Source organism: Chiroxiphia lanceolata, chromosome 3, assembly GCF_009829145.1.
Source record: "Chiroxiphia lanceolata isolate bChiLan1 chromosome 3, bChiLan1.pri, whole genome shotgun sequence".
NCBI classification, from domain to species: Eukaryota; Metazoa; Chordata; class Aves; order Passeriformes; family Pipridae; genus Chiroxiphia; species Chiroxiphia lanceolata.
Genome location: NC_045639.1, coordinates 41,748,864 through 41,893,042, shown reverse-complemented (window position 1 = coordinate 41,893,042; position 144,179 = coordinate 41,748,864). Strand labels below are relative to the sequence as shown.

Below are 144,179 nucleotides of genomic sequence, written 5' to 3'. Positions count from 1 at the left end.
GGCTCATTGGCTTCTGCTGCTGGAATCACAAGCAGTGGGGTGCCTGGTGGCACTGAATGGGCCAGGCTGATGGCATTGCTGCTCAGTTTGTCAGAGCTTCCAACACCTGGCACATAGTTGCTTTACAGAAGAAACCAGTGGGGAGGCAGGGTGGAAAACACAGCAAAGCATCACAGGTCTCAGCTCCTCAGGAAGAGGCACACCTATCCCAGAGGTAATCTACTGACTTCTAACCCACTTCTAACCCACTGCTTTGTAGCTCACATATATTGGGCAGCAGGCAGAGAAGAACCCCTTTAAACCCTGCAGAATCCAAACCCAACTCCTGATATTTGATTTATGGTTTTATATTCAGCATTTACAATGACATAAAGTCCAGGCTGAGGTCTCCAAATATGCTGATTTTCTCTGATTAGCATGTTTTTTGCATTCTGATGAGAGGCCAAGGCCTGACTGACAAACCATAAAGTTCAGATCCAATTCTTGCCTGCTTTGAAGTTCAGCTATACTTCTGCTTGGGTCAGACTCTTGCATAGGTGATGCACCAGTCTATGTCTTAGCTGAGGTGCATGGGGTGGAGAAGATGTCCTCTGCTCTGGGAATAACAAGGGAAGTCTGAGAGTGAGCCTAGTGCTGCTCTACCAGAATGGGTTACTTCTGTCTGAGTTTTTGTGACATGATGCAGTTCAGAAAGCAATAGACATAGGGAGTATATAGATATGGATATGGGTAGGTATATGGATACAGATACAGACATAAATACAGAGGCAGTTTTGATACACTAGGAACCAAACAAGTGGGAAGTCTTTGAGAGAAAGGAGGAGTCAAGATGGGGCAGAATTTTAACCCAGATCAGCTATCCAGACCCTCACATCACATCACATCACATCACATCACATCACATCACATCACATCACATCACATCACATCACATCACACGAGACTTTAAATCTTACACTTTAATTTTATGAGCATGCACTGCGGTTGAGCTGCTGGAACCATGGCTGGCTTTTGAACAAAAAATACTCTGTTTTGTGAAAAATGGGAGTAATGAGGAAGATTGAAAGCAGGGAAGTGGAAGGTTTCAATATTGTCACAGATGTAAATGTTTTGATTTCTCAGGAACAGCCTTTTAATGTAACTGTTTTTTGAGGGTTATTATCTCTACTGTAACATGTTATTAACTAAAAAGCAAAAATTGACACAAAGTGCTTCAGTCAAACTAAAATCTTTTTTGGTATCTTTCATGGAGAACTGTGGGGATTTTTTTGTTGGTTCTTTTTGCCTCTCATTCCTACCTGGAACAAATGGAAATGCTGAAGTCCTGAACCCAAGGTGAAGTATCTCTCCCTTTTGCAAGTGATGCTGTACCCTGGGATGTGTGCTGTGCTGCCATTTGTATTTTTGAGCTGGCTTACTTCACCACCAGTGCTGCCCATGGAGCTCTGCAAGCCTCTGGAGCAACAAAAGCAAAAACTAGGAGGGTAACAAAGGATGTCCCAGTCTGGCGGCTTGACAGAGGTGAGTGGAAAGGGAAAGGGAGTCCACACCAGATGAGAGCCAGAGCAAGGGAATCCTGTTCCTGCCTTCACCATGGGCATCTGCCCATCCCTCTGTGCCTGCTTGCCCCTGCCCACAGCAGCAATAACAACTCCTGTCTTTCCATGATTAAGGGCGTCAGGAGGCACAGGGGAAGGGCTATGGAATAACCCAGCAGGGTAAGTTTTGTCACTACCTCCAGACACCAGTTGCTGTAACAGTGCTGCAAAAAGCAGCAAGAGTGGGAGCTTCTGATTTAATATCTGGGGGCAGAGGTTTGCACCTGCCTTCAGCTCAGAAAATGCCCAGTTTTCTAGAGCAGAAGCCTGGTGCAAGTGGTAAAACTGCTTCTTCTGCTGTCTGAATCCTGTGTGAACACGAGGAATGGAAACACAGACTCCCACATCAAGTTATAAATAAGTGAGAGAAGATGGTAATTTCCCCTTGCCCTGGTGAGTGACAGGGCTGCCTGGCCCTGCATGTTCTTATGGCTCAAGGAAGTGTATAATCCTATCCTGAAAGAGAGTGGCTTCCTATGAAAAACCTAAAGATCCCCAACCTGGATTTTGCATGTGGCTGAAATGGTGATCCCAACAGATGGTAGCAATGGAGAGGAGGCCTGCCACAGGGATCAATGGCTGGCGGGGGGGGAGCTACTGGAACTTTGGGGTGCATGGACCATGTTTACAGCCACCCTGCAGCTCTAGATTACACCTTGAGCTGGCTGAGATCAGGGCTGGGGGCAGGCAGAGGAAAACTGCCCCTCTGACACCCCAAAGAGAAATTTGAAAAGGGAGCTCACAACCAAGACCCCCAGTTCTCCTCCTCTTCTTTTCTATATGTTGCCCTTGGGGAAGGGGTAGTAACAGGACCTCAGGTGGAGAAGTGGATGACTAGAAACCCTGCATGCCCATGGTATGAGCATCCCATGCTGAGAGGGCATCCCCTGTGAGGTGTCTGCACTGGTAGTGCCTGGGATTCAAGAGCCCCATAAAACCCAAATGTGGAGCTCTTCCCCAGCCTCCTGGGGAAGAGTCTTCTGCCTTGATTCCCTTTTAGAGGGTGAAGGGGGAAAGAAGAGAGGCTGAACCTTATCACTTTATAGTTTCAGGCTATTCTGCCAAAATTGGGCATTTCTTGTGTCCTTTGATGATTCCAGAAATAGTGGCTGTTTGAAAATAATAAAAGCAAAGAAAGATATCGTTTACTGAGCAGGAGTATTTCCTGGCTTGCATCCCCATGCCATACGCCGAGCTCGTCTGTGGCCACCAGGAGCACCTGTAGGCAGGGGATAGCAGAGGTGGTCCCGTGGGGGTTGGCAAGTAGCCACAAGACAAACCTGCCTTCCCTCTTCTCCCAGATTGGCAATTTAAAAAAGATATCAGATGAATATAGATTAATTCCTCCCCGGCCAATGGCTTCAAGAATACTAGAAGGGTCTCATCGTCCCTACAGGGAGGCAACTCACCCAGTCCCAAGCAGAAGTTCACTACGAAGAGGTAGAAACTACAGTCATTCTATGAAGTTCACCAGGGACCTCATTATTTTTAATTATTTAAAATGGAAGATGTTGGATACGGTGGTGGTGGGGAAAAGGCACAGAGAGAGAGAAAAAGGGAAAGAAACACAGTAAGCCTGGGAGAGACAGATTTCCCAGCGGTGCTGTTTGAAAGGATCTAGAAATCCCCTCTCAGTCTCCATCAGCTAGGAACGGAGAAGGATAGGCTGGGGGACTAGCTCCTGACCTCTCTGCTGTGCTGCTAAACCTTTCAGTCTCCTCACTTTCTTTGCACACTAACTCTTGTCTGAGGCAGAGATCACAGCCCAGGTTACCTTCAGTGCTTGTCGCTGCACCATCCAAAAACTTGCTTCCTTCGACCACTGCCCCGGCCCTCCACCAACCCCTTTGACACCCCCCTCCCCCCCATTTAGTTGCAAATTCTGAACAAAGGAGAGCACTTTCAGATGTAAATGCTTCAGTACTCACTCCACCTGCAGAAGGTATCCCCCACCTCCTCTGCCTTTTGCAATTAGTCACACCAAAGCCCTGGAGCGGAATATGCCTGAAGGTGTGCTTTGGAGGAGGATGCAGGTAGAGTGACCCTAGAGCATCCTTCTGTCTCTCACTTCAGTGAATGGGAACCTACCTCTTTTTATGGACCCATTTGCAGGTGCTAAGTACATTAGCATAGCCCCAGCAGGACATTTCATCAAGAACTGTAGTGACAGGACAAGGAGTAATGGGTTCAAACCAAAAGAAATTTAGGTTAGATATACAGAAAAAAACCTCTTTACTGTGAGGGTGCTGAGGCACTAGAACAGATTGCCCAGGGAAGGTGTGAATGCTCCATCTTTGGCAGTGTTTAAGGCCAGGCTGGACGAAGCATTGAGCAACCTAGTCTAGTGGGAGGTGTCCCTGCTCACTGCAGAGGGGTTAGAACTGCATGATCTTTAAGGATCCTTCCAACCCAAACCATTTCATGATTCTATTCTATGATTTGTCGTCTGTAAGAACATTAAATATTTTAAAGATTGCAGAAAAATGATTAAGGTATTTGATATGCAATTTGCATGGATTCCACAATAATTAATTAAGCTTTAACTAAAAGATAAGTTAAACCTCTAAAGTTAAAGGGAGTTAGCCATACACTTCATTCCCACCAGGAGTGTGAGAGTTCCTGAAAACCACTTTGGAAAATTAGGGAGGAATATTCCTCCCACACATATGTACTTAACTTTGATATGTGTGTGGGCCTCCCAAATGAAAGAAGGGTGATATTGCAGCAGGCTTTGGGACTGGGAAAAGCAAGCTGCAAAATTCACGTGATGATGGTTCCTGAGGATCCAGCTGAAGGGTGACAGGCAGAGGTGACATGGGTTTAACTGAGGGTCCTCCATCAAACAAAGGTGCGAGTCTGCATTACAAACCTTGTCCCTAACAACAGGAGAGAGGGCAGCCAATTTCACTGCATTAACATTTATTTAATGAAAGATGGTAAGCAGATAGGCTCACTTTCAGAAGTAGTGCTGGGCACCTTCTGGTTCACATGCATTCCTCTACAAATCTGCTGCCAGAGCTGTGAGTTGTGGATCATAACTGGAGGTGTCACATGGGTTTCTAAAAGCCTTCTCCCTGGAAAGGGACAACCGTGAGATGCAAGCAAAAAGTCTGGCTGTAAAGCTGACAGAAAGATCCCATACAATAAACCTTTTAAGAATTTATCCTGAAGAATGGTATACCTTTGCATCACCTATTGAAAATATTAACCCTACAGAGTTACAGGCAGTGACAGGCAAAAGCTGCCAGGAAGTATCTCGTCGAAATCTCTGATGGAAGCAGAAACTCAGATTAGTTTCAGATGCCAGTTGAAAAAGAAAACTAAAAGTTTTCTTTTAGTAACACAGAGGCTTGTGTTAGGACCTTAGTTAAACATACCCAGCTTTTATGTTTGGGTTTATTTTAAACACACTCATACTTTCTTTGCTTTCAGATAATTTCAGTAAGTATGTTCTGACATTGATACAATGCAATCTGATGTTAAAAACATTAGGACGGTGCTGAACCAATTTGCAGACTATGAGAAGTTTTGTTATTGTACCAAAAGGAACCTATGAATATCTAGGAGGTAGAAAAACAGTATTATCATAACCTTACAAAAACTATGTACAGCCTTATCTTTGACATTTTAGGAGGATTGTTAGCATCTAGAAAGAAGACAGCTGTTTCTGAAGGAAGTTTACTTCAGAAGGGTGATGGAGAATCATAACTGGACTTGCTGGGCTGCTTGTGGGAGCTTCTAGCACATGGGAATACAAAGCAGTTTCTAAAGACTGTAACTCTGACAATGTAAAATGATTGCTTTTGAGAATAATTGGGTAAAGTCAATGAGACATCTACCTTTGCCATATTGTTTCTCTACTACCCACCTGTTTTCTTGCCTCTCATTATATATTCCTGTAAAACAAAGGCTGAGAAATTGTCCTGGAAAGAGTGCATTGTAATAAGATGTAGCTTTTGCCCATTCTAGCACTTGGAAATTGTGTTGTGATTTATTATGTGTGTTTTGGCAAATCTGCATTTGCAAGCTGCAGGCAATTGTCTGTAGGAACCCTACTTGGTCTGAATACAAGCACAGAGACCTCTGATGGGCTCCTCAGAGACCACCGTGAATGGAGCCAATAAAAGAGAATGCCAAAGGAAATATTTGTGTTACAGACCAGGAGGAACCAGACCTTGGTTTTATCAGTCTCCTCAGTCTTCCGTGATGGAAACCTCTAAACATGCTCATCATGAAGCCAAGGTAAACACACTCTGTATCCCCACTCCAGAAAATATGAACTGTACACTGGCACATCTACACCCCTGGACTGTCAGCATCCTTGATACACAGCTCAACCTCTTCTCCAGAGGAGAGGAAAACTGATGCCAGCTGCCCAGTAGCTCATGCTGCACATGCCATAGCAGCACCCAGGAGGGCAGTGATTTGGTACCTCTCACATTAACATTGTGGGGGCCTGGAAATCATCACGTAATAAACTCTGCTAAAACAGTCCATGGTCTCAGCCTGAGCATGTACAGCAGGTGTTCATGGCCTTTCAACCATTCTCACTCCTGGCACCATTTCTGCCGGCCTTTTGAGGCTGGACCAGTAGAGGCAAAGCCCTGGGTGGGAGCTCACGAAACACATGGAATGCTTTTTGATTTGCTGCCTCTCTGGAAATTATTGGAGAGTATGTGCACAGAGTGGCCCACGTGCACCAGAAGCCAGGCATGAGCAAACCCCACTAGCCACATTAGAAATGCCGTGGCTGGATAGTTTTTCCCAAGCTCCATCCAGAGTAGGACCTGTCAAGGTACAGCATATTTATGGAAGGGTAAAATTCGTTTATCTGCAGGTCAAGGCCTGTGCTGCATTCAGATCCTACTGAAGTGTATCCTGATCAAAGACCCTGCCACAGCATTTCAGCTCACTGTGGGGTAGATATACTGAGAAAAGCCATGCAACAAGTCATACTGAGATGCTCGATGATGATGCTGACGCAGGAATCTGTCCTTGATCCTACCTGGCTCGAGAGCGATTATTCCTGTGGGTGCAGTTTCTCACATGCATAAGTATGTGTGGGAATGGGGCCTTTGGCTGGTGCCACTTAGCAGAGTTTTTCTCACAGATTTGACTAGGATTTTACTCCTAAATCTCCTTAATGATCCCAAAACACTCCCACATTCCTTTTAACAGGGCTAAGCAGAGTAATAAAGAAAGTGAGGAAGCCACAAGTGCAGGAGGCTCAGCAAGGCACTTCAGGCACTGGACTACAGTCCTAAGTAGAAGCAATGACTTTTTCTGCTGCTGTATTTGCTATTCTCACAGTTAAAGACTATGGTTATACTTTGTACCTAAGAAATTACTGGATTTTCTGCAGCGCTGAATTTGAGTTTCAGCAGTCCCTGTGAAGTGCTTTAAATGTTGGGTCATCCTCAGCATTGCCAGCCCTTGGCAGTGTCTGGGTGTTTGATGTTACCAGTGGTTCTGAACACGGAGCTGTGCCCTGCTATGTGGGCAAAACCAAGAAGAGAGATTGTGCTCAAAGTGTGCATCAGTCTCCACTTGAGTGCTCATCCACATCATTACCACTGCAGAACACCAGGATCATTGCAAGAAAAAGGTCTTCCCGACAAGTCCAAAAGAAAAAAAGAAGACATTTGTAAGTAGACCAATGGGCCTTCTGAGAAATTGGAAAAATGCCACAAAAATGTTGTCTGCATTCAGTTGCACACGGCAACTGAACTCTCTTTTCCAGAGAGTCCATGGGTATGTGAATAACCTTACCTGTAGAAGGAGAACTATTGCTGAGCGTGCATATTCTCAGGACACGGTCCCATGCAGCTCTGATGTGTGGATTGTGTGAAGGTGAAGGAGGAAGCTGCTCACACGCCCCCTGTAATCTGTCATCCCTGGGTTCAGGCTGCTGTGAACAAGGGCCAGCACCACGCACCATTTAATTAACCTTTCTACAAGTTGTAAGATGAGCCACCTCTGTTCACCATGAGATTTATTTTCAGCACTACATGATGACAATAAAAAATAGATACTGCAATTTAATGGGAAAGGGAGTGAATACCGGCAACACAGTTCCATTAGGGAAATTGGTTTAGCATAATGTAGCATTCTGATTTTTTTACAGTCTCCTCTAGCAAATTCATTCTGTTTCGCATACATCAAGGTTCCTGAAAAGTACTTGTATCATATTCATTTCTCCTTAGCACATGTGTAAAATGCACCCGGGGCCTGTGAAGCAGAACTGCAGCATCAGAGATTCACAGATGTTTCGCCTGCACCATATGGTGCGTTCGGCATCATTCCCTGCAGAGCAGCTTCTTGTGCTGGAAGCCAATGTTTTTCCCACACATGGGAAAACAAATGGAGTGGCTATAAAAGGGAAAAAGGAAGAACAAAACACCAACAAATCAGAGAAAACTGGTCTGAAAAACCAACCCAGAAAGAGAGTAAGTAGACTTGGCTAACACTGGACACACCCATGTTAAAAGCTGGCTGCACACTCTTCATTGTGCACTGTGAATTTAAAGCACAAATTGAGAGTACAGTAGATGATATGCGGAGTTGTATCTCAGCCATATATACTATTGTCAGCTTGTACTTCAGCATTCAGACACTTATGTACAGAGGGCTCTGGAGAAACGGCTTTTTATAACTGTGTTTTGTCAGAAGCATGGAATATCGTCAGCACAGCTTGTAAACATCATTACTGGGAAATCTAGAGTATTTCTACAGCATCTTTCATTTCAATCCGCCCAGTACGTCTTTCATTTCAATCCATATAGTGCAGTAAAGATTAATGCACCTTAAGTTGCAAAAAAAAAAAAAAAAAAAAAAAAAAAAACAAACCAGAAAACAAAAGGATTAAAGTAATGTAAGATTTCCCAAGTCCTTGGCCTATGTGACCTAACTCTGTCTGTCAATCATATAGAAATGTTCAAAACAATATTTTAAGACAGCAATGTCAATAAGACATCTATGGTAAATCCTGATTGACCTTTCTGGGGGCAATGTACCTAGCTCCCAGCTACAGCTGTGCAAGTCTTCCCCGGGAGACATATCCAGCCTTGCTTTGCCCATCGCTTTAGGCCACGCTCTAACAGCTTTTCATAAATGTATTCCTGCTGTAGAAATAGCCCTTTAGGGCAGGATGTAAAGAGCATCAACTCCGGTCAGAGCTACGAGCTGAGCATAAAAACCAGCCCACATCATTTCCTCTGGCTCCTGACTTTTCCTTCAAGAATGGGCCATCCACAAACTGATCTAATCATGAATCAGCCCAAACTTGATGAAGCAGAGAAATTTGGCCAGGAGCAGGAGACACAGGCACATCTGAAAGCCTATAGTGCCCTACAACATGGGATTGTGATCTGGGATTTTTTTGGGGTGTGGTAAAGCCCTTCAGCTCCCAAAAAGCTTTTGATCTGAGGAGATCAAAAATGCTTCATGCACCTCCTGCAAATACAGCAAAATAGCCAGGATTAAGGAAAAGAAAGCACTCCCTATTGAAAGCTGTACCTGTACACCATAGAAGATACATGTATATGGTTCTTCAGATAGTGAAAATAGAAAATCCAATGACATTCACTGTATATACAGATTCTGATCACCAGATCCTTTTTGTGTGTGCACAATTTTTTGCACAGGACAACATATAGGCTTCAGAGGGACAAGTCATTCAGGTTTAAGATGGTGTCCCATTGCTGCTGGTGTGAACAAGACGAAGGCAACAAATTAGTCTGAAGCCATCTTACAGGCATCCCAGGCTGAATTGAAACGCCTGAATCATCTCATCTCATGATTTTCACCATTGTCAGCCTCCAGCCTTCACAGCAGAGCCAACAGAGTGACTCTGGTGTAAAAACAGAGAGAGCCAAGCCGTCAGGCCCCACACACACACGCTATCAGAGGGAACTGGTACCAGGCTCTGCTGTGTAAACAACCAAGGCAAAGGAGAAGGAGGTGGCGGTGGGGTTAAATATCTGCTCTCTTTTATGAGACCACCTACAAAATGTTGCAAAGGCCCCGCAACAAAAATAATCTGCCACGATTCCAATGTTAGGCAAAATATAAACAATTTAAGTGCTCTGTTAAAGAGAACATCTGGGAAGTTGCGAGTTGTGCAGATGTTTTCACAAGTTGTTTTTTACGGAAAAGTAACCCTGCTAAGCTTCCTGCCTCTTCCATCTTGTCTCTCTTGACTGTGTTTATCAAGCCAAAATATAAACACATTAAAAAACCTTTAGAGCGCCGTCTCGTGTTGTATTATTAATTTGGGATTGACTGAAGGTCAACAGCTGGTTTCAGTTTGACCACTGGCTCTTTTAAAGTCACTCCACAAGAATAATTAACCGGTTTATATGTTGATTGGATTTTACATATTTTATACACATACATACATATATGCAGTAATTTGCCAGAAAATACCATCAAACTTATCACTTGGATCGTGCAGGGTCAGCCAGGGCCCAGAGCAGCCAGGAGAGTGGGTCATAGTTTCAGGAGTCCTTGAGGAAGGCAGGGGCTGGATGGATTGCCTGAAGAATCTCTAGGCAAGGAAGATTTATTACTTGGGGAAGTACAAGGGGTATGCTGCTTGAGGTAGCTTTTATTTTAGCATCAGGTTCCTGCTAAACGGAAAGAAATTAGAATTTTTAGATTAAAAAAAATACAATCACAATTTTTAGAAAAGAACTTTGTCTTTCCTTAATTCCATTAAAAAACCAAATAACCTGCTGTCATTAAAATGTAGAAAGTAAATTAGAAAGGCTAATTGGAAGAGCAAATACCAACACAAATGTACATGCTACTTGAAATGCATGAGAAAATAAATTTGTCCACTGGGTCACTAGGAAGCACAGCAATTAAAGAAAAGGTAATCTTACCACGGAATAGGTATTTGATCCCTTTAAATGCTGATCTTTTCCACAAAGGGGACTGGAGAGGCTTACTACACTCAGCTAGTGAAAATAGTGCACCAGAAGAAGCTGAGGTGTTAAAAGAGGAGATGCTGAAATAAATTAATAAACTCAGTACTGTGCGTCACCGGACCCAAATGGTAAATACTAACAAGACCTGAATGAAGTGCAGAAGACCTCAGTGACTGAACTAACAAAAATGTGCTGTCTCACTAAAACCAAGCCTTTCCGCTCTGGTCAGTGAGCCAGCCAGCAGCATGGCAGCCAGGGATGGTGGAAAGGGGCAGTCACAGGCAGTGTAGGGTCTCAGTGCCATGATCTCATTGGCCCCACCATCCCAACCATCAGCATGAGGGGAAATGGGGAATTACTCTTGCCGAGCCAGAGGTGTTTCCTCAGGGTTGGTGGATGTTGGATTCAGGTTGATACCACTAGGGACATGGTCACCTTCATGGCATAGTGGAACCACAGGCAAATGTGAAAATTCCTGGCAGTGACACCAGCCAGACTGAGAGATGGGAAATTAAGGGAAGATTAAAAAAATACAGCAACTGTGAAGAGCATTTGAGATGTTATATGGTATTTCACTGCTGGTGATGTAAAAGTGCTACTAGAAACACTACCAAGAGATTCCTCTGTTTTGTTTAGTGGGGATTTTTATCATAGAATCATGGTTAGAAGAGACCCAAAAGGATCATCAAAGTCCAGTTTCTGGCCCTGCACAGGACAACCCCAAGAATCACACCATGTGCCTGAGAGCATTGTCTGAATGCTTCCCAAAATTCTGGCAGGCTGGGTGCCATGACCACTTCCCTGGGGAGCCAGTTTCAGTGCCCAAACACCCTCTGGAAGAAGAACCTTCTCTTAATATCCAACCTAAACCTCCTCTGACACAACTTCATGTCATTCCCTCAGGTCCTGCCACTGGTCACCAGAGTTTTCTAGTTTTTTATCTTACAGCATTTTTTCAACAAAAGAAGCATGATCAGAGCACTGTTGTTGGACCTGTTTGGAGATACCTGGAAGTTAGTGTGGAGGACGAATGAAGGGGCTGCATGATGATAAGATGACTGGTATAACTTGGAAAAATGAAACAAATAAACTTGCAATAAGTAAGACAGCAGCTAGCTTCACACTACATTATCTGCTCTGCTCATCCTTGCTTGAGAGCTTTCTAGGCTATTAACTTGGTGGGGATTTTTACTGGACCCTGGGGAATGGGAAAGCCTCCGCTGTGTGGTCAACTTAAAATAAATCTGATTTTCTGCCTCTTCTGCTCACTGATTTCTTTTTAGATAGAAGGTGATACCTCCGGAGAATTAAGGCATTAAAATAAGTGAATTAAAAAATAAATATTAAGAAGTTTCATACACACTGTATAAAAATAATCTTTTTTTTACAGCCCCAGCCTTTCATGTGACCAGAAGGCACTCTCTGTGTCTTGGGCTCCATTACATTCTAAGTGAGGTTGCAACAGCCATTAAACCATTGACTCACATGCTTTGTTATAAGACGAATCTTGAATTCCCAGCTTCTCTGGGTGACCAGTGCCATGGGGAAACTCTTGCTATGCAACAGTGCTGCATCTCCAGTTAGGTTCTTGTATTTCTGTGAACAGCTCCTAGCACTGCAAGATGCAACTTCCAGCCCCCTGTTTTTACTGTGGCTGGCCAGAGACAAAAAACACATAAAAGCATGAAGCTCTTAGTCTCCAAAGGCCATGTAGCTCTCACCTCCCTGCTGAGCAAAGCCCCAGCTGCCAGTAATGATGTGATGGCAGTGATCAGCCATGGCCTGGCAGGATGCAGAGTGGAGCAGGAAGGCAGCTACCAGGAGTCATGGGAGGGGGCAATGCCTGTGCCTCAGCCCCCAGCCACCACAAGGATGTGTCCCCCATGGTGTGTTGCACAGCTGGGCTGTGCCTGCTGCATTCTCACCACAGGCACCTGGAACAGAAGATGCAGTGGGACACAGAAGCGAAGCTCCTTGATAGCACCTTCCCAGCATAAGTTATGTTTAAACACAGCCCTTAAAATAAATCCATTTTGGTTTTATGCTGCAGAGTGCATGAAGCCCGAGGTCTGAACTCCTGCCTGCTGGGGTGAAACCAGTTAATAGGGGAAGGCAAAGGAAACCCTGAAACTGTTTTGCTGCTGTCTGATTAACAATTTGTCAGAGCAGCAAGGAACTTCTAAAACCTCTGTATTTCCCTCCTGCTTTTCTATCTCAAAAACCTGGTGCAATCATAATGAGTCGGAGATTCCAGGAGCTGATGGCTACTCCTTAGCTCTGCACCACTGCCTGGTGACAAAGGGATTTGCCCATCTCTACCAGTATCCTGACATTTTAAAGTCACTGCACTCCATTCCTCCCAGAGGAATAAGCAAGAATCAATTCAATTTGCAATCTAAAAAGCAAATATCCCTTTCTCTCCAATTTAGGCATAGGAAGAAAGTATTGAATTCTGCTTTGGTGATTGTAGAAGGAAAAGAGATTTCTCTCTCTCTGTCTGTCTCTCTCTCCCCGTCTCTCTCTCTCTCTCTTTGTTATTTAATTCTGAGGTGGGTTAGGCAGCTTTGGATTTACTCTGCTGCAAAGCAAAGTAGGATCAGAGGCTAAAGCAGTAAGATTTATTTATGGTTGTGAACGTCATTTATCCTCAGTGATATCAAGCAGCAGGACCTTTGGTTTGCTGAGATGTGGCCCTGCTGGCTGTTTCAGACCACCTGCCTCACTGTCTCCTCTGTCCCACGTTTGAGTAAACCCCAAAAAACTCCAAGACAAATTTAAATGAATCCACGCAATTTCATCTTGGAGTTGTTCTGTGAATGTTCGAAGAAATCACCAAATGACCCAGACCTCCTGAGCTTGCTTGCATTCATCTTCTCTGTAAGCCTTGTACCCAGAAATTGGGTCATGGCATCACTGGCCATGGACAGTTACACTCCTTTTGCAAAACCTGGATCACTTTACTTTTGCACCAGGGACACGAATGGGGACTTTGCAGAAAACCTCACTGAACTGTATTATGAACTCAGAGGTGTTTGGTCTGGCAGCTGAAGGATAGATCTACCCCAGTGCATCCAATGGAGTGATACCTTTTTTCACCGGAGGGATCATGGTGTGCTTGGTCTGGGTTACATGCTATAGCAATGGGTGATGATTGCCCCCTTTTTGCCCCCCATCTCCAGGGTGGCTGCAGCCAGCCTGTGAATTTCTGTGTCCATGGGGCCTGCGGAAAGATGCAGAGAAATGTATTTCTCTCTTTAAATCGCAGCCATCTACAGAAAGGGACTGTGCAATTGTTTGTGCTGTGCAGAGTACAAAAAGGGCCCAGAGCTGAGATCTGGTGCTGGGGGCTGCTGCCACCACAGGAACAACAACCAGTGGCAGCAAACAATAGCCTTTGTCTGCTAACAACAGCTAGTAACTGCGATGGGGGCAAGCAGCTCCCACTTCTCGCTTCTCATCTCGCTTTCATTTTAGGAATGCAGAGCAAAAGAGATCCTTTTAAGGGGAGTGAGGAGGACAAAATAGCATGAGAAATAAAGTGATTGAAAATTTTCAGTGTCACTCCTTCATTCTACTTTTTAATGGTGCAAGTAAACTGATGTTAAACCCCAGATTCCCACCAGAGCCCTTAGCTTATTGCTTCCAGACAGCTCTCTCCACCACCTCTGAAAAACAGGTACCTTTTCTAGCCTGGAACATGTCCATGAACCAGCTTGTAGTTCAGCTCAGGGTGGATTCTTCAGGTGATTTTGTCAGTGCGGCAGGCTCCCAGGCCACCAGACCTGGCTGTGTTAGCCTGTTCGTGAAAGGCGACTGAAGCTTTGTTAAAAATCCTCTTTCAAATCCATTTGCACTCCCAAGGCTATGAAAAATCATGGATCTGACCTCTGAGAAGCTGCACGATGGGTGAGACGGGAGGCAATAAGTAACAGAGGAGAAAGGTGACATTTGCACTAATATCCTATCAGTGCTATTTCAGGCAATGCGGGAGCCCGCTGGTAGCAAAGCAACCTTATTTGCATAATAATCTGTGTGCTCCAGCACTTCCACCAGCATCATTTATTGCTTAATTGGATGTAGTAAAAATGAAGGTATCAGCAGGTTGCATCATTGGTTTTCCAGCCACTTACTCCCTGTGGTGCCAGTCACAGCCCTCACTATCCTGCAAGGAGAAAACACCAATGTAAAAAGGTTCCGTGCAGGGGATTCAAGCCAATTCATTCAGAGCATCCAGGGTTCAGTGCAAGGGGGCAAACAAGAGGGCAGCCTGAACCTTTGCTCAAAAGTCATTCCTGATATAAGGTTTGATTCCTCCTGTCCTTTTTATATAGGTTGTGCTTGCACTTTGCCTCTTCTGCACCTCTTGTAGGGTTGACTAGATGGACACCAGGAAATATAAAATAGTTTCTTTAATGAGCTTCTTAACAACTCTTCCCACTCTGTTTTCGGGAGTAGAGAGACACAGACAGCTTTCCTCATAAGTAGACCTGCTAAAGCTAGGGATCAGTTCAGACTGTGGTTTTGCCCATTACTTCCTCCACAACCTCAAGAAATCCCTTAAGCCAGTTGGGCCTCTTTCTCCCATCTCTACCCCATGGAAGCTGCAATGTTTTACCATGTTCCCTCTAATAAAGAGCCATGAAATCTACAAATGGAAGCTGCTGGGAGTGTATAATTTTGAGGTCAATCCAGCCCTATATTGCAGGAAAGCTTGCAATCTGTTTCTCCAAATGGAAAGTAATCCATGTTATTGTTTTTTGGATTCATCTTTCTTTTTAAAACACAACCACAAAACTTCAAATGAATTTGAACCTAATCCTTAAAAAATGCATGTTTGCACAGCTGAGCAGAGACCCCACCGAAGATTAGTGGCATGTTTCAAGCGGACTACAAGCACTGACCGGGGACTTGTCTCATCCATGAAAAACACCTGCTTCTTTGAGGTTCCTCTGCCTGCTGTGAAAAGAGGGGTAGGCAGCAACTCTGACTAGAAAAGCATGACTCAGGAAAGCTTTTTTCTGCCCCTGTAGCTGATTTCCACATGTGTTGTATATTACAAAGGATATGAGTTTGATGTTTTCTTGTTCCTGATATAAAATGAAATTTTAATGTATTATTTTTATTGGACTCAGCAGATCCCTGGTTTTCAGCCAGGGTTCTGTTGCATTAGACACAGTACAAGACAGGACTCAAGAGCTTATTGTATCCATAAGAGGAATGAATGAAGGATACCACTTTGATTTCAGTGTGGGTTTTAATGTCCTGCTAGAGAGCACAGTCAAGATTTGTAGCTAGGAAAACCATATACAGAAGGCTTAACCCAACAAAAAGGAGAGGTAGTCCGATGCATTCCAGGAACTGTTTTCCACGACATTTTCAGAAGGTACAATGTCAAAGAAAAGCAGCAGCTTCAGACAGTGCCTGCCAAGCAGTTCTGGGGCAAAGATGGGCTAAAAGAGCCAGGTCAGAGCACTTAAACTCCTGAGGCACCAGCATTTGTAGCTCCCATAAACCATACTCTTGCTGCTGTAACCGCAGAAACCATTTGCCTGCTCTCACAAGCTTGGGCCCTTTGTATGCTCACTGCCAGATGGACTTTGGGGTTTAGGGGGCTGTGATGGCTGTGCTGCTGGGACAGTGGAGTTTGCCCACAGGCACCGAGAGAAATATAGCAGTGGGACAGCTATTGTTTGGGTTGTATGAGAGGGGGGAACACTCCCTAATGCACACATTTTTAAAAAAAGTTTCAGCTACCTTTTTTTCTGTGATAAACACATGCTGTTTCCTTCAGCAGCAAATGCTTGTGAGGTTCTTGAGAGGGCTGGTGACTGTTGTGGCTGCCAAATAGGACCAGGGGTTTAGGAAACCTACTTGGAAAATACCTTGTGTTTCACTTAGCATTTCTCGCTTTTTTTCTTTCAGTGGTTCAGAGAGTTTAGTCCCCAGCTGTTACTACTGTGATTTGTGATCAGCTGGTGCACCTTCAATCTTCTGGGAAAGGATTTCTAATGAGAATGGAGGCCCCGGGGCAACACTGTGAAACAGAGACTGCTGCAGCACAGCAAAGTAGATAAGATCAATAGGAAATGCAGATTTCCAACATGTTGGAAAGATGACAGCTTCCAAACACACCCTGGGGAAAAGATTTTTATATCTTTTAAAGGAGTGGCAGAAAGACTACCTCTCATACCAATATATATTTATATATGTAGGTATGTGCACAGGAGTGAGAAGGAATCTGCTACCTCACTTCTAAAATATTTGCTGAGGATTGTGGAAATCTTTACCGGGTTGGTCCAACTAAACCAACTTTGTTTTCCTGCAGGAGATGTACACTGTACCAATCCACACCAAAAGAAGCCATGATAAAGGAGTGGGAAGCAGCTCACAGCCAGTGCAGTGCTGCAAAGCCCACCACAGCCAGCATGCCAGGTCTCTGCAGGGCAGTGTCCCACCTCACTCCCTGGGCCAGCAGCTGCTGCTGTGGCTCCTGATGGTTGCTAGATCAGTCAGAGAAAAGCATTTTGGTCTTCCCCACCACTTTAAGTTCCCCAGCAGTTTACAGAGCACTTGACAAGCCAGAAGTTGTAAGTTGAAATAGCAAAGTATGAACAAGAAGCGAGGTGCAAGTTTTTAACAGCCAGGACAAAAGACTGCTGAAAGCATTCACTGAAAGATGGTGTAAAGCTGCCACCTGTAAATTTCAAGAGTAGATCTTCTAAATCATCAATTCAGTCACACATGACTCAAGCTACTGGAGAGAAAACTGAAGTGAAATTCCTGTTTCATGCAGATGGACTGACTATGTCTCTCCTGGGCTGTAAGAGTCTATTGCTGTAACGTATCAGAAGCACCCTGAAGAGTAATTCAAGTGTTGGCATCTTATCACCTGGTCTATCAGCATCTGCCTTCTGGCTGTCCGGTGTGTTAAATGCAAGAAATATCATGATCTACTCAAAATGCATTTTAAGTCATGTACATGCACTCTGTAACCTCCTGCATCGAGTTCATTCCTGCTGGGAGGGAAGCTGCACTCTGCTCAAACGCTGAATGCAAGAAACAATTACCTTGTTAGAAAAGGTGTCCCAGTCTCACCACAGTCCCATAGGAGAAGGGTCTGAGATACTGCAAACCCCCACCTGACTGCAGCTCCAGCCCACTGCCACAAGTATGAGGAGGGTTGATTATCCACTTGGAGATACTCCTCCAGAAAATCTGGTTCAGGGAAACACACTGTGATTGACATTGAAAAATCCCACATACTCTGAGATCAGAGCATGCCTCTGAAGACATTCTGGTTTCAGTACTTCATGGGGTGAGAGGGACAGAGCAAGTGACTTTGCATCTTTCCCTGATGCGAGCTGCAGATAACCTGATATATCCCGAGGTCAGTGGCCACCTTTTCGCTCCTGCCCTGGGTGCGCTGTTGTGGGTGAATAGTCCGTACTATAGTATTGCTGGGTGAACAGTCCCTACTCCCCTCACTCTAGCTGAATTCATGGTGTTAGCCTTGACACCCTGTGGGAGGGTCACCTTTGCCTGCAAGGAAGAGTTGGGGCAGCTCAGCTCTGTCAGGAGCCCAACACCCTCCTATGTTGGGGGTGTGAAAAGTCAGTTCTGTAATTAACAGTAGCTGATGAAATTGTTACTATTATGTTATTACCAGCAAAGGAACTAATGATTTGTCCTGTAACCCACATAACCAGCTCCAGTGTGGCAAGTAGTGCTGCCAGCTGCCTGGCACAGCTCTTCTCTCCCGGAACTGAGAACAGCATTCCCGGCAATGCTAGGCTCCTCTACAGCTCCCAGCCAGCCACCCGAGCAGGGCGCTCACACTTGGCAAGCACTCTACACATGTCTGTCACATTTCTTAGCAGGAGCTGCCGTGATGTGTCCTGCAGCCCTGCAAGCCAAATACTAAATGCATCAGACAGTGCATTTGTAGCTAAAAATATCGCCGAGCAATTTGCCTGAGAAAGGAGCCTGTTCTCCCTGGCTGGTAGCCAGATGACTTTGCCTTGATTGCCACAGCTAAGGCTGTCTTCTGCAGTCCTTGCGTAAAACTGTTTCAATACTATAGTGTGATAACACTGGTGGCAGAGTTTAATCTCCTGGAGAATGGAAGCCGTGGATGCTAAATCCTGGCACAGCAAAATAAGTCCAAAGCGCATTACTTCATTGAAATGATGAAAGTGTGACCGCCAGCCCAGCTTATGTTGAAGTTTATGGTGTTAAGCAGGTTCTCATACTACAATGCTCTTTGAGCATGTCTATGACTGAGGGAGTAGCAAGTGAAATCTCCATTCATTCATCATATTGCTGTGTGGTCATCACTTGTCTCCTAAATAGGTAATAATTACAATACATGGCACTTTGGTAGTATTTTTTATCCCAGAGTTTCAAACACTTCAATTAAGCCTTCTGACACAGCTGAGAAGCAGGACCAGGAATGCACCCTCTTAGTTAATCATTAATGAGATTTCAGTACATGATATATAGAGGTTAAAAATAATATTTTGTGAATATAATACATGATATTGATAAAACAGGTAGAAATAATCTTATTCACTGTTCGGCAAAGACCCAACATTAGAAAAAGTGTGAGGCTGCAACCCTACTGTTTCCCGCCTCTCCAAAGCGATGGGACCAAAACTGTGTAAGCACCTCAGAAGAATTAGGGAAAACTTGTTACTTGTAGAACCTCTCAGGCAGAGAGAAAGAATAGAGTTTTTTACGTGCAAGCCACCTCCAGTGAGCCCCATTGACTTTTCCTATTGCTTCCCTGTTGTTCTGTGCCTGCTCGGCCAGGCAGTGCTGGGACAAGACAGAGCAGCCCTGGAAAGCTGGATGGCTGAAGATCCTTTGAGACTTTCTGACTCCCAGAAGATTTAAGATAACATTTGAAGGCAAAGAAGACAGGGCAGATTGTATTGCCAGTGCAGTGCTGTCAGCTCTCGTCATGAGTTGTAGCCCATTTTCCTCCAAGCCCTGTTTTGCCATGGGAACGGGTTACACAAATCTCTCCTTGCTCCTCGAAACAGCAGCACAGATCTAACTCAGACTGCAAAATAAGAAGCACAGAAATCACAAACTTCTAATACCTCCACAGACAAAAAGTCAATTGAAAGGACAGCTCACTGTATAATTTTCAAGCTAGTCTTGTGATAGTTTAGGAGTGTGACTTATGTTTTTCTTAAATACACATTGGCAATCCAGCTTTCATTACCAAGATGAAGGCAGATTTAATGCACAAATTAACTCACAGGTGCACTGAAACTATTTTTCTTTATCCTGACCTCAGTCCCCACGCAGATATAAATCCCCAGCTGTGAATCGATGGTACTTAATGTTCTTCCGTAATAGGGCTGCAGCTTATCTCCTGCTTCAAGAGCAGAAGCATCCAGGGTGCAGTGGTTTGCATTTGTCTCAAGAAAAATTACCAGTTCGGGAAGTAGCGAGACTGGATAAGTGTACTCTTGGTGGAGTGAGTTAATGTTTGATGGACAGGTGATGGAGTAGGCTAATATTTGAACCTCTGGAGATTTAACTTCAAACACCCGCCGGGATTTGAGTCAGCTCTGATCTGTTGTGGCCAGTTGCCATGTCAAAGGACTTCTACACAACCAAACAGACTTCAGTCAGGCTGGCAGTCTGTCTAGCCGTCCCCACATGGTTTGTAGAGGGCACTGTGTCCCCAGTGACCTCACAGTGCTGTCCCAAAAAACAGCAGATTGTCCCAAGGCTGCTGTAACAGAAAATGTGCAAATGAATTGACTCCAACATGTGTGAAAGGGGTAGATCCAGCAATGCTGGGAATGAGCTGGGGGGTCCTGGAGGTTCTGTTTCATTGTCCTATTTCTAAAGTACTTTCTCAGGTCAGAGGAGGTAGTTTGAAATAAGAATTCAGATGCATCCTCCAAGGAAGGAATCAGCAGAACTGCGTGGGAAAGTCTGCAAAGTATTTCAGAGCAGAAAGGACTTTGGGATGGCAGTACTGTATAGGTTTTTCTCATTATTTGTGTTTTGAGAAAAAAAAGATGTTTTTAAACAAACATTTATAGGTATACAAGGTTTCTCTATAAATTTGCATTTGTTTGATCTATATTTCTCTGCTTCAGCACAAAACCAATCTAGTTTATTCCACGCTTTACACTCCATCTCTCTAGCTTTGATGAACTTCAGTCAGAAATAGCAACCAAAGCTCCAGCTCACAGAGGCCTGTTTGCTCAGTCCAAATGATCATAAAACAGGGACATGCCTTCCAGGCTTTAGCCTCTTCTGGCTGTTCTGTACTAGGAGAGCATGCCATCTCACCAGTTCCTTACTCTGCTCTTCATACTCCTGTTGTATGGAGAGAGCTCCAGGATCTGCAGAGGATCAGTGGAGGGACCTTTGTCACAGCCCTAAGCAGGGCACATTGATGGAAAAGAATCCATAAAAAAAGCTGAAATGGGCGGTGGTTTGTGCTGGAGTAAAAAGGATGGGTTTGGGGTTTTGCTGTTCTTACGGTGACGCTGCATTTAAATGTGGCTTACTTAGAGAACAGCGTATGACCCATGTGTACCTTGTCATATCCGATAGATCTCATGTGAAAAGCTGAAAGCTCTCAAAAGCAGCTGGGCCCCAGGGAACATCACAAGGCTGAGCTGTGTGAATTAAATAACCAACAGCAAAACCAACAGCTCCTCTGACAGAGCCAGAACTCTGCCAAGAGTGTGGGGCTGTCCCAACCCTGCCCTTCTCTTTCAGCAACCACAGAACCAGACCTTCCTAGTATTACTCTCAATGCTCCAGTGACTCCAGAGGAACTACAATAGTTTAAACCAACACTGTATCTGACCCTTTGTCTTAAATCTCCCACCTAGACTTGGTTTTACAGACACTCAGGGTCATGGCAGAGTCCTCATCTATAACAGCCAGGTTACTTCCCTCCTGTGCTAAATCAAACAAGCCAACCTGAGGGCAGCTCTTTTGAGGAAGGCTTTCTGGGCTGGTTTCACCCTCTTCCCTCCCTAATTGTTTGTTAATGTACGCAAATAATTTAACCAAATAGAGGCTAGAGTTTCCCTGTAGGAAGGGAAGTTTGCTGGGAGAGGGGACAATCGCACAGATGGATTTACCTGTATCTGATTTTGGGTAAATATTTATTCTTCTTTCCCTTTTCTGCACTCTTCTCAGCCATAGGAACAATGACAGATTCTCCCCGGCCACGGGGCAGCACAGAAATATTATTACTTTCATTTTACAGATACACAAGTGGAGCAAAGGTGACTTAACCTGAAACTGGGGAAAGTGAGCAGTGCTTTTACCGCCACTTCCAAGGGACTTTGAACGGGAGCAGCTGGAATAAACAGCCAGCGCCAGCCAGGCAGTGGGCAGGAGCCGAGCTCTGGGGCTGCATCACCAGGTATCCCAGGGAGTGCCACCATATTCCCTCAGAGGCTCGACCATCACTGGCCTGAGCTGCAGTTCTTCTCTGGAGCCTGACTTCATCCCCTCTGACTTACCTTGGGGAGGTGCTGGGAAGTTTCATTAATTCCCATTTGTAAAGCGGATTTAGAGTGCTGCCTACAATGAATTCTTTGTAGCAAGAACTATGGCATTCAGCAAGACAAAGAGGGCAAAACAATCCTGTGCTTTTTTTTTTTCTTGCTTGTTTGTGGTTTTTTTTGGTAGTTTTGCAAAAGGGAAAAATCAATGTTAGGGTTTTATTACAAGACAACAGACTACAGCCACCCTTTTTTCCTGGAATAATAATAATAATAATACATTACGCTAGGTTAGTCAGTAGTTTTCAGTAATCCGCAAGACATGCACTGTTGACCTCTGAGGTAATTTTGGATCACGCTCAAGCCAAATAAAGGCAGATTTGTGGTTGCAGGTGACAGATCCTCTGAAAAACCATGAAAGTAACCACAGTGTCCTCTGGTTTGATTTGAACTCAGCCTGGCCTTCATCGGTTCTTCTGGCACTAGTCCAGAAGTAAGACAGATTAATGATTTAAAGGCATTACTCTATAATATGATGTAACTCAGCACAGGGTGGTGGCTTTGAGAAGATAGTTTGCAGTAAGTACCCAGGCAGTAAACCATGGACCACCCCTTCCGGATGGTACCTTGCTCTTCAGAGGATGTTATGGGCTTGGCTGGAACCATTCATGGCATGAATGTGTCCTTCTATAGGGCAGGAATATGCCCCTGTGAAATGCTACTCACCATTTTCTGCCTCCTGAGGGAACAGAAAAATTGTGGCTTTGGTGGAATGATGAAAACAGTCAAGGGAGAGAAAGGTGAACCTGGGAAGGTGGTGGCAGTGCCCATGTCCATGCCATGACATGGCATGCTGCATGCCCAGAAAGCTGTTTGCAGCTCTGGCAGCAGTATGGCCTGGGCTCTGCATGGTGTCTTCTGTCATCTCCCCAGCCACTGGTTTTTGGGCTCATTAGACATATCTATATACCAGGAGTCCACTTACCCACACTGTAATCCTTTGTCTGAGTGAGGTCTGAACCCCTGTGTTAATCCTGAGCTTGTATAGAAAATATTCCCCAGCCTGTTATGACTACAGGTCTGCCTGAGCTCTAATAATCAGCACGGCTCAGTGAGTAACATAGAGCTTGAGGGAGTGCTGGGTGGGGAAATGTATATAAAAGGCAGTCCTGATCTTCCTTTAGCAACCATTAATTACAGCCAGTGATGGGAATAGGAAACAGCAGTCATGCTGGGATACTGCTGTTTGCAACTCAGTCAGAGGCAGGCTGAAATCTGAAGACAGAGAGGATAGGTACTGTGTAATGGACTGGGGAGATACATGAAGTTTAAAAACAATCTCCACTTGAAATTAAGGGTTGGTGCTTGCTTTAGCATTTGGCCTATGAAGTGACATCAGTAGGCACAAGCCCCATCACTATATGGCAGAGACACAGGGAGAGAACACATGGGGGCACATAAGTAAATGGTGCCAGCCCTGAGGGGCAACTGATTGGCACTGGCCAAGCAGCACCTCACCGCTTCCACTTGAAGAGGCACTCGTGTTAAACAGCACTCAGCAGGGACTTTGTTAAGGAAAGCAAGTTTCCTGGCACTACAGCTGGGGTAAGCCATCTGGAGTGGACCAGGGTGCTGAGCTGAGGTGGGTGTTGGGTCAGGGAGCAGAGAGGCAATGAGGAGTCAGGCTGTTCTGCAGCTGGTTGTTTGAAAAGAAAGCTAGGGAAATCTCAGGAAAGATCTTTTTCTATTTATTAAGCAGCTTGTAAAGAAGCTTAGTCAGTGCCTCTATAGCAACTTGACACCAGCAGCACTGTGACAGCAATTATTAACAGGGAAGGAGAGGTAGAGCAGTGTGGCAGGTTTGAATAATGCTCCTATGAAAGTGCTTTCAAATTGGTGGTCAAACCATGGCCCCTGCTTCATTTAAGCAACAGCTACTTGGTGCATTTCCTCCCTCAACAAATAACTTTCTTCTCCATGAGGTCTAAGTCAAGGAATCTTCACTGCCCAGCTGGAACAAGTCAGGAGCACAGGTACAGCCTGTCCTGATGGATGAGTGGTAGCTCCTTGTTGTGCCACGACACTTTCTTGGCATACTGCCTTCCTTCCACTGGGGTCACTGTGCTCCCGCCAGCACTGAAACAAAGCTGTGCAATGGCAGAGCTAGATATCCAGCCCCAAATCCTGGCATTATCCTGTGATTGTTTTTCCTGACATTCATTCAGGCCAGGCACAGAGGCTCATCTGGCCACTTTGGTACTGGTGAATGTGTTATCAGTCTGAGACAACTAGGTACTTTGTCTGGCATGGAGGATTTGGCTCTCCCCCCTGGCTCAGTAAATTTCCATGTTGGCTTCATCTGAAGTGACTCTGCTATGGCTGGAGTGGTCCCACTGTCTCTGGACCTCCTTCCTGACCATTTCTGCATCTGCACAGTATGAGACATCAGTGCTGTGGTGGCTGCCTTAGGAGAATTTGGAACCTGGAACTTCCTAAGCTCTTTGGGAAGATTTAGCCTTAAAATATCTCCAGGCTAAGAAGAGGTTAGGCCCTCTCTCTCCCATCTGCTTTTTCATGTAAGACGAAGAGGTGCCAAAATCTGCTGAGAGGACTGTAGAGGAATAGCCAGGAAAGATGCCTGCAGCTATCCCTCAGTCTCCTGCACAGACAATGTTTCACAGATGTGAAGTCATGAGTATAGTCATAAACATTTTAAGACACACCTGCCAAATAGTTCTGGAGTTTTCTAGTGAGAAGAAACCTTCTGTAAATGTCAAGGGAAAAAAATCAGGAAGATCCTCATTTTATGGGTGGATCCAGCAAATTTTCTTTCTTTCTCTCGCTCTGTCATGAGCACAGACTGTCATCTTCACTCTCTCCTATGAGCTCACTAACATTTATTTAGCTATGTAAAGTATGAATTATGGGAATATAAAAAAGTATGTTCCTGTCACACACATGCTCTACCATTCTTTTTTTCAGTGCCTCTTCCTATCACACAAATGGGAGTTAAAACAGAGAGATGCACAGTCTTCCATGCTCTAATTTCTCCACTTTTAGATCCACATTATGACACCTTAGTCTGTGAGTTATGCTGGATTTGCCTTACTCTCTGGGCTAGGACTCTCAGCATGGGTGGCTCATCCCGGCCTCCACACACACACACACACACACACACACACACACACACACACACACACACATACACTTCTCATCTTTTCCTACAGAGAGAAAGAGCACTGAGGGAGCTGCCAATAGGCAATGGGATGGCTCCCATCTGCTTGCATGGCTGGTGACCCCATCCCAACAAGGCTCCCACATGCCCACTTCACATCTCCACTCTGTGCAAGTCCCTCTCTAATGGTCTTACCCTGGTGCCTCACTCCCCCAGAACTGTACACTTAATTGTGGCAGTATCTGGGTTCAGAGACCTAGGGCTGTAAGGAGGCAGATGTCCACCCTAACACTCATCCCTTGGCATAACTCCCCTTGTCATAATGTGATGGAGAGAGGGCTCCTGCATAATCCCCAATAGCTCTGTCCACCTTTTAATGTGTTTTTAATCACAACAGAGTAACCATCACGCCAGTGGTGGCTGGAGGGGATAGGACTCCTTAATCTTCCTGGGGTTAAAATTGCTCATCCGTGAAACAGGGACAGTTTCTGCAAGGAGTATTCTCCTGGAGCCCTTCCCCTGGGTGAGCTTGCACTGTGCTGAAGATCAGCACAGGGCTTGGGGTCAGGAGGAGCCCATCTGTGGGGATTTAAGTGTCACTGAGGCCTTCTGCTGACTAAATGCCTTTCATTATAATACCAGCAAAAAAGCCCTGAGATGCTTTAACCACAGCTGAAGTGTTTTACAACCTGCTGGGCAGAGAAATGGGAAAATATAAGGTATAATGGGAAAATATAAGGTATAATAGGAAAATACAAGGTATGCTGCAGCAGGACAGTGTAGCATTGTAATTAAAAGGTAGTTCAGTAATGCTGCATCAGTCTATAGGAATACAAGAAAAATGTTTTATCTCTCTAACCTATGCTCTTCCTAGTGTTAGCATAACTACACAGGAAACTATATAGTGCTGCTGATACAGCTTGTCTCCCTCAAAGAACAGGTTTGGACTATACCAGCAGGACAATCTGGATTTTATTTGCAAGGATGGAGCTGTATATTCACTGGGATGGCCCAGCAAGTCCTTTTCACCACAGATAAGCCCTCAGTCTGCTGCCTCTCATGTTGTAAAGGTGAGTAGCCTTAACATATATCCTCTCCTCTCCTCATGTGCAAGGCCGTGCTGCAGGGAAGGGCATGAGAAAAAAGGGTGGTTGTGAACTATTTCCAGCACCAAGTACCCAGTCCTGAAATTAAAGACTTTCCTTCTACAGCAGAGGTTTAGTTTTTCACCCTTTTACTGTGTCCTGGCTAGTACTTAATGCTCCGTTCTCCAAGTGGTGCCTTTCAGGGAGGCTTGGAGATCATCCAGTCTTGGCTGGCAGCCTGACCAGCTGCAGTTCTGCCAGTTGTGCCCATCCAGGCTGCATCCCCCTTCCCAGAGGGGCTTGGAGACTCAAGCAGTGAGTGCACAGCTATCTCACACCTTGTTCTGGGGGAGAGGAGCCAACCCAGGAGCTGTTGCCCAGATGCCCCAGGCCAAGGTGGCAGAGTGCTTTAGGGAAATTTGGCTGCCTTGCTGGAGGTGTAAAGAAGTGAATCTGCACTCCTCCAGACAGCATCCCCCTGCTCCATCTCCCACCTGTCCACCTGGCCTCAGGTAGAGGCTGAAGTCCTTTCAGTCTTGGTCTCCTTTCCTCACCCACAGGTGAACCTCAGTGTGAGCCTGGTGCTGTGGAGGTACATACCTCCCACTCCTCACCCTTGCTCAAAGGCAGGGAGGCAGCCTCCACAATGGTCCTATTCTGACAAGGAAGCAGCGTCTAGACACAGATTAGCCAAACAGCTAAAGCACAAGACCAGACCTGGAAAACCAAAAAAAAAGAAAAAAAAGCTCCCCAGCTCTGTCCACCATTGGTTCCTGTGAGATTTCAGCAAGGAAGGGAACTTCTTTAGGTCTTTGTCCTTCCTCACCTGTCTAGTATGGGATAATATTTCCCTTTTGGCAAGGCTCTGATTAGAGTTAATTAACATTTGAAAAGTGCTTTGAAATGGAAGATGCACTTGGAAAACTGAAGTGTTATTGCTGCAATTGAGTGGCTCTCAGGGTAGGGAAGCATTTGACTTCTTTTTCCCTGTGGGCAGAATAGCCTGAATAATACTGAGATTTCTTCAGATTTATTAATTATCCAAGCACCTAGTACATATCAGGTACCTAAAACATAACTCGGTTCGGATATTTATTCCATGAAATATCAGAATGTGGATACATGAAATCCAAGCTACGTTGTCCAGAAAAATAAATCACATGACACTGGGGCTCTTCCCCGGCTGGCACCAGCTCTCCTGGCATGACTGCTTGAGAACAGGCATTTAAAAATCTGTTTTCCATGACTTCTCATGCAGGATTTTGAAATGTACTCTATGTTTGCCAGTAAAACAAGCTCTTGCAAGAGTCTCCAGCAAGCAAAGTGCAGGCCCTGAAACAAGTACATGTTAAAAAAATGAATGAGCTTTGTTTGCTCAGGCCATTATTCTGCAGGATATTTTAAAGTATTCATTTGTAGTCTCCAGATTAATCCTAGTGAAGTGAGTAGAACTGTTTCTGGGCAGAACCAGGCAGATGCTTAAATACGCTGATGAATACAGCTTCCAATTATTATTTCATCAACTCGTGTGCTCTTATTCTGTATTTTAAAGACTTCCTATGTATTGTTTCAGTGTCTTCCCCTGTAATCTCTAACACAAATTGCTGCTGAGTCTAGGTTGGAAAAACACTACCTCTGTTACCTATGAAGCACACAGTCTATAAAAAAATGTGTCACCATTCCAAGAAATCTCTAGTAAATTTAAAAAAAAAAAAAAGGAAAGAAACAATGTTATGGGATATATTTCCAAAACCCTGTGTGCTGGGTTGTAGGGTTGGCAGTTCTCAGCTTCATGTCTCCCACTAGCTTCAGCTGAAATTGCCTGTCCACCTATGCAGCTGTGGCATCACATTCTGAAACCCCACTCCTTTTGGAAACAGAGTCATCAAGTTCCTGTGTAGACACAGAGGCTGGGACTGACACAAAGTTCATACATCCTGAGCCCAGCTTGTTTCGATTCTGTGGAGTTGAGTGGTGCTAACCCAAGTGACTCCTGCATGTACACAAGGCAAATTGTGCATGTTTTATATGAATAAGGGTGTGATTCAAGTATCTAGCAGATCTCACTTGGAGAGAAGAATCCGGGTTAAATCAATCTACTAATCCAAACCCTGGGGTTTCTTTTCTTGGCCGAGCCATACAAAATCAATCACCACACAGTGTTCACTGATCAACACACTCCACCTCATTTAAGAGATGGGAGCATCAGGAGATACTTAAACTGATTACCCAACTGCTGGTCCCCTCACTGGCTGGGTGTGTGTCTTTTTGAGGCTTGGGACAAGGCCCCCACCATAACCAGGCATGGGTGAAGCAACATGTTTTGCAGCCATCAGCCCACAGCCACAGCCTGCACCCTGCACTTGTGTGGTGCTGCACAGCAAAGAGGCCAGGAGGAAGGCCAAGTCAGGGCTCTGGACAGGTTAGTGTGGTGGTCTGCGGGGTCACTACCCCAGATTTCAGTCCCTGAGATATTGATTGCAAAGAGACCTAAAAAGGTAAGCCCAGAGGTATGGCTATATACCCAAGAGAAGATGAAAACCATGGGCACTGTGCCACAGCTACCTGTAGTAGCTGCTTACACTCATGGTTATAGCATCGCACAGGTAGATGAAAAGGCTCCTTAGCTGTCTGAGTCATTTGCCCTATCAGCAAGTGGATGCAGATGGGCATTCACCACAGAATAATGCACAACACGGCAAATACAACTTGGGACACTCATGTTCTCAGCCCGTAAGGCTTTGCCTGTCTTCATCTCCTTTCCCCAATAATTCTCTTGTGAAGGATTTCTGCGGAGTTGGCACAGCTATCTGCTGAACTGTATCTAGGGCTGGTAGCAGTAGAGACACTTACTGTCCTTTGTGAGCAGGGACAAATGCCATCACCTGTATGTGCCAGAGCAATGAGGTCTGTAGGGCAAGAAGCATGTTACCTGCTGTGAATCATAGCCTCGGAAGTGCCCAGGGTAGCAGTGGCCAGTTCCTGCATTGGCCCCACCATGGGAAGGCATCTGCAACCATCCTGAATCTGCTTGGAGCAGCTAGCACAGCGCAGGGAGGTCACATGGTTCCCATTTCAAGTGTCATCAGTGAAACCACTTTTTTATTTTTCTTTCTGCTGTCTGATGTTGGACCTAAGTCCCTGTGAAATGGCTTCTCTGTCTAACCATGCTGCAGTGCTGAGCTGGACCGAAAGTGATGTGAACACCAAAGCAAAGCAGTATGAATGACTGCTCCTGAGGCAGCTCCATGCCTGTTTGATCCAGCCTCTCATCTTAGGGACACATGCCTCCCACTTCACCTTCAGATGCCTAGAGAGGGAGTCCCAGTATAAACCCATGGCTCCTCTGTTCCTCTGACTTATGGTTTGGGTTGTACATGCCAAGGTGTATTTTCTTCCCTCTCTTTACAAAGCTTGCTCCCACTAGTAGTGACAGGAGTGCAAGTCAGTGCAGTCCGCAGGAGGCCCAGCTGCTTGCTGTTAATGTTTAATGACAGCTCTGCTAGCTGGAGATATTCTCAGACTCTATTTCAGCTGGTCAGGTTTCATACAAACTGTTTTCAGCAAACACTGTAAATCTACAGAGCATTAAGTTACTGAGGAACACTGGGCCAGATTCAGAGGAGACTTCAGGGAAAACTTGGTGTGATTTAGCACTTCCAAAGTCTTTCCTGCATCCAGAATTAATATTTTTCACACATGCAAACCTCACTGTCTCTTGCTGTGGCATTTGTGTGGTAGCAAATATGTATGCAAAGTCTGCACCAAAGCGTCAGGGCTGAACAGGATGCAGACGCCTTCCCCATCTCTCCCAGACAGGTTACTACTCTGTCAGCACAGTCCTGCACCAAGAATAGCGTCAGATGGTTTCCTAGAGTAAATTAATGCAGCTCCATTATGTTAGGCCAAGTGATATCAGCAGAGAACTCAGACAGCTAATTTTTAACCTTCTCCAATTTCCCTTTGCCTCATGAAACCGTTTCCTGCCCCAGTTCCTCTGACAGTCCCGTGGTCCTCCTCCAAGCATCTATCCAGTGTAGAGAAAAAGCTAAATGTGAAGTATAGGAAGGTCAAAGCTTAGGATCATGCAAATAGGATCTGAGGGACACTAATGATCTGAAATGGTACTACTTATATGCCCAGCCAGGAGAAACAGTGGGTCAGAACAGCTCAGACAGAAATTTGGACCCTTAGACTAAACCACCTTCATCTAAATTTCATAGTGAGCCAAGAGATATTACAGGTCAGGCAGAACATGATGTCTCCACTCTCCACTCCCACCTTGATCAAGGACTGATCTGAGATGCATGTATTTTCTGTGGATATTATTGGCAACTCACATCCAAGAAAGGCAATTGTAACTGCGTGGAAATTTTGAAGTATAAGATATGGCTATGGTTGCCTTCATGTTCTGTGAAGACCTTGAAAAACCTTGTAAAGGTCAATGCTTTGACTTGCTAAAGAAGGTGATCTTGTACAAAGATTTAGGAAATTCTCTGGGCACACATCAGCGGGTTCACCACAGGGGTAACTGCATTTGCCAGCTGTGAACTTGGGTACTGTGAAGGGGCCAGGTCAGTGCCTTTTGGGTGCAAGGACAAAATGGAAAAAAGGCTGTCTGAGTCATAAAGACAAGTCTGAACCCTTTATTCTCTTCTACCTTCCCTCTTCAAAACCCTGAAGACTATCAAATGTCTGCTGAGGTCTATTCCATCCCCAACTGGGGATGGGGATGAATGGTGACATTCTGAATATGACAGGAGGATATCAGGGCAGTGACAAACCCCAGCCTGGCACACTGTCTGCAACCTCAAGTACTGCTGGCCTCATGTTGCTCAGAGATCCAGAACCTTCGGTGTGCCCCTCATTGTCACTAACAGGGACAGGGTGATCCTTCCCACATCCCCTGCTGAGCTGCTTCCACTGATGGGAAAAGAGAGTTCTTCTGCATGTGTGCAAAACCATGCTGCACTATTACAGAATCAAGCTGTGTGTGGAGATTGCTTGTCCTGCTTGCTCTGGGACATGGTGGGAGCATGCAAGATGGCCTCATCCCTGTTCTTTATGGAGCAAGCTGCGAAGGCGGATTTCTGTCTGCCTGGAGCCCAGCCCTTCAAAAGCCTGGGATTGTTTGAACACATAGTTCATAGGATAAAACCAGTGCCTAGTGCTGATTTTAGGTCAGAGCAGGGGAGATGCGAGCAACCATGATGGAGAAGGTAGAAGCTGGCTGGGGTGGGCAATGGGAGGCTGGCACTGTGGGGCGGCTTTTGTTGATGATAGTCTTAAGATGTACTTTTGGCCCCAAGTGAAGGTGTCGATTTCTGTTAAACATGTAGAAGATGTGTCTGAAATGTGCTGCTACTTCTTTTTCCTTCCCTCGGTTTTGTCTGAAAGCATCCCTTTTGCAGGAACAAGATGCTCTGTTAAACTAGGAGCGTTGTCAGTGGCCACTGTAAGCAACCATAATAATCTGTAAGGCAATGTGCAGCTCTGATGTGCAAATGGGACTTAGAGAAGCCTCACTAACGGGAGAACGCAGACAGCATTTAAGCTGAGTTTCAAACTGATCATAAAGCATCACTTGACAAATATCTAGATTTGAACTTCTTTAAGCCTTCAGGACTTTAAGAAGAGAATGTCAGTCTCCTGCAGAATAAGACCTTAATATTTTGGGCTTTCCTTTAGGAAGAGGAAAAAAGCTCTAAGCAGAGAGAATCCAAAAAGAATATCTGATTTCATTGCTTTCATCATACACCACTACATATTATTTATTTTCTCTCAGAAGCCAGGGGCATATCTTCTCTAAATATTTACCTACTTTCTTTCTAAGGCCATATCTGCATGTCACCATGCTGATTTGTGTAGTAGATATACCCACCTTACTTTGGATCTAATATATCTAATACATCCAGACTTTAATAGCAGACTAATAAAATCAAGGTCTAATAGTTAGTGTGAGGTCAGGGTAGCCTGCAACATCTACTGGGACTATCTTCCAGTCATTGCTCTGCACCGAGCCAGTCACACTAGTGCCACACCATACTGCACTGCAGGTCTTGTAGTGAAACTGGGGACAAGCAGGTTTTACCAGATGTGGAATTTTGACTACAGTTTAGCCTGATGGCTCATTAATGCCTTTCCAAAATGAAACCACCTCTGACAGGTTTCTCTCTCTTGCCTCCATATTCACCCACCAGTCAACCCAGACAAACAGAGGCTGTGCTGTCTCCATCCCTGAAGGCTTTCAAGCCCCCTCTGTTTCAAGCCCTGAGCAACCTGGTCTGACCTCAAAGCTGGCCTAGCTTAGAGCAGGGCTTGGTTTAAAGACTCCTGAGGTGTCCCAACTAGAATTATTCTGTGGTCCCATGATTCTAGCCCAGAGATGCCCTTCTTGACATCTTGAATGTTCAGCTGTGTACTAGCAGCAACTACTAGGCTTTTTAGTCTGAGCATTTTCTACCTCAGTATCAGAAACCAAAGGAATGATTATATCAAAGATATTTTTTCCTCCTCTCACTTTCCCACAGGCAGGTAGTATCGATCTCTCCATCCTAGAAAGGAAACTGAGGCACACTCAGATGTCATAATGGCTCTCACTGAGGAAGTAAAAAAGTCTAAGTTGACAGATCATTGCAAGGCTTGTGATGATTCTGTCTAGTCTGATCAGTACTTTGGGTGGCCTTCGCTATATGTTAACTGAAATTGAACCAAGATTCTTGTTCAAAAGGACGCTTGCACACTGTTAATGCAAATCCTGGTGCACACCCCACTTTCTTCAAAATCTCTGATCATCTCAGCAATCTTCCTGCTGCCCTGGAAAAGTAAAGTTTTAAAATGCTTCTTTCAATTTTTTTACCCTCTTCTCTTCCTTAAATTGTATCTATCTTACTGTACATATTGCTGCATAGATAGTCTGAAAGTCTCAATCTTCCAATATGTGTGGCACAACCTGCCAACAAAGTAGAGGATGAGGGCTTGGAAGTTATAGCTCTCTTCCCAGTGTTGTGATTTCCTGGCTTTCTGTGAGCTCATTCACAACAGTCCTTCCCTCTGCTTCCCTCTGTAAAAGGTGGAAACAACTAAAAACCTCTCAGTGATATAAGGGTGTGAAAATCTCATGCCCTGAGCTGGAAGACACAGAAGAAAAGCAAAGCACTCTTCACTATAATGGCTCCATTTCCTTACCTCCTCTTCCCCTGAGAGGACAAATCCAGCATTGCTAAACTTTCTGCCTTTCCTCCATCCCTACAGCACTCTGGCTGTGCTCAATTGGATATTGTCTACTTCAGCTGGCTCCCCTCTGTCACAGCCAAAGACATGCACCTTCTCCAAAGGCAGCCCCAAGCCAGCCACTGCACCTTGCTAGCCTTTATTTTTTTTCACTAGGCGCTCTTTCAGAAACTTTGGGGAACACTCAGCTGCCTAAGTGTCCTGGCCTTTCTGTCTTCAGGAGCTCCCACAGACAGGCTGGGGCTGCGCTACAGCCAACACTCTCTGAAGTGCTTGTGCTGCCACCAGCACTGTCCTTTGAGCTCAGCTACCAATACTCCATTTCTGAAGGGAAAATGTAACAAAGACTTCCATGACCATCTAGTTAATATAGGAGAAGCATTTCAGAAACCTTAGTAGCCATGTTTTCAGTTGTTTCCTTGAAATCTAAGAACCTATTTGCTTAGCTCTTTGTTAAATGGGGCTAGGGTCCTCTTGGGAAATCTGCCTGTGGTCTCTGCCCAGACTTTGCAGTAGAATCGTCTGAAATGTCTTTACATGTGAGTGACATCTACATGTGAGCCAGACACCCTGGGCTCAGTTAAAAGAGATAAACAAGCATTTACAGGAAACAATTCATCTTCTCCTGTGGTAGATACCTAAAATAGCCCACAGCAATCACAAAATGATTGCTTCCCTCCACAGACTATAGATTTAATCTGGAAAAGCAGCCCCCCTCGATTTCAGTTGCCTGGCTTTTTGAGCTGCTCTATCTTATTTTAGACATTCATATAGGCAGACAGGTATATACATATATGTACAAGAGCCAGCAGGAGAAAAATGCCCTTCCAGCATGTCTCCTGGACACCAAACAAAGGACCTTGGATTCACTGTCCTGTTACCAACACAATGAGGGTTGCTACTTTCGAACTGGTTGGAATAATTTCCCTCCATTGCATCCCCTCATTTATCCTATATGTTAACATAAAGGTCCATGCTGGAATAGCTGCAAACCAAGAATTTGTCCCACAACAAAAGGATTTGCAGCACAACAAAGGGATGATTAATAAAATAATAATTGATTTTATTAAAAAGTAAATAAATCAACTGGGTTTCATGGCATCATGGCAAATGCCAGACCAATGTGTAGGGGTATCATTCCTGTTCTGCAGATAACTACCCCAACCAGGAAATGCGTGCAAGATGTCACATTACAACTGTTACATCATAAGGAAAAAATCTCAATGGCTGATCATTGCCCGAGGGAGATGTCAGTCTTCCCAGCCTCTGTGCATAGAGAAGTCTTATAGGAATTAACTCTTTCCTAGGTGATGAACATCACTAGATTTTACCAGTATTTTTTCCACCTTGTTTGCCCAAAATGAATCATTATTCTCTTGCTTTCTATTTTTGTCTTTCATTCAAGTCATGCACAGTGTGACTGTGCAGTGACGGCTGTCTATCACATCTGCCATGTGACTGAGGACTTTTTCTCCTCCACCTTGCTAGCATATTTCTGCTGGACACTACTTGTTCACCTCACACGGTCATTCCCATAGAAGACAATAAATGTTATTTGCTAAACACACCCCAGGTAACCTCCCTGTTGTCTGGAGAGCAGCCCATTGTCTTACATGAAGAAATACTCCCTGAGCATCACCAAAATGGCCCATCCTGTGGTAATACCCAAGGCAGTGTGAACATACATCTGCTTTCCCTGAAATAGTTCTGGGGATGCAATGATAAAAGGGTTTTTACCAACTCAGAGGTCACACACTACGAGTGGTTACTGCTGATGTTAAGGGACCAGTGCTGCAGGAGTCAATTCCCTGTGCAGCCCCATGCCTGGACAGGCCAAACCCTTCCCAGCAACAAATTCCCCCCCTGTCCAGAGGATGGAAGTAATAGTGCCTTTTCCCAAGTTTCCACAGACTCCAGGCAATCTCCAGCTCCATAAAAATGTCATTTCTAAGTCAAAGAACAATGGATAGAACATATTTCTTTCTCCTTGATGTTTTGTACATAGAGATGCTGTTCTCAGTCTTCAGCAGGTGCCAAGGCATGGGAGCTGCTCTTCATGCTGGATTGCTGTGGTTTGTGCCTGGAAACTGGAGACTCAGCAATCCCTGCTATTAATGCAGGCTCTATCCTGTTGAAAGTTCACCCTATGCCTTGGGCCAGGCTCACAATGAGCAGCAGGAGGTGTCCTGTAAGACAGAATTGCCTTTAATTTCTTCCTTCCCACCTGCATTTGTTCTTTGTTGTTTTGCATCCCTCTTGCTCTCTCAGTCATGTAGGACACAAATTCCTAAGTACCTTGCTTCATTTTACTACCTTTTTTCCTGATGCAGAACTTTGCTGCTACATCTCTTTGTCTCTCCAAACCCTCCAAGCTGCCTCTTTCATGGGCAATACAGTCTACCTCCCCATCTACATGCACTACTGAGTCTCTTTTTAAGTTATATTAAACCTGGGATCCATATCCAGAAACCCACTGCTTCCCAGTTACCCAGTTTGGCACTGCCATTTTTTTCCCTTGTGTCACACTGAGAGGCCCACATTGAGAGTAAACTTGTGCTTAGTTTCTCTAGAGGACTTCCTCTCTTTTGTCCTCTTAATCACATCCCCTCCTGTACACAAGTTCTTGAAGACACGGTCTCCCTACCACCTTAATTTTTCCTTCTTTTGCATTCAAATACTAATTCTCCTATCAGAACCCTCATACCTGCCTCCTCTCAACTCCCCAGCTGCTGTCTGCTTCCAAGCTGCGCTATGCTGTAGTCACTGAGCAGAATCTGGAGGGGCTGATTTCCCTTCTCTGATTATGGTCACACTTTTCTTTCTTTTTTTTTGTCTTTCTTTTTTTTCTTTCTTTTTGTTTCTTTCTTTTTTTCTTTTTTTTTCTTTCTTTTCTTTTTTTTTTTTTTTTTTTTTTCTTTCTTTCTTTCTTTCTTTTTTTTTTTCTTTCTTTCTTTTCTTTTCTTTTTTTTCTTTTTTTCCTTCTTTCTTTTTTTCTCTCTTTCTTTCTTTCTTCCTCTCTTTTCTTTCTTTCTTTCTCTCTCTCTCCCCTCCCTGCCTTCTTTCTTTCCTTCCTGTTTCTCTCTCAATTCAATTATTTTATTCCCTTTAATGCTGTGCATGCTCCAAACAAGTGACTTACTTTCCTTCAGAGGAACTAAAGTCCCTTCTGCCCAGCACAAAATACATACTGTGCTGCCCCTGATGTCTCAATTCAAGAAGCTTGAGCTCCCATTGTTTGCAGTTCACAGAGTTCACCTGCATTTTAGTCTCCTCATCTATTAAAGAAAACAAGTGGAGAGAACAGAGAAGGAGAAATACGGCTGTAAAGCAGCAGTTGGTCAAGAACCCTCGTGTTCCCGTACCAGTTGTGGGCCAATCAATCAGTCTCAAATAGCCACTGGAGAATAACTGCCCAACTTACCCAAATTTATTTTCTTAATAACAGAATCCTCCTGTGACCCTGTGGTTATTGCTGACACAAAGCAAGGCCTGCTCGAGCCTGATATCTGCTCCCTTGCTCCCTGCTGTGTGAAGAGCAATGGAGCCATCGTCCCCTTGTTTTCTGCAGACAGCCGCTTTAAATCACTGACAGCCACTTCTGTTTGTGGGGCTGGAGAGACTTTCCTGCACAGGTCATTCACTTGTGACTTGTGTGCTCAGGCTTGGTAAAATAAGATCAATATGCCTGGAGAAGTCTGCTTACAGCTTGAGTGCTTGGCTCTGCAAGGGCTGTGAACACTATCCAGGTGAGGAGGGAATGGATGATTACACAGATACTCAACCGCAAAGAAAAAGTTGCTGTAAATCTCCAAGTTTGCGCTCTGGCCAAGTGACATTGCTAGCCAGGAAGCTGGTGTGCCCCAAGCAGACAGGACATTGAGATTACACAATGGAAAATGGAAACTTCGGATTATAGGCCAGGTCTGTATTGTGGGCAGAGTCTCAGGCACAACATCCTGTGTAACGCATTTATTGGAAACTGTGATCCTTCTTTGAGGGGTGTTCAAAATGCTTGTGAGAAACACGGAAGCAAGTTTTTGGAATTCTGAGAGAGGAATCCTGCTCAGCCCTCAAGGCTCAACTATAAGGCAGGTCTTTAGAAGGTAAATCAAGTTCTTTAAAGGGTAAATGAAGGTTTCTTAGAGGTGACATAAAATCCACATTGGTCTTTATGTTAAAAACCAAAAATGTCTATAGAAACTTATAAAAACTTACAGAATGAAATCTGCATTTTCAAAGACTGGTAGGTTTTTCCTCTGTATTTTAGAAACTCAGAGGAGACCTTCTACAGAGTTTATGCCACATTTGAACCCTGCAGTGCAACCTCAGAACAGGAGTCCAAGTGCTCTACTTCTTACAAAGATTTGGTCATCCTGAAGGCCTCTACTGCTAGTTGGAAGGCTCAGGCACTCTAACACAGCAGGACCCATCCACTTTCCCTCAGCAAATCCGAGGTGCTGATATAGGACACACACACTGCTCTGCCATTGCCAAGGCAGGACATAGCTCCTGTGAAATGCATTTCCTGGGTGCCTTGCACTGCGGCCTTGCTTTCCTACTGAGGTATGAAGTAAACTTCAGATGAAGTTTCATACCAAGGGCTGCCCCAGATACACTTCCCTTCCCCAGCAAACAGCTGGGTATGCTTGGGACTACCTGCTCTCTTCAGCTGCACACTAGGAGCTGGACAGGGATGGGCAGTCCATGTGTCCCAAGCCCTCCTTTTCTTCATGCACCCTTTGCTCAGAGTCGCCCTGAGGCCACACTGCGAAGACCTTATTCCTGGGGCAGGGCTGAGGCAAGGTTCTGCCTGCCTAGGCACCCTGAAAAGGATAGGGTTCCCTCAGCAATGCTGCTTGGATGTTTCCATTGCTCCTACCTCCCTGCCAAAAGCCTCTCCTGTGGAAACAAAAGCCTGTTTACCACCAACCATACAGAGGTTTCAGTGGGATGAATTAGGGCAGGAGCTGTTGTGGCTGCAGCTGCTTGTTACTGAAAGGGAAAATTCACATATTCCTTACAACTGGTCTTTCTGCTGGAAGTAGAGTACCCCAGATCAAACTCTGATTTCAGCTCCCATTTCTGAGAACAGACCTGCCGCCCAAGGATGGAGAGAGATCATGTCCTCATTGAAGGAAAAAGAGAGTTTTGACCCTGACTTCTCTCATTCATGAGAGGAAGGCCCGGGATACATTTTCTGGGCATGTAGGTATAGAGCAAATCTCATCTTATGGCCCACTGGAAACAGGATTTATAAAATCAAAACATGGGTCAGCTTGGATGCTTCCCTTTGTGAGGGTTTTTAAATCCTTCCCCTTTAAAAAGCTGCATTTTTTCGAAAGCTCAAGGACTAATTACAAGAGGAAATTTCTTCACTGTACTGGAGAGCAGATTCTGGGAAAGGAAAATCCACTCCAAAACTGTAGGAATGGCCCCGCAAGGCAAGTTTCTATCCAAACCCAAACCTTTGCAAGGTCGAGGAAGGACGTGTATTCCCTGGAGGGGAGAACAGGGCGAATTCCTGCCCTGCCAAGGTTGAGCAAGACCTGGAGAGAGAAGAGAGAAAGTTGGAACTTACTTAAGGAAGGGGATCACTGTGGGAGCTGGGTAAACCTGTAATGAGGGAACACCGTGTGGTCTACAGGTATTTCAGGTTTTCCAGGTGAAGCAATGCCCTCCTCTTCTCCTGGCCTGTGTGGGCAGGGTGCGTGCTGCAGCACACCCCAGGGGAGTCCTGGACCCATAGTACTGCAGGGACTGGCAGTAGCTGGGGCAGCACCCAGAGCAGGGAGCTTGGAACTGGTGCGTGTCCCCTTTGCAGCCATAACCTGGTGATCCAGGCAATTTAGTTTGTTTACAGCCTCTCCTGAATGGAGCAGGATGGGGGTCCTTTTGCAGGACACATGACAAGCAGGGCTGCATCTCACTCACCCAGCAGGGCTGCTGCTGCTCACCCAGTGCTCTGCAGACCCATGGGGTTGTCCTATCATTCATCTCATATGGAACAATTAATGGACTTCAAGCTAAAGGCTGGCACAGGCTGTGGACAAATGTGTTTTTCCAGCCATTATCTTGTTTGCACTTGGATGCAAGCCAAAATGTATAAACCTTCCTGGGGACATTAATTGGCTTCTGATTGCCTGTCCCTCAATACGGCAAGGGCTGTTTGGCTTTTCATAGGTTGTTCAGCCCCCTAATCTTATCTGAAAATTATCTGGCATGAATTCTGCAAGTCAGAATAGCAAAAGTATAATTAATTCCCTCTGTGAAGTGAAAACAGCCAATTTTCCACAGCGTCAGCTTGAATATCAACAAGTCATGGAAATAACACGCAAAAAAGCAGACAAAATTTGCACACACATACCCAGTAGACTGAATTTTATGGGAGCAGTGCTTTATATGCTGCTGAATAAAAATGTCAATACAGACCTGAAGAGCTCTTCATTCCTGGTATGTATCAGCTGAAAGACTGGAACAGCCTTTAAAAAGCCTCCTTTTCTGATCAGTACAAGGAATTGCTGAGAATGCTTGCTTATGTAATTTTTTTTTTCTAGACACTATCATTTTGCATATAGGTCCCCCACAGATATCTCAACATAGAGTAGTAATGAATTTTCTCTCACCAGGGGTAGGGATTTAAAGTGAAACATTTCTGATTCCCAAGCCCATCCCTTCCAGTACCTAAGGCTTTCTCTCCCACAGCAACTCTGCATGCTTACATGCTGTCTCCCTTCCCACCTCGTGTTTGATCCCACCTTGCTGGTCAAGAGCTGGGCCCCTGCACCATTAGAAAATCATTTGCACAATCTGCACCTGACTTAAACTCTGACTCTAACAGAGGACCTCATTCTCTCTGATGCCTCAAAACACAGAGCAGTACCACAGTCTGGCTGTCCTGGAAACCTGCTGGATAACACGCATATCTGGAAGACCACTAAAACAGTCTCAGGGCTAGTCCTGACCCTCTGACCACTGGTTGCTCTGCATGGCTGATAACTTGATTTGAAAGCATGGGTTTCCAAAGGAAAACTGGAACTGTTGGTGCACCGGGGAAGCTATGCTGCATTGCTTCTCATAAAGAGTGGTGTTGAAAAGCACCTCTCAAATCTCCATCCGTTGTTTTGCTACAGATGAATTGCAAAGCAAGAAGAAAAGCCAGTATGCTCAGACAGCATCAAATACAGCTTATTAACTGGGCCCGGTGAACATCCGGAACAGATGTTACAGATATATGTATCACCTCTCCATAAACCTGATGACACTTCCTGTTATATTCTGGGACAGTGGGGAAATTAAATATCAGCACTGATGTCACAAAAGTCAGCATGTACAAGCAGTAAACTGAGATGTCTTATCTCTTTTTTTTTTACCACCGTACTTACAATAATGAGTAGGTTGTGCAGGTGTAGGGCATACGTTGGAAAATATGGATTCTTGGATGCAACTACTTCACTACGTATTACACAGACAGTGTTGGTGTTCGCAATGTCATTCTCTGTGTTACTGCAAACTAACAATTTCAAATGAAAACATCTAATAAAGAAGCCCTCTATTCACTAACCATTTTTCTTTCCTTTACCTGCATATAGCCTTACTAGTGGGAATAATAAAGAGAGAACTCCATCTTCTTCCATCACCCATTTTTACATTACACTTTACACATCCCAGAAGCATCCTCACCATCACAGCAACCACTTCACATGTCTCTCCTTGCTGAACAATTCTTAGCAAAAGGCCATGATAGCTCTTTGTGTATGTAAAATGTAGCAGAATTATTAAACCAAAGATCAAAGGCAGTTCTGTTCCTCAGATATTTTCCCTGACCCTTTAAACTGGCTGGGTGCAGAATGAGTAATAAGGACCAGACCCTGCCATCAATTAAGCAGAGTTAAATCCAGAGCGGGCTGCTGTAAATCAAGTTATTTTAGAGTTACACAATGTAACCAGGAGCAGATCTGGGTCTTCAGGCCAAAGAACCAGACCTCAAAGGGAAAACCTCAACTCTCTCCCTCTTGGTTTCACCTAAACCTGCTGTGTCTTCACATAAACAGCCCCATCTGCCTGCTTAGAAAAGCACACGAAGTTAAGGCCTTCCCAAGCTACCCAGCCAGAGTAATCTTACCTCTTAGCACTGCCATTTTGAATCACAGATAAATCAGGTTTTTAATTAACTAATGTGTGAACATGCAGCCCAAAAGGACTGAAGAACATCTAATTTTTATCAGCAGCTATAAAAGGTAGCGGCTTGAATAGCGTGGGTGCAAAGCTTACTGGAGGAGAAATAAAACCAAAAGACCTTAACTGTTAAACAAAATGTATCTGGAAGCACATTTATACAATAAATTCCATATTTTCTCTTTCTTTTCACATATAATGCTTCTCTGCCTCACACAAGCCTAATGCTATAATCCTACTAAATATTTGCAAATCGGCACCACATCGGATCGAGACAATAGAGGGGGAAAAGCAAAGTGATGCAAGTCATGATATACTTCTTATTACAGCGATATCATTTCACAAGATTAAAGAGGATTTTCTAGGCAATGAAGACAAATCCAGCACCAGCTTTATTGAGAAAATGTCGCAGATGCTTCATCCATTAACATGTGGTAGTGCAAACAAAGGAGATTATCTCCTTTTGCAAATGAGCACCATCAATGCTGCCATTCCATTTATTACGCATTTTCCCACTCAAGTGTTCGCTTTTGAGAGGCAATGTGTGTTGGCTTTGGGGACCTGCATGAGGCAATGGAATAGTCTTTGATGCAGAAGCTCCAGCCTGGTTGCAGCATTCAGGGAAAGTATTAATTGGCAATATTGACCTTGGGAGTACCACCGCCAACTAGAATAGGAAGAGGGAAATGGGGGAAAAAAAGCAACATCAAACCCTTCCATCACGGGGATTTTATGGGCCAGGTGTCCTGAGAAGCTTCACTCTGGTCAACCCAGAGAGACAAAGCTATTTGAAACACCAGATTGTGCCATCTTTTTGCCATCTCGATTGCTAATCATCAGAAACAGAAATGCCTGGGTGAGAAATACCGAGTGTCAAGGAAAATTAATGGGAGCCCATGCAGCAACCTCTGCCCCCCAATGGAAACCTGCCTCTGAAGCCAATAAACTGGACTACAAAGCAAATGGGGGCTTGTGCTAAATCAGGACCCTAGGAGCTAGTACTCCCCAAACCCAAACACCTTTTTATTCTATTACAGAAATTACAACTGTCAAGACTGAGAAGAGCCCCAGCACTTCCAGGGCACTGCCTGGTTGCAGCCCTGACCCTGCCCAGCGCCACTTCCATTTCTTTCGCTGTGCCACTCTCTCCTCTGTGGTCCTTTGCATCCAAAGCACAGGTCAACATTTCAAGCCTCATAAATGTTAAGACGCTCAGCTGTACAGTAAAGTGACACAAAGGACCCATAAGAAAGCTGCTGTGACGTGTTGATTCACTTTGAACTGTTGCAGATGGATGAGGGGTTGGAGCAGCTTCCTGGTCAGCCAGTCCTGGCTCACACCGGAAAACTTTACCAGCAAACACATCCCCCAGTCAGAACCACCTGGTCCCAATTAGAATGGATTTGTGGCACTTTAAAGGGGTTTAGTGACTACTTTAGCTGACCCTTCAGAAGAAGAACTCCAAAAATCTGGCCTGGATCCCAAACCATAACAGTGCTTATCAAGGCATCCTTTTATCATCAGGCTTGCCAAGTGCCTCCTATCCACTTCTCATCAGTATTTTGATGTTCCTACTTCCAAAAACATTGAATGAATCAGTTGATTTTCTGGATTCATAGGGGTAAAATGCCTGATAATCTCCACAGTCTGCTCCCTACATTATGACAATAAGCTCCTAATGCAACAAGTGGAAGTTTCACCTCTTTCAAAATCAGATTAGAGTCCAACCTGTTTGCTTCTTTTGCATTTTCCTGCTAAAGGCAGCAGCTATAATAACGACATACTCCATTATTTTCCTAGTCTGGAGCAACAGTAAGTAAAATGTTCCCATTGCCTGAAGTCAAGCAACGGCAGATATACATTGCTGAAATCCTGTACACAATCTCCCCGAAGATTAGGAATATTTTAAAATTACTGGGCCAATTGCTCTCTGTGACCCCACTAGAAACACTGTATTTCCACAAGTGCCTCTAACAACTGAATTTATGATGGGAACATTTTCAATATACTTTTGATAAAATCTACTGAGTATCTGTTGTAACTGGGCAAATGACACATTTGCACAAAATATCCAGTGTGTCAAAATCAGTTCTAAGTTATACTTTGAAGAAGGACATGGTGACCTCTCTCTCAAAGCGCTTTGGCAGGAGAACATTACTGTATGCTGCCGCTCTGCCTCTCGCCTCAGGCAGCACAAGAATTTGTAACCTCCTAAGGGCAAAATGCAACTGAGGATTTGTGCAATCACACTTGAAATAATGATAAAGGAACTTGATTTCCGTGGGGTCAGTGATCAGCAAAACTATGAACAACCTCTGGTGAGCTACCTGCGAAGTGGCAAAAGACTTGTGTCACACTTGAAAATCTTGGCCTAAGGTATTGGAGCCTTATAGTGCTGAAGTACAGTAGGAAATTTTCACTATCTGTGTCCTCCAGATGGAGGGAATGATGGCAGAAAGCAGTCACTTAACTTTCATATTTAACTTTCATACTCAGATAAAAAATCCGTAGAAAAAAATGGATCAGAGGAACCCCTGGGCAGTTTCACTTTCCCAGTACCACCCTCACAACAAAGATTATTTCCATATGTTCACATGGAGGGTGGATGCTACAATAAAAAGTAGCATAGTGGACCACATGGACAATAGTCTGTTGGGAAAGTGCCAGTCTTCTGTGAAAGGAAAACCTTCTGGAAAGCTGTTGCAGTTGTAAGGGGTAAAGGAATGTTTGGGGATAAGGGGGGGTCCCAGGGATAGGATGGCTGGACTTTCAGAACATTTCCACATCAAAGTGTGTTGAAACACCACCAATAAAATGTTGGGCAGTACCCGAAACAGTGCTGAAGAAGAAAACGTGGGATATAGACCTGCCTACATCTCTGCTCTCTGCCCTTTAGGAATGGGTCAGTGGGGTTAGGGGAGACCCAGAGGGACAGCAAATGAAATGATTTAGGGGGTGGAACAACTGTTCTATGAGGAGACACCGATAAAAGCTGGGATTTGTCAGCTGAGGAGGAAAAAAGCAAACACAGGTGGTTTGGTGGTTTACAAAACAGAGAAGGCGGTAGATCGAGTCATGCTGCCATTTACCTGGTCACCTGGCCACCTATTTTACCTGTAAACTGCTCTACACTACCTCCTAAAACACTGGAGCTAGGAGGTATGTGATGGAATGAATGGGAGCTCAGTTTAAAACAAAGAAAAGCAAATACTTATTTACATAATACTTCTCTACTGTGTAATAGATGTGAGATCTCTAGGCCTGGCTGTCCTGGGCAGCTGCCTGGGCAGCTGGCATCAGTGAGGGAGAAGGCAAATTCATGAGTAACAGCTCTATGCAGATACTGAAAGGACTAGGCAGGCATGTACCCACAAATGTCTGCCCTCATTCAACTGCAGGTTTGAGTCAGATGCTAGAAAACGGATTGACTGAAAGCCCAAGGTTTCACATTACTTTGTGTTTTCTGCTCGAATCCCCGTGTATCTTCTCCGGTGTCAGCAGCCCAGCTTTTGGCCTCCTTCTGGGTTACCCAGCCTGGATAAACATACGTGCATGTTGAAACTGCTTCCAGGAACGCCTTCCTCTCCCTGTAATCTCTTATCTCCCAGAGGAGATTGTCAGAGGGTACTTCAAAGCCCTTTGAAAATGGCCAGGGCTCTGCCTGTAGCCCAGCAGATACAGGCGCCCTCACCCCAAGAAGTCAACAGCTGCCCCACAGGCAGGCATTCAGAGCTGCCTTATCACCACCACAACAGCGAGCAGTGGGAGAGACTTTACCCCCTCACTATCACAACCCAATCTTCAGTCTTTGCAATATGCTGCCCATTGTCTCCCCAGATTCACTCAGGTGGGTTGTGGCAAATTACAAAAATGAGGGGAAAGAAAAAGGAGTGGTTTTGCTCAGCCCTGAAGCCTGAAGCCTGCTGAGCTTGTAATTAAAATGTGGAAGGGCCATGACAGAGCTCAAAAGGTGGAAAAATGGGATACTGGCAGCAGAAAAATGCTGAGCACCAGGCTCTGGGGCAACATGCCGTTTTGAATAAAAAGTAAATGAAAAAATTGCCCATAGAGAGGGGAATGTAAGGAAGAGGCGGCTGTGAAAAGAGAGGATGGCAGAGTGGGGCCAATTGTTCAAGCACTGCCTTCAGATAAATCTTGTTCAGCGTTCCTACACCAAAAGACTATGAGGTGTAGTGAGGCAGAGGAAAGCAGTGCAGCTGTTTTATGATGTTATTATCCATGCTGAACTACAAAAGACCAATTGCCTGTCAGGACAAAAGACAGGACACCATGCATGCAGTTCTCACCCCATCAGCAACTTGAAAATGGAAACCCCAAACAAAAAAGTCACATTTCTGCCTGGAACTTGTTTTCTGCTACTGTTAACAAGTAGCAGCACCTCAAGGGCTGGCATCATTGGAACAAGCTGCCCAGGAAAGTGATGGAGTCACCATCCTTGGAGGTATTTAAAAGACGTGTAGATGTGGCACTTAGGGATATGGTTTAGTGGTGGATTTGGCAGTACTGCGTTAATGGTTGGACTCAATGATCTTAAAGGTCTTTTCCAACCTAAGTGATTCTGTCACCAGGGTCACAAGCAAGGTGGCCACAGAGGGCCCATGGCACACACATGGCCAGGGACATTCCACCATGATAGGAAAAGTAGCAGCTGTCTGAACAAGGACCATGCTTATCCCATGTCATATTTATCCCATCCATATTAACCCCAATTGGCCACTGCTGCTAAAATTACCCTCCCAATCAGAGAGGCTTTAGAAAGATGTTTGGAGTTAACTGATTAAGTTGTGGACCAGGAGTCAGAAAAATCAGATAGGTACATGGAAGGCTGATGATGACAACATGCTTTTTAAAAAGGGTGACCACAATACTTTGCAACAGGTGTTGTGTTGGGATTGCATAAACGAAGTTATTAAGCCTGTCCTCTGATGAACAGTAACTAAAGAACTCCTACGTGATTATGTTAGGCAAACATTAGAACCAGCTCCTTTGGATAATTAATACTTACGCCCAGAAATGTCAGGCTTAAATTTACACAGGACTTGAAGAGGGTGGGCTGGACCCAGGGGACCACAAAGAGTAGCAAAACTGAGCAGTAGTAGAGGATGAATATTTATCCATCACAGTGAAGTTAGGGGGAAAGTGCCATATAGAGGCAATGTCATTATAAGCATAGCTGCAGCACCAGAAGCTCAACAGGGATCCCTGCTTCAGTGTTTTTCAGCCTAAATAAAGCTTTATAGGTCTGCAAATCTGTTGACCTAGCGGAAATGATTTCTCTTTTGCCTCCAAATAATAAGATCAGGATCCGATCTAAACGCACAGACCTAAGGAACAATGGATGCCTGAGGACACTGTTGCATTCAGCATGAGCGTCTCAATCAGTGTCTGATGCAGGTCTCCTTGAGCCAGTGGAGCTCCTCAGGAAATTGGTGCAGTCCCTTACAGATCAGCAGGGCTGCTCCTCATGCTTCCTTCTCTATACACATTTCTATTGCTGAATTAAAAAACCTGGGACTGAATTTAAAAAGCTGCTCCAAGCCAGGGATTTATGCCCTTTTTCATACACATCACTGATGTATCCAGCCTGTTAAAACAGTGTGGAGAAATAAATCAGTAATGCTGAAGAATACTCTGCCTCAGATGGTAAAATTCATTGAATTACACAACTGCTTGTTCCCCAGGTTATACATAGAGGGCTGCACTAAATGGGTAATGAATGACCCTCACCCATTACATCTTCTTCCTGGCTGCCGGCTATACGGGAAGCTAAAGCTTCAGAAGGTCCTACTGGATCTTGGGGCCCTGCTGTTGGCCTGAAACCCATCCTGCTCTTTCAAAAACATTAAATACACTGGGACAGCCAGGTTGATTGATGCCAAAAGTCCACCTCATGCCACATCCTGTCCCTAGTCAGCACAGATGCTTGGGGAGAGTATAAGAACCAAACAAATACAATGATTTTTCCCTATAGTGTAGTGACATTTCCTCCCAGCTTCGAGCTATCCACAGCTTTGAGATTTCCTAAAGAAAAGGCTGTATTTTTATACCTAACAGCCCTCCTTGGGGCTGTTCATTTCCTCATGCATTACTCTAATTGGGCTTTTAATCTGCTAATGCCTAAAGTCGGTAAAAGTAGCATCTATTACTCCCCATTATCCAGGAATCCCTTTGCCAGTTCTCTCGAGGTTTACAATGTCTCAACTCTTTCCTGTGCAGTTGCTTTCCCCCTCTCCTCACCTTGCTGCATGCCAGGGCAACATCAAAGGCAGAAATGGACAGAGGTCTCTTCTGTACAAACCTCTGTGCAAATCAATTACTAGAGCTCAGAATGGTTGCTCAGTTGTAAGGGCACTTAAGTGCTTCAGCAAAGTTCAGTATTTAAGCATAATACATATGTCAGCACTAGATCAGCTGTTTGTGGTCATACAAAAACACCATCTCCCGCAGCAGTCTCTCCCTCTCTGTGGGTAGTGGCTGATGTTTAGAGAGAAAATCAAAAGCAAAGTAAGAGTGTGGTGAAATTTCCTTACAGACACCCTCTCCCAAAACTGCCGTATTTGTCAATGTCTCAGCTCTAGTCAATCCTCAGTCATATCCTAGAAATGTGTCCAATCCAGAAAATACAGAGGGGGAAATTGTAAAGGTGACTTTTTTCTCCATCAAAAAAAAAAAAAAAAAAAAAAGAGTTGAATTTTTCCTAGAGCACTTTAATTTTGTATGAAATAAAACAAAATTCACTCTTGGGAACTTTCATCCATCACAAAATTTCAGCATTCAGCAGCAATTTCAGCATTCCTGAAAAATCTTATGTACAGTGGGCTTCCTTCAGTACGACCTTATCAGCCTCAGCCATTGGCCCATCCAGTATCTGAAGCAGGGCAGCTGAGGGAGCCTCTTGATCACAGCAGCACCCACATGCACAAAATTACCCTGGCATAAAACTGAACTGCTTTAGTCCTGTCCAGATGCCAGAAAAGCAAGGCCCCACAGGTAGCAGGGGGATTTTTCTGCCAGGACTTGGCAGGTTCTGGTCTCTCAGCTAGCACAGCCCCATTTCCTGCAAAGGTGGGGAGATTCGGTTCCCAGCCAGTACACACCGACCACGCTGTCCAGTGCGGAAAGCCCATGGAAGTGGTTCTTTGAAGGCACCAGCAACAGCAGTGGTGATTCAACGCCAGGTACTCACCAGAAAGGAGCCTGCTGGCAAGCTGGGCTCTCAGGCAGGGTCACTGTGCTACAGGCAGAACAAGGTGAACCAGCCTCACAATAGTCCCCAGGATCACAGTTAAAAAGCAGAAAAGAAGCCAAGGCTTTGCTTCAGTGAGGAACCAATCATGGGAAGAAGGAACAATCTCCTTCCTCTAGTTTGTGAAGGTTGTGTGCATTCTAATGGTTGAAAATGCATCCACCTCACAACCCAAGAGACAGGCGGCATGGGAGGGCAACCTGGAATGCCATCCCAGACAGAACGCCTGCTCCTCTCAGCTCCCAGAAAACCAAACACAATGGGGACAGTTTACTAACCTTTGTCCAGAGCAAAGCTCCTTCTCCAGAGCAGTCTCACAGCAGGACACTGGCTCTGTGGAAATGCTTGGGGGTCTAGATGCTGCTCCCCACTTGGCTAACACAGTGGCACTGAAGTGCAGAAGGCCCCTCTGCTATGGCCACCCAGGTCCTAGGCATGAAAAGCCTCAAACCTCACATGCCTTGGCCCTGGCATGAGGAACAGGACCCAGAAAGGAGTGACAAGACCCTTGGTGTCAAGAGGGAATGGGCTCCACTCTTCCAAAAACGCCCTCTGGCTCCCCCAGGACATATGTGGCACAATGTACAGCAGGTAAAAGACCACATCACTAATCTTGGTGTTCCCCCAGCTGTCCCCACTTGTGCTGTGCTCCTCCGGCTGCTCACCCCACTTTTGGGGGCCAGGCACAATGAGCCTGCCCATGCCTCACAGGGACACAGCAAGATGCTGCTGTGTTGGCAGAGACAGAATGCTGGCTATCGTACCCTTCCAACCCAGCCCAGCCCCCTGGGGATGGGCAGCGCAGGGAAAAGGCTGTACTTTTTGAGCAGAGGCCTTTTGATGGGGCACTGGGAGCACAGTCCTAGGCTGGCAGTGCAGTTGCCTCCTCCCTGCTGGGTATCGGCACAGTGCATGTCCAGGGACTCCCCTCCAGCCTCCTTGAGCACACAGCAGAGGCAGACACGTACACAGGTCAGAATTTATTTTCAAATACCTCATTTATATCATTCTCACATGAAATATTTCTTTTGGAATATAGCCTACACTTAGAAAACAGAAGAGAGGTTTTTTTATAAGGCACATCAGATTATAAACTACATAGAGACATCTCCCCCTCATTTGCGCTCATAAAATACTGGTAATTTTAAAAGTAATATTTCTAAAACCTAGACCCTGTGTAGCCCCGTGTAGAGAAGTATCCATAAAGTTATTAGACCTCAGTTTACAACACACCTAGGAAAGGGCTTAGACAAGTGTATATAAATCACAGCTTCAGAAACAGTCACAGCTGGGCTATATTTAAAAGTATGCTACTCCAGACTATGAAACAGCCGCTTATAAAAGATAATCCACTGCTTCCAGTACAGCACAATACCAAGCAGTAATATCGTGACAGAAGAAATTCTGTTATTTTTGCAAATGGGAAGCTGCTCAGATCAAGCCTGTCTCCTCCCCAAAACCACATTTTTGATTGACCGAGACTGTTTGTTTACAGACAAGCAAAGCACCCAGAGAATCTGGCTGGGTTTCCTCCAAGATGTCAGTATGACTGCATATCGGAAATCCTGTCAAAGCATCTGAGTAACAGAACAAAGCTCAGATGGTTAGTTTCATGACCAGTAAACATTAAAACCATTACCAACCAGATGAAACCAAGTTAAATGCATCCAGCTTCTGTGCTATGGAAAACTGTTTTTCCAGGCTCTTCCAGTGCAGAAGCCAACATATTTTTATTGAATTAGGCCCTAGGTAAAGATTTCCATCCCATTTTCAAGTTTTCGGCAATGGAACATTACCCTTCTGCACTCATTCAGCCGTAGAGAAGGAAAAAATATTGCGTTGTGGACCTATGCCAATTCAGCCCAGAATCCATTCACACAGTGTCTTTTCCTTAATGGGCAGGAGGTAAACTGTGGTCAGCTTTATCAACTCAAATGCCTCCACAGTTCCTTATATCAGGCATTGATTCATTTTGATGAAAAAAGGTTCCAGCCTTCTGTCACTGCGCAGTTTAGTTTAAGAATAAGGAAAAGGTCACTTCAAGGCTATGGCCAAAGGGGAAAAAAAAAGGAATATAATCTGATCTTGAAATATCTAGGGAAAAGAAAAAGTAGTTGCGGCCACAAAAGGCAGACAACAGAACAAACTAAATATCCTCTGCAGAATAAGTTTAAATACTGATTCTTGCAGAGAGTCGCATTATCACTCAGTTCTCTCAAACTCATTACAACCGCAGTTAGGCTTAGTTCAGTAGGAACCAGATTCAAAGAATAGGTCACACTCAACTCTACACTGATTCCCCAGCTACATTTTAGGCACATTTCAGTTAATCTGTTGGACTGATCTGAGAAAAAAAGAATTATTAGTTATACTTCCAGGGTGGCCTCAGCCAATTTCACAACTATAAGCTTGGACAAGATTCAACCAAAAGTGACTGGTGCCCTTTAGAAGGGAAACGCTAAATTGGTTGAAAACAGCATCATAAAGAAGATGTACCAGCCTCAGTTTCTAGAGTCCAGTTTGTTATAAATCTCAATCTGCCTGATTTGTTACTTGTTTAGCAGCCTTAAAACATAAGGATGGGCATCCTGAAATTCCCTGCTGCAGACTTAAAAAACAGATGCGGTTTACATGGTGCTGCATGGATATTTGTTACATCGCTTAAAAAAACCCAAAACCCCCAACACAACAGTATTTACATTCCTTTCAACTGAAATAGATGAACTGCCATCACATCTGCAAAAATACAGAGGAAATCACCACTGCTCGAGGTAGCGAGTTAAAGCTTGGTCATGTTCTTGGGCTTCCACTCGGCTTCCTGGGAAAGGCAGGGGAAGGAGGACAGAAAGGACTTTCACAAAGTCAGGAGGTGACAAATGAGATGTCAGCTCCATAAGGGATTAGGTTCCCTCACCACAAGCTGAAGGTATACTCTTGACCTTTTTAACTATGGCATTTGCGTATAGATTACACGTCTTGCATATCCTTTTTAAAGTGATCCCTAAGAGTGTTGGCTTGGGAAGACACAGAGAAGAGAGGAGGAATGGGGTTTTAAAGCTACAAATGTCAATTTGGAGGCACAGTGTTATTTTTCCCTTTGATCGTCCATGTACAGAGCTCTACGCTTCCACCGTTACTTGTGCGTTCCTCCTGCGAAGCCCTGGCAGTGAAGGCCTCTGGTGTGTGCTCCTCCCAGTCAATCACATACACCTTACAACACAAGAAGTTGAATCCTTTGGACAAATCCTTCTACGCTCACAGACACGTGGTGCTTTTTTTCCTTAATGAGAAGTTTTAGTCACAAAACTGGATGCCAGACCTGATTTATAGCAATTATTTAACTAAGAATCCTTCTGCAACCCTCAAAAGGGCAACTGAGATATCCAGTAGCAACATATACACATACATACAGATCTACATTATACACTCGGGACAACACAAATTGAGATTTCAGCTAATATAGCCTCTATTCGATTTCCTCAGAGCAGCACTCAGGTCCTTGTAATCCCTATACAAAACAGCAGTATTTTTTCCACCAGGATTTGGAGAGGTTTTTCATCTTATCTGGAGTCCTACACTTGGATTTCTTTGGTTGCTGCTGCGTATCCGAGTACTGAATACCAGCCACGATGGCTGCATCAAAGACCTCCTTGAGGTTTTTCTGAGTCAAAGCAGAGCACTCAATGTAGGACGCAGCTTTTATTTCCTCGGCACAGAGCTTCGCAGCCTCCTCCGAGACTGGCTTTTCTTTGCACTTGTCCAGCTCAATGAGGACTTTGACATCCTCCCGGAGGTCCGACTGTGTCCCAACCAGGATTATGGGTGCCTTGGGGCAGTGGCATCGAATTTCAGGAACCCACTTCTCACTCACATTCTGGAAGGATGAAGGGCTCACCACACTGAAGCACAGCAAGAAGATGTCCGTGTTGGTGTAGCACAGAGGCCTGAGCTTGTCAAATTCATCCTGCATGGAACAAAATTGCATTAGCACCCCACAGAAGAGCAGCTCTAGCCTGCTGCTGACTTTTGGGGAAGTTGAGGATCACCTGCCACTGCCCCCTCGAAAAGCACCTCAAAATGAGCACCCAGAGTACCCAACAAGGTGTGTTACAAGCAGAAGTTGCCTGTACTCAGCCTGAGGTCTCACGGCTGCCAGCCAGCAGGCACCCTGCCACTGCTGGGCACACAGGATGAAGGTAGTTGGCTTCCCCGCGTACCTGAGATATTCTGATTCATGCCACAGGTTATTTCAAGTGCTTAAATATTTCCTTTGCTCTTTGTACGGAGGCCCTCTGCCCTACTTCAGCAAAGAAGCAAAGCTGAGGGAAGCAGGTTACAGCATAGGAAGCCAAAAATTAAAGAGGGAGAGAGTACTTTCTACAGGGCCACCCCTTGCAAGGGTGAGTCAGTGAGCAGCTCTGATGAGGAGCACCCATGTACCTCAAAGCTGCTCTGCTGACAGGTCAGAGAGCAGGCATGTGGCAGCAGGCACCTTTCTGGGTACCTTTCCTGGTGTTGGCTTTTAAACTGGTAACTACTTAACAACATCCTACAGGATATGGGAATAATTTCCCTGCCATTGTGCACAGGGATTTAAATCTAAAGGGTGCAATAATGGTTTACAATGCGCAGGCTTAACATGCCAATTACATAGAGTAAGAGCTTTACCTTTCCCTCCCACCCATGCCACATCAAACAAACTGCAATCGGGCCTCCCAGCACTACCTTTCTGGGTTTTTTTCTTTCCTTTTAATGCAAACTCTAGCAAGCATGGCCCTTTTTCAGCTTCAGATCTAGCCACAAGAAAGCCAACATGGTAACAAAGGCATGCTGATCCTCAGGGAAGAATGCAGCTAGAAACAAGGGTTAACTCCAGGCAGGCTGCTTTTATGCTGACAGCAGGATAAAAGCAGGGTAACACTAGCAGCCTGAACAGGTAGGATTTGCCTCAGCGGCAGTGACATTTTAATTAAAACAGACCATGTTCTCAAAAGCTTGGAATTGAAAGTGCACAGAAACATAGAGCTGAAAACATCTCCCTGGTACCAGCAGTTTACTGTTGAATTTCAAGTTCCATGTTCCATGTTAATTTTTGAGAGGTGAGATTTTGCTTTAAAGCCTCTGGAGGCCCAAGATACGCAGTTTAAAGACCCCTGGAAGCCTCAGAAGTCCTGTTCCACTCAAATGAATTTCTTCTAGCAGTATCTCTGGGAGAGACAGCGATTTATAAAACATGAGTCAAGAAAGTAAGCTTCATTAGCTCTCTTGATTCTCAGATTAAGCCTCAGAGGAAACGAGGCTCTCACTGCTTGGCTCGAGAAAACCCCCACATCTACTGAGAGATGCTGTGCTGAACAACAGGGTTGTTTGCAGAAAGGTCCTTTGCCATGTAATTGCCTCTTCTTGCTACCTGAGAAAGCTCAAAAGGTCTCAATTCAATGGGTTTATAAACCAAACCCAGATCTTAAGGGTTTCCACCAAGATGAAATAGTGCCCTTTATATCCCAAGTACACTCCTGCTGTTTCAGTGGTAGGTACATGGCCCGCAGAGACTCTATACCTCTTTGGGCTAGTGAGGAAATAGAAGTAGAAGCTGAAATAGAATTTCCCTCTGCCTGGAGTGCTCTTTTAGCTGCAGATTTCAGCAGCCATATCCCAGCAGCAGTTTTACCAAAGTATCCACCTAGGAATCTTTTACTCAGGACGACTTCTGCCAGTTTAGATAATCTTTTCATTTTAAAGGCTTTACCCACTCCAGCTGCCCTTGGGCAGCCATAGCAAACATCTTAAGCATTAATGGCAAGAGGCCTTAATAAAGGCAAGAGGTGCCGGGGTGGCCTGCGCATCCCTCCTGCAGCTTGAAGCTGCATTTCCAGAGGCACTACATATCCACAGACTGTCATCCGATGGCAATTTCACCTGCCACACTCTGCATATGAACATGCACAGCCCATGCTGCTGTAGTACCACCCCATCTCTTCAGTAGGACACAAAATTATGGGACAGTCTTGCTGTTTAACTTCATACTGGTACTCGCAGAATGCCATTTGTAGGATTTCAGCATTGGTTTGTAGTGCGCATGGGAGTCTTACACTGCTGTCGAGGACTAAATAACCCTTCAAACCCCTTTCCTAAGTAGGACACCCAGTTACTACTCATCTAAATGGGTTTGTATGTTAAGGCCACTGAGATTTTTCAGCATGTTTTTGGTGAAGGCATAGACCTAGATCCACAAAGCTGTGAAGGATCCTAACTCCCACTGCCTTCAAATTACAGAGAGATAGCAAATATTTTTGCTTACTTTTGGTTATCCAGCCTTGACCCCTGGCAAGCAGTGTTGCACACTGCTCAGAATGGTACAAGCCGGGGATTTGCAGAAAATATAAGGCGGTAAGAAATGGGCTCTTTTTATGTATCAGGCAAACTAGGAGATGAGAGACATCAGCTACCCTCATCTCTTCAGGTCTTAGATTACAGCAAACCTCAGTTTTGCGGCAGCATCACTTTTAAGGGCGTGGGAATGGCAAATACGAAGTCTCCATGGACAATACCCAACAGGACTTTTTTCTCCCTTCAGCCTCTGTCCCTTCAAAAACACACTCTATCTCTGGACACCTAAAGCTGTGGATGCTTTGCATGCATACATCCCAAACACCCTGATTCTTAAATGCAATTATTTAGCGAAGATAAAGACAGTGACAACTGCTCAAAGAGAAAACCAGGTGGCCGTTGAATCCCCAATATGTTCAGCCTTTCTAGTCAGGCTAAACACAGCAGCAGCTTGAGCCAGCAGAGCAGCAGCCTGTGGCCAGCCCCTATACAGAGGCACAGTACGCCCCCCACTCTTCAACAGACACCGGACAAAGCAGGGCGTTAAGCAGCAATGAAAATGATAGCGGATAATAAGATGATCAAACACTGGGAATACTTTCAAATCCATGAAGTCATTTGCAGGACAACTTTGCGCAACAACTTCTCCCCTCCCGCTGTCACTGAAATCAAATAAGTGGCTCCACTGACCTGACCAGCTGTGTCACAGAGCTGAAGTCTCACTGGCTTCCCATCGACAGACACAACAGCTTTGGAGAGAAAGGAGGGAGGGTAAAACTGAGGTGAGTCCAAGTTTACACGTTTTCCATTACGGAAAAATTAAAAAATCAGTTCTTATCTTTCTTCAATTAGTTTAGATTCAACGATTTAGCAGAGCTGGAAGGGAGTCTGTCGCTAACACTTGGGCACACACAGGTCCTTCAGGGCTTTCCTATTCATTTCACTACAAGAGATGAGGTAGGCGGTGACGGCACCAGCTCTCCGCCAGCAGCGCCAAGAGCTAGCCCGGCAGTCCAGAATCTTATTCTGCTACGAGGGTTTAGTTTATTCTCCCCGCCGTACACCTTCAGCACGCCCGGGACAGAAAAAGCCTCCGCTGAACCACAGAGAAACCCTAGAACCTCTTCCTTCGCACGGGCTAGAGAAGGTGTTTAACCTGACCTTTAGGCCGTTCCGATACGCCCGGGAGCGCTAAGCTTTACAGCGGAGAGTTCCCAATTAAAGCTCGGCTCTGGTCGCACCGCCAGGCACGACAGCCGCTGCCAGCCCGGCTCCGTTACACCGGCGACAGGCTGGTGCTGCTGCCTGCGATGGCAGCCTGACAAGCTCCGGTCCTGCCCGGGTAGGGTCCTGCTCCCCACAAATAAATAAAGAAATCACCGAAGCTGGACATCAGCCCCTCCAAGGAGCCAAGCCACGGCCCTGGGAGAGGCACGACCGGGACGCGCTCCCTGCCGCCCCTCCCGCCGCCTCGGTCCCCGCGGTACCCCGGTCACTTACCGGAGAAGTTGTCGAAGGCAGTGGGGATGTACTCGGTGGGGTACCCGTTGGTGGTGTAGCTCACCACCAGGCTGGTCTTGCCCACCGCGCCGTCCCCCACCAGCACGCACTTGATGCTCCGCCGCGGTTCAGACCCCGCTCCGGTCCCGGTTCCGGCCACGGCCGCGGCCCCGGACCCCGCCGCCCGGCAGCGGCCGCCCAGCGCCGCTCCCAGCGCCGCGGCCGCCCGCCCGCTGCGCACCCTCCGCGGGGCACGGGCGGCACCTCACAGCCGCCCGGCGGTACCGGCTTGCTGATGTACCCCGCCTCGCCCTCCTGCTGCGGCGGCATCCGCGCGGCCACGCAGAGCCCCGCGGACCCGGGGGCGGCGCGCTGCCCGGGGCCGCCGGCCGGGGGGCGACGGGGCGCGGCGGCGGCGGACGGGCGGTGCGGGTCCTCGGCGGGCCGGCAGGAGCGGCGCGACCGCCGCGAAGCCAGCCCCGGTGCCGGCTGGCTCTCCCCGGGCGCGGGCGGCAGCGGCAGCTCCCGGCGCAGGCGGCGGCTCCCGGCGGCGCTGCTACCGCCTCGCCCCGCGCTCCCGAGTCCTGACCGCCGGCCCCGCGCCGCCGCGTGACATAGCGCGGCGCTGCGGGGAGGGGCCGGCGCCGCTCGGCCCGGCACAGACCGGCACCGGCCGCCAGGCGGCGCCGCAGCGCCCCACGCCGCCCGCCCCGACGGCCGCGGGAGCGCGGAGGGGGCGGGTCGCCGCCGCGCGGCCACGCCTCTCATTGGCCCGCTCACATCGCCGCGCGGCGCGATTGGCTGGTTTGGCGGCGGGGGCGGGGCCGCCCCGCCCCGTCGGGGCCTGCGCGCACCCCTGCCCGGCGGCGCGGCTAGAACGGCCCCTTACGGCACTGAGGTATCCTCGGCCTTGGCAGGGCTTCACCACGGGACGGGGTGTTCGCCGGCGGCCCCGGTGGCTCCCCAGCGCAGGTCTGGGCCCCAACTGCCTGCGCCCTTCTCCCGGAGGGGCGGAGCGGATCGCACTTAGCAGGGCAGGAGAGCCGTCAAGTTGCGGTGGCGTGCTCTCGGTGTGTTTGCTCAGTGAGCTCCCACCGGCAGCCTTGGGGAAGGATAAACTGGGCCATGTGCCGTGGGAAAGGGGGCACTTCATTTTTAGCACCGTTGAAATAAGTTGGCCATGGAAGGTTTTGCAGTTGAACGCTGGAAATGAAAGGCTGGTGAATGGCTTGCCTCTGCCCTAAACTGGGAACGTTATTAACACATTTCTTCTGGGGACCTTAGCAGCATTGTACAAACATGAACTGTGACACCTGGAGTATCTGGGATACCTCACTTGGCAGGCATCGAGTGCAGGTATCTGAGACAACTTACCCAAATTAGTGCTGATAAGTCTGTGGCAGAGTCAGGATTTCAGTTTACCATTTTCGGCATCTGAGTTCCCAGTGTGCCCTATATTTCCCTCACTGAAATGGAAACCCATGTGAGGCAGGTGGTTTAGTACTGCAGCACATGCTACATCTGCCCATCATGCCCCATCTGTCTGTCTCAGGGTAACTGGAGGAGCTGGAAGTGTCAGGCCTGTGGGGATGTCATCTTCCAGCTTCAGTAAAACCTGAAGCTCTGTGTGGTCGGACCACTGAAGGCCCTGCAAAGGCTCATGCCTCATGCAAATAATCACTCTGTACAGCTGATCTTGTTTTCTTAAGTGCCCTGGCTTCTTCCACGGGAAGTGTCACTGTGGCTCTCCATAGGGTTGTGGCACTTGTGCTCTTAGACATTTTGGGCATTCCAAAGCAGGGCCAGACCCGAGGTCCTCCGTGGCTGAAGGCAGCTGGGAAGACCCCAGGTTGGATGCTCTATGCATGCAGTTGAAGGTGTGGGGAAGGAACATCGCCCTGCAGCCCCGCACCAGGGTGGCAGCACCCACTTCCTGCAAGGAGCACAGCGAGTCAAGGATGGAGCAGCCAGCAGAGCGTAGGGGCTCAGTGTGACCCTCATGCTCAAGACCCATAGGGGCCATTGACCCTCTCATGGGACACCGCAGTCCTGCAGAATTATGTTCCCCTGAATTAACAAAGATAGTGCTACCACATACGACATTAGCCCCAGAGAGTCATCACAGGGCACCCAGCTACAACCAAGCAGCGTTTCCCCATTGAGAGCTTTCATACTTTTATCCCTCTGTGATGAAGCCTGTGAGGAGATCACCCAGGCAGCTGAGCTCTGCCAGGAGTGACAGGTAGAAGGATTGGAGTGGGAGCCTGCCTGTGCTCAGGCATGTACTAAAATGACAGAAATGGCTTAATTTGTACCTTTGGTTATTTTGGTGCAAGTCCTCGTGGGGATGCTGAGGTTAGAACAAAAGCATTCTATTTTAATTTAGTGTAATTATAGCTTGTCTACTTAGAAAAGCTGAATTGCTTTAACAATACTATTGCAGCTAACTCCCCAGAGTATGGATGCAGTTGTGCCAGGATAATGCTAATATGGCTTATTCTTGTTGGAAAAGGGAAAAACATTATGTGTGCAGATGCAGGTTCACTTTGCAAACAGCTGCAGCTGTTTGAAAGGTTACCACCAGGGCAGCCTATTACCATGCTTGTTGTTGGGGCTCCTCCCTCCATAGCAGAGCCTTAAAGGCAAGTGTGCTCCACAGCCACCTGGCTGCAAAATTACAGTGTTTAATTCAGTATCGGGCACCTTCAGCCCAGCAGGTGTTCCACTGAGAGGCATGAGAAGACTCTGCGTGGCTGCTCTGCTGAAATGGTGAGGGAGCTCAGAGCTACCTGTAGTGTGGTAACAGCTTGAGCAGCGATGCTGTTTCAACAGTGAACCGCACAGCTTAGTATAGGAGTGGTACAGGTGACAATCACATTCCTGACCAAAATCAGGTAGCAGTCCCTGTACCATAAATTGTTACAGGTCCTTCTTTTCCTCCAATGGAGGCAAAAGGAAAATGGATAAATTGCACAGACTTGTATCCCTTCTTCTGAATTGAAAACAAATCACTTTTCAGTGAAACTCCAAAGGTAGCGAGGATCTGCACAAGACAAGGAACAGTATCTTCAAGCATTTCTGGGGAACTGCGTCGAGCATGGAGGCTGGATGCTGTTACTTCTGGTGCATTTCCTCCCTACTGCTCTGTGCAGAGGGCAGAACCACATTTGCAGCCCAGTATCTCATTTTTATTCTGCATGGTTCTAAGTGTATATGTAGGTCCATCTCTATATAAGAGAAGGCAATGATAACGAAAGACGCGTACAATGGGAAGAGATACAGCTTTTAAGGCTGTAGTTTCCCCTGAGCAGTACCCAAGAAAGTTGTCTCCTGCACACATGAGCTTTGATAGAAAGGCCCGTTGTGCCTGAGGAGCAGAGCTGTCAAAAGGGGTCTCCATCTCTGTGCCAGAATGCTTGTTACCCTTCTCCTGTCAGAGCCCAGCAGTTGGTAGTTTTCCATCTCTAGAAATCCAGGGGAACTTTCCACCTCGGGGAACAAGAAACTGGAGAAAAGTCAATAGACCAGACAAGATTCATACCGCATTTATTCAAGGAAAGAAATAAAAGGAGTACCATAATTACATTTCAACTACATTTTGCTCTCAGCAGCATCCCATAAATCATGTACCTTGCTAGTACTGTGGAATAGCATATGATGCTGGAAGTCAGCACACAGTAAATACGTTGACATTAAGTACAGTAAATACTGTTCACTAGTTGGCTTTGGCCATTTTGGGCAGTGTGTCTTGCTGAAGTCATGGCAGCTGATGGATTTTTGCCCCCTTGGTCTGTTTTGTCTATTTTTGCTGAAGAGAGGGTGAGCAGGCATTCTGCAATCTCTGACACCAAGCTGGAATATGGCACAACTGAGGGCACAAGGATGTACGAGCAATGTCACCTCTTATCTGCAGTGGCAAATGGCAAATTCGTGTCCTGTATGAGACAGTGAGAAAAGTTGCAAACCACAAGGAAAAATCCTGTAGGTGGGAGATCAGAGGGCGGGCGATATGCACTGGGTGACAATTCATTTGAACAGCATCGAAAGATGATGTGAGAAAGCCCTTCATGCAATGCTGCAAGCGAAAAATGCCACATGTACATTTTTAAACACCTTCAGCAGACAAATACAGCCAATGCATTGAGCTAAGTAGGCTCCAGCAAGTGAGCCATAACAGTCTGCATTGTTTCTGTGCTTGGGAAGGGGGGATGTGAGTGGATTCAGAGCTGCATGGTTGCCCTATACTGTAATGTACCCTACCCAGTACTGTAGCCTTTTGTGTAAAAGGATGAGCTAAACAGTTATTTTGCAAAGGGGGGGGGCCGTTTGCACCACAGCAGCAAGTCAGAGCAGCTCCCAGGCAGCCGTGGTGGCAGTGGGCTGAGGGTGCATTGATGGAGGGATGCTGTAACAGATAGCCCCTGCTTCTGAGCTTTCAGCCTCAACCCTATCACATGCACACATCTTACAGGTTTGAACCCAATTGTTTTCAGAGCTCTAATCTGGGGGATAAACAGGCTTAACTCCACGTAGGTCAACAGGGTGGCAGTTGTCTGTCTCAGGGCTGAATTTGACACATTATCAGCCAGTTCCCAGAAATGCTCTTCCTCTATCCTACGTGCTCGTGTTAGTCAAATATTATTCTTCAAGAAAAATTACAGAGAGAGGAAATTATTTTATCAGGATGTGAAGTAGGTCATTGTTATACCCTGGCTTATCTTTTTCCCTGTGATATAAAAAGTATGAACTAGATACTGGCCTTGTAGAATGAAAGCTTTCTTTTTTTCTTTTCTTGCAGAAACTTGAAAAGCTTGACACAGAGAGAAGCGAGGGAGTGAGGCAGCACTCTCAGCATAACATGATGCACTGCTGCTTATTCCAGGGAAGGATATGGCTGCTCTGTATGGCTGTCACCAAGATCCTGTTCTTTACTGAAAAGAGCAACCCTGAGGTCTGGAAAAAAACCCATCTCTACTGCACCCCTTCATTTTCCAAAAAGCAGGATCCTGGTGACTTGGCGGAGTGGGTCAGTGGCATGCAAGGTGGTGAGAAAAGAAAGGGGAAGAAAAGGGAAGGAGAGAGGAAGGGAGGGAGGGAGGGAGGGAGGGAGAAAGAGAGCAAGGAAAGGACAGCAACCTGGGAAAGAAAGGGCAATTTATATAAAGGAGTGCTCTGTCTCTAGAGAAGTGCCTTTGAGGCTGTTCTTTGAGAAATATGAGGGAAAAGGGCTAGAGAACTACAAGATACTGCTATTTTTATTATATATTTGATTTGTAGTTTTAAAAAATTATATTTTTTCCAGGGCTTTTTTTAATAACATTTTCATGCCCAAAGTATCGATTTCAGGGGCGTTTTCACTACCTGGGGAAAGGGATCAGTAAGTGGCATACATTACTAACACAATAAACTCTCACCACCCTACCAGCTAAGTTCTGATAGAGAAGAGGCTACCAAAAACTCACAGGCAAAACCAATTGTTGAGATAAACATGGGGAAAACCCTACAAAACCAAAACAAAGAACATTTGCTTCAAGCCTCCCAAATTTCTATTTAATTCAGAAAACAAATTAACTCTAACCTCCTATCTGCGGTGCCTCTGCAGGGAAACCACAGTGGGAGGTGAGTCCTTTATCTCGCTTTCAAAATCCTTTTTGGCTGATCTGGGGTCAGGTGCTGAAAAGCACTGCATGTCCTGATTTTGTGTGACAGTCACCAATTTGCCAGCTTGTCCTGTAAGCCCCTTACTGCCCTAGGGCTGCCCCACACCCCTCTGAGTGCACCAGAGGTGGGAGCTCTTCCGAGGGCTCTCCCTGCTGGCTCTGAGCAGAGACTAAGCAGTCACCCCAGCAGGTCGCCTGGGCACCGCTGGAGACACACTGGGTAAGATCTAGGTGGTGGCAGATAAATGTCTTGGTAAGAAAAATAACAAAGTTACCAGTTTTGCCAAACACCTGAATGAAGGAACTGCCCCTGCCCTGTGGTATATTGCATTTCATTGCTCTTCTTTTCACTAGGATTTATAACCTATTTATAACCTATGCTATTTCTGCCACAGGAGTCCGAGTTTACACACAATCTGGAGAGAGGGAGGAAATCCAAGGACTAAACGGGAGGAGAAGAAAACATGCTTGGACAATGTGCTGCACACAGGTGGGACTGGTGAGTGACAGAGGAGAGAGCTGAGAAGAGAAACAACAGCTCAGTTTGGACACACATCACTGAGGAGCTGGAGCAGAGCAGCTAACACTCAAAACTGACATGGTTTCTGCAGCACAGGTGCTCTTTACCAGACCACCTATCAGTCCATGTGTGAATTCCCTCACTAGTTTTCCTAGCTGCCATAACCCTACCAGTTCCTCGGGTGGATTCCCAAAGCAGCTGTCAAAATCCTAGTCTGCCATGCTTCTGTTCTCTAGGGGCTCTTTCCAGCAGCTGGGAAAACCTTTCATTTCTACTATGCATCCCTCTCCCTGTTAAAGCAGACTAGTGAGTAATTTTTCTACCACAGCCTTCCTGACAGTTGTAGCACTCCTGGGAAGAAACCTTGCCGGCTGCCTCTGCTGATTCCTGCTTCAGCCCTGCTCTTATCCCTGATGTGAACACTTTCTTTACTCCATGCTGGAACTGAGGTGACCTACATTTATGGGAATCTTCATGTGACCATACAGGCAGATCTCTGTGGGCTCCATGCCGAAGCCTAGACTGCAGTCCACCATCTCCCATATACACTCCTACATCTTCAGCGATGTAGACTGTATTCCTGAAGTTGTTTGTATCTTGGAGGTATTTTTTGTACAGGAGACATTTTCTTTTTTAGACAAGCTAAAAGACCTTTATCAGTTTTCTTTTCAAGGTTATGCGAGGCATCTATTTTGTTTTCACACTGGTTAAACACCCAGAGTCTCTTTGAATGCAGATGAACCTCAGCAATCTGTGTGCACTAAAATTCATCACTACGTTCTTTGTACCCCACCCACATGCTATACCTGAACCCCTCACCTTGATAGAGTTTCAGGCCTCAGGACTGCTTCAAATGGGAATCAGGTTCCAGAGCAGCCTGCCAGACCTGGGGTTTCTTCCCCAAAATCTACACCCTTATGGCATGACGGACATAAGGGATCTGACTTCCTAAGTCTGCAGAGAGAGGTCTGGGAGGTGCCGGGGAACTCCAGCTGCACAACAGGAGATGCAGAAGTTGTGTCTGGACCAGGCCTAAAATTGCTGACACTTTTACGTATTGATAACCATCTTTGCATTTGGGATGCAAGGATGTATTTAAGAATAAGGTCCCTGTTTGCAAATGAGTTGTGACAGAGGGTAATGTGATCAGACCAGGCTGGAGAACTGGGAAGAGGCTGCTACAACCCAGGCTGATGGGGCACAGAGGGAGACAGTGAGAAGTGAGGTAGGTGGAAGGAGACAGGCTTTGCACGTCTTAAATGCAAATGCAAATATTGCAAGAGAAAAGGGAATGCAAGAGGGCAGACAGTCTGTGTGTCCCCTAAGAACAGAGAACCAGGACACTGAACAGCTTCGTTATGCTGAAGTGATTTCTCAAGGTGCTTGTAAAATATGCCCAGATTGGGCTGAAACTATCACTACCCAGGCTGAACAGAATTCAGTACTTCAGTACTCCCTGGAGAAATCTACCACTTCCCCACCACTGGGAGATGTCCCCAGAGGCACTGCAAACTGGGCCATCCACGCCCTTGCATGAGCCCAAGTTTCATGAGCCCAGCTTCCTAATGGGAGATTTCACTTTTGTTAACAGTGCTGGGAGGTGAGGTTAACAGAGAGACCTATCTGCTCTGCCAGCAATGCTCTCATGCTTGCTTCTGCACCTAGCCTCCCCAGTGAAACTTGGCCTAGCCAATAGATCTGTGCTGATCTGCTTTTGTGGACAGTTTGTCCCATGCATTTTTAGCTGGTTACTCTTTAAGTCTGAAAAACAATTGGTCCTAGTGTTATCTCTTTTGGAGCCAGCCACTTCCTCTTGGTATCAAACTTGGAAGAACCCCATGGCGCTGCTGAAAAGCCTTTTCCCTTTCCACATTTAAAGATCTCTTCTGAAAGCAGTTGCTAGGATCTCCTTGGTGGGGATTAAAAGGCTTGGAACAAGCCACTGCAAGTGTCAGTTTTATTGAAAGTGAACAGTCTGTTCTTCTGTGATAACTGCCCAACTTTGAGGACAGGCATCTCAGGAAAGCATCCACAGCTGGCTCCGGGGCAGCTTAGGAGAGAGGGGAAGCCATGGCTTTTTCTGTGCTGCATAGTAACACAAAGGCAGGAAACCAAAGACCATGATTCACTTAGTGCAGAGCAAACGCTGCCATCCAAATCAGCACTGTCCTGGCTCAGGTACGTGGGGGCTCCCAGGTGCCTCCCTGATCCCCAGTTTAGCTGGGCGAGCTCAGTGCCGAGTCAAGCCGCAGCTGGGGAGGAGCAGGCACTTCTCAGCATGCTGTGCTCCACGCCACCAGAAATCTTCTTTGGTAGTGAACTGTGAGCTGGTTTGGGATACTGGAAAGCAGTTACACAGGCATTATGTTTCTCTTTTCAGGGACAGGATGAAACCCTTCGATTCCCAAGTTTTCAGGACAGCACTTTTCAGCCATAATAGGTATACATAAATCAGAAGCCAGCCATGATATAAGAGATTTTTTTCCCTTTCAGGCATCCTGTCTCTACTTGGGAGTCCTTCACTAGCATACAAGGCTAGGCTCAGGAAATTGCCATTCTAGTCCATTTGAGCTGGATTTTGAATGAAAGAGTTGCCAGAACAGTACCACTAGCATGGCTCTAAAAGGCAATGGTTTACCATCACACAGCAATGTTTTCACCAGGCTACTTTAAAACAGTTTTCTGAGCAGAATGAGATTCCAAGGGCTCCTTTGCTGGATAACCTTGACAGACTAGTGTCCTCTCTTATCTGGGGAGGGAGCTGACAGAATTCATGTGCCTAAAAACATAGCTCAACAGGGAAACTTCTACTGAGTGAAAACCGAGCCTCAATTTATCAGTGTTTGAGAAAGTGCTTTGTAGGTGTCTTGAAGTCCTTAGACTAAAGATGTGAATGAGGGTAAAGCATTACTTTGAACCTGCTTCTCCAGCTGCTTTATGGATCTCCATATCTTTGACAGAGAGTGTTAGAGCAAGAAGGACAAAAATGCCAAACTGCTTCCAGCTCCAGTAGTTCAGGAGAGGGGTTTTTGTGGAGAAGTGTCCTAGAGGCTTTGAGCACCAGCCTCTGTTAGCTGCAAATACAAACCACTAAAAGCACCAGAGCTTTCCCACTGAAGTAAAGGCATCGGGAACAGGAGATTAATAGGTTGCCAGCTGTGTCGGCATGATAAGCCAAGCAAGAACCCAGACACTTTCAGTTGAAAATGGATTGAGACCTCAGCAGGGGCACATGGCAAATCAGCCAGAAGCTACACATGGAAAACTGAGCAAGGCAGTGTGGGCAAACAATTCTTATCTTCACTTTACGTCATTAGAAATGGCATTGTAAAAGAGGCAGCAAAGTATTTGCTGGAAAGAAGGAGGCAAAAGTCCACAAGCTTTCTTGGCTGTATATGTAGATTTTAAAATGCTACTGTTTTCCTCGGAAACTTGTCATTGAAAACAAACACCTATCAAAAATAACCCAGCAAGTTCTTCCAGAAGGCTAGTCGGTTGCTTGTTTTGGTAGATTTAGCCAAGCTGTGCTGGCAGGAATCTGCCTGCCACTGCTGTTGTGCTCCAAAGGCAGTCAGGAAAATACAACTTCTTAAACCAGTCTAAAGCACAGCTGTCATAATTACCCCATCTACTCTGATTTGCCACAAAACAGGACTCATGGGAGAGGCAGACCTCAGAAATGTGGGGTTTCTGCAAGGTGATGCTGTCTGCAGCCATCTCCCTGTTTCCCACAGTTCTTGCTTCTTCAGCAGCCCAGCCCAATTACCTTCTTAGGCTTTTTCTTTGCTTTCTCATTTCATTGTTTTCTTTAAGGCTAATTAACAGAAGAGTGAATGAGGCCCAGGTTTCTTGTGTGGATTTTTTTTTTTCTGGTGGTGATGATGCTTTTCATTTTGCTGTTTTCCTTTTGCTTTTAAGCAATTATATGCAAGAAAAGCACCTTTCCTATCAGAGGCAGTACTGAGTAAAGAGAAGAGTCAGCAAGGAGAATAATAATAATTAAGGTAAGGCCATGAGTAGGTTTCGCGGCCTCCTCCTCCCAGTTTTGCAGCACCACCCTGAGCAGGTAATAGGCCCTCACTGCACCTCTGCTGTCAGCACCCTGGAGCAGGGAAAGGCACAAATATTTCCACCACATAGGAGGTGTGCAGGTGTCAGTAAGAGGTGAGCTGAGAAGAAAAGCAGTCTGGGATAAATACAGCTGAAGCTTCACAGTCTGGATCCATATGGCCTCTGGATCCATCCACCCTATGAAGCCTTCAGCTGGCCTCTGGGCAGAGTAAAGCTCTTCACTGGGTTACGGCCAGGGGTGGGCTCACTGCATCTGGGTGTCTTGGGGCAGGGCCACCCATCACGTGCTGCTGGGGAGCTGTGGCTCCCAACACTTCCCTCGTCCTGCCACAAATCCTTGCCCCCTGTGTGCATGGCTCTGCAGGGACTTTAACCTTGTGCCTGGGAGCTAGCCCTGGAAATCTGAGGGCACTCTGTCAAAAGGTGCAGTTGTGACTGTTCAGGTATCAAAATAATGATATTGCTTATAAAAAAAAATCTCAAAATATGACTGTCAATAAAACAGTGCATTTTCATATAATGCCATAATTAATGAACACAGATTCTCTGTATTTGCAGTCCCTGACACCATAGTGATGGACGTGATCTAGTAACAGAGACAGATGACCCAGTAGCTGAATGACTGATCATCTCCCTCGGAACACAGGTATGGGGAAAATGAATGGAAAAAATAGAAAATGGAAAATGCATGATGCTGAACTGCTTTCTGTTTTTCTCAGCAGGGGAACTTCAGGCAATGTGTCTGTAAAGCACCGAGCACCTTCCACTCTTCCTGACCCCGCCAATTTCCTCTGCACAAACCATCCATATGGATTTGACATGTGGCCTCTGAGAGACCCTGCATTGTACATCCCAGTAAGTCAAAGCGTATGGGGTGGAGGAGCCACGTTCCTGCCTAAGCTTCTGCAAGTCCCTAAGGGTCAAGTTAAGTGCAAGCCTGATCCTGTTGTCTGGACCAGGCTTGCCCAGTCCATGCTTTAAGCTGCCCAGCCTCAGCAGGCTGGGTTTCCTCTCAGCTGCAGAGCTCAAAGGAGGTGGCCCCTGTCTCGCTCCATGTGGTCCTGGGCAGCTCAGCATCCCCACCAGATTGGGGGCACATCTTTTTGGCTGGCTCATCCTCACCTGCCTGAGGGGCTTCAAGCCTTGGGGCTGGGGAAGGAGGTTGAGAAACAAGAGGGCTGTGGGACTTGAAGACTTCTCTGGAGCCATGTAGCCCTTTCAGCATTTCCATGAGTTTGTTTTTCCTCTCAGACCCAGGGACTTATCAGCACTTCCCTGCCTCACAGGGATGCTGGGATGAGTAAATCCATTATAAGCCGTGCAGTGCTGAGACACCAAGTCTACGGACACACAAATTAATAAGAGAGGCCAAGGAATGTTTTCCACCCCCAAGACCCATTGGCATGCCCAGCCATCCCCAAAGGGATGTGGTCCTGTCCCCCCAGAGCAGGAGAGCTGTGCCCAAACCACCTGCTGAGAACCAGACTAGCTCCTGAAATATGCCTGGGCATTGGCAGCAAAGTCATGCAAGGGCAATGCCAACCATTTAATTGCATGGGCAACTGCCTGGGCCTGTGCCTTGCCTCTACTTTATTAATTTATTAGTACCTTGCTGCTAGCTTACACTCGCACAGACAGAGAGCTTGCCATTAGCAAGGGCAATAAAGTGCCTGTGAGAGAAAAGTCCAAAGTGTTTTACTGGTTTCAAAATAAAAAGGTGCTTTCTCCTCTGGAGTTCCATCTCTTTTGACCTGGTCACTGTGGAGCTGAGTTTGGTTGATTCAGACAGTGAGATTTTTTTTTGTGCAGTGCCTAGCAGAGGGAGCCTTGGTGGCCGTGCATCACTGCTATCCCAGCAGGTGCTGCTGTTGCTGCTATGAACATAATACAGCCAGGTTTAAGACAGGGATGTAATGCTCTGAGTGGCCAGCTTACTGAAGGGAACAAAGAAATGATTATAGGGCCAGGGAAAAAAATAAGGGGGAAAAAAACGAAAAGAAAACAAAGAGCCATTGACAAGAGACAAATTAGTTAGGTCTCGAGTGTCCTTCTCCATCTGATAAAACAAAAATGTCCAGAGCAACAATTAACAAAAAAAATATGAGGGGTAGGATATCTCTGTTTAGCTCCAGGTACTGACTATACACAGGGCTCTTTTTTGTTGTTGTTGTTCTCATGTTTTGGGTTATCTTGAGTCTTGGTTAATGCAGAGCTGGTTGCATGTGTGTATGTGTGTGTGTGGTGCAGTCCCCACAGGTCTGAGAGCTGTCTTTTGTGAAGGAAGGGAAGCCCTCCTGAAGGGCAGCAAAGGAGCAAAGCAGGTGCAGAGGATACAGGAATGTGCTTTGGCTGCTCCTAAGGAAACACGGCTAAGGGGTAGGAATCAATGCTGGAAAAGGACTCAGAACTAGAGGCACATCCAGCAAGTGATTAAGGTTGGGAAGACAGCACTAAATAAAACCAAGGCAACAGAAAAGGAAAGCTGAGGAGAGTGCTGCTCCTGGGCTGCTCTGGGGTACATTGGTCATCCCTGGCTCGCTGGCAGGCAGCAAGGCGGGGGAAGGATAGGCCATCCCCACGAGAGGGCTGTATGAACAACAAGGAGCTGAACGCTGTTTGGTTTTGCCACATCAAAGAGAAAGGGAATAATCTGTTCTCCACAGCATGTAGAGGTAAATAAAGAAAGACATAACGAGCTCAAGCTGCAGCACAGGAAGCTCAATACAGATGGCAAGACAAACTTTCTAATGTTGTGGACAATTGCATATTGCAGTTGCCTCCAGGGACTGAAGCATCTCCAGAACGGTAAGACACCGAGGGCTGTCAGGAATGGTTAGGGAGAGCTGATTTTTTTTCTAGGCAGCTGGGGTGCAGTGGTGTTTCCTGACAGTGCTCTTCCAACCATACTTTTGGAAAACAATCCAAACACTGTCAAGTGCTATGGCTCCATGGTGATTTTCACTGACAACAGAAAGGAAACTAGACAAAGGCTAGGATACATTTCAGTGTTCTTGCTCTCTTACTGTAGTATTTGTTTATATGTGTGGAAGTAGATGCACCTGTTCCATTCACTTTTTCTCCATTCACTTCACTGACCACCTCCTCTTGTCCTATGAATCATTGGTGTGTCCCTGAAGTGCAGCCTGAAAACCATAGGATGGGATAACCTCATGGGAACTGTTTTGGGTCCCTTTTCTGTGTGAGTGTGACTGGCTGCCCAGTACCAGGCACTGCCCCAAAGGACTGTTCATCTCTGTGGGTGAGGCACAAACGGGTGTTGGGTTCTGAGCAAAGCCCGGCCCATTTTATGCTGCCGGCTGCTGCTTAAAAGCCTGCGAAAAGACATCGTCAAGACCTGTCAGATATACAGCTAGATGCTGTTAAGTGCTGTCTGTCCTGGATAATAGATTGCTTTCTATCAGAGAAAGATCACAGAAACAAGAAATGACTCTTACCTCTTACAGTTTTGTGTTTGGAAGCAGTTGTTCTTAGCTATGTTATATCATTTACCTATATCACACCATCTCTGGTCTCACTGGAAAGTCTCCGCTTTGTTTGCAGCGATTCCTCTTTCCTTCCCTGCTGGAGTGATGGACTCAGCTGACACCCTCAAAATTGGTCTGAATTCCTTCTACTCTCCACAGCAGCTAGTGGCACCACAGGTTATACAGTCAAAGTTTGCCCAACAATCTTGTTGCTGTAGTACGAAGCAGAAAGGAAAAGCCCTATCTTTACCTTTACCTTCTGTAGTTCAAATAATTAAAATTTCTTTTGTCAGTAAACTGAGGAAACACAAATTGAAGGTGCAGAAATAAAAACATCATTTTTTTTCTGATGCAGAACTGGATTCTGCAAACCCTCATGCAGCTTGCTTCCCTGTTAACCGAAGCGTAAATGTTCTTGCGTTCAAGGCCTCTCTCCCCTGACTTGAGCTCTTCTGCATGGCTTGTCCTTCAAAAGCTGAGTGACAATAATGAATTGTCCTACTTAAACAAGGCACCTATTTCACCTCTTCACTACACTCATAAAAAAATGGCAGTGCTAAATACTCTTAAAGATCAAAGGCCCAATATGCAAAACAGGTCCTGTACACCAAACTGATGGGCTTCTCAGGGTTTTGTTGCTATGGTGCTATTGCCTTGACAAGTTAAAATATCCCTTGTCAGTCTCCATGGCAGCCTAGAGGGAGAAGTAACCATCAAAAAATAACTGAATATTTTCTTTGATGACAGCCACTGAGTGGTTAATTTTTTTTTAAGCTTTAATAACCCTTGACTTCAAGTTTGGCTATTAACCCACCAACTGATCATTAACTATACGGACTGAATGACTGATTTCCAGATGATTGGTGAAAAGCAGGATTAGTTTTTAGGGTTTTTTTCTTGAAGGACTCTAATATCTCCCACCAACAGACAGACAAGCTATTGAATCCCCCATAAGACTCCAGGGCTGAGCAGAGAGGTACTTGCAGGTTATCTGCATAGAAACACACTGCTCAGAGCTGATAAACTCACTGACGCTCTATCCTGCTTTCTAATTTAACTCAAGCCTTGCTGAGCAGCAGGAGTAACCTGACTGAATTGCTGGGGGTCACAGCTTGAGGTCTTTAATCAACATTCCCAGCTTAATCAACAGGACTTTAGCTAGACTGAAACACAAATCTGAATATTTCTGGTATTTACCCTGGTGCTTGTCCTTTTCCTACCAGGACAGCTAGTTATGGATAAATGCAATGTTGCTGCAGAAATGATCAAATGTTGATTGGGCTTCTGTTTTTTTACCCTATTCGTCTTTAAATGCCTACAGCTGAAACTTTCTAGTGGCAATTTGCTTAGGCCAGTTAGAGAATAATGTGCTAATAAACGAAAGGAGTATTTTTCTTTCATGAATAAACTATTCTGACTCAGAGTCCATATCCTAAGCCACAAGACCATCCTGCCTTTATGACTTGAGATCTGTAAGACCTAAGAAGCTGACTCTGACTCAGCAGAGGAGGGCTGGGACTGGACTGTGTTTGCTATGTGTATCTTTCTTCCGAACACAACATAGCCAGAAATAAGTTAGGAAAAAACCTCTAGTGCACTGGCCCTGATTTCTCTCTGGGGTTTTGACTGCTCCCTTTGGTATGAGAATGAATTAAGTTCGAATTTATAAATAGCAGTCTAACCACTCTTGTGCTGACAGGCACAAATGTCAGGAAATATGTAGTTAGTTCCACCGGCGCGGCATCTTTGAACTTTAATTTTAAGTACCTCTGTCATACCAGGGGAAGCAGAACAACACATCTGGAACTAAAAGGTTCCTGTTAGACTTTTTACACTAACTATTACCAGCTTTTTTCCAGATAGGAGTTTTCAGCAAAATGTTTTCTAATTCAAAAATACTGATCCCTCAAAGCTATTGTTTTTCTTGTGATAGTTACAAAAGAAAACATGCCCAGTACATTTCTCAAATAAAAGTAATAAGGAAAAAGTTATGTGTTGCATCTATATGGAAGTCTATCCTGCTTAAAAAAGAGAAAAATTAGACGAACTGGCTTTGCGACAGATGCTGCTTTCGTGTAAGGACCAGGGCCTCCATTCTCAGCCAGTTTTTTGTTCCATACCAGGGGTCCCGGCCCAGCCAAGATTCCCCACAGTTATGAATATCAAAGCATCACTTTTTTTCATTATCGACATTTAAAAAAATATTTTCTTTATTCAAATGTCTTCAATAATGTAAATAATTTTACTTTTAAGGGTTAATTAAAAAAAATCTTGAAAGCTCTGAAATTAAATATTTCCATTAACTCAAACTGCATTTTTATTGTTTGCCTGCAAATGTTTTCTATGGCTTCATTTTTGATCCCATTTTCTGACTTGAGGGACTTTTTCCATTTCAAGCAACTTCTCTCGGCTGAAAATAATAACCAGATATTTTGTGCTTGAATAAAAAATAGGATGAAATTCCAGCTAAGATAGGCTACATGTGCCTTTGGAATATGTTTACAGAGGAGCAGCACACCTGTGTTATGGTTTCAGATATAATAGCAAGGCTCTGCTGTAAGTCAGCCAGGTGAGGAGTGCTCCATCAGATTGAACATGCTGCCACCCTCCTGTAAGGAGTTTCTAGCATGAGGCTCAGCAGGACAACAAAGTGGAGAGGAATAGACAAAAACTGGGGGACAATAATTTTTCTGCGTATGTTTATTGAATTTTCCAGTTGCAGAAATGCAATCCTGTTGATTCACAGTTGGCAGGATAAATGTCCCAGTGTAACAAAAGCACCAGGTTCTCCAGCATTCATTTCTAATGCTACAATCCTGCAGAAAAATCTGTTTCTGTGCATAGGGAGGGACTGTTCCTGATGGAGGCAAAGCTCACAGTGAAGTACCAGCTGTAGCATTGGAGCCAAGAAATTGCAGATGCAGCTGCTGTTTGCCTTTCCTCATGTAGCGTTCCTACCTCCAGCCCTGCAGAGCAGTGGGATCAGGAGAGCACCAGTGACGCTGGCTGCATCCTGCACACCTGTAAATCTCCCTCCTCAGGGTGTGGCAAGCTAACACTAGAGAGGTTTTCTCAGCTCCCAGGAATGAAACAGCACCTCTGCCAATACAGTCCGTAGCAGGGCCTCAGGAAAAAAAAGCCCCAGTATAACTACAACCACCTCCACAGTCACAGCTGTCATTGCCCCTTAGGGCAGAAACCACAAAATAGCCTAGACTCAAAGCAGCAGCACTGTGCCAGCTGCATTTGCTGTGTGCCCTGGGTTGCTGAGCTGCTTGGTCTGAGCTGCTGGCTGTGGGGCTGCCAGGAGGCTGAGCTGCAGAGCTGTGAAGCTTTGGGGCTGCTGTGCAACTTGGATGTGGCACTGGATGATGGGCTGTGGGGATGGGTGGTAGGGATTGCTGGACTCCCAGGATGTAGGGCTGCACGACGCTGGGATGTGGGGATGCTGAAATGCAGGTATTTGGGGCTGGGTGCTAGGCTGTGTGTCTGCCGGGCTACAGAACTGGACATTTGGATGCAGGTCTTCTGGTGTGCTTGGTTGTGGGACTGCTGGGACACCGACCTGGGGAGATATGAGGCTGCTGGGTGGTGGGCAAAGGGAAATGTTGGGCTGGAGGGCTGTGTGCGGGCTGGATCCAAGGCCGGAGGGGTGCTGAGTGGAGGGGTGGCAGGACTGCGGAGCGGCGCGTGAGGCTGGATGCCAGTCTGTGAAAGGTGCGGGGGAGATGGGGATGAGGGGCTGCTGGGCTGGGCTGGGCGTGAGGCGGCGGCGATCCCGGGTTGCGGGGCTGGGATGCGGGGCGGCGGCGACTCCAGGATGCGGGGCTGGGATCCGGGTTGCAGCAGCTGCGGTCGCCCCCTGCTGGTAGTTCCAGCGCGGCGCCCTATAGCGGCCACTTCCCTGCACGCCTGTCCATCCCCTATTTGGCCGTTAACAGCTGCCTGAATTCACAAGGATATTCACAATATTTTTTGGGTTGCTTTGCTTTTTTGTTTTATTTTTTTTTAGGGGGGTTTTCCTTCCTTTGTGCCTAGAGCTGGCAACAGGAGCCTGTATGCCCCATGTGCGGTGTCCTGTGGTGCCATCAGGTTACTGATTTATACCATTAGCCACAGCTTAGAGATCACAGCTTCACACTCTGAGGCTAGTTGTCCACTGGCTGAAGTCACTCACAGGACACTGTATCTTGGCATCATCCTTGTTTGCAGCTTGCTGTAGCCGTCTGCAGCGCAGAGCTGTGAGCAGGCATGGCACCCAGTGTCCTCAGCACCCCTCAGGTCCAAACTGTACAGCATCCCCACTAAGCAGTATGACAAAATTGTGCTTACAGGTACATAATGGACCTAACTCTCCTTCCCCCAGGGACAGCTGGGACATATACACTGCAAGCTCCTGAGCTACCCATAGTGAGGATATTTTTCATTTCCTTAGTGGCTACTTTTGCTTCTTACTCTAAAACACCTCCACTATCAGGCATGTCCTGGTATAAGTACAAATAGGCTGTGCTGCACTCGCTTCTGGAGTTTTCCTGTACCACTTGTGCAGTGCTGGCAGCACAGCTAGACCTCAGGGGGTGAGACCTGGCACAGCATGTTTCTCAGCTCTCACATGGAGGGTTTTTTTGAAGCAAGCAAAACTTGCTACTTGAACTGCTCACAAACAGCAGGAGGAAAACACACTGGGTTCTACCCAGTTTTAATTTGCAGACCCCAGTATTTTCCAACACAGGTGCAGTCCATCTGTCACAAACTTAAGGCAACTGACAACAGGGTTGATTTCCTTAGTTCCCTTTCCCTGCAGATAACCCTTAGGGCCTGCAGACAGTAGGTTGCAAACTGTTGGTGTTGATAGATGATCTTCCTCCCCTTCCATGCAGCCTGGAGAATTGCTTGCTTGTCTCTTATTTAAACAAATTAAATATTCCAACCCCAATCAATGCTAGAGCTAATAATGGAAAGAAGAACCAGTTTAGGATCTGAGTCTCCTACCTCCTGATTCTTTCCATCTCCACTCCTCTGCTCTGGCATCCACTTCTTAGACTTTAATTTAATAAAAAATTGCACAGATGTGTCAGGGAGGAGGTGTGTGTGTGTGTGTGCAGACTCACAATGTTAACCAGAACATCTGAGCAAGGCAAGGAACAAAAAAAATCATTCCAAAGGTATCAGTGTTTCAAACTGTGGCCTTAATGCAGGGTTTGAGCTGGCAAGGTGGGGAATTACAGTCTTTTCTACAACAGGAGCACCAAAAAAAAAATCACTTTCTGCCTTTCCTACTCCTGAGAAGCTCTTCTGCCTTGGCCAGACAATATTTTCTGCATCAGCACCTCGGGATGGGAGCCACTCATAGAAAGAACCGAACACATATAGCATGAATACAGATATACAGAGCAAGAACACATTTAGTGCTGCAGAATCCTGGAGGCAAGCTTGGCTTGCAGCTCCTATATATGTGTACCAAGGTACTTGTATGTGCTGCAGTACAGACGTGTTCAAACCCTTGCACCACAAAATACTGGAGCTATTTTAAGGATGGGAAAGCATCTGGCTAGCAAACAAGCTTTGTGTGTTTGGGCCTGGCTCTTTTTAAAGCCCTGTTTCTTCCAGAATATTGGAAGTAATGAAAATGCCTGCAGTAAAATACCCGATAATCCTCTCCTCCTCAATAGAGAGGGTAAATGCATGTCATTTTCCAATTAGCTCTTGCTCTGAGCAATTATGTTGATCAAATAATTGAATAAGTGACAGGAATGTGAATTCTGGAGACAGTTAATTTCATTCATCTGCCAGTTTATAGCCTGATTTGCATGAACACATAAACCAGGCTAATGTGTTATTTATAACTCTGAAAATACAATTATAACAGTCAAACATGAAGAGTTGTGTGTGCAGAGAGGAAGGTTTCTGCTAGTAAATTATAATAACAGCATAATGAGGGAGTTTGTTCTTTCTCACCATCATGTTGGACAGGAAGGATGTGAGGCTTGTGTTTGAAGGAGTGAACAGGGTTTGTGTTAGCAATAGCAGGTGGAGCAACGGCCCTAACCTGAACATGGGGCAGAGGGGCAGCTGAAGCCTTACCCTCCTGTTCTGTGAAACATCATGTATGCACTGCCCCAGGGACTGTCAGTGAGCTCTAAACATCCCCCCAGCTCCCCATACTCTTCTCTCCAAGTGAAGATGAGCACCATTTTTGAGAGAGAAGCAGGACTGTGATCCTGGGCATGAAGGTGGGTGCAAAAGAGACGAACTAGGTGTTTCCTACTTGGGATTGGTCTTGGGTGAGCATTGTGGTGCTCTGGAAAAAGCTCCAGTCGAGTGTCCTCCACAGCAAGGTACCTGTAATAACCCTTGTGAACCTGGTCCCAATTTCCATTAAAAGCATCAATTCTGCTTGTGAGTTTTCTTTAGGGAAAATAATAGTAATTAAAAAAAACCCAAGCTTAACAGGAAAGCAAACCTGATTGATTTTCTTATTAAAGCTATCTTTAGATTGCCTTAACTTATTGTACCTTTTATCTGAACCCCCTGTAGCAACCTGGCCTACCATCCAACAGGAACTAATTAGCAGAGATATACAATAATAAAAGTAGTGAACAGGCATGAGCCATCGCCTCAAAGGAGTATTACCTGGTTGAGTGTTACACTGGCTGCAAGGAGGAAATTTGTGCAATTAATTGCTTCCTGATTAAAGGCATTTGCAGTCTGGCCCTTAAATCTTTAAGGCCTAAAAACACATACTGAGTTAAATATGGAATTTGCCCACGGTAGTCAAAAACATTGCCCCAGACAGCAGGATTCAGTGCTCTAATTTTTGGTTGGAAGTAAACACTTTCCTGTCTAAGCATCCCCAAGTCGAGTACATAGAAAGTGCTCCACTCAAAGCTAAAGGGCCACAAAAGGACTTGTGTGGGTTTAAAAGTTTCTGAAACTTACCGTTTTCCTGTGAGGGCACAATCTTACTGGCATTAATTTTACAGAGCAGGAGGCAGCAGAGGCAGAAACCCCAGGAAGTCTCAGGCTGAAAGGCTATTTAAATGGTAATAAACTTCAAGGGACAACAAAAAGTCGTGACTGATTACAGGCACACCAGGAGAGGGGCTATCTGGTGTGAAGATGGCGGGTGGTGGTGGCACAGGGGCCTTCTGCTCACTACACACATCACTTGTCACCAAGAAAACAAGATGGGGTTTAATCCCACTGGGAGGGAGGAGACCTATTTCAGGCCAGTGGACAGCAGGAAGCAAATGCTCACTGTGGGAAGTTCTGGGGTTGGGTAGTGAGGGAGGATAGTGTGTGGCAGGAGCCCAGGACTATAAGAGGCAGCACTGGTGCCACATCTCAGAACAGCAGCTGATCCGGCCTCGCTGTGCACCTTTCACTAAGTATTGTTGTTTTCCCAAGGGCATTTCCTCCACCCTAACACGGTGTCACATATTACAGCCAGTCAGATGAAGCAACTTCATTTTAGCATGTCCAACTCTATTGTTGTTGCCTCCTGGAAAGTTGCAGCAGTAGTGACTTATGGAGCCTACTGCTCCCACTGAAGAAGAGGCAGGCTTTGTTTGGGACAACAATTTGTCACACTAGAGTTGAGGTGTCCCAGAAACACACACTTTTTTGCTCATGCACTACCATTGCTCTAGTGTTGCCCTTCCATCACTGCTTTGCCAGTTGGTTTTGCTAAATTTGAAAGAAATTTACTGATGCTCCACTTATGAAAAGCACTTTAGCATCTGATTACCTCTGACTATAGGGACTCTCAAATTCAGGGGGACATACCATGCTCTCCAGTGTGTGCTTAGGTCAGAGGCACAAAGATCTTTTCTTGCAACCCTCCCAGTCCCCCTCCTCCCAAGTGACATTGTCATCAGTGAGAGCAAGCAGGGAGGTTTATAGCCTGAATTATGTTAAGTCATACACAGACGAACCAACATGCAGTTTGGCCTCCTTCCTCCACAAAGCCAATCTGGCACCTCTGCTGTAGAAGTTATATTGTGGAGTGGGAAAACAAACAATCTTGCCAATTGTTAGTGAGGCGGAAAAAAAGCAGAATGGGAGCTGCTTATCAGAGACCTGCATTTTGAGACAAAAATTCACTGAGTCCTGAGGAAGGAAGGATTCTCTGCAGAGCTTTAAGTACTCTCCTGACAACCCCATCCTGCAGGAGCTGGGGCTGGGAGCTAGGCCCCTTCCTATTGTGAATACTGGGTCTGAAGAACTGAAAATGAACATAATAGGAATCCCCAGACTGCAACAGTGCTATAAAGCTATAATTAAAACAAAACAAAGCAAAACACATTAGTCTGAATGAATCAGCGTGGCACAGACTGTAGTCTATGAATTGTGATTTTTAGGAGCAGTAAGAATGACTGAAAACTCAGGGAACTCAAAGACCAGAAGTGTGGAAAAGTTTGAGGCAAAGTTTTCCATCACTCCATAGGCAGGTTGGGGGGGCATTTGAACTCAGATCTTAATTTTGCTCAAGTCTGCAGGTGTTTAGATTCACATGCCTCATATCACAAAGAATTTGACTAACTCTCTCACCTTCATGAGCATTTTAATTTTATCTTGATCAGCTTTCTGGAAGGACAGAGAAAGAACTGTGTGTTGGTGCAATTAGCTGATGAGCTGTATGCTTTTTTTTTTTTCTTTAATAACTTAACATCATCATTAATCCAAGCATCTCCAAGGATTTCCCAAGCAGCAGTGAAGTTAGCATTACCTGCTCTTCTCCCTGGTTCACCTTCCTAGTGCAATACATTCAATAATCACATGTCAACATATCAGCACATCTGAACAAGATTTCCAACAGCTGCAGGGCCAAATTATATTTTGGGCAATCTAAGCCAATGCCTCAGAGCCCAGCTCCTGCCATAACGTGAGGAGATTAATTTCTCAGCTTTCATACTTGCTTTTAGCTCTTGTACTGGTCTATGAGAACAAATTGAATGCAATCCTCTCTGCTTGCCTGTACAGCAGGTGCCTGTTTTCCCTGTGCCGAGGTGATGCTCACCAACACAGAGTTCCTGTGGGCCCCCGCTGGTCACCCTGCCCATCACAGCTCACTTCCAGTAACTTGGGGAGCAGGTTCTGTCCAACCTCTCATATTATCTTCTGCTTATGTGGGAACTGGGATGCTCAGGCCATCAAAAGGAATCCAGCTACTGCATGGGGAGGGAGAGAGAATAAATACCACAGGGCCACAGAAGGGTGATCTGAAATTGCCTTAAAACTGCCCTGATCAGTCACATAAACCATTGGGAAGGGTAATACTGCTCCCAGGTCAGCACAGACCAGGCCTCTTGCTAGTACTTTCTCTCTGATGTGTCAAACAGAGCACATCTGTAGCAGAGAATCTAGTTCAGCTTGTAACCCTGAAGTTGAGAACTGTATTACAGGGCACGTTGAGGCCACTAAAGCTTTATTAGCAAAGTTTCCCAAATACACAAGAGGTAAAAACTCTGTGTCCAAGGTGGCTCAATCAAATTCTGACCAATTACTCCAGTCATCCATTCCTTTGAAATGATAAAGAGTGTAAATCTATTTTCCCCACAATTTGCAATGTTTCTCCACTACTTTTCAGAATTTGTAGGGAGTGAATGCATATCACAATCCTTCAACGTGTGAGGAAAAAGATATGGCTACAGCCTGTGCTCACAAAGCTGCTTAACAGATAAGCCCCATCCTGGATTTGATTTTCTTCAGAGAAAATACACTGAAGAGTCTGCAGAACTATTAACGTTTTTAAGTAAAAGGTAACCCAATTAAATTGTACGAGTTGTACAGCAGAGGGAATATAACGAATGTGTAAGTTATGAAGACTGGTGGTGGGGACCTTCCACGTTACTGTGCTGGAATGCAAAGCTGCACTGTGAGCATGAAGTCTCATAGGAATTTCAATCCAATATTGAAGTAAAACAACAAGAGGACACACAGGCTTGAGTTTGAGAAGTCATTAAGCTGAACATCTTACAAGTGAAGGTGGGACAAGCGACTTTTCACATCTCTGCAGGGGCTTGAGGTCTAGCAGAGTGTTTCTCACGCAGAAGAAAAGTCACATGTTGGTACATACCTTTAGGAAAAGTAGAAAGGCAAAATACTCTGCAGAATGCCTGCCAATGGTAAAGAAACACAGCAGGAAAAGAAAACATGAAGAATTAAAAAATGAACAGCACAAGAATTAGAAAATGCAGAAGTAAAGCACTACCAAGGAAGGAAAAAGAGCTGAGCCTAGCATTTGAACCATTCACTGCAGCATCTTCATCCCCCAGCATGCAACCAAAACATGCCAAGCCACGCTGCAAGGCAGCACAGCTTTACTGCCCGTGCCTGTCCACAGCTTGCTGAGGTTTCAGTGCACAAAGCTCCATCTAGTGAGAAGATGGGTTGTACTGCTGCACATTCAGCATTCAAGTTAAGTATGGATTGACTCCAGCCACAAAATAATGTCTGGAAGGTAACAAACCCTAAAGGGTTACGCTGCCTTGGTGTTGATAATACCTCACACACCGGAAGTCCCATTAGACTAAAGTACAGCCTGTACTCAATCCGAATCAGATATAATGTCAAGAAAACATTTTCTTCCAACTTCACTCAAGTGACTTCGTAAGAATGTAACTGAAGTGACATCACCTGGCTTTCATCACTTGGCTGCCGCTTACATCTCCCTCACAAAGGACTGATCTGAAGCTCTTTGACTTCACTGGAAATTTATTAAGTGGACTCCAACTGTGAACTGTCCTCTTTCTGATGGTGATGCAATAAAAACCAGAAACACACCACTACTGTCATATGGCTAGAAGTTTTAATACATGGTCTTCATTGTTCAGCAAAGTTATTGCATTAAATCCTTACATAAGTTCATCTGAATTAAAAAAAAAAATCTTCATTTTACACATCACAATTTTTTCACAGCAGCTAAAGGAAACCAGATTTTATATGCAGTTGTGTAAAGAAAAAAATCCCCAACAACCTAGTTCTTTCTCAAATCAACAAAACTGTTATCATAATTTTTTTCTGTTAACTGAACTAACAAAGCATGTTTCATTTAATTGCACACCATTTCTTCATATTATTGTTTTTCTTTTACTATGACTTCAATAGATTCACAAGTTACAAAATATCAATGCTACCTAGTGCAGTTTATACAAATCCACAGGTGTGTTTGAATTGCAACAGGCACAAGAACAGAATATATGATGACCCAAATGAAATGCCAGATTCCCTGATCCATCAAAACCAACATCATTGTAAGCCCACTGCTCCATGGATGACAGCAAAGACAAAATCAGTAGGCTCTGTGTGCTATAAATAGATTGATGAAGGGCTCAGTGACAGAGGCATAACAGAGCACATGGTAGAATTACATTCTACATTTTGTCCTCTGATGAGAGTAAGCACCAGCTTGAAATAGAAGCATGAATAGGGCTCTTTTCCTATTCAATCTTATGTCAATGCTGGGAATCAGGAAGCTATAATTCAGCTTGTTATGTAAAATCCTCAAGCATTGCCATAATCAGTCTTGAGTCCCAGATCTTACCCTTCTCTTACACACACACACACACACACACACACACACAGAGACAAAGGCTCATCTGTATTTATTCTGCTTTCTTCTGCTGCAAAGAAAATAATGAAATATACCTGTGTTCTTAAAAAAAAAAAAAGCCATTCCCTCTCCCTCTCCTCCAAAACACCCATCACCACAGAGAGCTCTCACTTATAATCCACTTGAAAGTACTTCTCAGATTGCTATCTTGGCCCGCTTTCAACAGATGACAGGGATTGTATCACTTTGCTATACTTCACTAGGTTATGGTATCAAAAATAGTTCACTAGTGAAATAACCCATGGGGCTCTCTCTTGGACATAACATGTTCACGTAAGTTCTAACTCTCACTGTCCCCGTCCCTTAAAACAAAACTAGAGCTATTTCAGTGGGTTTCAATCAGTTTCAGCTAGGAGCAATGAGTTAAGTTACCCTTTGGAAACATTTTGTATGACTTCCATGATTTGCTAGCAAAATGCCCACACACTGAAAAGCAAGTGAGCAGCGGCAGTAGGATGCTTTGCAAAATCTGACAGTTCAAAAGGCATTCAAAGAGCAAGAGAACAAAAATCAGCCACTGAAGTGAAAACTGCACTGAACTAGCACTGTGAAAATAGGCAGAAATGAAGAAGCTCCAGTATAAGCAGTTATGCAGAATGTTTTACTAGTGACATCTGTTGTTTGTTCGGGCAGTCACAAGGCATTCATTAACACAATATAAATTGCAAAAGCTTTAATTCAAAAGTGCTAGAGGAACAGGATACTCAATTATTACAGTAAAGAACACTTACTGAGGGACTAGTACAAGGTTATTTAGCTGTAACATGATTTTCTCACAAATAAGAAAGTTTGTACCAAAGGGGAAGAAGTTTACCCAGCTCAGAAGTTGATGCTGACAGCTTTCTAAAGCCAGCCTTGACACAAGACTTGGCTTATTTTATTTTCACAGACATATACTGCACCAGACAGCCACCACCATTCAATCCAAACATACAAGCAGTTGTATAAACTTCCCCCATTAACATCAGAGTTCCCAATCAAATTCTTGTGATTTCTGCAAAAAAGGCAGTTCTCACTGGTTATTGCTGTACTACAGGAAATGATAGCATTTGCAGGAGACTCTGTATTTTGGAGTTCACATCATTTACCAAAAGCCTCAACACAGTCTCTTTATCAGGTGCTGCTTCTGTACAGCAAAACTAGCATTCTGTCTCTTCCAAACAAAACAGTACCTTCAGACTCTCTCCCTGCCTTGCAAGTCTCAGGAACATTTAGGCCTCTTCACTCTGGTTTCTATTAGCAGATAAAGGCCCATAATGCATTTATGACAGCACCTCAAGAAACAGTGCACGCTTCATTCAATGGACATGACCCCAATGAAATCTATGAGAAAACATGGAAGAGGAACACAGAGAGTAAGGGAAACAGTTTATTCTCGCTCCTCTTGAAGGGAACAAATGGTTCTGACAGCAGGTTTGTTTTCAGAGAGCTGCAATTTAAGCTGACAGGCCAGCTTATTAAAAGAAGCCCCTTCACCCAAACACCAAAACTTATACTGAAAACATTTTTAATTTAGATCTGCCTCTGAAATGAAGATAATCTGAATATTACAAAAATGGAAAAGTCTGCATTGTTATCACACAAATCACACTGTGCAAACTCATGTCATTTATCTGCAGTGCTGAGTCACATCTGGATGGTGGACGTGCCTCACCGAATACCACGCACTGGGAGTGCTCCAGCACTTCCCCTCCTACCAGAACTCTGCCTTAAAGAATTCCTACAGTGACATGATGAGAATTGATCTTTTCCTGTCATATGCTGTACATATATTTAAGACTTTCACAGACAATTAGCCAAAAATTGTGTATTACAGTTATTTCCCAAATCACAAACACTACAAAAGCCCTTCTTACAGGATATGCCATCCGAGGACATGAGACCTCGACCTTCTCACTTTCCCAGCCCCCATCCACCAAGTAAAGCATTGCATGCTTGCAGGCATCGATTCTAAATCTTCAGCTTCTGGAATGCAGCAGTTAACAGTTCTGCATTTTTCAGGGACTCAAAAAAAACCCCATTGAGTTCATATATTCAATGTACAACATTTTCAGTAAGTGCTTCCACACCCTGTCCACAGGACCACTTCACACCACAGAGGTGGTACTTTCCGGATTTACACGCATCAATCTTGAAGCATTTCTCAGATCCTGTAGCTGCTTGGCTGGCTTTCCAACTCCTTCCTCAAATCTTTTTTCCACAACAGGAAGGACAGTTTCATACAGGAAAGAGGCGTTCTGCCTAATGAATGCCTTTTTCTCAGGGTCCTGTTCACACCGTAAACTGTAATCAACATGCTGGACGGCCACCAGGATGATTTCCACGAGACTCTCCAAAAGAACCATATGCAGCTCTGGAAAGTAAAGCTTTAAAGCTTCCTCCAAGAAGGCCATAGTCTGCTTAGTGAAAGCTACTACAGTATAACTAAGGTTGACCCAGCAGTCATCACCTGTGTATTGGTCAAAATTGCCCACCCCACAGCTCCTCATCTCCTCCCTGAGCTTCCCCAGTGCCTCTGGAGTCATTAGGTTCATCTTTCTCCACATCTCCTCAGAGTTGCGGTGCTTGGTGGCCTCAATGATGATATCCTTGTAGCTCTGTAAAGCACCTTTGATATCCTTCACCAGAAGGGCATGAATGATAAAGGTGAGATCCAGTCCAATCTCGCTAAGCTGCTTGCAGTGCTCTTTAGCTACCTTGGGTATTAACGAAAAGCAAAGGATGTTATTAGTGTGCAGGCCCCTTTTATGTCTTACCAGTTTATCAAATTTATCATTGTCAGAAAAGTGAGAAGTGTTATTCATACTTCACATGTTTCCCGTGCTTTAAGAATCTCCTTATTAATGAGAAAGTAATAACTGAAAGATAAACCCTGACTGCAAAAATACTCTGCACAATTGCATTATAACCCGCTCACACACCCATAACCTGAAAAAGTTAGTCTTGCCAAAAAATATGGAAATGTAGTCCAGGACACCCTTGGAAAACAAAGAGAAAGTCTTGATGTACTTATAATTCAAATATAACTCATCTAAACTTTAGGATCTCCTACTGGTTAAAGGCAAATTAAGAATAAACATATTTTGCATTTCCAATAAAGGTAAGGTTTTTCTTGCTGTGTATTTTTAATCTTAACGCCTTCCTCTGTTAAATTGAAAAAAACCAAACTAACCTCAAATGAATATTAACCTTTCAACGCAGGAAACATCTCTGGAGACCTGCTTAAGAGTCAATAGCTAAACTCGGGTTAGAAAAGATGATTTAAAGCTTTGCAGCCTTTGTTTTGACTTTCGTGTCCCACCACCCTCTTGGAACCTCTTACCTTGACGCACTCTGCTGCAGTTGACAAACTCTCTTTGCTATCAAATACTTGCTTACTGAAGGCATCGACAAACATCCTCATGGAAGAGCGGGCCCAGACAACGAAGGCCGAGTAGCAGCCGTTGTTGCCAGCGAAGTCCGTCTCAAACTCTCTGGCCGTCTCTAGAAGGCTGGTGAAGAAGACGTGGCAGAGCTTGTGGATGTAGAGCAGCGTGGCACCCTCGATGCGCAGCTGTCGGATGGCCGTCTGCACCGCGGCTGCCCGGTTCTTCAAGAAGAGCTCACAGGCCTTGGTGGACTGTCCCAGGCGAATGAGCTGGGACACAGCTCGGCGGGTGGCCCGTGGCCCTCCTCGCAGCGACCGGTCTGGAGACAGCTCGAACACCAGCACGTCTGTGAGCTGCCGGACCCGCTCGTCGACCTTGGCCCGCAGCTCCTTCACGGGCTGGCTCACAGGCTTGTCCCCCAGGTACTCATTGAGTTTATCCAAGAGGTCCACTGCCCCCTCGAAGTCCCGCTGTGCAATGCAGACATCCAGGTCCTCAGGCAGCTCCTGGATCCACTCAAGTGAGAGGTCTACAACCTCCTCCTCAGCAGAGGGCTCTTCCTCCTCCTCTTCCTCCTCATCCTCATCGAAGGGGTTGGTGGATTCGGGGGGTGTTGGGGCAGGCCGGGGCAGGGCCTCCTGCTCCAGGCGCCGCTTCTCGCTGAGGGCCCGGTTGCGCTTGGTCTCCTCCAGCACCTCCAGCCACTCCTTCTTGATCTTGGCGTTTTCAGCCTGAAAGATGCGGCTCTCAGGGAACATGAGCAGCTTGAACATGTCCTTCATGGGCGGGTTGTCCTTGACGTTGACCACAGCCAGCCCGTCGAGGGGGTACAGGGCGTCGTAGCGGTAGGCACCGCGCCGGTTGGGCAGCGCGGTGGCCACGAGCAGGCAGTCGTTCATGAGGAAGGCATGGACCCGCTGGATCTGCGCCATGTGGTCCGCGTCGTACTCCACCAGGTCCCCGTTGTACACCAGGTACTTGCCAGGGCTCTCAGGCAGGAGGTCGCGGCAGCCCTCCACCTTCTCCAGGAGGGTGGTGAGGGTGCGCTGCCGCCCCTCCTCGCTGGCCGCCGCATCCTTGGCCGACAGCGGCAGGAAGGGGTCGGCGGCGGCGGCGCGGCGGGCGCCCAGCGCGGGGTCGTCGCGGTCGGCCTGGAGGAGCAGGGCCTGGGTGACGGCCTCCATGATGCCCTTCTGCTCGGTGAGGATGTGGCTGAGCTGGTACATCTCGCTCTCCAGGTAGCTGATCTCCCGCGCCGTCTCGATGAACTGCCGGTAGTTCTGGTACACGTTGCGCTTCAGGCTCTGCGCGGTCTCCTCGCTCAGCGCCTGGATGCGCTGCCGGTGCTCCTGCAGGTCCCGATCGCCGTCCGACTGCTGCGACAGCTGCTTCACGTACTCCCCCGCCGCGAAGCCGCCCGACTCCAGCTGCCGCCGCAACCGGCTCCCGCCGCCGCCGCCCTCGCCCAGCGACAGCGCCATGGTCCCGCCGCTCCCGCCGCCCGGCACCCGCCTCCCCGCCGCCGCCGCCTCCGCTGCCGCCGCCGCCAGGGAGAGCGCCGCGCCTGCGCCGCGCAGCACAGCCCGGCCCGGCCAGTGGGAGCGGCCGCCGAGGGTGACGCGTGGGGACGCACCGCCCTCGGACGGGGTCGAGCGGGGGGATCCCGGCGCGTGCGCATTGGGGAAGGACGGGGCGGCATTCCATGGATCGCTGCTGCGCGTGCGCCGGAACGCCGCCGTTTCCCGGCGCATGACTCATCAGCATGGCGGAAGCTATGCCCGAGATGGAGGATGAGGATTTCTTGTTTGCGCTCAAGCTCCAGAGGGAGTGGGAAGAGGAGGATAAGGCAGCGGCAGCGGAGGAGGCGGCAGCGGAGGAGGCGGCAGCGGCAGCAGCAGCAGCAAAACGCTCCGATGTCCCGCCGTACCGCGCGTCCCCCCGCCCGATGTCGGTGGTGGACGAGGCGTGGGAGCTGCTGGACCCCAGCCCCGACGTGCACGGCCTGTTCGTGCACTTCAACCAGACGCTCTTCTGGAGGAAGCTGGAGGCTGTCACGGTGTCCTGGAGCCCCCGCATGACCAGGTGCGGCACCGGGGGGCGGGTGGTGGTACGGTGACACCGCCGTGTGTCGGGAGCTGCCCGCCGTACCTCCAGCGGGCCCCGGCAGCTGCCAGTGGGGGATCAGAGCTGTGGGAAGAGGCCGTCACCCCTCGAGCAGCATGGCTGGGAGTCTCGGGGAAGGGAGGAAGAGCTGTCATTTGTCACTGCGTGCTGCTCCTACTCGTGCCGCCGTAGGCGCGCGGTGCTTCTCTTTCCAGATACTCGAATGTCCCGCATCCCTGGTATAGCTGGCACAGCAGGACATGGGTGGGTCGCTGTCATTGTCTGGTTTGCCTTTCGTCTGTCGTCCCTGGCAGCTGTCAGTGGCTTTACCCGGGGTGCAGGCAAGCCCGGAGAGATGTTAAACTGGAAGGAATCACTTGACACTGTGTGGAAACCTCACGTACTCGTGTTGCTGCTCTGGTTCTCCGTGTTTGTGATAGTTTTACAGCACAGCAGAAAGGCAAATATGAACGAAAAATGGTATATCAGCAAAACTTAGAATAGACTAGGGAGGGGAACATGCAAGAATCTGAGACTAAACAAAACCAGAAAGGTTTGAGGTGTGGGGTGCAGTTCTACAGAAGGTGCACTTGCTGGTGGCTGGAGTTCTGCCCTGTCATATCCTCTGCTGGTTACACTATTCTTTAGACACTTGAAAGTCGTTGGATATTGAACTGGTAGAGGACTAACTCAGTTACACAAAAAAGAAAAAAAAAAAAAGGAAGTGTTTTCTGCTGGATTAGCACACAGAAGTGATGGTTTAGTATGAGTCAAAAATTTAGGGAGGGTGAGGAGTGCAATTAAAGCAACCAGCAGTTAAGTCAGTGTTTGCTGCTGTGAATCTCTAGCCTCCATTTAGTGCGTTTCACTCCATCACGAGTTCCAAAGGAAACAGTCCTCTGCCTCCTAAACAGGTTTTTCTACTCTAAGGTACTTGTTGTTTTTTTTTCTTTGCTGTTTTTTTCATATTCTGAGTGACCTAGTGTGTGTTGGAAGGGGATGGCATTTTAACTTAAATTCTCCATTTTTTTCATGTGTTACAGAAACAAGTAGATTTTCATATTTTCTTCTTGCCTCTCTTTTCAGCTCTGCTGGAATCTGTACATATCATGAAAAAAGTGGATTGTGTTCCATTCGTCTGAGTGAGCCACTACTAAAGTTAAGACCAAGGAAGGATCTCGTTGAGGTATTTGAAGATTGGTCATGAATCTGCACCTAAAATTTATTGTGCCTCCCCCCTGCCTTGCTCCATATGAACATTTTACATTTCTTAGTGAGATTCTTACAGACAGTAACTTATAGATCATAAAATAGTGGTGGCTTTACTATTATGTTTGTGTGGCTTATGTTGCAGTATCATGGTAGTCTTTAGTTTTATGTTTCTAAATGGACAACTTCAAGTAGGAGTCTAAAGTCACTTGTTTATTTTACTGACTTTATAAAGAGAAAAAAAGACCCCAAGTTTTTAACTCCTAAATTATCCTTTAGTGTTCAAAACAAACATGGACTGTAATTTTGAAAGGGGCAACAGCAGAAAATATGGATATAGAATATGACAGTTAACATGACTTCGTGTTGCTTGTTGTGCCTCTGTCAGAACTGCTTCTTTGAGCTGACTGAACATTCAGATTTGCCTAATGAACAGAAATGCTGTAGAGTTTCAGCTTTCTCACAAGTGGCTCTTTTTTTGGATTGTAGAGGGAATAATTTGTGACTTAAGTTTGAGGATTATTTCTTCTTTTTGGAATGTCACTTATTGTAGAAATATTCTCCAGTATGTTTTGATAGCATGGGAATTTGGTTTTATAGGTCAAAGTATTATTTTTTTGTGACCCAGACTGAACATGTGAATGCTCAAAGATAAGATCGTAGTCACAATCCATGTAGAGGACTAAAATACTTGCAGTTTAATTTTGAAACTATATGTAATGCTCGTCAGTAAATATCTAATGATTTGCATAATTTCAGACACTGTTGCATGAAATGATCCATGCCCTGCTCTTTGTTACTCATAACTACAAAGATCGTGAATCTCATGGACCAGAGTTCTGCAAACACATGCATCGCATTAATCGCTTGACTGGAGCCCATGTCACAGTAAGCATAATCCTCTTAACCTGATTTAATAGAGCCTTCTTCCTGATTTGGTGTTTTAGTTGCCCAGTGTGGTATGAGTAATATGCTTGTTCTTGCCATACACTCCACAGTTGGTACCAGTACAAATTCGCTTCCAAGTGTGTGTGCCAATTCCATAGTTATTTTCTTGGGGACAGTGGTGGGAACAGGTTGAGGAAGATGTGGTGAGTTGTTAGTTGTATAATTTTCAAGTATACTCTCTGTAAGTATTTTTCTTTAAGCTTTTGTGGTAAACTCGAAACAGCTTAATGATAGCAGGGATAGAATAGCTCCATGTTCAGAGTAGTATTTATGGAAGAACAGTCTATTTTAGTTAAGATTTATATCAGTAGAAGCTAATGATACTTATGTCGGCGATACTTTAAAATAATGTGTCTGAGAAGATCAATTAAGGTAGTAGCTGAAAGGAGAATACTGGTACGGTTTGCAATGCATTCTAAACAGTTAGTCGCTCAGGGTGAAATTGTAGATAGATTTCCAAAGTGATTTTATTGCAGTTCAAACAAGATAGCCAGGACATATTCCTACACATCTTGTCCTTTTTTTTTTAAGCTTTGTTTTAATGGTAGCTAAATGTTGATCAAATTTTACCTGGCTCCAGCTCTTTTAACTGGTAATGTAAAAATCACAGCAGTAGTGGAAAAAAATGGAACGGTAATGGATTTTTAAAAAAATATTGTAAGCTACTGATATAAAAATAGAAACTTTCTGAATGACCGTTTTATTGTTTTGTTTTGGTTTTTTACTTAGATTTATCATAACTTTTATGATGAGGTTGATGTGTACCGCCAGCACTGGTGGCGATGCAATGGCCCCTGTCAAAACAGAGGACCTTACTTTGGGTATGTGAAGCGCTCGATGAACAGAGCACCCTCTGCACACGACCTCTGGTGGGATGACCATCAAAAGACATGTGGGGGCACATTCACAAAAGTGAAAGAGCCAGAGAAGTTCTCCAAGAAATCAAAGCATAAAACTGAGACAGCAAAACTTCCACATTTCAAGTCAAAGAACAAAGGTATTTTATTATTTCTTTTCCTTTTCCAAACTGATTTTTCCCAAACGTTTTCTTGGAACATTTATGGACCAACCACTACATAAGCTTTGTTTAGATGTTACTGTTATCTAGGAAAGAATAGGACCTGGGTTTTTTGTGCATTTCTAGGCTCCTTCTCAACTGAATTGTCTGTAAAAAGTTTTGTTTGATGCACTGTTTTCAGGTAGCAGAGGTTTTGTATGAAGCGTGTCAAATACTGAGCCCGTGATTTTTAAACGGAAAAGTTACTAATTTTTTTTTTTAATCTTTTTGCAGGCAAGACACAAATGCATGGTACTCAAGATCTGATGCCTTTTAGTGGAATGGGTTACCGGCTTGGAGGAGGAGACAATGTACTTTCAGAAAAAGACACAAATGCCAGCAGCAGCATTGGAAACAGTGAAGCACATGGTTCACAGCATCATTCAGCAGTAAGGACAAGACCAATCCCTAAAAATGAGATAAAATTTGAAAAATTACCCCATAGTGGCATCTTTCCACTTCATACCGATGATGCCAGTGAGAAGATCAACTTAACTTTAAAGCATGAGTTTCCTAAACTCTCCGTTGCTAACACAGAAGATTACGAGAATGATAGTGGATTGCCTGCTAGAATGGCTCATATTAGGGAATTAAAATCAAACCAAGGCTCTGCAAATAACAAGAGGGCTCTGCCGTCTCCCAGCCGGCCACCCAAACAAATTTGTCTGGAGCAGACAACAACAGCTCAGGTTGCATCTGAGAAAAAAAGCTTAGAATGTGTTAATACACCACAGCAATGGCCAAAAATGGAAGACAAAACTGCCTTTGAAAAGTATTTCATTAAAAAAGGGGGTACTGGTGTCACTTCAAGTATAAATACAACTATGAAAACCAAAGCTGAATTTACACAGTCCTCTGCAAGTTCTAGCAATCCTGTGAGGCAAGATAAAAATGTCAGTTGTCCTGTCTGCGAAACTGAAGTTTTGGAATCTAAAATAAATGAACACCTTGATTCTTGTCTTGCATGAAACAGCAGAAAGCTGTCTCAAAAAGATAAATCAGGGCTGAAAACATTGCTTGAAAGTTACTTTGCTCAGTTTGCTTAGCTGTGGTTACATTCCTGTGTGCCTGTTCTGAAATGGAATTTAAACTGTTACTGACCCCCATATCCTGACACTAGTAAGTAAAAGCTGCTAGCAATATTGGTAAAGACTGTTCCTAGACATGCCATAAAACCCTTCATGATTTTTTCAGTTAAATTTCCAGTCCTTTACAGGTCAAATTAGGATTAAAATGTTACATTAGTTGACAGTCTTTATTTTACTCCTTTTGGAAGCCAGTCAGCTTGGTGGTTAGTACCTAAGAGGCCAGTCAGTTGAGTACTAAAGTCATTGTGCCATGAAAAGTTAGGAATGTTTTCTAGATAGGCTTTCTGAAACATTAATAGTTCTCTTGTTGCACTAAAGTATTTAACGGGTTAAACATTAAATAGCTTGATACCTCACCTGTATTTAACGGGTTAAACATTAAATAGCTTGATACCTCACCTGTAAAACTGTAAATATGTTTGCTTAAACATAAAATTGTTTTAGCATAGTTTTTAAGCAAAATCGTTTTATGTCTTGCTGCTGTCATTTTCAATGGCTGTATCAGCCTGGTTTGTGCCTTTTGCCTCATTACTTGCTGCTCTTTTTAAACATTTTGTATTTTTTAAAATAATGCCACTACAGAAGTTTAATGTAAGTAGTTTTGTTCTTGCCTACTCTAAATAAATTGTTACTGAATTTTAAATTTCCATTAAGCCTGGCCATTTTGTGCTACTTACCAGTGGGTTCTTCTGTATATCTGGTAACAATCTGGTTTAATAGAGCCTTTCTGATTTAATGCTTTTCCTTCTTAAATTTCCCTGTAAAAACAGGGGCTGGTGAATACAGATTGCATCAAATTCTGCTTTTCCAACCTATTTTTAAAACAGTTTCACTTTTCTTGCACTTCTGTGAAAAATTTTACAAATACTGATTCTAAATCTTGATTTGCCATGTTAATTTTCCATACTTCCATCTTAAAACGGCAGCATCTATCAGTGTTTCCAGTGAGATTTGACCTTTTGCAGGGACGGGACTACCCAGAAGTATTTCTACTGTCATATGTTTTTAAGATGAGGACGAGATTTGCACCACAAAGGGTCTCTCACATCATGAAGCACTTTTGAGAGATATTTCCCTTATGCTTGTTCACATCAGTTTCCTCATTTGTCTTTCCTACTGTGACAGATAAGAGTAAAGGAGAAGGAAGGATCGTGGGTATTGTTAAATGTGGTTTGGTTTTTTTCCCTAATGTCTTCTTTTACTTGTAAATTGTTCATTTGAACAACAAATAGAAAACAAATGTGGGGTTTGACCTGGGGAATTTAGTGAATAGTATAGCCTGTTAAGGTAGGGAGAGGGGAACTCAAGCTATAGGCAAGTTCTGTATCTAATATACAAATGTCCTAAAATAGATCTGTCGTCCAAACAATTGAGCAGTTCTGGACCAGCTGTGGAAAAACAGCACCTCTGCTCACATGTTTTTACAAGGAAGTATTCTAATGCCAAGATTCCTTTTATCTGGAAAGAAAGGCTCTGCAGTTGCCATTGCAGGCTAATAGTAATGTGTCATGGCTGCCTTCTTTTGGGGTATGTTACTACAAATGCTGTTTCTGTAAAATGTTGTTCTTGAATACAGTGTCCTACCCACAATGATAACGACTACCAGTACGGCTTTAAAATACGTTGCTCAGTTTGGGTCAAAGGTGAGAAATTTCATCTTCTCTATCAGTTGACTTTGTCCTGAGTGAGTTTGGATACTGCCTAGAACAACACAAGCTGGTAATGAGTCTTGGACAAACACGCTTCACCAAAGTGCAGCATTAAGTTGCCTGACTGGAAATTTGAGAAACAAGTTAATAGACTTGATTTCTGGGACAAAGCAGGTATGAAAGAGGGTCAAGTGTGTGCGTGCTGTTTGTCAGCAAATGGTTCTGCAAACTAAAGGCAAAAGCCTTCTCATTTTGTGGTGATCTACTGGAATTGCTCTGAATGATTCAGAGAAGAGTTCTAGAGGTTAAACTGCCTAAGTGGGGGTTACTTAGCTCTTTCATTATTATAAGAGACTGCTTTTGAGTTGCCCTGAAACTGGTTATCAGGCAAGAAATCTTGAAGGTCAAATATTTTCAAGTGTTTTTATGGAAACATTATCTAGGAAGTTTTCTTAAAACTTTAATTCTGAGGAAGCAGGGGGAAGAATTTTTCTCTGGACTACTACAGTGCATTAGTATCTTGCAAGAAGATACGTAATAGAAATAGTCTGTTTTCTAACATGTTTTAGAAGCAATAATGTGCATTCTTCTATCCTTTAGCATCTCCAGTAGTCCAGTCACTATTTGTTTTCTCATAGGATATCTGGGTCACCTGGGAAGCGTATTCTCACTGCAAGTTCAACCCTAATGCCCATGCATAAGCTGATGAGCGGGCTATTTACGTCTAGGTGGAAGCACACCAGGCAGGGCAGGTGCTCCTGCCCAGACTCTATAATCAGGAATCAGTTACCTGAGCCCCCCTTCTAGGAACGTTTTCAAAGAGAACAATCAGAGAAATATTGTTCATTTGGAACAGGCTGTGCTACCTGCCTCTGGTCCAGTGTTAGTGATGAAGGACACCAGGTAATAATCTAGTACAAAATCAATGGCTAGAGAGGGCTTAGTCATAACTGGGCAAATAGTGAATAAATCCTGAGGTGCAAGTTTCTCTTGCTGCAGCAGGAGGACGTGCCACAGACTAAATGGTTTGTGGGGGTTTTCTTTTTCCTCGTGTGTTCTTCTGGAGCTCCTCAATTCTGTTGCATTTTCCATACACACCGCATGTCTATACATCCTTCAAGTAAAGCAAGTTACACTGTACTGAAGGGTAACAGCAAGAAAGAATAAATGGTGAGTTTCTGAGGAAAAAGACAGGTGGACATTTCTTCTAAGTGGTTTAATTCGTGGTGATGGTGGGATGATGCAGACTCCTCTGGCTGGAGAATGTTATGAAACTGCCACCACAGGAGTTTGCTTCATCACTGCTGGATCTGGTCATCCTCGAACACTATGTCCATGCTGTTGCATTTTGCCACCTTAAATTGAAAGACCACTAAAAGGTCGGACTGGCTGAGCTGAGGTTACACCTGACCTACATCTCCTTATGAGCATGATTGTTGCTGCCTGATGTGGTGAAGGCAGCAGTGAAACAGCTGCTCTCCAACAGCTGCTTCTTACCAGTTAACTGGCATTCATCAATTTTACACTCCAGACTGAAATGCCCAAGTTCCTACTTGCATCTGGATTATTACAGCTGTTTTGAAGTCTTGGGCTTAAAGAAACCATTTTTTTCCATGTGAACATAAAGACTCTACATAAAATTACCCTTGAAGTGTATTTTATGGGTAGACAGGCCCTGAAAGAGACTTGCATTTCCCTACATGTGCGTGTTTTCATATACTCGTATCTATGGGGAAAAAAAAATGCCAAGACCCCGGGATGTGTGGAGCTTTGGGATTCTACAGCAGGCCGTTAGGTGGCACTCCTTGCACATAAAGAATACTTCTTCCTCTCCGACCTGTGCGGGATTAACAGGCTCGTATTTCACCTACATCTGCGCTCCAGGCTGACCATGGATCAGTAGGAACCCTGACTGAACCACAAACAAGTTAAAGGAGGAGGAAAGAGGGGGAGAGAGGGAATATCTGCAACTAGCTGGAAGATGAGAAGTAAATTTACAACTAACTGGGTGTTCTATGAGTGATGCTTCTAGCTTTGCTGCAAGAGGGACTTGGAAGATGAGAGAGTAGCTCCTTTTTCTAATTCGGGACTCATGAGAAACCCCAAAGGCATCCTTTTGTGGGCTACAGTTACCACACCACTTGCATCCATTGCAGTGACAAAACTAATTTTCTGTCACCATTTGGCATCAACACAGCTCTACAAGAGAGGTAGGACAGAGTTTTAGGAAGTCAGAGAGGCTTATAAAACACAAAATTTAACTTCTGTGCCTTGGCTAAGCCAGGGAGCCAGAGGGGTGTGACAGGCTCAGGGAAGGGTAGTGTACTACAGGTGTGAATGCTTAAAATGGGACTCAGCTATGGCCTTAATTCCTGTGTTTCCTTTTAGCTTCTGCCAGGTCAGGCTGCTTTAAGACTAGATTAAATTTCTAAGCAGGTGCAGCAACTTGGCCTAAATAGCTCACACTGTTTCTGTTCCATCCATCCTCTATCGTTCACATCATTTCACCTGCTTTTATTCCACAGTAAGTCTCCCACATTTCCTAAACTGCGTAACAAAGAATGTTTGAAGGGGCAAACCCCAACAAGCCAAGTATCTGACTCCACCACTGCTTAATTTAGAAGCAGTGTTTATTTTTCTGTAACTGATGTCAACCTCTGGATCATAATTTCTGTGTTTGCTGCAAGTACCTTCTCTTCAGAGATCTGTCACTAGTGGCATAGAAAGTCTGGGGTAAGATCTAGGCTAGAGCTCAGTAAGCCCTGGTACTGAGCTATAGGAACATGGTTTAGTTGAGGATTTTAGTGCTTCTCGTGGCTTTGTTAAGGAACTTACCAATGGCAGGAGCAGCCATAGGGCCTCTCTGCTCTTACTCCACTTCCTCTCTAGTGCTTCACTTCCCTGCCTTTGCCTTCCCACTGGCGGTGGTCTCTTCCCAGAAGCATCCCAGTAATGACCTGCTTTCTTCCCTAGAGGATCTGTTTGGTGGGTGTGCTGCCAGTGGTTTGGATCTGTTTGGTGGGTGTGCTGCCAGTGGTTTGGATCTGTTTGGTGGGTGTGCTGCCACTGGTTTGTAAGCAGTTTTTGATTCACCAGGAGGGTGTGGGTTGTGTTTGGAGGGATACATAAAGCTAAAAAGCTGTGCTAACGATGTGCTCAGAGGGTGCCCACCTGCAGATGCGAGGGCAGCCTCTGCAGCACTTGCCTGCAGCCAGTGCAGGGTGGGACACAGCCTGCCCACAGCACCACCAGCAAGGCAAACTCTCTGGTGTGTGACAGGACCACATGGCTTGGCACAGGTTGCTCCAGGTAACATGTCTGTGGAAGGACACAGCACAAACTGGGCTGTTCTGGCAGACGGAAACACGTCCAAAGAGAAGAGTCATCCTGAGGATAAATCAACACCGCAGAGACTTCAGAAAGGATAGCACCAGTACCAGGTGGAGTATGGACAGCTGTTAGTAATGGACTTCAGTCTTAAATCTGCTGACTTCCTCAGGATATGCTGCTAAGGAAACTTTGGGTTATTTGATTTGCATTTAGCAGTACCTACATGGGAAATCTAATTTAAACATGAGAAAACACTTTATTGCAGTGAGGATTGCTGAACACAGGAACAGGTTGCCTGCAGAGGTTGTGGAGTCTCCATCCTTTGAAAATATTCAAACCCCAACTGGACGTGGTTCTGGGCAGCCAGATCTGAGTGACCCTGGTCAAGGGCAGGGGAGCTGGACCAGACCACCTCCAGGAGCCTCTTCCCACCTACATAGCCCTGGGTTTCTGCCTAAAAACCCTAGGAGCATTTTAGGACAAAGGGAAATCACAGCTGAAGGAAATTAAGATCCACCTGCTTGCCCTTGGACTGGCACAGCCCAGGAGTGCTCACACTATCTCTAACCCTTTGTTGACTTCCAGCCACACATTTCTTCCTCTCTCTATAAGGTTTGGCATGGGCAGCTCTCATCACTGCCACCACCCAGACCGTAGGGATGAGGGATAAATTCCCCATCCCATGCATCAGAGACTGGGGGACTTCAGGCAGGAGCCAAGCACATGCCCCAACACAAGGACAGGTACAAGGAACCTCTGCCCTGCCAAGACTAATTGCTGAATCCTTGCCAAGTCACACAAGGGAGGGAGGATTATCAGCCCTGCAGACAGCATGAATTAAAACTCAGACTTAATTAACTTGAATGTACCTAGAAGAGATTTAGAATGCAGGAAAAGCATCCTATGAGAGGAAGTAGGAGGTATTTCAGGCACTGCAAACCCCCAAAAGACTATTCAAGCTACCAGACAACATTTCCCACACAATTTGGCAGTTAAGACAACACCCAACTGCTAACATCTGGGCTAACACTTGGGTCATGAAATGCAGTTATGCTGAAGCAGACACATATCCCCAGTGGTAGGCAATACCGTGACCCTAGAGCTGTTTGCGAGGCATTATGGACACAAGCATCCACCAAAGGAATGGAGACCTCAGTTTGGAGGAAAATACTGAAAATTTGTTGCCTTAATGCTGCCTTCCTCTTAATGCCTGTACAGGACCTAGAAATGTTATCTTCCCTGAGACTTCTGCAGTGGCACGTTCCCACCCCAAACCAATGCTTTGCATCATCAGCTGTGCAGGCACTGAACCGTGCAGAGGGTCACAGTCAGTTCGTGCATGCCGTGCAGCAGCTAATGAGGGAAACACTGCCTTAACTTCTTCAGGAACAGGTGAGGGATTGGAGGTCTCTGTTGTTGGGCAGCCATTCTCACTCGGCTGTGAGTTGTTATAGGATGGTTTGATCCCAGGCCTGAGTGTATTTTTACATGTGGCTGTGGATTTGTGTTGAAGTGACACCATTTTCTGGAGATTGACAAGTGCATGTCCTGTCTGTGAATCCTGCACCAGTTTTCAATCTCCTTCTCTCTACCTTTTTTCAACAGAAAGACTATCCAAGCCTGGTGCAAAGCTGCTCCTGGGTGGCTGTTGCATGGTTAAGATACACTGAACTGAGTGCCAGGTGAAGGGTATGTCCCATGAACTGCTACAGTTCAGTTGTGTCCTGTATAACCCTGCTACCTCTGCCAAAAGAGGAGGAGCACCCTCAGCAATTCAAGGTTATTTGGCCTCCCAGGGATGGTCAGCAGCTTGGCACACTGAGCTTTTTCAGGCAGCACCAACTCAGGCAAGCAGCAGCAGTGGTCCGAGGCTATGCTGCTGGCCATGACTTGGTAGTCACTCCTTTTGAGGCATTTTGTGCAAATCTCAGCCAAGACCTTGGATAGCCTCTGACCACCTGTAAAGGCAGCCACCAGGCTGTGGCCAGCTGATTTTGCACATAAAAAAACCCCAAATGTTTTCCTCAGCCAAGTATAATTTAATCCAACCCCCACCCAAGGGGTAGAGCAGAAGAGCCTGCAGCTCCACTGACAGCAGGTGGAACAATGCTCGGGGAGCCATGGAAGGATGCAAAAGTATGGGGTTAGCAAGGGGCCAGAGGCCCCCGTGCACATGTGGGAACAGAAATGACAAGGGGAGGTCAGAAGAAGAGCGGTTGCTCTCCAGGCACTCTTGCATGAGGAAACTTGAGCAAATTTTCAAACCTACTGCAAGCACTGGAGGTGTAAGCACCCACTTCCCACTTGCCCTGCTCCTCCATCCCTTCACCGGTGGCTGTTTAGTCCTAGATAAAGCTGAATATCTAAACCGGAGCTTACACCATCGTAACGAACAGCAACAAAAAGCCTCCCAACCAAAATACACCACCTTTGATTGCTACAGGTTAAAATAACTTCTATTTGTGCCGCACAGTGTCCTCCACCTGCAAAGGGCCACATGCCTCTCTGTCATCTCTGGGACCTGCAGAACACGTTCCTCTGCTCTGAGGCGTGGCCTGGTCCCGGCCAGGACACCGAGGGGCTGCTCTCACTCTCCCTTCCAGCTGGCCCTGCAAGCAGGAGCCTGAAGCATTTCTGCATCCCACTCCCGGCACCTGGGTCACAGCCTGGCCACAGGTGGCCCCCTGTGACCCCTCTCCTCTCCTGGGTTTGTATAAGCCCCGGGTTTACCGTAAACTACATGCCCTCCCTGCTCATGTCATTGCATAAAGTTGCATGGTTGCGAAGTTTCAGGAACTCTCAGCTACACACAGTCATTTCCTACTGTGCTATTTTAAATAAAGGGGTTAAAAAAAAATCATCGAAAAGAAAAAAATCAAAGCTAAAATGTTCTCATGGTGCAGGTGGGAAAAAATAATCACAGTAGTTTAGAAATTGCTACCTAAAGAGTTCTTCTACATATAACAAATATTCAGGACCAAAGAGAGTTAACTTACAGTTTCTGCTTGTTCATTAAAATATGACTATGCAGAACACGTGCCCAGCACCACATTACTTACTATTATGTTGTGGCTGGGGAAGCGGAAGTTAAGGGAAAATAAATATGCCTAATGTGACAGCTCAAACCTCGCTCTTTGCTATCGGGAACACCATCAACTGGACTCAGAAAACAGATTGTTATTACCCATGGCCCTTTGGCAAACATTATTGGTGTCCACAATCGTATTTTCCCTGAAGAAATATATTCTCCTTGATGTCCAAAGATGTTGCCAAGTGCTCAAAGTAAAACAGTTCTGAAGTATCTTTCAGTTCCGGTAACCCATGGTACAGCACCCACCAACAGCTAAGATTGCACTTTCCAGGTCTAGGGGTGGTTGTGTTTAGTTTGTTGCTGGGGGGTTTTGACACGTTTCCTCTATCTTACTGCATGAAAAAACTTCTCAGGATTGCAACAGCAATTAATCAAGCTCCTAAATCTGTTTTCTTCTGTTCTTTAGGTCTTTATGCCACCATGTCTTCTGCATAATGCAATATTTATTAATAAATTTATAAAGCTTGCTTACATAAAGCAATGTAAGCAAGACACATTTACAACAGAAGTGACTTGCCTTAAGATGGTTTTGATAATTTTTTTGCTTGGCTTTGTGGCTGACCCTTACTTTCTTCAGGAGGTAAGATACCAGCTCACAACCCAACAGAATATTCAGGTATTAGGCTTTTTATCTGTGAGTAGGAGTCAAATCTCTACATTTTAGTTATTTTGGATTCGTATTTTAGTTAAAAGCAAAAATAGAATTGAACCACATCAGCCCTTGAAACAAACCCAGGAGAGGAACTGGTTCCACCCTGGCAAACCACACTGACACGTACAGGCCCACAAGGAGTACTGGATCCACATGGCGAATATTCACAGATGAAATTTTACATCCCGTCTGCAACAGCATTTGAAAGAAATACTAGTTTTCAGTGTAGACACTGCCCTGAAGCAGTGTGCCTTGTACAACTTGCCTGTGTGTGACGCTGGCGAGTGTTAAGTCATCTGTGTGTTTTACATCCCTCTCCACTCTGATGTGAGATATGCCCTGCAAAATTTTAGCCATGTGAAGAGGCTGGTACTGGGCTTGTAGGCTAAATGAGCCGGTCACCTCTGCCAGCATTTATCACCACATTATATACAATGTAGTTACGGTAAATTCTCCACAAGAACCCATAAACTATTGTCCACAAAAGCTTAATCCCAAACTGCACATTTAATAGGGAAAAATGTCCCTAAAATCCAGCAACTTACTACTGGAATACAGACAAGGAAGCCAGTTCCTTGTTCTAGTTATGAACATCTCATCTTTTCCAACACACATCCATGAAGAGGAAGGATAGATGATGCACCAACAACTGTCTTTCCCGAGGCAAACACATTATGTATTCTTTCTCCTCACACTTCATGTCTCCACCAAAGCAGACACCTATAGCATATTTTCACTTTTCATGTCCCATATTCCTCATTGGACCCTGAAACCTGCTTCTGCCAGATGCTGTCCACCCCCAACAGACAAGGTCAAGCAACTCTGATGCAGTAGACATTCCAGAGCGAACACAGCTCCTGCACAAACAGGCTTAAATGCATTTGCAGTAATTACTTACATTCAAGCTTTACTTTAAAAATGAAAAAACCCCAAACAACCTGATGATTGGAGACCCAGAGATCCATACCTCTACCCCCATTCTCCCCAAGCAGATGACATCCAAATCCAGGTAAGAGTCACAAATTTCCTCAAAGTCTTTGCTGCTCAGTACTCATAAATTCCCACTAGGTATTTGCAAGTGCATGCAGCTATTTGCATGTCTGCAGGCAAGGTTCACATGCTAGACTCCTGGAGTTTTGAGACTTTGAGTTTGCTATTGTCACTTGGCATTCTCATTTCTTTTTCAAAGCATTTAGCATGCACAGAAATGGTCCTTTTCAGTCTGATTGCATCAATCAGTATGTCAGAGATGTGATCTTTCCAGTTCTGACCTTCTGTCATCTTTGAAGGGTACAGAATTCATTGGAAGCCATGTAAAACCGAGAAGCTCCCATTAAACCTTACAAATCCTGTTTTAAGAGGACTTTGATTTTCCACCTCACATATCTGTCAAAAGTGGTGGAAAAACTAGAGCTGACTCTAAGTCCATCATCACTCTTCAGAAAGCCCACACATGGTCCTGTTTTTGAGGGAGGAAATCATCAGGAAAATGATCACCACACCCAGGTAACTGTAGGCAGTCTAGAGAAAAAAAACTCCAGATCCTTCTCCAGAGCAGAAATAGCTCTGATTTTAAAAAAACCCACAAACCTACAACAACAGAAGAACTAAAACAAACAAGAAAATCCAACCAAAACACCCACAACAAACAAAATACCCCCACAAAACAACCAAAATTTCACATACCCCCTTTATCAGGGGACATTTATAAATTTGTTTCTACAGGGTAGTTTTAAAAGTTACAAAGATTACAAATAACCACATAGCTTTCAAGAACCTTTATACATCATCTTTTTTAATTAGATTAGCTTTACAAGCAACTTGAGAGCTCTTTCATAATGAACACTGCTTTTGAAATTACACAACTTTATAGGCAACCTGTAAATGAATCCTGAATTTCTTCGCCTGCTATAGATAAAGGTCTCGTATTTCACAGCCAGCTAACATCATGAATAAAAATAGCATTATGAAGCTTTATTTTTAACCAGGACTAGACACATACAGATCATAAGACAGTTTAAAAAATAGTTGTAAAACAAGGACCTGCTTGGTGATGCTCAAGACTGAATATTCAACTGACATGAAATGAACAGTTTCTGAAGGACATGGAAGAAATGGCTGACCTGATTTGTTGATCCTGTTGTAATGACTTACATGGAGTGAAAAATTAAGCACTTTTTAAACCTGTCCGGCAAGCACAAACCTACAGTGTGATTAGAATTTGATACGCTGTTTAACTGCAGCAGTTTGAATTACAGAGGGACTGAAATGAGTTTAAAGGCTTATGTTTACATTTCTAAAACAAAAACAAACAAACCTCTGTTAAAGTAGTACTAAAGAAGATGAAGTAGAAGAGGCGACTTTTTTGCTTGTTTTATTAGTAACCTAAATGCACTGCAGACCAGACAGTAATGAAGATTTGCACTCCTTGGCCAGGTTGGCAGAGGCACTTACAGTAAAGTATTCTGTCTGTTTTTCTGGGAAGAAAAGAGGAAAGACGAAGAGAACTGTACAGGGCAAGAACTTACTAAAAAAAGGAAAAGCGAAATCAAAACAAAACTGGGATTTCTGTTGGTTCTCCTAAATGATATACCAATACTGAATTTTTTCCCCCTTCTGTCAGTTTGTTACTAAACAATTAGCTTTTTCATGTTTTACATGAACAATAGTAATGTTTTTAATAAAAAATTACTGAGCTTTCCATAGAAAAGGTTTCTAATTGAATACAAACTATACAGATGCTAAAACTGTCACAAGTTGTAATATATACAGAAATATTTCTGTACACTCACATTGTTTTGGCTAAGTAAGGAAATAAGGAACAGATAGAAAACTGCAGTGGGTAAGCTGATCTACCCCAAAACTCCTGTAAATATGGATGCTGTTTTTGATAGGTTTGCTTTTGTTTTCTCAAGCTTTTAAAGCTCAGAAAAAATAAAGGAAAGAAGAAGAAGAAGAAGAAAAAATCAGTGTCCAAAATATCAATTTCTTAAAAATAAGAATATCGAAGTTTCTGCACATCTCACTTTTACTCTGTGATGCCCCCTCTCCTTGATAAAATGAAAACAATGTAATAGAAAGTAAGTATTTTCTTACTAAATATTTACCTCAGTATTTGTCAAAGGGCCGTGCCTTTTTGGGGAAATCCTTCAGCACAGTGAAAACTTAAAAATGTATTGCACAAGGAGCCTACAGAGTGATGCACTTCAGCTTCAGTGTGCTGACCACTTCCTTGATACTATATAATAGATCAAGGTGTCAACTTACAGACTGCACGGGACACAAATATTTGAAAAGGAAATTAAAAAAAGGGAATTTTAGATATTCCATTAACTTATATACAAAGGAAAGAGGGGTGGCAAGTATTTTTTAGAAAAGGGAGAAAGCTCAAAAATTTCTGTCAAGTAAGTAAGGAGGTTCTGGGTACCTCTAATAGTCTAGGAAAGCCCTTGTATATACTTGTAACTTGATGGTATTTACCAGGTCCCCAAAGCCAATGACAGCAACCGATAGTGTCAAGTTCACTTAGTGCCAGTCACTTAAAAAATAAAAAAAACACAAAAAAAAACTAACAAAAAAAAAAACAAACACCCAAAACAAAGAAGAAACAGAAACTTCCCCTCTGTGGATTCAACATACAAAACCACAAACTGAATGTTATTAATAGCGAGATACTGATTTGCTTCTGTTAATAAGGTTCAAGAGAACATAGTCAAAAAAACAATACAGCAGCAATTTTTAAAAGTTAAGATTAGTGTGAGATATGATATAAAACAATCAGGTTTTTAGCTGGTAATTAAAGTGCTCTTTTTCTGACTTAAGGTGTAAAGAAAATTAAAGTGATTATCAGTTACTGGCAACCCTTACATTAAATTAGGTCTTTCATGGCAGAGGAGAACAGTATGAACAGTTTTACAAAAATAGATCCATGTTATTTTGGAGAATACTGTAATTTTTTTCCTTTTTTTTCAGTTTTTCTTTTTTTTTTTTTAAGACTCAATTTTGATAAACTGTACCTGGTCATACAAAAATTACCCAAAATTCAAACTTTTACCATATAAAAAAAGGGAGAGATGAAATGGATTCAGCTGGATGACAGGTCTGGCAAAATATAAGAATGGACAAATTCTATGTAGGGCACTTATTTATGTCCAGATGCATATGCTGTTTCTTACTGATTGCTTATCTTCTTCACATAAGCAGTCACAGGCCTGGAGTCACAATCACATAGTACAATGCTTCAGCAGTCAAAGAACCTTCTATTTGATGCAACATTGAAACACTGTTTGCTTCCTTATTAAGATGTTGGTTTGTTGTTGATTTTCCTTTATCTTGTTATTCACATTCAAAAGTTAATAGATAGCATCAAGATTTATCAGGGAGAATAGCACAGGGAGTTGCTAAATCAAAGGCTTATAAAACGTCTTTCCCAACTGAGTCAGAAGGTTTATTAAGTTCAACCCTCACACCTTTTTCACCTGCAGAAATATGAAAAGGAAATCAGTATTATTTTTCAGCATTTATCAGTCTTTACAATTGCTACATTCACTGTCCAGATTAGTTTTAAGAGAGTACTTTGAAGATGGTCTAGTACAAATGATCTAGCAAGATAGGTATCTTTGTATACATGCTCTGTATCCTGTGCAGTGTAAAGTTAAGGAGCCATGGTTACTCTTCCTCTCTGAAAGGCAGCACATATTTGGCTGCTCACACAGAGAAGTGGATACTTCACATCATACATGCAGGTCTGAAGCTCATCATCTCAGACCTTACAGAGGTAAGCTTTAAGAATGGACAATTAAGAATCTGAGGATACTACCCATTATTCTGTATCAGAACATCCAGAGCTTCTCGGTATTTACCTCGGTAAAAAATCTCCGAGGGATTTTTAAAATGCAACATTCCATTTGACCACCAACCAATGCGTACCTCTTCTGTCCTTTTTCTAAAAATTGACCTATTCAGGTCACCCCAAATAAAGTTTGACTATCAAAACATTAACAGACACAATATCCCATATGCAAGAAAAAAACACATGTTCTGCATAGCTTTAGTTAGACTGACACTAATCCAAATACGAAGTTTTCTATTTTATGACATTTTATTCTATAGTTTTATACATTATTGTCAGTAGAAAATAAAAAGCATCTTGCACAATTCTTGCCACAGATATACAGCAAAGAACACAATTTGAATTGCAAATGACAACTGAAAACACAACAATATGGTAATATAAACCAATTACAGGGCAAACCCATACTGAAAGAGGATGAGGAATTTCTTCACAGAAGGGGTGATTAAAAGATAGAATGGGTTGCCCAGGAAGTGGATGGGGTCACAATCCTTGGAGGTGTTTGAGAAAAGACTGGATGTGGCACTGAGTGCCATGTTCTAGCTGACCTGCTGGTGTTCAGTCAAAGGTTGGATTCAATGATCTCAGAGGTCTTTTCTAACTTAATTGATTCTGTGGTTCTGTGAAATTTAAACAACCCAGCCTTCCTTCCTTAAGTGCCAACAGTTTAGGGGGACTTGGAGAGGGATAGGGGCAGAAGAGGGAGCACCTTCCCATCAGGCGCAAGCCCACCCAAACCACTTCCCTGCACTCTCTCTGAAAGGGCAGCAGCTGAAGCTGTGCAGAGGCAACAGCAGAGCTCTGACCCAGTAAAGCCAGCTCCAGGAGCTGCATTGTCACACACTTGTGACATGAAGGCCAGTTCAGAGATAGAAAGGGTTCCTGTGGAGACAGGAAGGCATTATCTGTCACTCCTGACTGCCTAGGAAGTCACTGTGCCTTGCCAGGCATGTGCCACGGAGCAATGGGACATCCTACCTGGCTGGAGCTGAGGGGTTCCCTTCACAAGCCAGGCAGGAGCTGCACTGCTCTTACCACTCCCAAAATACACAGTCACCAGCTGCACCAAGGAGGACTGAACTGAACTGCAGCTTTCAGAGCTGCTACACAGCTCTTAGGAGGCTACTTAGGAGCTTCAGACACCTAACAGCACTGCATGGAAATATCATCTGGAAATGATTGGCACATGTCTTCAACATCATTGGCTTCAGAGCTCTTGACAAAACTCCATGTATGTGTGCACTTGTGGTACACAAAATACATTTAATTTTTGTTTATTTTTAAACTACCGTAACAAACACAAAATTGTGATGGCAATTACAAGCATGGCAGAAGTTCTAGGCCATTTCTCCTTATAATGCTAATTTGAACAGGAAAATTAGATCAACTTCCTCTTGAGGGAGAAGCCAGAAAAGGAAAACAGATGCTAGATACGTGAAATTGGAAGTGGAGGAAGTAACTCCATTCTTTGATTCCAGATTTTAATTTTAGGCTTTTGTTTCTCCAATATAAAATTTTAGTCATGTGAAGTTGTATTCACTTATTGAATCACTACAGTCAATCAAAACTATTTTCGAGGCTCTCAGTTCTGCAGTATTCTCCACACCTATTAGGCAGACAAGACTAGGGGGAAGCTGTATCCCCCATGTAAAAATACTGAGCAGCCTCAGGTCTCAGAGAAAGTGTGAGCGGGACAGGGACTGACCTGGATTTCTTCCCCAGTCTCTGCCTAGGAGTTCAATCCTTGGGTCACCCTTCCCTGTAAAACCCGATTCTTGAGTTATGCCGATTTCTCCCTCTGTTTGTGCATGGGGTGAGGCAAGGAGATGAGGCTAGACTACTTAGCTATTCTTTCACCAAGAAAAAACAAACAATGGAGAAGATATTAAGGAGAGATTACCTGTTAGATATTTTACTTTAGCTCGTGCTCTTTCATCTGCATCAAAATACCACACTGTTATTGCGTACCTAGGGAAATCAAAGGAAAAAGAACAGTGAAGCACTTGGCATGAAACACAACCTAAATGAGATGATACTTCTGCAGTCTGACAAAATACAGTTTTCAGAAAGCAAGTGGTTGTTCTTGGTTTTTTTTCCTATTAGCAGATATTGTCTGAACAGTCATTGAAGGGGTGACACTGATGCTTTAAGTTTACACTTCTTTTTCCTAATGAGTTTGCTATTACGGTTCTTGCCCAGCACACGTAATGAAGTCTCTGCCTATACCACCTTGTCCTGTGATCTCATCTTTTTACTAGGTCAAGTCCATCACTGAGTTATAATGCAAAAACCTGTTTTTTTTGACATTTGGCACAAGGAACAATTAACTATCATGAGTCCTCTGTTCTTCCACTGTTTTTAGAGGATTTAAATACAAAATGCCAGCTACTGAGAAAAGACTTTAAGGAGCTTTAGTAAATGGCATTTCACCCTCTAACTCTGCTGGGAGCACAAAGGGGGAGGGGAGAGCGGTACAGCTTCTTGAAAGGCTGCAAGAGGATGCACCGAAGGCAGTTTCAAGTTACTTCTCCCAAAGGTACTTCTGTTATCTCACAGCTCCAGTCAACGTTCAGTCCTCTGGCCATCCAAATGTGTTAGAACATGGGCAACAAGCAGCTTGGATCAACGACTCCAATGCCACCTATTAACGCTATCTGGAAATGTTACTCATCACATGCGAGCAGTGAACGAGGGTACCTTTAGCATCAACCACTGCCCTGCAGTGAGGGACAAAGGAGATATGCAGTTTCCCCTATGCCTCAGACTGGGAGCAACTCCTCTAATACTCAAAAGATTTATGTATCCATGGTTGTTTCTGCCCCATAACTCTCTCCCAATTCCCAAACTAGGATATGGCAGCTTAATTTGAAATTACTGTTTTCTGACAGGTCCCTCCCAACAAGAGGGGACATAAAGCTGAAGTACCTAGTCAATCTTCCAGTAACACAGGAAGGTCCTAAGGACAAAGGAAAGGGAGAAGAGTGTAAAGCCACTACAGGAAATAATGAAGACAACATCCTTTAGCTGAGATCTGCTCCTGGCTCTGCGTGCTCCCACCCAGTTCAGCCAAGCACACATAGCAACTTCTACTGTTTCCAGTCCTCCCACCTTTCTCCAAAATAAGAGATAAGGCGTCACTACAAACTCAGCAGCACAGTGGAAGCCTAATCATCCACCCAGAGGAAAAAAACCAAAACACCTTTTTGTCAGGTCATTATTCACAGTGTCACTCATTTCTCATTAGGATTTGCTCATTTCTTGATAAAACAGGCATCATGCAGTAGAGAGTCCATTAGTCCTACCTTGTAGCAAAGGCTGGCTGTACTTCATGAGGGTTGCGGCGATCAGACCAGAAGAATAGCAGTCTATCGAATTTGGGTTCAATATCAGCGAATTGGGCTTTACCTTCCGGAAATATCCGAAGGATGCCTCCACTTACCTACAAATTAAGTATTTAAAAGCAATGCTTGAGAACAATGTCTCATTGTATTTAAAAGTACCAAGTATCACATTTGAAAATATTTCAGACACTTGGAACTGAAACAAAAGTCTTTATCAGGTGCTACAGAAATTACGAATCTATGACTTTTCTGTCAATGCATTTAATAAAATGTTCTACATTTTTTTCACTGAGTAATTTCAGAATGCTTGCAAATATTAAACCTTCATTCACGTTTAAGTAAAAGATGTGAGCTTTTATTGGGGGTTTTTAGCTGCATTACCTACTTGCAAAAAAAAATATTACACAGGAAATATCAGTGTATATATAGAATATATACCTATCAGTCTACATAGTATACATACACAGTCCATAGATATATATCTCTATATTGAGGTAAAAATATCGCAGTATAGATGAGCGAAACATTGTATTTCACATCTAAGTTTCACTCTTCTCCATTAAAGGCATTATTTCATTTAACAGCAGCACAAATTTATGTAATGTTTCTATAATTAAAATGAGCAAGGAGTAGGAAACTTCGAACTAAAACCTGAATCTGTATTACTGATGGTCAATTTAAATCTCTTCCAGGTTTTGGAAACAATTGGGCCTATGTATGTATGTCTAGAAAACAGCACAAGTAGGTGGGGTTAAATACATCAGTCATGCTAACATCTTCCTACTTATGGTATTGATGTTGTTAAATCTAACTATAGATGGCCACCATAGGCCTTCATGTCATAAGAGTCATAACAATGCAAATACCAACATGGCAAATTGATATAAATTACTGGTTTTTAATTGTGTTCTAAATCAGCAAACAAATGACAATTTAGATACATTTGTTCTCCTAAAAAAAGTTTGAGCTTCTTCTTCAATAAACAATATACTTGGTAGTATATTAAGTTGTAATTTAAAATAGATTTTGCAGGAAATGAAATACCTTTCTTCATAAATAAAATATCCAGATAGTAGATTTTTCACAGTTATTGTGGAAATGCAATTTGCTTGACTTCTACTCTCTGGTATGTATTAAATTTTTTTCCAGGAGAGAAACTATAAATCAACCAGAAATGCCCCAAAGCTGCATTTTAAGATGCTCAGTACAACCAGTGCACTTATATGCAAAGATACTATCATGGCAAAAAAAGGCTGGTAATTTATTTTCTAATTGAAGGATCCAATTGGACATGAAAAGAGCATGTCAGAAACAGAAAGCTTCAAGTGCATCCATTTGACTCAACTCTCTGATCTACCAGTTCATGCAAGTATGTTATGAGGGGAAAAAAAAGAAAAATAAAAACTCTCAGCTGCAGCCTGTGTTATCCATATCTGCTGCACGCAATTCACAGAAACTGACTGCTTTTAGTGCTCTTCCACATGCTACTGCCTAACTGTGATAGAAGTATCAGTAGTTTTATCCCTTTTTTTTCCTACACACAATGAAAATAAACTTCTCCATAGTTAATGGCACAGTTAAAGCTGTCTTTGCATTACTCTTTCATGCTTTCAATACAGCTACTTAGCTACATCCATTTTTCAAATCTACCTAGCCCACTGAATCGCTAGGAAAATCCTTATTAAAAATTTACTTCATCGTACTCCTTTGTAGTAAACTCTTAAAGCACTTGAACTGTGCTGTAAGTCTGTACTGCTCCCCATATCTACAAAAATACAAAGACTCGTGCTGCTTTGAACTACACTGATGTAGCAATGACGGTAACACTTGGTTTATTTGAAAATGCTCTCAAGCTAAAGCATCTCTCTATTTATAAGCATACTCCATTAAGCAATCTAACAGTAAACTCCCAATTCAACAGGATCGTAAGGACAAATAAACCGAAGGCAGTTTCATATATTCTTTATTTAGTTTTTGTGTATATGAGAGGCATTTACTACTTTCCTTCAATCTTACTGTCAAAAAGGTCCTGCTGGCATAATTCAAAACCTTGAAAATAAACATCTCTATCTGCTCTCACTAACAACAGAGTCAGAGGGGGCAAAGGATACCTACAGCTAACATAAAGTAAGAACACAACTAAGGCACAGAAATAAGGACATGAAAAACTATGCCTGTAGCAAAGGTGCATCAGCAAGTATATCTAAAACAAACAAAAAAAATTGTTTAGAAAGAAATTATTGCATACCTTGGCATCCCAGTCCTTATTAAGATAATATATACATGTAACACATCTTCCATCTCCATTTGGATTATCGACATGGCGCACGTATCCTGTTCCATTGCCTGGATAACAAGCCACCATAGCCTGGAGTCAAAGAAACAAATATAATAATTAATTTTATCCATGTGCATGTGAAAAGTCTACTTTATCTATAATAATTCTTAAGTAATTAATACATAAGCAACACAAAAATTAAACTAGAAATACTGGGCAAAGAATTTTTTTTAGTTGTTTTCTTTCTAGTTATAACCTGGTTTTGAACACAGATGTCAACAACAAAGGAATGAAAGACACTGAGAGGAACACTTAATTAAGGCATGGAATTAAGGTGGGGCTACTCCCAAGTTGTGACTAATCCTTCAGATTTCCCTCCCTTCAGTGAAATAGAAGAGACAAAAATGTTTCGTATATAATTAAGTAGCATGTGCTTCTCCTTGTGATAAGTTTTCCAGACTCAAGTTCAGAGACTTGAGTTCAGAGCTACCTTTATGTATTTTTTTTTCCTGTGTTTCCAATTCAAAGAATTTCTCCAAAAAAATGCTATCAAACTTTATTTTTAGGAGACTTTAAGACAAGACCAATAGCCCATCTTACTCGATCACTCCAAGTGCATTCTTGGGTTTGTGTTTTGTCCTGTACTTAGGAGGTCTTTGAACCTTTGTTGAAACAAGCCTACACGTACAAGAAAAACATCCTTTTTAGTCAAGAAGTGAGAAATTGAAAACAGACACCGAACAGCAATCTCCAATAACCTTCTGACATCAAACGATTCCCGGTACAGTAGTGTATTAAACTTCCCATGCTGCACTTAGCTCAGCTGACTTGAAAGACCTCTTCAAGATGGTTTCTGAGTCTTCAGACATGCGGTTGTGCATGTGAAACAAACTGGCCCTGGCTAACAGACAGCCTGATTAGCTTGATTAGCTATCAGAGCACATCGCTGGTTCCTTGTACAGCACATCACTCTACCTTTATGCATTTGCTGGAAACAGCAATTACTTCAGGTTTTGGAAAGAGATCAGAACAAAGTTTTCCAGATCAAGACACCCACTGCCATCACAGTACTCAGATGTCTGCAGTGACAATATCCTATCTGCAAGAAATTGCAACATGAATTTAAAAAAAAAACCAACCTACAAAAAAACCCCAAACAAACAAAAAAACCCAAAACAAAACAAAAGAAGTGTGTTTCTACTAACACTGCTAACCTCAATGACTGTCTGCTGTCTGAAAAAACTAAAAACTTCTAAAAACAAACATTCCTGTCTAGATTTAGCCTGGTTAACTTAGAATTTTAAGTTAGACCCCTGGATTGCAAACTGTTTCATCCCTCATGCAAAACATAAAAAATATTTTCCCAATAAAGTGTTAACTATGAAAATGTAACCATTATATTGAAGTAATTCAAACCAACTGTTTTAGTGCATTTTTTGCTTTAGACTAATAATTTTAACTTTCTCTCTCCCCTTTTAAAATCTCATAAATAAAGCTTTCCAAAATTTGCATTACACGCAAGTGCTGAGGAATACATTCAGAGCAGGTAGCTCAGTAAACTGTGTTTTAAGCAGGCTAAAAAACAGCTTAAAGTACTTGAAGTTCAATCAGTAAAATATTTGTATATCACATGTAAGCAGAATGGATTTTACTATCTGGGGTTTAGATAGCAGCAACCATTTTAAAATCTTTATTTTCATATATACTCTACTAATGGCAGCAGCAGGTTTTGGTAGCTCTGTCTAGGCAGAAATCAGAACAGTATTTGCCAAGCTGTAACACCGTGGTTACAAAGATGCCTAGAAATTAAGCCCAACTTCCTTCACATCAGTTGGAAGTGACTACACTGTATGAAAAGTAGTCAAAACTACAAAATTCAAATATACTTCTTATTTTGCGATTAGGCACTTCAGCGTCTCCATCTTTTTACTATACTCATAATGCAGTCACCATTACAGGCCTCACATTATGAAAACCTATTACACATATCAAGAATGTGATCTAATATTTGGCAAAGTCATGACTTAGTAGTTTTGCTGGAGGAAGATAAACCTGCAAAAATCAAAACAGTGAGTTAGAAATACCAAATAATGTAATAAATGTTCTGTAATTTCCTTTCTTATGCAGAAAAAAAAGGAACAAAACAAAAGCAAAGCTGGGCTGGAAGAAGAAGATATTTGGTTTCCACTGAAAGCAAAAGCTTTTGAAAGAAGTCCCATGTACCACAAAAAAATCCAACTAAGCTCTCACAGAGCACGAACAGTGCTGAAAGCAGAGCTCCAATCCTGTAACAGTATTCCTACTAACAGGAAAGTTTTCATTTAAGCGGTTTTGCTGAGATATATTGTGCAAATGAAACCCTGACATAACTGTTTCTCAGTATCTATGTGAAACAGCAATTAAAACTTATTCAGAACGAGGAGAACTTTGAAACCAGGTAGCTAGAGCAATGTCAATTCTCACTGAAATCACAAGGATTTAGACTCAGATATGAAAAGGTCTTCAGGCATGTAAAAGACCTACATACACGTCACTGAGCTAAAAAACCTACTATTAAAATTTTAGGACAGTTCTCAGGTCTCTCTGGCCAATACAGGTTTTTCCAATTGCAGTTGGTTGCAGTCCGCTCCTCAAAAAGATAATTTTGCAGGTAGAGAAGCACAGATTTGCATCCTACTGCTATAGTTTCCTTTACGAGGTCCTGAAACAGGTACTCATTCTCTTTGCTGAAGGGAAGGCAATAAAAGAATATTTAACATCAACATTGCTGAAGAAAAAGAGGACCAGTAGGACTTTTTTCTGGGTAAACACCAATTGTCACCAACTTCACATAAAGAGCAGCTGTATTCAATGTCAGAAGTATTTCATACAATTGAGTCTAAAATGCTTTCATTGTTTAAAAAGAGCTCGTTTTTAACTTTAGAGTCTGAAACTTCTGCTATCATCAACTGCAAGAGACGAGAAACAGTTTTGCTGCGATAACTTATCTAATATGTATTTGTTATAACAGTAGGAATGACTCAGCTTTCAGCAGCAAATTAGAAAGCAAACAAATTCGGGACTGGGTGGGTGTAGCATAATATACATTGCTTTTGCCAGTCAGTGTGACAATTCCCTCTCCCCAATTAACCTATGATAAGAAAAGGTACAAAATGTAACAATTTATCAGTCATGGGAAATATATTGCTTTGTGCAACAATATAAAGCAAGTTCATGTCAAACTGTCATGTACTGCAAGAGTACCCACATGGAAAGGACAAAGAAATGATCCACGTAAATTACAAACCCACATACTTTTGTGGTTGCTTTAACATTTTACAGTACAAATAAGCAGGCAGATATATGTCAGACAGAGACAAAAAATTGTGTCTGTGGTTGTTTTTTTTTTTCCAAACACTGTTAATGGCCATCAATAGAGCCACACATTTGAGACCAGAAAGTCCAAGTCCTTAACATTTTAGGCTATGAAGAATAAAGTTGCTAGCTCTCTGAAACAGAGAGTTACCTGTCTCATCAGTTCCCCCATAAAAGTAATCAATGAATTCAACTCAAGGTATTACTTGCATTTTCTTAATAGAAAATGAGATCTCCCCTTTTGTGCTTCTTAGGCATTACAATTTGTAAGCATTAAACTTAATTTCTGCAAACAATATATAAAAGCCATATGCTGGATTTGTTCACCCACAGGACTCCTTTGCAAACACTGTAAATATTAACCTTCTTTAACCCCACAGCATTTTGTTTTAGGCTGAGCACTCATGTCGAGCACATGAGTGCTGTCCTAAGATACCCTCTGGAATTCATGAGTAATCAAGAAAGCATGAAAGTGATATCTGCCCAACCTGTGTCTATCAAATCCAAAGTAATCACATGCTGAAGAAGCTGCTGATTCACATACAGAGATGTTCTACTTGCAAATGTTTTAACCCTGGAAAATTATGCCATCAGCCCAAACTGAGCTACACTGTTAACAGAAGAAGTAATAGAAACCAGATTTTTTGCTAAGCATCACCATCCATAGTGTGCCAGCCATTACTCTAACAATTAAATACACAAAGGTAACATCAGAAAGAACAAACCATAGTTCATACAGTTTTGTTCACTATGTAAAGATGCATCAGCTAAGACACTCGACCTGAGAGGTACAGCACATCACTGCAGCTGAAAACATGATTTCATTTGGGACTAGCCTCAATCTCCTTTCACAGAGAAGTATGACAGTCTCACTCATCTATAAAGAAGAAAGACTTGCAGGTAAACAAATTAAAGTTTTCTCCTCTATCCTCTCCATTTCTCTCACAGCTGGATACATGCAAGTTTAGGTATCATTCCTTAAAAAACAAGAACTCAATAATAGCAACATCTTAGGAAAGAGAGGAAAATACTAGTAACATGAGAAGGCAAAATTCCTAAGGGGAAGAAAACCACCAAACATAAAATGGAGATTACGTGTTCTGACATAACTATTTATTAATGTAAAATAACTTCATTGTTCAGCTCAGATTACAGAAAGCTGCATCAGTCAAGGAGATGACACTTTGACACTTTTGCTGCTTTGGTGAAGGAACTGCAAATCTCAGTGAGCAAAACAAGATGTCTAAATGCAAGACCAATGACTTCCTACCAAAATTTATCAGATGTGCTCACAAAGACTTCACTGGAAATCCTTGGCATGTTTGATCTGACAGACCATTCAAATAAAGAAAAAAACCACACACACCACTGGAATGAAGAAACAAAGAAAAATAATACAAAAAAATCTGACTCATCCCTGTTTTGTCCATCTGTGTTGTATTTCTAGTTCAAAAATTTATTCATCTGTGACAAACAACAGTCCTGAAGAAATAAATTTCACTTTAAGCACATATCAGGCTATGATTTTTCACAAGTTGAAAAAAGTAACAGTCAAATTGAAGGAACAAAAGACTGTTTTAGTACCATCTTGTGTGAGAAGCATCAACATTAGTGACTTAAAACATGCTAACGTGGTACAACTTGGCTTGGATTCATAACTCCTCTGCAAATTCTTCACAAGCACAGATAGAAACTTGCAACAGAAAGAAAATATCAGTAGGGAGAAATTCCTGTCAGCCTCACCCAAATCAGAAGAATCTAAAAGAGGTAAAATAAACTCTTTGGGACACAGCTAATCCAAATATTTCCATACTAACTTTCATCTGGGTAAAACCTCACAATAATATCCTCCAAGATTTAGTAAACAAGGCTAGAAAACCAAGTTTTCATGCAAGTCAACACTGTGAAACTAGAAAAGCTGGAGAGAAACATCAACCCCTGCAACGATTTCTCATTAAAAATTCATGCTTTGCAGTTATCACCTTCTGGAGAACCTGCAAGAGGAAAGCAAACTACTACTTAGAAGTTTAAAAATCAAACAAGGCATTAGCTCACACATCCCCAAGAGAGGATAGGGATCTCTGAGTTAGAAACTAACATAAAGAAGAGGCTGACATGTTGCAGCAGCTTTGCATCATTATTTTTAAGCCCTGTCTCCTAACACTAAGTTGCCACTACAGTCATTCAACTTGCCCATTAGCAAAGGAGTTACGAGCCATTATCTTCTGTTGCATTTTTTCTCTGCAGATCTGGTAAATACCTAACTGGAGATCAAAAGAAAAAAAAAAACAAACAAAACACAAACCACAAACCAGCAAAAAACCAATAAACCCTGACTACACCACACACCAGCTATTTGAGTCATCTTCTGGCAAGCCCAGAGTAAGCTGCTCTTCTAGGGAAAAACAACTAAAGGCAAGGATGACAAACACAGGTCACCCTCTCCTGTGGCTGCTAAAGTTTTAACAGAAAGTTGGAAAGCTTGGCAAAGAGAAGGCAACCTGAACAGAGAACAGAGATGAAAAATGAACTCAGATAGGAGAGAGGAAAAATCTGAGAGTTGACATAGCTGCTTACACTATTAATAGAATCAGCACACAGCTATGTACATGGATTACATCTTCCATGACCTTCTAGGGAGTTCAGAAACTAATGGTAACCTGACCTACCTCTCTCCTTCCCAGGCGCTCCAATGCAATGGCCAATACAAGATTTCTACTTGCTTTGAATAGAAATACATTTCATAAGCATTCAAAATCAAGTAACATACCATACCACCGAAAGTTTGGCACAACATATTAATACTTTTACTACATTGCTTATTTCTAACTTGGCAATCAGATGCTGCTTTCTCAGATCAAAGTTCAGAAAAAGTTTTGCCAGCATAGCAGCAGCAAGCTCTTCAATTTCTCTTCAAGTCACTGCTTTACTCCTGTCTTCATTTTTACATGACATTACCCTGCCCACGACATTCACTTAAAACATCCTAGTAAACTGACACAAGCCAGAAGGCATCAGCTTTCATGTTGGTTCAGTGGCCACATTCAACCCAGCTCTCCAGGGCCAGAAGATCCACAAGAAGCTTGGATCCAAACACCTTTAGTGCAACCATGGTGCCACTCAGCAAACCAGCTCAGGTATTCTTCACTGTAGCAACATGAAGTTTAGTACTCCCCCTCTACCATTCAATTCTAATTGCGCTCAACAGCGGGATCACACAAAGCTGACTTCCAAATATCACTCCTTTAATCCATGCATGAACATGGGCTCCAAGAAATGCTCTTGAGCTCTTGAATTGCTGAAGAAATGTGCATACAAGTCTAGATGATTCATCACTTCTTACATATGGCACAGAAAAAAAAACAAACCAGAACTGCAGTTGCTTAAATCTGATATTCAGGAAATGACTGTGCCCATGGGATGTGCTTACACTTCGCTGAGTACATCTAAAAAATAAAAAATAGGATAGAGAAGCTCTCATGAAGCCATCAAGCGAAAAGCATGGGGGGAGATGGTACAGATTCTCAAGAGGGTGACAGAAGAAGGCACATTCCCTGCACGGAAGCTTTGACTGAGCCTTGAGGAGAGCAGGGCAATCGAAGAAACACATCTCCAAAGGTGAACTGAAACTAGTACAGATAGACATAACAGGAAGATCTAAACCACACTTCCTAACTCTCAGCTGAGGTCCTGCAGCCCTCACTGCTACTAAAGAGATAGAAATGTTTAAACATTAACATGGTTTTCTGCTCTTCTGTACCTGAGCTTGTGAAGTTACAAGTCTCAAATCTCCAAAGGCAAAGAGATGGCTGAGTCAGCTCACAAACTGCAGGGGGGGAAAGTATAGACTGTATTTTCTGTGAAAGTTAACACACTGGCTTTTTCCAGGCTGCTAGCCAAGTCAGATGGGACATGCGTATTCTCAAAATTGTGCCAGTTTAATCAAAAGGTGCTGTTTTAAAACTGAATCAGTGAAAGCACCCCTCTAGTCCTTCAATCTTATGAAGGCCTTGTTTCCATTAAATTAATCAAACTGCTTATCAGGAAAATAAATTAGGAAAATAAAATGGGGTTCCTATCTAAGAAAGTACACAGAGAGCTTGCACTAGTTTAAATAGGGTACTAAAAAAAAAAAAGAGTAAAGTTTACCTAACATATCTCTGAATATAGACAATGTCTTCGAGCCTAACTCACCTGTATTCCCTTAAAAAAAAAAAAAGAAGAAAAAAGAATTAATAAGAGCACATCCAAGATATGTCAGTGCTTCAAAGCAGTAAGAGCTCCCCTAAGGTTCAACATAACACATTCTGATAGTTTTGATATCAAAGTCTACTGCAAACTTTAAAAGATCAACAACATAAAACAAAATAATCCAAAAGAATCCCTCAGATATACTTAACTGAGGCTTCCCAAAGAAGGCAGATGAAAAGCACTGTCAGCAGGGGCAGAAAGTTCTTAAAAGCCCAGGAGCAAACACACCACTTTGCAGCTAGGAAAGGTTTAAAGCATACTTTGATTTGTGTCAGCCTAAATCTGTCTACATTATGATTAAATAAGTTGACCAATACATTTCAGATTCAAACAACTTTTGAATAACGTTAAATATGTTCATAGAATTGGCAGGCCTCCATAACTAACTCCCCATTCCCTCCAAGAGAAGCAGACTCATGACTCACTGTTTTGGCACTGTACAAAAATTTGAGAGAAGTCAGTCAACACAGATTTTAAGAGTCTGGTTTTAATTTAACATCATAAATGCTTTGAAATGCATAATACCATTTAGAAAATAAGTACTTTGAAACTTTTTTCCCCCAACATGGGGCAGAACTTTCTGCTCTCACATGAAACTACTCAACTTACTACTTTCATCACTGACCATTCAGAAAGGGCGCAGAGAAGCAAAATCTTTAAGAACTAAAAATAACATTAAAGCAAATTACAAGTGCACTAAAATAGTAAGAGGTTAAGTCTCATTCAGCTGCATCACTTAAAATACATTCTGACAGCAGTTTGTGCACACCAGATTTCCAGAGCCAACCACGACATCAGCAGGCACACTAATACATAACACATGAAGAAGCATGGTTACCTATCTTAACATTTTTACATAGGATCAGTAAATTTCTTCAGCCATGTGAGATCTACTGGATAACTGAACTTTCAAAAATGACTGGACTCTATCTTAAGAGGTCTTTTTCAACCTTAATGATGCTGTGATAAAAATAAAGCATGCACACCAGCCCAAACTTCAAGGCTGGAGACTTTATACTTAATACCAGGAGAGGCTGGGGAGGAAGAAATACTAAGAATTAAGGAGGACAAGAGGTGGTTATTTTTTAGTTTTATTTTCAAACAAAACCTCTCTGGGAAAGTGAATGCCTGAGAAATTTGCCATTTAAGGAATATCACTCATCATCACTATCATTCTCCCCCCAAAACTACACACACTGAGTAGCCCGGAACTTCCTTCCTATAGAAGACACGAATCTGTACATGATCATTTTGCTAAATACTAGGACGGAGACTAATTTCTTATTTAAAACTGCAATTTTGTTTCTGCTCTAAGGAGCAATATAACAATGTAACTAAAATTTAGCTTGCAGGAAAGGTATCTTTAAAAATTTGAATATTGTGCAACTGCATGGTAAGAGAATTGCATGTTTAGTACTGTGGTTAGCCAGATACTTCAAAATACTCCTGTACTCTAAGTTCCTTAAGTTTACTGCAAATGTTCATTACATGAACATTTACCAAAGTGTTCAAGTCAAGGCCTCAGGTACCACCTCTGTATTTTAACCACAGAAGGATTTACTGTCATAACCAGTATGCTAAGGAAAATTATTTTTAAAACAGTTTGTAAGGATATTTTCAAGGGGATGTATGTGATTCAGCATGGCCACAGAATTCCCAACTTCACACCATACACTATAGCATTCACTTCTACTATTACAGTCCAGACAATTCTTTGAAATTATTTATAAATTACAAAAAACCCAAATAACTATGCACTGAAATGCTAATAGACATTTATTTATAGACACTGATTTAATTTATATTAACACTGCACAGAAGTATGACTAAGGTCTAAAGCCAAATAGCTACAAACAGCCTGTAATAAGCTTTCAAGCCACCTACAATTTAAATGCAAAAAATGCTGACTCTGCCCATACTACTTTTTATGGGCTTTCACACATAAACTGTCTCCATCCAAGCCTTTCTTTACAATCCTACCATAGCTCTGTAATAAGGCCTCTGTCCCAGCTGGTATAAACAATACTTAGGGTTTTTTCGCTTGACCAGATCACCCAGTATATCCAGTTCAAATGCAAGCAGGCATTATACAAATCTACTGGTATTCCAGCTGTCTCAGGTTCCCACAAGTGCTTGGCCAAAGCCTTGAGAACAGCTGAGGCCACACAGAGCTACAGGCTGATTACAAACGCCAGGAGTAGGACTGGTGATGTTGGCATGCAAGTCGGAAAACTGGCTCCCAAACCCATGCCTTCAACTGTATGTCCCAGCAGAGGCAGCCATGTCATTTCAGGTTAAGGAGGCATTCTGCTGAAACAGGGAGGCTGACTCCGTGGAACTCCTGGAGGAGGGGAGCTCAGGAATGCAATGTATTTGCCCTAGAAGTATGTGACCATGTGAGCACAAGAAAGATCTGAATGTACCCAACACCGAGTCCAGGCAGCAAAAAACACTCGAAGAAACTGCCTGTGCTCGCCTAGCCAATACAAAAGCCCCACTGTCTTCTTCAACACCAATTCAGCTGACCCTACAGCAAGTGTACACTCATGGCAGCAACAAGATCATCTCCTGCAGAGCTCCCTGGTGCTGCTTCAACAGGATTTTTCCCAGTCTCCCCATTATCACAACCATTATCACAACTTACGCCCCAAGAGACCAGCACGATGGAAAGACACATCACTCTCATGGCCGTGGGAAAAATAAAACATGTGGCATTACCAACTATAAAGTGGTTAAAATGGACCCATCTGGTTGGTTCCAAGTTAGGAAACTGCTATGAAAACAACCAATCCGATCAAAAAAGTTACCTATTTTCCTCTTTGTCACTATTTCAATAACAAAAATAGTATTTTATATATTCATCAAAAAATTCACCCTTCCTAAAAGGCAAGTAGGCTTCTCCACAGATTGGCCCTTTCCTGTGAATATCAACTAAGTTAATGCTAACTGACAAGGCTCCTATCAATCAACATGGTTATGACCGTCTATAACTCAACAAGAATTGTGGTTAGACTTCAGATGCCAACCTCAAACCCCAAAATTTCCCACTCTAAAAATCAGACGGTGGCAGAACCAAACTCCACAGAACGTGATGATGTAAGCAGAAAAGCCTGACAGGAACAAGAAAGCCTTTCTGAAACAACTTGTCACTGAGACTTTACTTCCCTCTTCCAAGGCATCCAGAAGAGCACAGAACCAGGATCTCTCTCCCCAAATGCTCACACAGAAAGTTAGAAATCTGAACACAAGCTGTGTTAGCATGCAGCCAGCACTTACATACTTTTAAACCTTCTTAAAAGCACTGCATTTAATATAAAAGGGAAGCACACTGTTCCAAACCCCACCTAGAAATAATGGATTTCAAGACAGGATGTGCACACCTCATTCTTTTGTGTTTCTGCAGAAAGGTTTATCTGTATGTCCCTAAAAATCCAATCAGCAGAAACCTTTCTGGTAAACCAAAGGACAGCTAGGGCTTTGCAATCTACCATACTTACTGGGAAGAGATTGCAGGGATTAGCAACAGTAACCCAGATCAGAGGTGTCATATCATTGTTCCACAGGACATACTTATGCAACCTACATGCAAGATCTGCAGAGCTTAAGTAAAGCCTGTTCCTAGCTTAATGTTGTGTGAATAAAAAAAAGAAAAACAAACACAAAGAAAAAACATAATTGATGACAAAGTGTTTGCCTCAGTCTGCAAATACCACAAAACAAGTCAAGGATATGAACTCATCATCACCTCAAGCAACAGCAGTGGAAATTACTGACGGACATACAATGTACAGTGAAACAAAGGGAAGATGAATAAAGAAGCAGGCACCAGAAGGAATAGCAACACTGACAAAAGTCTGCATTATTGGAAGGGGGAAAATAATGCTGAATATAACAAGAACTAAGGAACAAGTGGAACAGAAATCAATTCTAAAAATCCTACATTCCAGATTTCAGGATTGGCAGAAATAGGTCTTTCAAGCAGAGACTGTACTTTAAAATGAAATTTCTACATAATTACTGAGAATAAACAACAGATCTTCTAAAACACGTATCTAGTACTGCACACTAACACTGGATAGCAGTTTCTAAATAGAAGACTGCATTTCAAGAAGTTATCTGTAGGCAGCCAACCGATTTACTAATTTCTGTCATGTATAGGAGATGGCCCTGTATCTTTATACTAGAGACACAACAGATCCCCAAACTCATTTTGTTTCCTCACTAGCTGACAACTATTCTGACACAGGCAACCAAAGAAGAGGGAAGCCAATTCTGAAGCCATAGAAAGGCTGAAGGGAAGAACATGGAGGAAGAGGAGTGGATATGGACCTGCCCACAGTGGATGCATTTGCCAACCATGCGCTGCAGTAACGAAGGGAGCAAGTTCCACAGTACAGGTTTTAATTGCAAGTGCCCTGCTATTAACCCCATGAAATGAGGCTGCAAGCACTAACGACTGAGACACCCCAGCAGGACTCAGCTGTAATTGCTTTTGTGTGCTTCCGGCCCCTTAATGAACCACACTACAAAACATCTCGGACATTGGAGGTTACTCTCAGCACACAGAATTGCAAGCAAAGACCAGAAAAAAGCTTCCGCTCCACACACAGCACAGCACTATTGTACTCATATCCACTCACCACGGGCAGAAGGCTGCTCATATCATTGGTCTCCCAGATAAAATGTTCACATGGAGTAGCTTGCAAAAAGCTAACTATCTCTCTGAATGGCAGCTCTGCCCTCAAGCCTATCTACTGACTTATTCCCCCACTTGGCACACGCACAAATCAGTAAAAAAAATACATTTTATCCCCAGGATCAATACAAGCAATGCTATACAGCTATCATGAAAACAACTGAAAGTTACTCCAGAAAACAAGAATCTACTTACTCTGTAAAGGTAACCTTAATTAAGGGTTCCCAAGCCAAGATAACCCTTCCTTGAAGATGAAGGCTAGATGACAAAAAAAAGTTTAAGAGACTTTTCAAAGGAAAAAAATCGCAAAGGGACTCAATTTTCTCATTGCTGGCCAATTCTGTTCCCCATTGAGTCCCTGAAAAATTCCATCACTCCCTCTAGAAAGCTGTTCCCAAAAGGCAGGTGGGAGAGTGAAGGCAGGGGGGAAAGGGCATCGGAATTTTCACTCTTCAAAGGCATGTTTTCTCTGGGGTTTTAATATGGAGCTATTACAAGCTGAACTGTAGAAACTGAAATCTCAATGGTCAGGAAGGATCATTTAATAATAGCTTTGTCTTTCAATGGGTGTGTTCCTTCAAAGTAGCAGGATCTGAGTGTAGAAAGAGAAAAGACACAGTAAAAAGTAGAAATCTACAAAATTCTAGTTGCTAAAGGAGAAGACTAAACTAAAAATAAAGCTAGTTGATAGCACCTTCATCTGCATTTCTTGTCCTGCAGTGGAATATTATTTTCCGTGTTTACAAATAAAGCTATAGGACTAAACAGGTAAAAATAATATATGTTTAGCTTATGACCTCTTACAATATAATTTTGGCATAGCCTTGGCTCATGAGAGAGGCCACTCCCATTTTCTATTTTCACTAAGGAAAATGACAAAATCAGGACTCCAGTATAGGAACTCCTGTGTTGTTCTTGAGTCTGTGCCAGGTGTTAGGAGGCCTTCGGGAGTCACTACATGTCATTTTCTCCAAGCTATAATGGAGATTTAATAAAATTTTACTCAAGGAATTAATTTTAATGCAAAAATTAGAAATTTTTAAGTATAAAGCACTTCAAGCATGGATCTTACTTTCAAGGCATTTCAAAGTAACAGAACAAGCAAAGCAAAGAGCACTAAAACAGTAAACTGCAACTGCAATTTCACAATAGCAAACTAACCTTCTTTCAGTGAAAAATGAGGAGTTACCAGCAGGATCCCCACAGAACCTGTACTTTTCATATGTGACCTCATATGAATAGGAGATGAGCAGCAGAATGACAGTGTTTACACACAGTAATATGCTGCATAGTTCTTCCTAGCCCTGGCTGCAGAAAGGTACACAGAAGGGTGCAAAATGACACTATGTGCCTGGACAGCAAAACAGCAAGTGAAATTCAGGAAAGAGTAGGTGTTAAGGAATATCCCTTGGGGAAAAAAAAAAGCTTCCTTACAAAGTGATGTCTTCTAAACTGGATAGCATCACTTTAGAAAAAAAAATGTAATAAACACAGACTGTTTTCCTAGGAACATCTCAGTACAGCAGAGGAGGCAACTAAAGTGTCATACATCACCAAACAAGGAAAGGTGATGCAGAATATATCACCACACTAGCATACAAACTCATGACATACTGTACATTAAATACTGTGATTCTGCTTGCCTTACGTTATTAGCAGAACAAGAAAAGCTGCACAGAAGAGCAGCAGGAAGGACCAGAATAGTGGGGCAGTACCCATTGGATAAACACTAAAAAGACTACAGTTCTTCAGTTTAGGAGGGAAAGTATGTCATGTATGAAAAAATGCATGGAAGCAAATGCCGGACTTTTTTTAAAAACATGACAAGTAAAACTACTGGGAAATGAGTTTTCACAATACAGAGTCCAGGAGACACTGAAATCACCATCAGTAGGTTTTAAACAAAAGGAAGTTCCTTTTCCACCTAATCAAACTGCAGGACTCGCTGTTACAGGATGTTGCAGAGGCCAAAAGTACAAATGGCTTTTAAAACAAGATTACATAAATTAATGGCAAATATGTCCATCCATCTGCACGTATTACAAGCAGTGGTCTAGATGCAACCTCTGGCTCAGAGCTCCTGAACTGACAGAGGTGGACATTATATAATAGCATCAGTTTATATACATTTTGAAGCTTTATACACACACCAATTATTGATTATTTACAACAAATACAGAACGGTATGAACACAGATGACAAATACTTGTGTGAAATGGACACATCTGACAAGGAGGAACTCCCACAGAACAAACAAGAGAGGGCAACTTGCTAGAACCTGAAACTAAGTAGCCAGAGTGCAAAAACTGAGTAAAGCGGGTCTTTCAGCAGAGTGGGTCTTGAGCATTTGAACAGTAACAACAACAACTGGGTTTAATACTTTTTTCTTTTAACAGTAAGACTGGATAGTGCTCAAAAACACAAAGCTTTAACCTACAATTCAGGGATGGTCTAGCATCTCGTTTACACAGAAGGTCACTTCAGATGAGCACAACTCCATCTGGCCTCAATTCACAACTAGATATATGGCATGGATGGTCAAACTGGCATCTCCCGAGAGGCACGTGGCTCTTATCTTTGGAGTGCAGTCCTTGCAGAGGAGACTCCATTGACAGGGTGCTGCAACTGCTGAATACCTGGCAGAGAACAGCAACTGAGGCAAGCCTAGCCCTCTGCACCCCTGCTGGGGCAGCTCGCCTCTCTCAGCACCCCTTCTCCTCTCTCTCAGCAGAAAATGAACCCACCACTGCAGAACAAGGTCTCCAGGGAAGCACAGGCAGAATAGAAGTGGGCGGGAACAGCAAGTTCGTGTGGGGAATTCAGATGAAAGAAAATGACTACAAGGTAGATAGGGGAGGTGAGGATTGTAACTTGAGAGCTGCAGGGTTTTGATTTATTCAAGAGCCTGAATAAAATATATGAGCCTGACTCATATTCCCTTCTCACACTTCTCTGAAACTTTTTTAACATCAAGGGGGTGGCATTTTTCTTAAGTGAAACTGAAATGTACTCAAAATAATGTTGCCCAGATGTTTGTAACAAATTTGCTACATAAATAAAAATAGGTGAAATATTAAAATAAAGCATTTTTGCGTAGTCTGTGGCTTTGAAACAGCATATTTCACTTTTCTGTGTGCCTTGCAAAGAAAGGATAACTATCCCTGCTGCATTATGCCCTCTCAGTACAGAAGCGGTCCTAAAATCATATATAAATTTAAAATAATTCTGTAATTTTGGAGAGAAAGTATAAGCTCCCTATAGATAATTGATGTTCATTTCTTAAACTTTTGCTTAAATCAGTCTTGTGAAGCGTACACATGCTTTGAAAGCTATACTAGGAAAGAACTGTGCTAGGAGTATATGCACCTATGAACTGAAAAACATGCAACCTGTGAGAAATCAGGAAAAGAGGCAGCTGCACAGACTTAGTACAAGTGACCACCTGCATGATCAAAAGGGATCCAAGGCAGGAATATTTCAAACAGTTACATTACTGACATATTCAACCACAATGATCCTTTAGGGGGCAAACAACCACTAGTAGGAAAACAGACTTCTGCCCACTTCACTCAGAGATGCAATAAGCAGGACTTATCCTGACAGTGCCACTTTTGGAAAAAAGTGTTTTAACAGACTGCAAAAATTGGCTTTTTTGGTATCTCCTCCACTCCAAACTGCAGTATTTTTTTTTCCACAGGAGGGCTGAGGTTGGCAGGCACCTCTGGAGATCATGTGGTCCAGCCCCTTGCTCAGGGCTGGGTAAGTAGTAATCAGGTTTTGAATATCTCCAAAGATAGAGACTCCACAACCTCTCTGGCAACCTGCTTCTCCATCTGATCACCCTCACAGTGTAAAAAGCATTTCTTACATTTAAATGGAATGTCTTTCATCTCAGTGTGCCCACTGCTTCGTCACTGAGCACTGCTGAAAAGAGTCTGGATCCTTCTTCTTCACTCCTTCCATCAGGTATCTGTACACACGGGTACAGTCCCCTCATGCCTTCTCCTCTCCAATATAGTCCCAGCTCTCTCAGCCTCTCACCATATGATCTGAAAAAGCAAATCCACCACCGTGAAGAGCAGCACTGAGTGGCTGATGTGCTGTCATATAGGGGCTAAAGGAGACACAAATAAGGTTAAGCCAAACAGAGGGACGATTAAGCCAGCATCTATCTTACTAGGCATCATCTAGTATGCCAGCTGAAACTGAGTCAGTTTAAGATGCCCTTATCAACTGGCCACAGTTTCCTTTCTCACAGCAGCAAGGCTGCATGCCAGCTGCCTGAACAACAATGCAACAACCACTGATACTGGAAGGGCCTGATGCCTTCAGCAGAGCACAGACCACACACTGTCCGAATACAGCAGAAGCTGTTGAGGGATCTTGGCATCCACAGCGAAGTTCAGCTGCTTGAACAGATGCTTGAACAGGGCAGAGAGCAGCAACAAGAAAGATGTGTTATTAACTAACTATAAACTGCTTTGGAAACCTCTCACATGTTACATCCTTGGATTTTTTCACAAGGCAGAGAACTTAAATATATGAGGATTCTGGCCTCAAAGTTAGTATAGACCAAGTTTTTAATCTACAGCAATTTAAATTCCACATTATCACAACAGTCAGGTTAATCTATTATTTTAACTTTTTTGTTTAATTTGACTAGTAACTTCAGGACTGTTCTTACAGCTGCAGCCTTCTGACCTACGCAAGCAGGAAGATAACAGACCCTGGCATACCAGAAGGTCAGCAAGCCACAGCAACACTGTGCCCAGCAGAGAAACCTACAGCCTCTGCCAATTCACCAAGAATTTTGAGCTCTCAACAGAACAAAGTGATGTGAACCAATAATATAAGATCTTCCTGTAAATATATTTAAAATATATCCATATAAAAAGAAAATCAAACAAACCAAAGACACAAAAACCCAAACCAAACCAAAACTGAATTAAGCAAACACACACAAAACTTCCCAAGTCTTCAGTCAGTTTATTGCATTTTATAACTTTAATGTCATCTGACAACCAACGTGACAATTCCTCCACCTGTTAGGATCAAAAGGAAAAACAGCTTCCTGAACTCCCCTCACTGTGTTCACCTTCATATCATTTTCAACATGTTTGTTTTTGCTGAAACAAGGCAAGGCAGTCTCGGGCTCTGCTGTCACAGCAGCACTCTGGGGCCACACAGCAGCATCTCGTCAAAAGTTGTACAGTCCAGAATGCCTTCATGGTCAAACTATGCAGTCTAAGCTGGTCTGACTCTCAATTAATGTGTAAAATTAATCTTGGGGTATTAAATAACCTTTTTCTTTAGGTCTCATTAATTACCCTACATGTATGGACTTCATCTCTTTGTTAGAGCACTGTGCACACAACATATCGATAACCACTCTACCTCCACAAACAACGGCCACACAGACGTGCAGGCATGCACATTTCTACCCAATTCCTATTTATAACATCATATGCTAACAAAAATACTCTCAAGTAGTTTTAAGTTAAATACCAAAGAACGAGAAAGTCTTCAAGTGTAAGCAGCTGTTACGTGCATAAAAGCATTGCTCTATTTTTGACAGACACTGTCCTGGAACACCGAGTGGATTCGTTTTTGACATGAAGCTTATGACTGCCACTTACCAGCTAATTCTGGCACCAGCCTGCTCTGAAAATATGCCTGATCACCCATCATTTACCAACAATCTTCAAAAACTGGAAAGAGTTTACAAGGATTTAATGAGCACCAAATGACCTTTTCAGAAGGTCTCAAAGACTAGCATTAGTCCTCCTTTTGAGGGGTCTAAGTCACAAATGTGGAAGAAAAAAGGGTATCATAAATAATGACTATCAAACTCAGTAGTCAAATAACTTCACTCTTCTGTTCACTGAAAATACTTTCAAAATATTATTTTCTTAGTGCAGTGTAAAAAACATGCCAATGAATAAAGATCTTGAATTTGATATATTCTGAGTAAGCTTATTTCCAAAAAACACTTGTACAGTCCTTGCACTGTCTACAGTCACACCCTTACTGAAAAGTAACAAAATATATCAGCACAAGAGCCAGAGAGCCCTATGAGTGTCCCAACGAAGAATTAATTAACCAACCCACTCACAACAGCCCCAAAATGAATTTCTGAACTGAAAAAAGTGCTGTCATTGTACCAGAGCTCTCCAAGGAGCCTAAAGAAAAATGATTTAGTCTCCGGATGGGCAAAAAGGAATTTTTGCTCCATACAGAGTATCCGTTTCCCTTTTATAACAAGTTTCCTTTCTGCTGCAGCAGAAAGCCTTCATTTAAGCACCAAGTACACGATGTACATACCTAGAGATACAAACATACACCCTAGCACTCAGTACAGAACAAGACAGTAGCAACTACAAAGACCACATCCTGCAAAATTCCAATAGCAACCTAGCCTGTTCAACCTAAAAGCTGTCAGATATTAACCAAGATAGTCTAAAGACAACTGAAATACAAATACTATGAACATGGTAAATATCATGGAAGAGAATAACACGCTGTTGATTTTTTTTCAGGAAATAGCTGGCAACCTATTCAGAAATTAAGCATCATTCAGAAAAAGGGAAAACATCTCTCAGTCAAGGTTACTGATACAACTAACCCAAAGATCTGAGAACTGCTGTTCAGACAGTCCTATGACTTGGCAGGACATTACTTCCAAGGAACTTCAGTCCAAGAGGCCACAGCAGAGGGAAGACAGCTCTTCCTCTCAAGCTGTACAGCCATGATGAGAAGCATCCCGCTTGATTTTTGGACAGTATTAAATTGAGCCCATTCTGTGCAGGAAAGACAGCATAGAACATCAAAACAGCTACACGGTCAGAAAATCATTGGTATCACTGACAGGAAAAAATTAATTACCCACAGTTGTACTGAAATCACTGATGTGCACAAACTACAGTGTTACAGGTTCCTTATCTCCAGAACAGTAACAACTCAAAAATGAACTCTAGTTAGTAAAAAATGACTGAGAAAAAGCAAGCAACAAACCAATCCAGAATTTCCTAGAGCTATCCTAATGCACTGGGCAATAGAGAGGAAATAAGACATGAAATATAAAATAGTACTCAAAGTGCCTATTTCAGACAGAGCCCCTGAAGCAGAAGTGGATGGGACACAAGGGGATGGGGCTGAGTAGGGACCTTCTTTACCAGCAGCAAGCCGCAGCACACTGTTCATTGCAGAGGATGATAGTCCAGCTCTGTCTTGAAACAGAGAACTCAAGAACGTCTCTAGTGCTAATAAAACTCTAGAATAATGGATAGGGACAGCCAAAAAGCATAACAATAGGTTGATTTTGAAGCTGCAGAGTGTGTGGGGAAATCAGTTTTGATTTGGAGAAAACATGTGTTTCCACTGTAGACAGAATCACAGAATCAAACGGGTTGGAAAAGACCTCCGAGATCATAAAGTCCAACCCTTGATCCAACACCGCTGAGGTTACTAGACCATTCCATAGTCAGTAAGCTCTCTTTTTCCCCCCCTAATTTCCTTTAAAATCTCCTTGTTCAGCCAGGCTGGTCGTCTTTCCTCCCGGCCTGCCTTTCGGTACACTGGGACAGCCTGCTCCTGTGCATTCAAGACTTGCTTCTTCAAGCATGCCCATCCCTCCTGGACCCCTTTGTTTTCAAGGGCTGTTTCCCAAGGTACCCTCTTAACCAGTCTTCTGAGTAGGCCGAAATCTGCCCTGTAGAAGTCCAGGGTAGAAGTTTTATTAATGGTCCTCTTTGCGTCCCCCTGATCCCATGTCCATGTTACATGGGATCATCTGGTGCATTGACAGGTAAAGTTTCTGTATAAAACTCTCACAAGGAAGATTCTTGGAGGACAGAAGAATGCATTTCTGATGGTAAGAACTCAGTCTCACACTGTACACAGAAGAACAAAGAAAAGAAAGGTTAAGAAAGAAAAAAATAGACAGCTAGCAAAGATTTCTTAAAATGCGCTCAAATTTTCAAGGGTAAGTTTTGGGAGAATTAGTTTAGTGTTAAACTAAGGCTGTAGTTTGGCAAACACTTTAAACTGGCATAAATTTGCAGTGCTGCTGAAAGAAAGTCTCACCATCTGCCAGTCCCCTGTGCCAGGACAAACATCCGAACACTGAACCAGGAGCACTTCTTTTGCCAATTTATTTTTCAGATGGATCAGTTCCCCAAACCAGTTCACAGGATGGCCATGTAAATACTCGTTCTGGCAAAGAAGAGTGACTGCTTCTCCAGCAGTGCCAGCTAAAAGTGTTCATTGAACCACAGTCTTAACACACAGAGAAGTTCCTGGCAGTCACGTGGTGCTCCCCACCCTTGGACATGCTATATTCATACCACACTTTAAAGTTACAATCAATACACAGCTGCCCCGCAGAAATTAGCATATCTCTGTAATTTTCTCTAGTAGGAAAACCAGCCAGAACCTCAGCAACATTCAAGTTGGCTGTAAACAAGAGTCTTTTCTGGATTCTGCTGTGCTTTTCAATCAAAAGATCACTTGCAGGAGAGACCCCAGACAATCTTCTGATCATCTGTTCCATTTGGGACCCAGAATGCTTGTACATGAAGAACAACAAATGAAAACTATACTCATTGCATGTCAGGGCTCTACTCCAACAGGATTCTAAGAACTGTGTGTGGGCTGTTGTGTAGTCATGAATCACCATACAATCCTTCACTGACCAAGACACTCATCTAGAAGAGAACACCATCACCAACAGAAATATTGCTGTCAGGAATAAGGATGAGCACTGGTCATATTCTATATCAAGGTCAAGCAACTCAAGCCAGTACTGAAGAGTGCGAGAGAGCTGGTCACACCTTCCCACAACTCACTGGCAGATTCAAACCCGTACATATGGTCATTCACTAGGAACCAATTAGATCAGTAAGTTTTCTAGTAAGAAATAAATTCAAGGTGTGGTAGTGAAATGAACCTCCAGAATGATACAGAAAGATCTCTGTAACAGTGCATGCTACAAGCAAATTGAGGGGAAGTCCCCTACTTTATAAATATTCCTAAGCTCTTGGGTTCTTCTATCAGAGCGGGACTCACCTGAGCTACAAGAGAGCCACACACCCACCCCTGTGCTCACTTTCCTTTTCTTCTACCAGTATTTTGCCATTATCATCACTTTCTGGTACCTGCTTGGTTGTCAAGTCCTTATTCTCTATCTCTTCTTTTTCATTTGTCTTCTTACTGCCACATATGCTCACAGTTAACACTTTGCAGAACAAGATAAAGCAGAAAGAACACCCATAAATCTTGCTTTTCCTTGGTAACATTAATCCAACATGTTTGTGGAAAAGATGCAATATAAATAAGTGGCAAGAGCATACAGCCTCTTCTTTCCACTTTATAGAAAAACTAACAGCAGGGTATGAGAAATCCACTCACTCTTGGAGAATTGTTTTCTGAAGAAGCATTACTAACTTTAAAAGAATATAATTTAATAGGGCACAGTCAGATTAGTCTGAATCCAGAGTCTTCCAAGTCTTCAGAAAACTCCAGGATGCTCCAGTGTGCAGCATCACATTGAAAACTGATGAACACACAGGGAATTAATTATGAACAGCAGTTAAAGTATTTTGAATCAGGTCAATTTATTTTGAGATTGGAGGTGAGGAGAGAGTAAGAGATGAGCAATTACAAGAAAAAGCAGAAAAGCAAGCTTGCATGATGTGTAACAAATAAAGCAAATTTTTAAGCTACTGGTGGCCGAGAAGCAGTGGGTGTCACTGGCCTGGTAAAGACAGGAGAGAATTAAAATGCACCAATTTGAACAACAGGTCTTCTGACAGGTTTCAAGGGGTAGGAATGAAGAAAAAACTAAAGGGATGCAACAGGGCCTGTCAAACTGTCTATTCAAACTCCTTTCAATAAAAGGCATGGGGTAGGGTTTAGGAGATGGGTGGCGCTGGTGTAATGGGGCAGAAACGGGAAGAGCTGATAGATCAGATGTCGGGTTATATGGTGATTACTAGGAATCCAGTCCATGACTAGGAAGTCCCACTACTATTGCAAGACCAGTAAAGGATGTAAGCTTCAGATCAGCAGAATCCACAAGAGAGGAAAGAGAATCATAGCAAAAAAATCATAAAGTTGCCTCCTCCCTTAACCCGCCTCTGTGTGGAGGAAGAAAAACCCTTCTCCACACAGAGTTCTCTGCCTCTGTGTGGAGAAGGAGGAAAAACCCTCTTACCTGGGTGAGAATCAGGACATTTCTTTTCCTGACTTAGATGAGCACATTTGTATCTCCACTATGTAAGACAGGACAGGCAGGAAACAGAAATACACGTACTTAAAAGTGTGGTAACTGATAAGATAAAGGAAAAAAGGAGAATTAATATTTTGTGAAGAGATGAAAGAAGAAAAAACTAGAAAATAACAGGAAGTAGGAGAAAAACACTACAGCTCACGTATGCAAATATGTACCATCATCTGCTAGAGAAAAGAAGGAAGCAGAGTCTGGAAAGAAAGAGAACAAAAGCAAGGAATGCAGTAAGTCAGGACTTCCAAGATGAGTAAATAGTTAGCCATTCTCTTAAACATGCTGCTGTATCCTCCACACACCTCAAAGGTGGTTAGTCTATATCTACTGCTATATAGATACCTTCAGGCTGGAGAGTCATCTGCTGACAGTCAGGACTAAGGAGAACCACATTAGCTTAAGCAGATCAGTTCTAGGTAGCCCTAGTTAGTCTATCAGAGTGTATCACCCATCAGAGACTTTCAACTGTAAAATTTCAGGTTTCTCACACTTATATTTGACCTTATTTCATGTACTTCACCTTAAGAGACTGGCCATGGTGAATGCAAATCAGTTCGAATTAGATTCTATTAAAACAACATAGCTTTTTCCTTGACAGTTAGGTAGGTTTACAAGCTAAGAGAGGCACATCTCAAACCCATTTCTTTTCTCCTTTTAATATAGTGCTTTTAGACACTTTATAGAAACGATGGCAAGTTCAATGCCAACAACACCAACAGGTATACAAGTTATCCAAAATGATACTCTAGGTATCATCTGCTTTTGTTAATTCAGCTCTGGTGAGGTGATTCTATGAGAGTGACTGACAGTTTTCATTCTGCTTTGTTGAAATTTTAGGGAACTGAGCTTTTCTGTGCACTAAAAGCACTGATTTTTGTGAGGAAATAAACGAGGGAAGGTGAGCAGACAGGAAGTAATGCATTTCTGCACCACCAAGGAGCAAAGTACTGCACCTATACTGATCTCATTCCTGCACCTGTTCTGATGCCCCAAATACAGAGCGATTTCATCAGTGACTGAAAACCAAGGGGAGCTAAACAATCCCACTGCTTTGCTGTTGCTCCACAAAGGCGTGCCACCTGAACAGATTTTTCTCAATCTTTCACAATTAGCAACAGTAGAAATGTCAAATACAGTAGTCCAGGAATTGCACACATGATTCAGGATTACAACTCCAAAAGCCCTTTTCTAAAACCCTGGCACATATTCTTTACAGAAGCACACCACTGGACATAAAAACAGATGTGGTATTCCTCTTGGCTGCATAAAATTGAAACCCGGCAAAACCAGTGATATTTTTAGAGTGCAAGTTTGAAGCCTTGAAGAGATTTAAGACTGTTCAAAACATAAGTTGGCTTAGAAAAGCCCCACAGGGATCTATGAGGACTCTAGATCATGTTCCTGTCAAAAAGTTTTAGCACAGAACTGGTTTAATTGAAGGTACAGAAAGAGAGTTATTTAAATTAAAAAAAAAAAATACCCCCCCACTTTTCTTTATCACAGGAGTTTCCCGTGCCCTGAACAAATCCAGGGCTGTTTTTTGCCTTCCAGTTTCTCCCTTCCTCCCTCCCGCAGCTTCCTACCAGCTGAGATTCTGCAGCTGCAGCAACAACAGTCCATCTGTGACAGTGCAATCACCTCGGTGGGATGGCTCCTACCAATTCACTGGCTTCCTTATGTTTTAATAGAGGTAGCAAAGTGTGATGAGCCTTCACTCCTCTTTTCTTTTTTTTAAAGAAAAAGATACTAATGAATATTCATTACTAGTCTTCTACCAAGGGCCAGAATTTTATTTAAAGGACTGGAAGGGAATTGCAAATTAGGCTAATACAACGGGAGATTTTGACTCAGTTCTCTGGTCTCAAAATAGAGCTAAAGAGTAAGATTTTTTGCGGAAAAGAGACTTGATGACAGTAAAAATCTCAGCCCAAAGCCACCCTGCTCCTCATGTGACTCTGCTGCCCACCGCAGCACCGCTGCTACAGGGCTGCACTATAACTCATGGGTTTATTGTGCCACCGGGGAACTCGCTCACTGATGCGGGTCTCCTACCCACATTTTTAAGTCCAGCACCAGGCAGGCCACATCGTGAGCCAAGGCTTAGCAAAACCTGGCCCATTCACGTGAGCCCGTAAACGCTATGCACAGGCTGCTCCACGCTCCCCAGCCAGCGCTGCTGCCGGGACGCTTTGCAGCCGGTGCCCAGCACACGCTGCCCCCGGCTTCCCGGAGCCCATACATTTTTTCGGGAGACCACAGGAAAACTTGCATTTCAATACCCATCGCCCGGTAGATAAGCTTCCAGAAGGGCATAAATGAGATTGCCTTTTTTTCCTGCTCTGGAAAAGCTAAGAGGCAAACAAACCCTTTCACACTTTCCCGGTCGAGAGCAATCCCTGGGCTGACCGCGGGACAACACCCGCCCACCGCGGAGGCTGCGGCCCGGGCCCGCTGGGGTTGGGCGAGAGCCACAGAATCACAGAATTGTTAGGGTTGGAAGGGACCTCTGGAGATCATCTGGTCCTACCCCACTGCCAAGGCAGGATCACCCAGAGCAAGTAGGTTGTCCAATGACTCCAGACAGGGAGACTCCACGACCTCCCTGGGCAACCTGTTCCAGTGCTCTGCCACCCTCTATGTAAAGGAGTTCTTACTCATGTTGAGGTGGAACTTTCTGTGTTTTAAGTTTATGGCCATTGCGCCTCACCCTGTCGCTGGGCATCTCTGAAAAGAGCCTGACACCATCCTCTTGGCACCTGCCTTTGAGATATTTATATGCGTTAATGAGATTCCCTCTCAGTCTACTTTAAACAGGCCCAGTTCCCGCCGTCTCTTAAGAGAGATGCTCCAGCCCCCTGATCATCTCTGTGGCCCTCCACTGGACCGTCTCCAGCAGCTCCTTGTCTTTCTTGTACAGAAGAGCCCACAAGCGGACACGGTAGCCCAGAACTAGACACAACTCACGAGTACGAGTCGGCTCCGGAGAGCGGAACAGCAGCGGGCGCACGGGCACACGCACAGCCCCGCACAGACAGACGGATGGATGGACGGACGGACGGACGTGCGCACCCGCACGCACCCGCACACGTGTGCGCACACACGGCCGCGCCCGAGGAAGCGCCGGCTCCGCCGACCCGCTCCCGCCCCCCGCCGCAACTCCCCCGGTGCAGGGGCCGGGGGGGGGTCACCGAGGGTCCCGGTTCCCTCCCTCCCATACTCACTTTCGTCCTGCCGTTGATTTTGTAGTTGCCCAGCTTGCCGTTGCAGTGCCGGATGAGATCGTCCATGCTGTTCATGAGGAGCCGGATGGTCTGGCAGCCCGGCTCCTTGCCCTCCACCCAGGTGATCTTGTCCCCGCGGATGTCCTTGGAGGAGTCGCTCTTCTGGCTGACGAGCTGCCCATCGGTGAAGCGACCGGTGTGGTGGAGGGCCCGCACCTCCTCGGCCACCAGCCCGCCCAGCTCCTTGCCGAGGAAGTCGTCCACCACGCAGATGCCGTGCTTGTTCATGCAGGGCACGATGTACTCCAGCGCCAGCCGCTGCGGCACCAGCGACTTCGTCTGCCCGTTGGGGCGCAGCGCGGCCCCGCCGGGCCCCGCCTGCACGCCGCCCGGGTACAGGTTCGACTTGTCCCGGTACAGCAGCACCGCCTCCCCGGAGGGCGACGGGGACTGGGCCGCGGCCGGGGCCTCCGCCTCACCGCCGGCAGCTGCGGCGGCGGCGACGTGGTTGTTGGTCAGCGGGGCGGCCTCGGCGGGGGCGTCCGGGGACGGCGGCGCTGCGCCCTTGCCGGCCCCCGCCCGGCCGCTGCCGCTCGCCGCGGCCCCGCCGTGGGCGCGAGGCGGCGGGGGTTGCCCGCCGCGGGGCTCGGTAGCGCCCCCTGCCGCGCCCGCCGCCGCCGCGCCGCCGCCGCGGCAGATGAGCTTGTGCTTCTTCCAGTCCTGGCGCTGGTGCTCCTTGCTGCAGTAGAAGGAGCTGCGGCAGCGCCCGCACCGCAGCAGGTTCTCCATCTTCCCGCACAGCTCGCAGTACTGCCGATCGCGCTCGCTGCTGCTGTTGCCGCCGCCGCTGCTGCTGCCGCCGCTGCTCTCGCCCTGGCCGCCCTGGCCGGCGCCGCCGCCGCTGTCATTCGCCATGGCGCTGGTGCTGCCGCCGCAGCCCCGCTCGGCCGCCGGGTTATGTTATGTAAGGAGGCGGGCGGGAGCGGCGCTAACGCGGGCCCCCGCCCGGCCGCGCGGGGAGGGAGCGCTCACTGCATCATGGCCGCCCGGCTCCGGCTCCGCCGCGGGTCCCGCCGCCCTCCGCCTCCGCCGGCCCGCGGCCTCCTACGGGGCGGCCGGGGCGCGGGGGCCCGCGCCGCCCTCCCTGCGCCGCTAACGCCGCTTAGCGCCGCCTCATCGCCGCCCCGCCAGCGGCGGAGCGGCCGAGGGGGAGCGGGGTGGCGCGGTGCGGGACTGCCTTCCGCTCCCCGCCGGCCTCTCTGCCCGGTGCAGCGCGGGCCGGCGCGGCCGCCGCCTCTCCCCGCCGCGCCTCTGCCGCTGTGCCGGGGCGAGGAGGAGGAGGCGCCACTCCAGCGGCCCGCTGTGCACGTACGCCACTTCCAGCCCGCCAGCGCCGCCGGCGCGTCAGGCGGGCGGGGCCGGGCGGGCGGGGCCGGCCGCGGCCTCCGCGCCGCTGCGGAGGGGCTGAGCGGCACCGCCGCGGCCGCGGGGCCCGGCGCTGGGCGAGGGGACGGGCCTCTGCCCTCTCTCCGACCAGCGCGGCCTTCCCGGCAGGGACAGGACTGCTGGGGGTTGTCATCGGCCTGGGATGCTTGGGACCCTCCGCCGTCGCTGGGCGGGCAGTGGGTCGCTAGTCTGTGGGTGCGCCTCTCCCCAGTAGCGAGCTACCCTGGTGCCCCTCGGGGGTGCGGCCCCGCCGCAGGTGAGGCGGGGTTACCGAGGAGCAAGGGATGACATGGAAGCCGGGCGCTGTCGCCTTGAATGACAGACAGGATGGCGGCGGCCACAGTGGAGGGCCAGGTTTTGTCAGTCCCGTAGGCCCCAAAATGTCCCTGCCAGATAGTTGGCAGGGTGGGAGGGAAGTGCGCTGGCTCCCTCATAACACGTGGCTTGTGTCCCACCTAACTCGGTGGTAATGAAGGCCAGAGCCAGGCTGATTTAAGAAAAGGAAAAGTAAAAAGCATGGAGAAGGAGCAAGTGATGTGGCTGCTGAAAGGAGGAGAACCCGGGAGTTGGGGCCCGTGCTTTGATGAACATGGCAAAGCCCCTGACAGAAAAAAGGATGATTTGGCAGAACAGCGCTGGTGAAAGGACAAAGTCCCAACACAGTCACGCTGGCTGTCGGAAGCCACATGGGGACCTGGAATCCTCTGAGGTGATGGTGTAAGCTCCGATTGGATCTGCTTAACCATGGCTTTGCTTGCTTGTGGTATATGTTATGAAAGTGGAGTATATTTTGCAATTTCCTGCAGTATAGCCCAACATGTTGGTCGCTCCTTCAGAGCCTCGTGGTAAGACTGAGCAAGGATTCCTTCTGAGTGAGTTCTCCTGCCCATCTTCTCAGAGAACAATTTGGAGAACAGACAGCAAGTCTGCTCCCTGGGCTGGGCTGGCGAGACACAGTGCCTGCCATTGGTCTGCACTGCCTGTAAGTTAAGCAAATCCATTCTAAAACCCAAAAAGTGTAAAATACATGAGCCAATATCCAGATCTGGAGGTAGAAAGGTGAAATGACTCCTCTGGTTGGTAACCCAGAGGCTCCCACAAGCTTTCCCATAACTTTGGATAAGTGATTTTGTCTTTGTCACTGTAGAAAAGGAATACTAATGCTTTTGCTCCTCACAGGCTGTTGTGAAGTTTAAGACTGTAATATGCTTGTATTATAGTGAGATGGCTTTAGGTATGCAATTAAAATGGTTTTGTTCTTATCATCTCTCCTGTAGAACTGGATTTAAAATTAATTGGCATAGCAGTAGGACTTGGAGGAATGTTAGGCACTGAATGTACTATGTGAAAGATGTAGAAGGAGTAAGAAAGTGTGCCAAGGCTACAAGTGCCTGTGATATGTACATGAAAAATGAGAAGGAAAAACAGGATGAATTATTAGAAAGGCAAAAGCAGTACTGAGAGGACAAGGTCATGAAAGCCCAGTGGATAAAATTTCAAGGTGAATATGACCAACAAGCTCCAAGGCTGAATTAACAACAACAACAAAAGGTGCTGAATGAACTGGGAAAGCTGGGTACTAAAAACCAGGTTTCATGTTAGTAATTTCTTTGTTCATTATTCTTAAAGGGAGGAAAATGAAGTGGAAAAGGCAGAAGGAAGTGGATTAAAAGCAAGTTTTAAGTCCAGAGCGTAAAGTGGGCAGATTTTTAAAGTAGGTTTAATGAGAGTTTTTCTTTAACTACAGGTATATGAGGTATGTCAGAAATACTAGGTTTAGGCATTCCTCTAACTTGCTTTGAGGTGAGATTAACTCAACTGATTTCCTCAGACTTGCAGTATTGTTAAACTGGGCTAAATGAGAAGAGAGTCAAGACTTATTTTCAAAAACTTCAGAAATGCAAACAATGACATTCTACCAGATAGAAACTGAAGAGTTAAAGACCTTTTACATTTGTTGTATACTCTTTCAGCAAACATAATGGACATGAAAGTCACAGATTCAAAACTCAGTCATCCAGCTATGAAAACTAAGAAAAGGACCAAGGTAAAAGTATGATGCCTGGCTAAAATCTAATGATAGTTATTAATTTACAGGCTAATTTGGCTTCAAAAGTCTTTTGTTCCTTCCCTCTCTTTTCCACATGTCTTGGGATGCAATTAAAGGTCTTAGTTTTTGCATTTGCTAATGTGCTAATCTACTTTAGGTTGTCTTGACATAATACCATTTGACACCGTTGTCAAAAGAAATACCAAGTTTAATAAAATCCATCCTTGGGTATATGAAGCATTTGCCATATTTTATGATTTCAGCACTTTGCCAGTGGCACAAAACAATTTAATGGAGGTTGTTTTACAGTGACAAAGCTGTGTCACAAAGAGTGGTGGTGGTAAGGAAGCTCTGGAAGACAATGAGTATTTATATTACAATAGTATCTACAACATGCTAGAAATGTTTTCCAGGCATATAAAGACTATTCATTGCCAAAGGGCTTGTTCCTTAAAAGACAGTGCAAGGACAAAGCACGACAAAAAGCAACAGGACCAATATGATGGTTGCCAGAACTGAGGGGGAAGGGACTTCCTCCTCTTTCTTTTCTGCTGGTTGCTCTTCACTTGCTCCCTAACGCAGCCTTTCCAAGATAGCTAATTTCTTGTCTCTGTCAGTGAATGTTGGAAAAGAACTTTACTGATGATTAGGTAATGATGAGACATACTGGTTTGCAGAGAATGCAGGTGAAAAGTCTTTCAAATTAAATACCATTGTAATGAGGATATTGTGGGATAAACTTAGTGCGAGGTCATAGTTTTTTATCACCACTTAGATATGGATCTGATAATGTTATTAGAAAGGGGGGAAAAAATGTTGGTCAATGAATAACTTCTCTGTTTTTATTAAGTAGTAGTAATAGCTGTGTTTATACCATGCTTTAGATATCTGGTGTACTGCAGCTGTGAGGTTGTATAAGCAACCGAAACAGAATCTTTGAAGCCCGTGGAGAAGGGGAATGCAGAATAACAAGATTAGAGAAGGTTACCAAATCAGCTTAGAAATAAAGTTTAAATGAAAAATAGTCTCATCTTCAGACATTTTTGCTGTGAACAGGAAAAAGTCCCTGTGATTCCAAGCTAAGTTTTTCACTGCTGCCAGAAGGCCACTTGGAAGCTACTGTATTCCTGAGTACTGTACTCCTGAGGTGGGTGGTAGTGTAAGGTGTCAGTGAGACAGATGCATGTCCACAACAGTGTTATAGTTAAAATTCAGAACTTGGGGGCTTGTATCATTTGCTCTCTTCTACCCAGGCCACTCCACCATGTTCTTCAGCCTGACTGCTGATATTCAACTTAAACCATTTTTCACTGATCATAACAGTGCCATTTTTCAGGCTTGCTTTTCATACTAGCAAGTGAACTGTAACAGGTTTGTAGCTTTTCCAAATAAAATGAGACAACTGTTTGTCCGAGTGGGATTCTCTGTTAAACTCACTTCCTTTTAATGAGGACAAACTGTACAAAATACATCCACAAGGCTATGCAAGTGCTCCTTTGTTAAGTGCAGACTCTTTTCCTGAGGTACTCAAGGGGTTAGTGTGGTTTATTCATTTCCCAAAAACCTCCTCTGTCCCCTGTTTCTGCAAAGAAGGAAAGTGGGGGGAGGGATGGGTGGTCACCTGTCAGAGGTCATCCGGGAGGTGCCTGCTGTCACAGAGGAGCACGTGACCTAACACAGGGTCCCCTCAAATCACCTGGCCAGCACACCCTACAGGGTCTCAGGAAATTTTCAAGATCCAGGCTTTAGCTTTTTGATAGGCCAAGAACTTGGTATTTTCCTGCCACATTAAGAAGTGGCACCCAGCCCTCGGGACAATGGAGAATTGGGCTCTGAGCCCTGAAAATAGTCTGCAGTACCCTGGAATGCCTATCATCCCACTTAATGCTTGTTAATGCCATTGCGGAGTTTCTCTAAAAGTTTTTGCTGAAATTAAAGTAATAGAATAATTTAGTTGTTTGTCACTGAATATCAGAATGATCTAATGTTTAAAAGAGAAAACCTTTCATTATAATCTGAGATTATATGGGTTGGGCTAAATATAAGGAGAAGCATTCTCAATTACTTTATGTAAACTTGTGTTTAATTCTGTGTTTAATATTGTGGGATTCCTCCAGGCTCTTCAGCTAAAATTGTTTTTGCTGTCCCTGAATCTGTCTGAAATTGTATGCACTTTCATACCTGGGAATATAGCCTATTTTTATTACAGCAAAAATATGGTTAGGGTTTATCCAGAGAGATTTATACATATTAAAATTTTCATCTACTGTAATAATTTTATTCACATTTGGGGAAAATTAATTATGCTAGTGCAGTACAAAACAATGTCTTTTTAAATTTTTTTAGCTGAAAATGCTGCTTCCAAATGTCTGTATCTGTAAAGCTATGGAAATGCAGAATAGCTTAGAAAGTGCTCAAGGCTGACTCATTCCGGTTTTGTCTTCATTTTAAACTTTGTACCATGGAAAGTTCAAAAGCTTTTTTTCACATTGTTTGTGAGGTTTCTCCAGAGGGAGTTTTCTGGCTCTGGTTAGAAAAGAACTCCCTGTCTTGCTAAAGATTGACAATTACGTACATTTTTGGCCTCGAACTTAAGCAAGCCAGCAGGCCCTCAGGGTGCTTAAAGTCCAGTTATGAACAGAAAGTTACTTTTAAAGAACATTTTTTAAACCTATTTGAAATTCATGCACTGATACAGTGATAAGCAGTTTGGGGGTGGGGGAGCAGGGAAGAGAGATTCCTGCTTTAGCTGTGTGTAAATCAAATTTATCTGAACTGCTCCAGAAGCTTTTCTTGATTTTGGTGCGGACAAGTCTTCCAGAGTGAGAACAGGAGACTCCAACATAAAGAAAGTCCAGTGCTTCATAGGGCCACAATCATAAAAAGACCTTTTCATTCTGCATCTGATATTTGCTTCCTGCCCCTCTGTCATCATGATTCAGCACTGTGACATGCTGAAAGATCATTAAGGTGGAAACAATGCCGAGCAGTCTTAGGATGATGTGGTGCACCATGATTATTTTGCGTGTACCTGATTTATTGCACATCATATTTTCTCTTTCCTCGTCTTTCGGGTTCCAGGCACGTAGTTCTTACTTCTGCCAGTGCCTAGTCTTGTGTTCAGAAAAGAGAACAGGGGTGTAGGCAAGGATAGTTTGCCCTGTGCCCCTTAGTTTGGAAAACTTGAGAGTACCTTAGCTCATACATTGCAATATATCCTGCTATTTAATGTGTTACAGTCTCCACTTGTTTTTTCTTGATTATCTAGAAAAGAGCTCAAGAGAGGAACTCAAGAACTGTTCCTGAAAAAATGAAGATGTATTTGTTAGAAGACTGGACATTTTATCTTTGGTTAAAGATACAGTTTCCTTTTCCTTTCTCCAGATGACTAGCACAATTTCTCATATCCCTCAATTCTTCTTATTGAGGCAGTTGTACCAGTAGGAGAGAGACACTAAGAAAATGAGATTTTAAACAAGCTTAAAACATTTGCTGCTATGAAAGGAGAGACCTGTCTCAATAATTTAAGAGAGGAAGGAAAAGGTAATAGTGAGTGAGGTTTTGAGCTGGTAAGACTGACTAGGTGTTATTGCTCAATAACACTTAGTGGCCTGATTTTTTTTTTTGGTAAGGCAATTTCTTGAGAAGAATGGGGACAGGCCTCATTTTTTGTTTGTTTTCTGAGTGAACAATGGTGTCCTCCCCCTTTTCTTGAACAATGGGGATAAAATAGTATAGCGTATGCTTTGTTAAAACTACTGAGATAGTACATCTGTCCTGAAGAGCT

At 44.2% G+C, this 144,179-nt stretch overlaps 4 protein-coding genes and 2 long non-coding RNA genes across 6 annotated transcripts; 1 reads left to right on the top strand and 5 right to left on the bottom strand.

The window, feature by feature from the left end:
- Positions 1–52,391: 52,391 nt before the first annotated feature.
- RHOU (ras homolog family member U) lies at positions 52,392–57,109 on the bottom strand. The gene is given in 4 exon segments (XM_032682903.1): positions 52,392–52,913; positions 55,970–56,028; positions 56,780–57,031; positions 57,034–57,109. Coding segments are annotated over 4 exon segments (843 nt in total). The 3' UTR covers positions 52,392–52,457.
- Positions 57,110–74,710: 17,601 nt separating this feature from the next.
- Positions 74,711–80,611, bottom strand: LOC116784667. Its single transcript, XR_004356195.1, has 3 exons — positions 80,594–80,611; positions 79,066–79,101; positions 74,711–74,819 (listed from the first exon to the last, which is right to left on the bottom strand). It is a non-coding gene; the product is annotated as an uncharacterized LOC116784667 (long non-coding RNA).
- Positions 80,612–81,306: 695 nt separating this feature from the next.
- EXOC8 (exocyst complex component 8) lies at positions 81,307–86,994 on the bottom strand. The gene is made up of 2 exons (XM_032682627.1): positions 85,452–86,994; positions 81,307–84,825 (listed from the first exon to the last, which is right to left on the bottom strand). Exons 1-2 carry the CDS (start codon positions 86,976–86,978, stop codon positions 84,217–84,219), a joined length of 2,136 nt encoding a protein of 711 aa, XP_032538518.1. The 5' UTR covers positions 86,979–86,994; the 3' UTR covers positions 81,307–84,216.
- Positions 86,995–87,165: 171 nt separating this feature from the next.
- On the top strand, positions 87,166–92,555 carry SPRTN (SprT-like N-terminal domain). The gene is made up of 5 exons (XM_032682628.1): positions 87,166–87,579; positions 88,687–88,786; positions 89,569–89,697; positions 90,487–90,754; positions 91,049–92,555. Exons 1-5 carry the CDS (start codon positions 87,260–87,262, stop codon positions 91,780–91,782), a joined length of 1,551 nt encoding a protein of 516 aa, XP_032538519.1. The 5' UTR covers positions 87,166–87,259; the 3' UTR covers positions 91,783–92,555.
- On the bottom strand, positions 90,649–101,608 carry LOC116784238. The gene is made up of 4 exons (XR_004356003.1): positions 101,592–101,608; positions 96,723–96,869; positions 92,302–92,660; positions 90,649–92,259 (listed from the first exon to the last, which is right to left on the bottom strand). It is a non-coding gene; the product is annotated as an uncharacterized LOC116784238 (long non-coding RNA).
- A 790-nt stretch (positions 101,609–102,398) lies between these two features.
- EGLN1 (egl-9 family hypoxia inducible factor 1) lies at positions 102,399–137,826 on the bottom strand. Its single transcript, XM_032682629.1, has 5 exons — positions 136,897–137,826; positions 111,066–111,185; positions 108,779–108,915; positions 107,377–107,444; positions 102,399–105,102 (listed from the first exon to the last, which is right to left on the bottom strand). Exons 1-5 carry the CDS (start codon positions 137,809–137,811, stop codon positions 105,038–105,040), a joined length of 1,305 nt encoding a protein of 434 aa, XP_032538520.1. The 5' UTR covers positions 137,812–137,826; the 3' UTR covers positions 102,399–105,037.
- Between the last annotated feature and the right edge of the window lie 6,353 nt (positions 137,827–144,179).

What these genes read in the sequence shown, in the direction of transcription:
- EXOC8 (XM_032682627.1), bottom strand. Translation starts at nt 86,978, where the DNA reads ATGGCGCTGTCGCTGGGCGAGGGCGGCGGCGGCGGGAGCCGGTTGCGG. An exon ending in CTGCAGCAGAGTGCGTCAAG is followed by an intron (nt 84,826 to 85,451) that starts GTAAGAGGTTCC and finishes TTAATACCCAAG; the next exon opens with GTAGCTAAAGAGCACTGCAA.
- SPRTN (XM_032682628.1), top strand. Translation starts at nt 87,260, where the DNA reads ATGGCGGAAGCTATGCCCGAGATGGAGGATGAGGATTTCTTGTTTGCG. An exon ending in TGGAGCCCCCGCATGACCAG is followed by an intron (nt 87,580 to 88,686) that starts GTGCGGCACCGG and finishes CTCTCTTTTCAG; the next exon opens with CTCTGCTGGAATCTGTACAT. An exon ending in TGACTGGAGCCCATGTCACA is followed by an intron (nt 89,698 to 90,486) that starts GTAAGCATAATC and finishes TTTTTTACTTAG; the next exon opens with ATTTATCATAACTTTTATGA.
- EGLN1 (XM_032682629.1), bottom strand. Translation starts at nt 137,811, where the DNA reads ATGGCGAATGACAGCGGCGGCGGCGCCGGCCAGGGCGGCCAGGGCGAG. An exon ending in AAATCAACGGCAGGACGAAA is followed by an intron (nt 111,186 to 136,896) that starts GTGAGTATGGGA and finishes CTTTGACTCCAG; the next exon opens with GCTATGGTGGCTTGTTATCC. An exon ending in TAAAGTAAAATATCTAACAG is followed by an intron (nt 105,103 to 107,376) that starts GTAATCTCTCCT and finishes ATATTTCTGCAG; the next exon opens with GTGAAAAAGGTGTGAGGGTT.